The sequence below is a fragment of the Trachemys scripta genome, chromosome 1 (assembly GCF_013100865.1).
Source record: "Trachemys scripta elegans isolate TJP31775 chromosome 1, CAS_Tse_1.0, whole genome shotgun sequence".
NCBI lineage: Eukaryota > Metazoa > Chordata > Testudines > Emydidae > Trachemys > Trachemys scripta.
Genome location: NC_048298.1, coordinates 190,074,153 through 190,218,331, shown reverse-complemented (window position 1 = coordinate 190,218,331; position 144,179 = coordinate 190,074,153). Strand labels below are relative to the sequence as shown.

Here is a 144,179-nt window from a genome sequence, read left to right as displayed (position 1 = left end):
CCGGACAGAACTAAGTATTATCCCCCTTTGTTTCTGTTACAAAGATTCAAATATAAGGTTTCGTCATAACACACATTCCCCGCTGATCTCCTCTCAGTCTTTATAGTGTGACCATAGTATATTGCGTGTGTCACCTGTAGTCTTCAGAGCTGGAAGAGACTAGCAGCACCTCAGTCCTTTCAAGCACTTCAGAGCCCTGTCAGCAACAAACAGCCTGGGGATCTCCACAGCTAGCAGCATTCCAGCCCTTGGGTTAATAGCTGATTGGTTCTCACAGTTGCTGGTGCAACAGAAGTCTGTATCCAAAGTAATACAGGAACTGGGTCTCAGCCCTCCCTCACAGCAGTCACATTTCTTAGTCCTGTGCCGATCAGCCACTAAGTCCATAAGGCTCTGATTGGCTCCACACCCAGAGGGCTACTAGGGTATAACTTGCCAGGTAAGCGGCCCTCAATGAAAATTTCCTATACAGCCTCAGAACAGTTATTGAGCATGCCTAGTAACTACCACAATCTGTTCTGGAAGTTTCTGGGACTTTCTAACTGAGTTACCCTGCCTGGCTCTCTGCACAGACCATCCAACTAAGATCCATGTCTCCTCCCCACTGGTTCTCTTTCCCTCCCCTGGAGAAAGTCAAATGCTGTGGTATAAAGCATGCGGTTACACTTCCTCTTCTGGCTTAGGCTAATCTAGGGGATTCAGCAACCAGAGAGAGCTCTGAGGCTGCTACAAAGCACATGTTCTGGAAAGCTTCCTATTAAAGTTGAAAGATTGTTTCATCTGTTGTTCAGTCATCCTGCCTGTTTTCTTAGAGGGCCTAGAGATTACCCAATGTGCTCTGAAGTGCCCAAAAGAACTTAGGTTTCCATAGGCCATTGCTACCGGAGGGCTTCATTTGGTTGAGAGCTAGTTGAGGGCTCTGTTCAGTTGAGCAGCCACTAATTTGCATGGGAAAATTTCAGTTCCCTTTCAACTAGTCTTCAGCACACAGTGGAGTCCTGTTTGAACATTCTGCCCTCTGTTCAGTTTTCCGTATTAGTATATTAATTAAAAACACCCTGGCTGTGTTCATTCCCTGTTTTTCGCTTAGAGGGACTTGCACACTGGAGCAGTTTTGAAAAAAAGTGAACATTTTAAAAATATTGAGCTAATATTTTTCTAATCTTTTTCCTTTTTCCTTTTCTTCAAGGGCTAAATTGAGCCTGTGGGTAAGTCCACGCAGCAGCTGGGAGGTGTAATTCCCAGCACAGGTAGACAGATGCACATTAGCTCTGCTCAAGCTCGCACGCTAAAAATAGCAGTGTGACCACGGTAACACAGGCAGTGTCTCAGGCTAGCCGCTCAACTAGGGTGGGGTCAGGGGTCAGGTGGGATTGTACTTGGGCAGCTAGCCTATACAACTGCGGACACACTGCATTTTTTAGGTGCTAGCTCAAGCAGAGCTAGCACATGTATGTCTGTGCAGGGTATCACACCTCCCAGCTGCAGTATAAACATAGCGTGAGACTCAGTGCTTAGTAAGGGGTGACGTAATTTCTACTTGCCAGGAACAGGTGATCCCCTTTTCCTGTGAAAGCGAATAAGTATCTTTAGCTCTTGAAAGGATAGAGCTTATTTCCCCCTGATGGCTGGCCAGTTACTCTGCCAGTGAGTAAGAAGGGGAGGAAGCAGAGCAGAGTTTCTCCCTGCCCATTTATTCTCTGGGGCTAGCATTCACAAAGCAAGAGATGTGCTCTCCGTCAGACTCAAACCCAAGATCTGTGTAGGCCAAGCAAGGAGGCACGAGCCTGATCCTTCTGACTGCCCTACTCAGTTGAGTAAAACATAAGCACTATCTAATCCTAAGAGGTTTGTGTTTGAATAGAGGCTTTTTCTTTCTCATAGCTCCACTTATTCCTTGTGATTATTATAACTCCATAGCCTGTTGCTATGGAAATTATTGTAATGCAACACAGACAACTCTTTTGGTTCAGTGCAGCATAAAATGGACAATGTGGGCGCAAGATCTCGTTTCAAAATACTGACAGCAACAATTGTAAGAAGTATTACAGCTAGATTGAGACAACAGCCCTATTTAAGGCTACCTAAGAATTTCCTGTCATCCAATTCAGACACTTCTAACTTTCTGAAATGTCTCTTTTGAACTGATGTTTCCTAGCCTGTGATCAGCCAAGCTGAATTTTTTTTAATGTTGGAGTGAAAACTGTTTAGCCATATTTGAGAATGAAAACCCTTTTTGATTATTCAAAATCTTGCCCCCTTTGTTTGAACCCATTTCACACCTCAAGAGGTGGGGATAGAATGTTGAAATTTGTTAGGAAAATGGTCATCATTGAGGAGAAATACTTTGGGGCGTTCGGGTGAAAATTGGTTTTGATTTGGCAAAGTCATGATCCATTATACACACCATACAGATACTGCATACCGAACTGGTAAGGGTATCTTTTTACAACCTACAAGACTCCTGTAATGAGCATGGCTCAGATCCTTGGCTTGTGTGGAACAGTTTAAAAAAAGGGTGGCGGAACTTTCTGAAGTTTGAAGGATGTTTAGGCTATGTCTTCACAGGAAAAAAGATGTGGGCTTGGTTTGGGTTTGAGTTAATTGGTGGTTTGGTTTGGTTTGGATCAAAATAGCTATCTCACTGTAAAATCCTAGTGGAGGAGAAACATAAGTAGTTTTTATCGCATTGTAGCCAGTCAAGGTCAGCCCTATGGCCCCCAGCCTGGATCTGACCTCCCTTAGCTGCATGAAGTTAACAATTACTCATCTCAGCTAGGATTTTCCATCGTTTGCTTTCTCAGTGTAAAAACACACCTATTTTGCAGTGCAGTCACAGCCTTAGGAAACATCCTTTTTCTGGGAAAAAGATATTGTAAATGATAAATGTATGTAGGGAAGTCACAGTATTTGGTTATTTTAATTTTCTAGAAGATATCACTTCATAACATGAACCGTGTGAACTATTTCAACTGCCGTAGAGGTTTGGCCACTCAGAAGGAAGGACAAAGTCAATGCTCAATTAAATTGCTGGGCTCATATTTGAATGGATGATTAGTACTGATGTACATACTCCATTTTTCCACAGACAGTATATCTCTTATTTTTAAACCCATCAGAAAGCTATAGATTCTGAATGGCTTTTGTACTAATTAAGCCTAAATGCATAAATTATTAAATGTATTCATTTGCAGTGCTTACGCAGTTGAAAGGTTTGCTTTCATTGCTAATAAGGCACACACAGCACTGAAAAGAGGTAATTACAGCATCAAAGGCAATGAACCATCTTAAAACTTCATAACACTTTGCCTGAAAAATTTAACATTCAACTGAATTCAACTTTGGCAGAGTAGGAACAAACCAAAAAATAAATATATCAATGTATCCAGTAATATGAGAAATGAAATCTTGCAGTGTTATTTCTGTAGCCATGGCTCTCCCATCCTTTTTAATCTTCTTAAAATACCCTCACCCTTGATCTAGGAAGCTAAAGTGGACCCCTGTGGTCATATTTCAAAGACTGTTTTTCAGTCAGAAATATTAGTTCTAACAAATCAAAGACTTTTTTCATGCCGTGATATGGCTCCAGTCCTAGCAAGGAGGGTAGGGGGGAAGTTAGATTCTTGAAAGTTTTCTTTTTCAACACTTTTAATCATCTGTTTATCTCAGAAGTTGCAGGGAATGATGCTTCTTTCTTGTTACAAAAACTACTGCTTCATTACAATATGAAAATGTGCACATCACACAAAATAGCTAGTGTTCAGAGTAAATCCAAGATAAGATGACACACTGTGTTAGTGGATTTTGGAGAATCATAGAACTGGAAGGGACCTCGAGAGGTCATCTAGTCCAGTCCCCTGCACTCGTGGCAGGACTAAGTATTATCTAGACCAGGGGTCGGCAACCTCTGGCACACGGCTCGCCAGGGTAAGCACCCTGGCGGGCCGGGCCAGTTTGTTTACCTGCTGCGTTGGCAGGTTCGGCCGATCNGTCCTAGCAAGGAGGGTAGGGGGGAAGTTAGATTCTTGAAAGTTTTCTTTTTCAACACTTTTAATCATCTGTTTATCTCAGAAGTTGCAGGGAATGATGCTTCTTTCTTGTTACAAAAACTACTGCTTCATTACAATATGAAAATGTGCACATCACACAAAATAGCTAGTGTTCAGAGTAAATCCAAGATAAGATGACACACTGTGTTAGTGGATTTTGGAGAATCATAGAACTGGAAGGGACCTCGAGAGGTCATCTAGTCCAGTCCCCTGCACTCGTGGCAGGACTAAGTATTATCTAGACCAGGGGTCGGCAACCTCTGGCACACGGCTCGCCAGGGTAAGCACCCTGGCGGGCCGGGCCAGTTTGTTTACCTGCTGCGTTGGCAGGTTCGGCCGATCGCGGCTTCCACTGGCCGCGGTTCGCTGTCCCAGGCCAATGGGGGCTGCGGGAAGCAGCACGGGCGAGGGATGTGCTGGCTGCAGCTTCCCGCCACCCCCATTGGCCGGGGACGGCGAACCGCGGCCAGTGGAAGCTGCGATCGGCCGAACCTGCCGACGCAGCAGGTAAATAAACTGGCCCGGCCCACCAGGGTGCTTACCCTGGTGATCCGCGTGCCAGATGTTGCCGACCCCTGATCTAGACCATCCCTGACAGGTGTTTGTCCAACCTGCTCTTAAAAATCCCCAATAATGGAGATTCCACCACCTCCCTAGGCAATTTATTCCAGTACTTAAGCACTCTGACAGTTAGGAAGATTTTCTTAATGTCCAACCTAAACTGCCCTTGCTGCAATTTAAGCCCATTGCTTCTTGTCCTGTCCTCAGAAGTTAAGAAAAACAATTTTTCTCCCTCCTGCTTGTAACAACCTTTTATGTACTTGAAAACTGTTATCACCTCCCCTCTCAGTCTTCTCTTCTCCAGACTAAACAAACCCAATTTTTTCAATCTTCCTTCATAGGTCATGTTTTCTAGACCTTTAATAATTTTTGTTGCTCTTCTCTGGACTTTCTCCAATTTGTCCACATCTTTCCTGAAATGTGGCACCCAGAACTGGACACAACACTCCAATTGAGGCCTAATCAGTGCAGAGAAGAGCGAAAGAATGACTTCTCGTGTCTTGCTTACCATTCTCCTGCTAATATATCCCAGAATGATGTTTGCTTTTTTTGCAACAGCATTACACTGTTGATTCATATTTAGCTTGTGATTTACTATGACCCTCAGATCCCTTTCTGCAGTACTCCTTCCTAGGCAGTCATTTCCCATTTTGTATGTGTGCAACTGATTGTTCCTTCCTAAGTGGAGTACTTCGCATTTGTCCTTATTGCATTTCATCCTATTTACTTCAGACCATTTCTCCAGTTTGTCCAGATCATTTTGAATTATAATCCTATCCTCCAAAGCACTTGCAAACCCTCCCTACTTGGTATCATCTGCAAACTTTATAAGTGTACTTTCTATGCCATTATCTAAATCACTGATGAAGAAAGATATTGAACAGAACCGGACCCAGAACCGATGCCTGTGGGATCCCACTCATTATGCCCTTTCAGCATGACTGTGATCCACTGATAACTACTCTCTAGGAACAATTTTCCAACCAGTTATGCACCCACCTTATAGTAGCTCCATCTAGGTTGTATCTAGTTGCACTTCTTAGTTTGTGATGTATTAATACAATCCTGTTAAAATTGTGCACCCCTTCATATGCAAATTACTATAAAAATTGCTGCATATTGTTTGTAAAGATTAAAGACTCTCCTAGCAGAAGTGGATTCAGAGAAACCCTTTTTCTTTCATATAGTCCAGAAAGCTCTCAAATGTGTATATATATATTGTTTTTATCCAGCATCTTGAAAGTAAAACTTCAACTATATGAAGTTAAACACTTTTCTTTTTTACAATCCATGTTTAATCCACTAGTCTCAGGAAGCAGCAAAGTGGTAAGTGATTGAAATGCATATTTAATATGAGAGTGGGTCCTGCCAATAATGCAAGATCTGGATTTCACTCTGAGTTTGTTACTGTTACATAAAGTATATTGTGGAACATATAGTGCAAGCAGCAATGGGTATAAATGGCCAGTTTGTATGGCATATTTAAGACATGACCAGTTCCATGCTACTCTTAATGAAGTGGTACAGCTGTATCATCTTGCACTGTGGGTAGTAGGAGTTAAGTGTGCTAAATCATTACTATGATGAGAGTGATCTCCAGGGAAAAAGCCGTTGCTGCAAAAATTGTTTTGGTGATTCAGTACAGTAGGTGGCGCTTGTTCCCTGAAGCATATGGAACCAATGTTCCAACATGGTGTTAAAGGGCTCTGTGCTGCTGAGTGTGTCATTGTTCAGATGCAACATAAAACCCAGGTCCTGATGGCTAATAACCTTAGGGTGACCAGATGTGCCGATTTTATAGGGACAGCCCTGATATTTGGGGCTTTGTCTTATATAGGCTCCTATTACCCCCCACACCCATCCCGATTTTTCACACTTGCTGTCTGGTCACCCTAAATAACCTCAAAATGTTTGTAAGCATAAAGGTGTGAATCCACGGGCCTGTATACGTAATTACGTACCATCTACCATAATTCTTCCTCCCATTTCAGTTGCAAACACTGTCGTTCAAGTCCTGTCCTTACCAGCCGAGCAGTGTAGCTGTGTGCTGGTGCACTTCACCCTTGTGGTGGCTGCAGTCCTGCAGTAGTTAAAGTGACTCGTGTACATGTAAACTGCTCTGGGATGAGGTATCAGTGAAGTGTAAAGTAGTAATTATTAGTGGTAACCATATGATTATGGGCACACGCTGTTTTTCCTGTTCTTGTATAAATGATGCTGCAGTATGTCAGCTGAATCCTGAGACGTGCACTACATCCTACTATGTGGGGGTTAAATACAGTGTACTGTTCATCTCTATTGGAAATGTAACTAGAATAAAACATATGGTGCCAGACAGTGCCTGCAGGAGATCCATAGGAATAAACTGTGATTCTGTCCAAATATAACTTCTCAGCAATTTTTCTGTCCGTGACTTTAAATCATGAATAGATTAGAAGCTAGATTAGAAGCTATTTTTAGATAACAATAACATTGCCTTTACTTTTAGGACAGGTAAAGAATCTGCTTTATTTTAAAGTATTGGGCAACTTTCAGTTTGATTAGTCAAAAACACCACCCACCCACATCAATTGACAGGACCTGCAGTGAAAGGGGACAGTCCCAGTAGCAAGGGAGGGAGGAACTTGCCAAGGCACAATATGTAGCTCCTCCCATGGGAGTCTTTGGCACCCATTGGCCAGCTCAAGGAGAGGGATGCTGATTGGCCAGCATTCCCAACCTACCAGAATTTAGTCCAGTGCAGGGGCGATGTGGAGCCTTATTTGGTTCTATTCCAGCAGCCCACTCTACCCACCCAAACTAGGACTGCGAACCCAGCTTGACAGATGCTTCAGGTCTAGCCAATCTACCAATTAGGGGGTCAGGAAGGAATTTTTTCTCCCATGGGCCATTTGGCAGAAGACCAGTGAGATTTTTGCCTTCCTCGCAGCACTTTCAAGCCACCGTGGGAAAAGTAGGCTCATGCTTACAACCTAAATGAGGTACTTGGGTGTAGCTGTTTATCCATCTCAACTTATGGCCGGTTTCCAGTGTGGGTAAGAGAATAAAATGAACAGTTCCCAGAGGTAAAAGACCTGTGATTTTGGTGATGGGCCTTGGGCTCATGTGATAGGGTGAGACCTTGTGGCCTTTGTGGGCTGCAGTCCCCACCCTGCTGCACCCTCTATCCCCTTCACAGAGGGAAGGTGCTAGGACTCAGAGAGAGAGCTGAGTCTTGGGGGGTAGACTGAGGAGAGCCACCTCATGTTATGGGTCATATGGTAATGTGGCTGTGGATGGGAGTTTTACTGAATTGTATGAAGATAACTAAGAGGTGTCTTTTCATATTTTTCTTCACAGGTGACCTCATGCATTTGCCACCGTATCTTAGAATGGACTTTTTGTTGAACCGAGGAGTTTCAGGCACAAGCAGAGACCTGGGTTTGGGCCAAGCCTGCTTGGAACCTCAGAAAAGCCGAACCTTGAAGCGTCCCACAGTTCTGGAGCCGATACCTATGGAAACATCCTCCACGAGAGAAGTACAGTCATGGCAACCTGGTGCCGTGGCAACATTACCTCAGCGAGAAGGGGCTGAGCTAGGACAAGCAGCTAAAATGAGCAGCTCCCAAGAATCCCTGCTGGACTCCCGGGGCCACTTGAAAGGAAACAATCCCTACGCAAAATCTTACACCCTGGTATAACAAAAAGAGCATGGCTGGACAGTGGCTGTAAATACTTACAATTAAAAAAACCAATCAAAGCTACCTTTTTTATTGAATTCCAATATTTATAATTAAAGAAGATTGCCAAAATATTTGAAAAAAAATGCAAACTACAGACAGTGCAAAGACTCTCCTGCTTTTTTTCTGTCTGAGTGTGAGCTTCATCTGACTGGACATCTGAATTTTTGGGTAAAAGAAGTCCAGTTTTCTGATCTTCACAAGCTTTTGTGTTTTTACTGATTTTCTACAAAGTGCATGGGGACTAAATAAAACATTTTAACTGGAAGTTCCATCACACAAGATTAAAAAGAAGGAAAACAAATCACCCTATTTGTGAATTTAACAGGGACATTGATCTGGGAAATCAAAAAGTCTTTTGTCATGTTTGCACACTTTTTTTTTAATTAGAAAATGGGTCCTTGATCGATCTTTTTGTTTTGTTGTTAATTAGGATGAGTGCTGTCAGTGGAGTGTGGGGGGGATCAATTTGCTTTTGGTTTTTCTTTCTTTTTTTTTTTTAATAATTTAATGAGACACTCTTTGCATTTTGTCTATGCGAAATAAAAGGGTCTTCTGCCTTTATTTGTGATCTTTGCTTGCATCGCTTTCTGCTGTGCTTGGTTTTCTTTATGTCCAGTAACTATTTCAGCACTTCTCCCTGTATACTTTACACCGGCAAAACCTTCATTGACTTTGCTATTTGGATATCTTTTCATAAAAAGAGATGACCTGGTTCAAACAGGAATGAATTCAGGGAAGTCCTATGGCCTGTGCCTTAGAATCACTTCTGGCCTTAGAATCTATGAATCTTTGATTTGGAATGGAGTTTGGCCTATGTAAGGAGAGCAGGGACATGCCTTTAAAATGTATTGGGGTTTGCTCAGACAGAGATCCCTTGCTAATGGGATAAAGGGCAAGACTGTTGCAAAGGAATGAGGTGCTTGGAACAAAACCAGCATTGGACCTTCTGTGTACTCTTTAGACCTGATCCAAAACCCATTTAAGTCTATGGGAGTCTTTCTATTGACTTCAATAGGTTTTTGATCAAATCCTTTATTAGCATTTTGAAAATGTAACCAGAAGTGTTTTGGTATTACTTTGCTCAGTATCTAGGGGTAAATCTTTAGTCCTTTATGTAGGCATCATTTCCATTGGCTTCACTGTTACGTTGTCTACTTCAAGACTGAATAGTCAAGCTTCTCCCTATGACAGGACAAGGTGGGTCTTTCCAACCATCCAGAAAAATCTTTGTACGCATTACTTCCTAAGCAATTATAAGAAATGTGCTTTCGATCAACCTGTCTTTTCTTTTTAAGATGACAAAGACCTCTTTTTACGAAGGACTTCCCCACTCACGGATCTTCATTGCACCTTTTGCTTACATGAAAACTATTGTTTATTTTGCAGAAAATAGAAAGTATTAAGCCAATGCAGTTTGTGGGTTTAACACTACAAAAAAATAACCTTAGTAATCTCTAAGCTCCTATTTCTGTGTTCTAGTCTTTCTCTTTTTGACAAAATATCCATAACAATGGAGTAGCATACTGTATGTCTTATTTTATTATGTATTTGTAAAGACCCTGAGCATAGTATTTGAGCACATGCTATTGAAGTCAATGGGACTTAGACATGTGCTTACATACTTCATTACATCAGGGCCTAAGCACTAATAATGTGGTTGGTACTGCAGAAGGGACAAAATGAAGATGGCCAAAGGCCTTTTCAGCTGGCAGGCCAATAGAGAAATAGAGGGTGATAACTAGGCTATGTTTATGTCACAGAGGTCATGGAAGTTACGGAATCCCTGACGTCCAGAGACCTCAGTGACATTCTTTTCTTCAGCCCCTGGGGCTGTGGGACTGGCGCTGGCAGCCAGTGGGGCCCTGGCAGGGTTCCAGTGACAGGCAACAGCAGTGACAGGCGACAAGGGGCTCCCTGCAAGGTTCCAGCGACAGGTGACAGACTCCTGAGGGGGCCCTCCTCAGAGTTCCAGTGACGGGGGGAGCGGGATGCTGGGGGCAAGCAGCTGGGGGTGTCCCATTTTTTCTTTGGGAAATATGGTCACCCTGCAGCTTCCAGCTGCTGCGGACAGAGGGGGAACCCCACAGCTCCCCGCCACCATGGTGGAGGGAAACCATGAAGCTGCAGCAGTAAAACTCACAGAAAGGTCACAGCTTCCATGAATTTTTGTTTATTGCCCATGACCTGTCTGTGACTTTTACTAAAAATAACCATGACAAAATCTTAGTCTTAGTGATGACCATTTCCCCATGTAGGCCACTAACCTCAGCAAGCTGATACTACAACTGGTCAAAACCCAGGGATTTTTTCCAGCAAAAATGTCCAAATTATAAATTTACACTAAAAAAAAAAATTCAATTTTTCACATGAAATTTCACTTAGAACTTGCCTATGAAAAATGGAAACATTTTTAGTGCAAACTTGTCAGTTGAATTTTTTTTCATTTTGGTTCAAATAGAAATTGCCGTTTTGTTTGGGTTTTTCATAATCAACATTTTCATCTTCTGAAAATCAAATGAAAAATCCCAGCACACACTGCAATGCTATGCTGGATCAGAAACAGAGTACACAGCACCCCACAAAACTGAGTCCTTACTGCTCTGTGACCCTTATGCACTTTCTCCTTTATTATTAAGAGAAAAACACACACCTGTTAAAATGTCTCTTAAAGAATTAATCGATTTACATAAAACCACGTGAATGACCCAGGGAAGGAACCTGGGCTTGAATGTATTGCAACAGACTTAGAAATGCCTGGTTGAAATTGCTTTCTTGTGGTGCATACAGTAACTGTGAATAGTTGACAGTGCCCAGGGTTGGGGGCAAAGTCTCCATTTTAGCTTTTATTATTTTAACCCCACAAAATAGAAATGGAGCAGCCACCCGAATTAAACTACGTGTAGATCATGCAGAAACATGTCTAACATTCTTACATGTTTCACAAAAATAACAAGCCATGGGAGGAATTGATACCCAGGATCCAGGCAAAAAGAATCCAGGTTGCGTGCAGGTTTCCCCTTTCCTACACTGGTGTGAGTGTGTCAACTACCTCCAACATGTGCCCTTCATAGATCTACATAGAGAGAGATGGCCAGGAGGACACACATTGCAACCAGTGGTAACTCTACTAAAAGCTAATGTAACCTGAGTCTGCATTAACTCTTGTATGGAGCCCACTCCTTATTGCGAAACATTTATAATGAGGCGGGGAGAGTTCTAGAGGTAGTTGTGTAGGAGCTAAGCCTAAATAGTGGATCTTGGTGCTAGAGACCCAGGGTCTAAGTAATGGGGCAGGCAATCCCTGAGCCTCTGTGTAGACACAGGCCCTCTGTTGGATTCCCCACACTCAGTGTGGAGACTGACAGCTTCTGGGGGATAAACCCTACCACATGTTCTACAGCTTTGGGAGTGGGATAGAGGTGAAACCCCATCCACCAGATAAAAAGAACTGTAGGAAACTAAATAAGGACAACCTCAGTGAGGATTCTTCCTGCATTGCCACCTGTCCCCAAGGTTCTTTGCACAGATTTTTCTGCAGGAGATGGTGATTCTGCTGCAACTGCTATTTGTCTACATCATACCTCCTCCAATGATCCACCCCTAGCCATGCTTGGAATAATCTCCTATTTTCTGTCCACCAACCACCCGTTCTATGTCCTTTCCATTGATCTAAGAGGAAGAAAGGTGGTCCAGTGGTTAGGGCAGTAGCTGAAGACCTGCAGTCCAGCCTCTGCTTTGCTACAGCCTACCTGTGTGACCTTGGGCAAGTCACGTTGTCTCTTTGTTCCCTAGCTGAAATATGGTGATAATAGTACTCACCTATCTCGCAGGAGTGTTGCAAAGATAAATACATTAGAGTGTGAGATGCTCAGATACTACAGAAATGGGGGCCATATACTAACATAATGGGTTGTTATTATTTGTATTATTGTAGCATCTAAGGGTCCCATTGTGCTCAGTGCTGTACAGACACATAACAAAAGACAGTCCCTGCACCCAAAGAGTATAAGACAAGATATAACAGCTAGGTACAGACAGACCAACGGGGGAGTACAAGGAAAACAATGAGACGATATTGGTCTGCACCGTAGGCTGTGGTCTCGGCACACTGGCAACCTAGCTGTTGTCAAGTTTTTTTGTAGGCTTCATGGCAAAGGAGAGTTTTAAGGATGGTTCTGAAGGAGGCTAAGGAGTTAGCTTTGCAGCTGTTTACAGGGAGTGCTCCCAAGCATGAGGGACAGCATGGAAGAAAGCACAAAGGTGCTTGTTTGGAAATGTAACAAATGAGCCATGGAAGCTGACCTCATAGGCTGATCGGAAGTGGGAGATGACATTTCAATAGTGACTGAGAGAAGATAAGTAAAGAGCAGATAGGCCATGAAAGACCATGAAAGTGAGGAAAAGCTGCTTATGTTTGATGGAATACAGAAGATGGAGCCAGTGGAGGTCTTTAGAGAGGGATGGCCTGGTCAGTTACTGGCAAGGAAAATGATTTTTGCAGCAGTATTCGGAATGGATATGAGTGTGGCATAGCCTTAGTATATTTACCGAGGCCAGATTAAAGGATGATACAATAAGCAAGATGCGAGATAGTGAGAGCTTGGCTGAGTGTTCGAGCCACATGGATGGATAGGAAACACCACATCTCAGAGATGGCATACAGAAAGAATCTGCACCGTTTAGACATAGTTTGGATGTGAGGAGTTAGAGAGAGATCCAAATTGAAGATGACACCCATGTTACAGGCCTGAGTGACAGGCAGGATGGTGGTGTTGTCCATAGTGCTCAAAAAACAAGGTAGCAGGGAGAGTTTTCGGGGGAGGATTAAGAACTCTGTTTTAGCCATGTTGAGCTTAAACTGAAGGCTAGACATCAACAAGGGGATGTCAGAGACATAAATTGAGATTTTTGTTTGGCCAGAAGATGACGGGTCTGTATATCTAGATATTATCTCATCACACCCTTTTTTACTTACATTTTGTCCCTTGTTTTGTTTGTGGTAAGTTGTGGACTCCTTGCTGCAGGGACCATGTCTCATTCTGTATCTTTTAAAGGACCATCTTCATTTACACTAACTGGCAGTCTCTGCGGAAAAGCCAAAGATTGCATGGACTTGGAGATTGAGAGTCAAGGATGTGGAGGTCTGTGTGGAAACTTGTACAACAGTTGACGATGCTTTACATGATTTTGGATTAACACAGACTATATAAGAACATAAGAATGGCCATACTGGGTCAGTATGTCCAAAGGTCCATCTAGCCCAGTATCCTGTCTTCCCACAGTGGCCAATGCCAGATGCTCCAGAGGGAATGATCAGAACAGGTTATCATCAAGTGATCCATCCCCTGTTACCCATTCCCAGCTTCTGACAAACAGAGGCTAGGGACACCAACTCTGCCCATCCTGGCTCATAGCCATTGATGGACCTATCCTCCATGAACTTATCTAGTTCTTTTTTGGACCCTTTTATAGTCTTGGCCTTCACAACATCCTCTGGCAAAGAGTTCCACAGGTTGACTGTGCACTGTGTGAAAAAATACTTCCTTTCGCTTGTTTTAAACCTGCTGCCTATTAATTTCATTTGGTGACCCCTAGTTCTTGTGTTATGAAAAGGAGTAAATAGCACTTCCTTATTTACTTTCTCCACACCAATCATAATTTTACAGACCTCTATCATATCCCCGCTTACATAGGCACCAACTTTGTCTGGCGCCGGTGGATGCCAGTGCCCCCCCGTCCCTGGCCCAACCCCGACTCCACCCTTTCCCCGCCCCAGGCCCCGCCCCAATCCCATCCTCAAAGTCCCCTCCCTAACTCCGCCCCCCCCGCCCCTATTGGATCCCTTCCCCAAATCCCTGCCCCGGCGCGCCGCGTTCCCCCTCCTCCCCCCTTCCTCCCTGCCCCACGAATCACCTGTTTCGCGGCACAAGTGCTGGGAGGGAGTGGGGAGAAGCAGGACACAGTTGCATGCTCGCGGAGGAGGTGGAGGTAAACTGGAGCGGGGGGCGGGGAGCTGCCGGTGGGTGCTAAGCACCCACCAATTTTTTTCCGTGGGTGCTTAGCACTGAAAAGTCCCAGTCTTATTAATCTCGCCTCATATGGCAGCTGTTCCATACCCCTAATCATTTTTGTTGCCCTTTTCTGAACCTTTTCCAATTCCAATATGGGGTGACCACATCTGCATGCAGTATTCAAGATGTGGGCATACCATGGATTTGTATAAAGGCAATATGATTATTTATTCTCTATCCCTTTCTTAATGATTCCCAACATTCTGTTCACTTTTTTGACTGCTGCTGCACATTGGGTGGATTGACTCCATGATTTCTTTCTTGAATGGTAACAGCTAATTGAGACCCCATCATTTTATATGTATAGCTGGGATTATGTTTTCCAATGTGCATTACTTTGCATTTATCAATATTGAATTTCATCTGCCATTTTGTTGTCCAGTCACCCAGTTTTGAGAGATCCTTTTGTAGCTCTTCACAGTCTGCCTGGGACTTAACCATCTTGAGTAGTTTTGTATCATCTGCAAATTTTGCCACTTCACTGTTTACCCCTTTTTCAGATCAGTTATTAATTTATTCCTACCCTCTGTTTCCCATCTTTTAACCAGTTACCAATCCATGAGAGGATCTTCCCTCTTATCCCATGACAGCTTACTTTGCTTTAGAGCCTTAGGTGAGGGACCTTGTCAAAGGCTTTCTGAAAATCTAAGTACACTATAGCCACTGGATCCCCTTGTCCACATGCTTGTTGACCCCCTCAAAGAATTCTGGTTCCAAGGGTTGTCAAGCCAACACCTTTCACCAGGATGAATGCGTGTATGTGTAATTTTTATTTTTATATAGACAATGCAAACAACACACAGGTGAGTTTGAATGTGCTGAATACAACAGATTCCTCCAACATATCATAATGATGAGAACATCTGTGCTGAAGCACTTTATGCTGACCTGCCATGAAAAGTCACAGAACAAACAACCTTCCTGATTTCTCACTTCTTCTTTCTAACTATAATTTGGTGTCTTGTGCAGCAGTCGGTTCAAACTTTGTCATCACCTTGCTCCCCTGAGGTATAGCGGGAGCTTCAGCTTTCTGAATGATACATTGAAGTCAAAGGAGCTACACAATTTACACCACATGAGAATCTAGTCCATTCTTCTATATATATTTTTTAAAATTGAGTTATTTTTCAAATATTTTGGGGGGGAAGGAGGATGGAGGGAAGATCCCCTTTGGAGAAATAAAATCAAACATGCAGCCTATTAATTTTGTAAGTCTTTGCTAGGTTATTTCCACTTAGGTCATGGCAATGGTTTAATGGTCTCTTGCTGCTGACTCTGGAATATTCCAGAAAGGAAAAAATGCTTTTCACTATTAATTTTGTTTGATCTTGCCTGAGCTTCCCAGGGGAGATCTCAGTTCCTCCCCAAAGAGACAAGTCTATCACTAGGAAATACACAGGTCCAGTGAACACATTAGGTCACAGCATAATGCAGTGAGGGGGACATTCTACACCTGCTTTGGTTTAAGGCTGACAATTATATCCAATAGGTTATATTTCGTTATATCAGCATTGCCATGCAGCATACTTAAAAAAGCTAACTTAGGTTTCAAAGGTTCCATATTTATGAACTGCATCAATAGTGGATTTCATGCAATTACTGGGCAATGTCATAACAGGCTGATTCTGGGAGTGTTCAGAGGTCTCTGTAAATGTCTGGGTGAGTCTACAGAAATGGTATCTTTTATGTGGCAATTTGTGGGTAGAGCTGGGCAAAAGTTTTTGGATGAATAGCTTAGTCCTTTGGGTCAAATTTGGTGAACAGTTTTGGGCAAAAAAAATGAAAAAATTGAACCATTTTCTTTTGTCATTTTCTAAAGCATGGATCGGCAACCTTTGGCATGTGGCCCGCCAGGGTAAGGGCTGGGCCAGTTTGTTTACCTGCCGCGTCCGCAGGTTCAGCCGATCGCAGTTCCCACTGACCACGGTTCGCCGCTCCAGGCCACTTGGGGCTGTGGGAAGCGGCATGGGCCGAGGGATGTGCTGGCTACCACTTCCCGCAGCCCCCATTGGCCTGGAGTGGCGAACCACGGCCAGTGGGAGCTGCGATTGACCAAATCTACAGACGCGGCAGGTAAACAAACTGGCCCAGCCCGCCGGGGGCTTACCCTGGCAGGCCGCATACCAAAGGTTGCCGATCCCTGTTCTAAACAAAATGGTTAGATTTTTTTTATTATTCAAAATGATCTTGTATAGAAATGTAGCCCGATATAGAAAAAGAAACAAACAAACAAAAAGGAGTAAAAGCACTCACAAACAACATGAATTAAAAATAAAACAGCACAAAGAATTATAATACTTTTGGGTCAAACAAAATGTTTCATTTGGCTGAAACAAACATTTTTCACGTTTCCATTTCAGTCACCAAACAGGCTGTGACACAAGAAAAGCCATAGATATATTGTGTGTGGCTTGATCCTGCAAGGTGCTGTGCACCTTTCACGCCTTCAGTGGCAGTGGAGAGTCCTCAGCACTTTGCAGGACTGAGTCTGTGCATATGGACATGTGAGAGTGTGATTGTGTGGGATGATTCCGAGAACACAATGGGCTAAATTCAGTCTTTGTGTAAGTGGCTGCAACTCCACTGACTAATTGTAAAGTGCTTCTCATCCAATGGTGGTATTGGCCTTTTACAGAAAATAATTTAAAGTCTGAAATGGATTTCTTCCTCTCTCGGATAATTAGAGAGAGTTTCATTGTCTCAAGGTGTTGAGTTGGGAGGGAGAGCAATAACATTGGTTTAGGCATCTCTATGTCCTGATTGGATAAGAAAAGTTGCCCCTGATTCGCCCGAGGAAAAAAAATACTGTAACCTTGAACTCCCAAGTAAAAACGCACATTTAATATGTATTTATTCTTCGTTAATCGTTCATAGTAAATGTGGTTCACATTGCATGAAGTGAACAATGTACATTTAGCCACACAGCCTTAGGTCAAAATTTACACATCTAGATGTCTAAAGTTTAGGCTCCTAAACTCATAGTTAGGCACTTAAATAAATGAGGCCTGGCATTCAAAAGTGTTGGGCATATCTAGCTCCTGTTGTCTTCTTTGAAAATATGGCCACTTTTATCTTGGTGGCTAGATATTGATTTAAGAGCCTAACATTTTCTATTTATCTGCAGCATCCATGCTCTTAGCATCTGAGTGCCTCACACTCTTTATTGTATTTAATCTTACAATACCCTGTGAGGTAGGGCAGTGCTCTGATCCCCATTTTACAGCTTGGGAACTGAGGCACACAGAAACTAAGTGACTTGTCCGATGTCAAAGCAAACTAGGAAAATGTGGTCTAGATGAACTTACTATAACTGGTTGAAAGACCAAACAAAGAGTGTTATCAGTAGTTTGCTGTCAAACTAGGCAGATATATCTAGTGGGTTTCTGCAGAGGGTCTGTCTTGAGGCCAGTACTATTCACAATTTTCGTTAATGACTTGAAGTGGAGAGTGTGCTTACAGAATGTGTAGATGACACCAAGATGGGAGGGGTTGCAAGCACTTTGGATGGCAAGATTAGAATTCAAAATTACCTTCAAAAATTGGAGAATTGGTCCAAAATCAAGAACGTGAAATTCAATAAAGACAAGTGCAAAGTACTACACTTAGGAAGGCAAAAAATCAAATGCACAACTATACAGCGGGGAACAGCTGGCTAGGTGGTAGTACTGCTGAAAATGATCTGGGGGTTATAGTGGATCACAAATTTAATATGAGCCAGTAAAGTGATTCAGTGGCAAAAAAGCTAATATTATTTTGTGATGTATTAACAGGGGTATCATATGTAAAACACAGGAAGTAATTGTTCCACTCTATTCAGCGCCAGTAAGGCCTTTGTTGGCATAGGGTGTCCAGTTTTGGGCGCAACACCTTAGGAAAGATGTAGATAATTTGCAGAGAGTCCAGATGAGAACAAAAAAATGATAAAGGTTTATAAAACCTGACCTGTGAAGAAAGGGTTAAAAAATGGGCATATTTAGCCTTGAGAAAAGAAGACTGAGCGGGGACCTGATGAGCAGTCTTCAAATATGTTAAGGGGTGTTATGAAGAGGATGGTGATCAATTGTTCTCCATGGCCACTGAAAGTAGGACAAGATGTAATGGGCTTAATGGGCAATGGAGATTTAGGTTAGATATTAGGAAAAGCTTTCTAACGGTAAGAAGAGCTAAGTACTGGAATAGGCTTCCAAAGGAAGTTGTAGAATCTCCATCATATGAGGTTTTTCATAACAGGTTAGACAAACATCCGTCAGGGATGGTGTAGGTATCCTTAGTCCTGTGTCAGCACAGGGAGATAGACTAGAAGCACTCTACAGGTCCCTTCCAGCCCTACATTCCTATGAATGTTACACAGGGAGGTAGTAGCATAGCAGAGAACTGAATTCAGGTCTCCCAACTCCTGACTAGCACACTAACCACTGGGCCAGTCTTTGTCACTTTAAGCACCTGGGTTTGAATATGTTGGCCTTCACTTCTTTGTGACCTAGAAAAGATGCTGCTGTTGTACACAGGATTATTGCTGTGTTTCACATGCTGAATTATTTTTCTGGAAACCATAAAGAAAAAAGTGACGTGTTTAATTAGTTTTGGCATTTCAGTTAAAATGACCTTGTTGTATCAGATAGGTTAAATGGGATTATATTGTTAAGGATTTCGGTTCATAATCCTTTAGTCCCATTGGAAGTCCGACACTGTGGGACCTGTCAATGTCTCTACATAGACAAATTGATAATCTATGTTTTAATATCTCCTTCTTTTCATTAGGTTCACCAAGACAAATTGGTTTCTAAAAGTTCACTGAGACTGTTTGATGTAAGTAGTGCTAATCTAAGGGCCTAGTTTGAAGATACTTTTGTTCACAAATTAAAAAAAAGAAAAGCATTATGGAGCTATAAGGTTGCACGCCACATCGGTTTCTTCACCTCTCTATAATTACCCTAGCTTCAGTAATAGTGTAATTATATGCTTTTGTGAGGGAACGTACATTAACTGCAACCTGAATCAACTTGAACTTGAAAATTGCCAACCACACACCACCATTGTTGCCAACAGAGCAAGTTAGCTTAAAACTCCCACAAGTCAGGAGCTAACGGAAGGCGTAATTAAAGTTGGTGGCAGAATATAGATTTACACCTGAACCAACATATACAAAGAACCGAAAGCTGCTAATGTTGTTTGGGGATTCCAGTCTCTATTAAAATAATCTAATAGCTATTATTTAACAAACAAAACCAAAAAGTAACAGCCTCACTTGACTTTTATCCTGAACATAGGGAAATGGGTGACTGACAGGTGGTTTGGTAAACTATTCCAAGCCAGCCTAGAGGGGCTTGTTCATTAGGCTTTGACTTGTTGGCAAACAGCTCCCACCAGCTCTAATTAAATCACTGTCCTTAAAGGTGAACCCTGTTCAGTATTTATAAGCAGAGTAATGCAAGGTAAAGTGGCTCTGAAAAGTAATAGCATGGGCTCAATTCTGTACTGTTGAAATCAGTGAGAGTTTTGACATTGACTTCAGTGAGAAGAAAATCAAGAGTCAAATTTCATAATGCTGTCAAGAATTGTGTTGTTTTTAATAAACAAGAGGGATGTTGTGTAACAACGGGAGAAGAGTGTAGCTAGAATAGCTATTTTAAAACTGGTTTGGTACACTGGGGAAAAGGAGAAATGGGGTATATTTCAGTGCCATTGTGTTGTGATTTTACATACACCAACTTTTTAGGCATAGGTGTCTAAAGTTAGCAATCTAAACCCATATAAGGGCACCAAAATATGTGGCCTGGTTTTCTTAGGCACCAAGTTGTGTGCTCGGCACCTCTGAAAATTGGGCCATTTGCTTAGGTATCTATCTTTAGACCCCCAAATCTGAAAGTGTTGGCCTTTAGTTCCTTACACACCTCACTGAAAGTGCACTCCCAAAAACTGCTTGAGTTTCAGTTTAGTACACGGACATGTAACCACTCCAGCAAGATTACATATAACACTCGGCTGGTGTACTCACCTACTTACACAACATATGACACACAGGATGTTTTGAATTTGGCTGGAGTTTGATTGCCACTGGTACAGCCAGGTACGCTGAAGAAAGTGCACATTCTGAAAGACAGCAATAAGGGTGGCGCATACTCTCATCTATCTAGTGAACAGCAGAATGGGATTTCAAGGAGTCTCAAGTCAGTCTTGCATTGCAGATCCCGCTGTCATCAATACTGTGATTGGTTTGTTTATTTGTGGTTATAACAAAAAGACACGAATAGACATTCTCCTGCACAGAAAACTTCAAGATCAATGTGAAATCTATCACATTCTTGTTACTATCACTGTACATTTTTCTTAATGGAACAGAGGAGGGAAAGTTGCTTATCTTTGTGAAACCTCATCAATCAACCACTTGCAATCACATCACTTTGAAATGTTCTTCTGTGGGTGTATATACAGGTATTACTAATTTAAGGCCAACTCCTTTAGCAAATGTTTTCCTTTCTAGCAGACAGTGTCTCCTCCTTATTTTGGTCATTTTGGTTCTTATTCTGAATTGATCACAGTACTGAGTTGAGCTTTCAAACCCTTTGCCCACCAGGCCATGAATCAGAGCATTTATGGGCAGTTTTCTAAAGGAATATGTTATAAGAACTTATATAGAATAGGATGCTCAGTCCAGTGCACAGCTGGAATCGCTGACTGAGTGCAGGGAAGATGTGAAGGGGTCAGAGGAATAGACACCTCTCCCCAGGCCCTGGGTGGCTGCTACATCTGTCCTAAAGCTACACAAGTCCTTGTGGTCCTAAAATATCCTCTTCAAAGGGATGTGGCTTAACATAGCAGCAGAGCCTCTGACCCACCTTCTGCACACAGACAGTGCTATGAAGCTGAGTTCAACTCCACCTGTTCTCTCCCCTCCCCCCCACCTGTAAAGCAGAACGCCATCAATTCCCCCATCAGGGGCCCTGAGCAGATGTGGGGAAAGGGCCAGGGTCTTGCCCCTTAAAGCATATGCAAGCAGTGTTATTACAAAACTAACACTCTAACAAGGAACATGTTCAGTGTATAACAAAGCAATTAACACCATATTAATACTTATGCCTCATGGTGTGTGGTTTAAAATGGAACAGCCAGACTAGGACTGGTTCCAAGCAGTCTTGATGAAAGTATTTGGTATAGCCCATATAGAAACAGTGCACAGTGCTGAGCTAGAACTTTCAAATAACACTCAACTAGCAGTATGATGGGCACTAGCTGAGAGGACTTGAAATTTTGCCCTGAAAATTAGTGACAGACATTCTCAACCAATGGAGTGATCAATTAGCACGTATGTATTTGAACCTGCCATTGATCTCAGAATCCATGGAAAACTGAGCATAGCAAATCCCCATGTGCAACCTCTAAACACACTAGCAATATGCAGAGTGCCTGGAAAATAGATGGTACTGTGACATACCAGGGTACAATTCAGACCAGTGGGGTGCTGTGTCACCCCTGCCCTTTGACTGGCCTTGCTGCTGTAGCCCCCAACCTGGACTGCTCACAATCAGCCATCACCATGCAGTCACTCCCAGATGTGTATGTGTAACTGCAGCCTGCCACTAAGACCCTGGCTGTCATCAGACTTAATTATACTGTAGGATGACCCAAACACATGCCCAATCTTGGACTTTCCTCCAGGAAGCTATGTCCTGCACTGTCCAGCCTACTCCCAGCTAGTCCAGAAATAGTATGTTTGTTTTTCCTTTAATATACACCAGTTTATCATGATAAATGAAGTTACTCAGACACTTTAACTTGAACACACTGGATTAGATGGAAACAATAAAACAAGTTTATTAACTACAAAGCGAGAGATTTTAAGTGAGTACAAGTAATGAGGCACAAAAGTCAGAAATGGCTACAAGAAAAATAAAATGATTTCTAGTACCTTAACTTAACAAACTATATTAGATTCAAGAAAAAAATTCTCCCCACATGCTACTAGCAAGATTATTGACCAAACACTTTGGGTCAGGTTCCTCCCTTCCACCTCCCCACCCCCAGAAGTTCAACAGCTATTTCCTTTTGTCTTCTCAGGTGCAGAGAATGTGATGGGCAGGGAGTGTCTCGGGGTGTTTGTCAGTCCCCCAAAACATTTCTAGCTGAGAACTGGAAGACATAGAGTCTCTGTGGAAGGATGGATTTTTTCCACCTGTTTGAGCTTCCTTTTTCCCCCTTCCTGCTTGTTGACTCTCTACTGCTTAAACGCAAATTAAGGCAAGCACACATTCCTTTGTTTAGGACAGACTTGTTTGCCAACTTGTGCCTGGGCAGGGCTGTGGAGTTTGGAACCTGTGTTAATAACATCATTATAACTTCACATACAATGTTGCCACACATATTTTATCAGAATATTACTGATTGCCAAGTTATGAGTTTTCAAATGATACCTCACAAGGCATAATGTGTACAAAAATTATTACAATAGTGTGTACCGTATGAATACAGGAGTGTATTCCATCACGTGAGATACCCTGAATTGAATAGACCGCTTTCCAGAACATGGGTTTGGTGCAGGCTCAAGGGAACTAACTCTCTGAGCTTAACCTGGGCCACACAAGGAAAATCAGGCCCAACCTACTAACTCCTCTACTTTGCTATTTCTACCAAAATACAGGGTAACTTTTCCATGCATGCTGCAGTAACACATGTGCCTGTGCAACCGATCCAAAACTCTGGGTGAAGAGCTGCAAATTAACCTTGAGTGGGTAAGTAATTCTCAGAGGGGCAGCCCTTCTTAATTTCCAACCATGCAGAAAGAGAGACAGGAAGAGGAAGTGTGGGACAAGAAAATAAGCAACTTGCTCAGTGATGGACTAGAAACCTATGTCGCCATGCTCAGTGACCTGTGATAGTGCTTAGTTCCCTCTCAGAGCTCAACCAGCACTCAATTTTCAGCATGCTTATTTTAGATGACGCCTTCAGTCTGAAAGAACCCAGCCAACTTTTGATGCGTTTTCGCTGACTCCTACTTGAACAATTAAAGTGATCAAAATACCAGTAAAAACACAATCCAAATTAATTGGTGCCTGGAGAGCAGACAAATTAACACCCACAATAGATTAATTAGTGATCAAATTATGTGACAACCACCTGTATTCACAGTAAAATAATAATGATAATACTACAGACCCAAATTATGTCCTACTTTATAACCTGTAGAACTCTCTGACTTTAGGGGGGTTTTATGGTGAGCAAAGTACGGCTGGATTCGGCCAGCAACAAGCTGTGCAAATGATCTCCTCGGTGCGCAAATGCTGAAAAAGTTGCAGCTCAAAAGCGAAAACTGCACAGTGTACTGAAATTTGCAACAGTTTTAAACCCAGCATGATATGAATGTTGACGTTGCTACACATTTACGTGTCTGTATTACAGAGTCAAACTGATGCTCGGTAGCGTCCTTTTTATTGCTCTTTTTATAGCTTTAATCCAAGTTTAAACATTTAGGAACAGCTGCATTGTCAAAGGTTAGTTTTGCTCTGTGAGATGCGGTAAGTGGAAAGACCTCAGTTGTTGTAAGGGTGGCACAATTGTAAGCTCAAATGTCACAGGACTAGGTCCAAGTGCCGTGTCCCACTGCAAAGAGGGGAATCTCCCCTCCCAAGTGGATAAAGCTGCCATTCCTAGCACTATAGCGCCAGGGGATGACAGGTCTTAGGAAAGCTGTTATTTTGTTTCCTCAGAAGCTTTTCTCTAATACACACCTCATTTGTTGCAGAAGTTGGGAAATGTGTAACGGATGAGCCAGTGGACTGTAGGAAGGGAAAGTCTGGGCTCATGGTTAAGGCAGTTGCATGCCACCCTGGGAAGGGGACTCTATGCCTACCGCTGTCGCAGAGTTCCATGGCAATACTAGGCAAATCCCACTTCAGCCCATAACCTTAAGAGGAGTTAGGCACTTACCTTCCATTGACTTCAATAGGAGTTAGCCACCTAAATGCTTTTGTGGATCTGGGCCTTAAACCAAAATGTGCACAGGTGGCCAATAACTGTGTGTCCTTCATTTTCTGAGTGCCCAATTTGAGACATCTGGTGCCAGATTTGCAAAAGTGCTGAGCATTCACAGCTGCAACTGAAATCAGCTAATACTAAATACTCAGAAAAATCAGGCCCTATAGGAACATTTTTGACAATTTGGGCCTAATCTCCCTAGTCTTCTATTCCCCTGCTGTAAAACGGGAATAATAATAGCACCTAATCTCCCTGAGAAGTTGTGGAGATAAATTAAGTAAAGTTTGTGCAGCACTCAGGTACTGAAGTGAGAACACCATAAAAACACTCAGGAGGAAATTAATCACTTTGTATTCAGTGCAGGATTTGGATGGTAGGTATTAAATAAGGCCTGGGGCTGCACACTGAAAGTGGAGGATAAAATTAAATATTGAATATTGTTTTTTGTTTTTCGATTTTTTTGGAAAAAAATATTAGCTGAGCATGTACTTAAAGTCTGTATCATAATACATATGCACAATGAGGCTGAATTAAGGTTACACAGGCAACCTTAATTCTGGCATTTCCTAACTGTTGTGTGCTTGACTTTGCAACCTAGTTTTATGGATATAATATAGTAAATATAATATTACAAAAATACTGAATAGGTGTCAGCCAATAGTTATGTTTAGAAATAACTTTTATAGGTGATTCATTCGACCAATCCTGGTTCCAAGCCTAAATATATTCTGTCTACAGGAATGTCAATATTTTTAAAAAATCTTTTTTTACTAAAGTACAGGTTTACAATGAAGTTTTGAATCACATGTCAAAGTATCCCAGAGCCCTAGAAAGTGGCCACTGGGGCAATACATATAAAAATACAAAGATAATAAAACTACTATTAACAAAAGGTCACATTAATATGCAGAGAAGTTTGCAAGGTTTGCTGGTTGATATACATTTAAAGTGTTTCCTACATATTTAATAAAAGGCTGACATTTATAAAAAATTATGCTTCCGTTTCATGTTATCGTTTTTATTATACTGACTCCCAGGGACTTTTTGAATTCCATACATTAGGAATTTTGTATGTTATTCTGGGATCGTTTTATATGTCTTGTTTTCAAAACATTGTTTCCAAGCACATGGAAATGCTGTAATATTTTTACAAAGCATAAGTACTGGTCACCAATTCCTAGGAATTTCAGTACTGATCTTAGGCCTGGTCTACACTATGAATTTAGGTCAAATTTAGCAGCATTAAATCGAATTAACCCTGCACCCGTCCACACAATGAAGTAATTTAGGTCAAATTTAGCAGCATTAAATCGAATTAACCCTGCACCCGTCCACACAATGAAGTCATTTAGTTCAACATAAAGGGCTCTTAAAATCGATTTCTGTACTCCTCTCCGACGAGGGGAGTAGCACTGAAATCGACATTGCCAGTTCGAATTAGGGTTAGTGTGGACGAAATTCAATGGTATTGGCCTCCAGGAGCTATCCCACAGTGCACCATTGTGACCGCTCTGGACAGCAATCTGAAATCAGATGCACTGGCCAGGTAGACAGGAAAAGCCCTGCGAACTTTTGAATTTCATTTCCTGTTTGCCCAGCATGGAGAGCACAGGTGACCATGCAGAGCTCATCAGCACAGGTAACCATGCAGTCCGAGAATCAAAAAAGAGCACCAGTATGGACTGTATGGGAGGTACTGGATCTGATTGCTATATGGGGAGAGGATTCAGTGCTAGCAGAACTTCGTTCAAAAAGGCGAAATGCCAAAAATTTGAAAAAATCTCCAAGGGCATGATGGAGAGAGGCCACAATAGGGACTCAGATCAGTGCCGCGTGAAAGTTAAGGAGCTCAGACAAGCCTACCAGAAAACCAAAGAAGCAAACGAAAGGTCCGGGGCAGAGCCGCAGACATGCCGCTTCTACGCTGAGCTGCATGCAATTCTAGGGGGGGCCACCACTACCCCACCTCTTGTCATGGATTCCGAGGAGGGGGTAATCTCAGCCACACCTGAGGATTCTGTGGACGGGGAAGATGAGGAAAAGGAGGATCAGGACGAGCTTGCAGAGAGCACCTAGCACTCTGTTCTCCCCAATAGCCAGGATCTTTTTCTCAGCCTGACTGAAGTACCCTCCCAAAGCGGTATCCCAGACCATGAAGCCATGGAAGAGACCTCTGGTGAGTGTACCTTTATAAATATAAAACATGGTTTAAAAGCAAGCGTTTTTTAATGATTAATTTATCCTGAGGACTTGGGATGCATTCGTGGCCAGTACAGCTACTGGAAAAGTCTGTTAATGTGTCTGGGGATGGAGCGGAAATCCTCCAGGGTTGCTTACAGGGAATGAGTCAATCAAGTGGGCGGGTTTTCATCAAGGAGAAACAAACAGAACTTTCACACCGTAGCCTGGCCAGTCATGAAACTGATTTTCAAAACTTCTTTGATGCGCAGCGCTTCCTGGTGTGCTCTTCTAATCGCCCTGGTGTCTGGCTGTGCATAATCAGTGGCCAGGCAATTTGCCTCAACCTCCCACCTCACCATAAACGTCTCCCCCTTACTCTCACAGAGATTGTGGAGCACACAGCAAGCAGCAATAACAATGGGAATATTGGTTTGGCTGAGGTGTGAGTGAGTCAGTAAAGTGCACCAGCGACCCTTTAAACGTCCAAAGGCACATTCTACCACCATTCTGCATTTGTTCAGCCTGTAGTTGAACAGCTCCTGACTACTGTCCAGGCTGCCTGTGTATGGCTTCATGAGCCATGGCATTAAGGGGTAGGCTGGGTCCCCAAGGATAACTATAGGCATCTCAACATCCCCAGTGGTTATTTTCTGGTCTGGGAAGTAAATCCCTTGCTGCAGCCATTTAAACAGATTAGTGTTCCTGAAGACGCGAGCGTCATGAACCCTTCCCGGCCATCCCACATTGATGTTGGTGAAATGTCCCTTGTGATCCACCAGTGCTTGAGCACCATTGAAAAGTACCCCTTGCAGTTTTATGTACTGGCTGCCCTGGTGCTCCGGTGCCAAGATACGGATATAGGTTCCATCTATCACCTCACCACAGTTAGGGAATCCCATTGCAGCAAAGCCATCTACTATGACCTGCACATTTCCCAGAGTCACTACCTTTGGTAGCAGCAGCTCAGCGATTGCTTTGGCTACTTGCATCACAGCAGCCCCCATAATAGATTTGCCCACTCCAAATTGATTCCCGACTGACCGGTAGCCGTCTGGCATTGCAAGCTTCCACAGGGCTATCGCCACTCGCTTCTCAACTGTGAGGGCTGCTCTCATCTTGGTATTCTGGCGCTTCAGGGCAGGGGAAAGCAAGTCACAAAGTTGCATGAAAGTGCCCTTATGCATGTGAAAGTTTTGCAGCCACTGGGAAGAGTCCCACACCTGCAACACTATGCGGTCCCACCAGTCTGTGCTTGTTTCCCGGGCCCAGAATTGGCGTTCCACGGCTAGAACCTGCCCCATTAACAACATGAGCTCCAAAGCGCCGGGGCCCGCGGTTTGAGAGAATTCTGTGTCCATGTCCTCATCACTCTCGCCGCCACGCTGCAGTCGCCGCCTCCTCCTCGCCTGGTTTTGCAGGTTCTGGTTCAGCATAAACTGCACAATAATGCGCGAGGTGTTTACAATGTTCATGACTGCTGTCTTGAGCTGAATGGGCTCCATGCTTGCCGTGGTGTGGCGTCTGCAGTGTTCACCCAGGAAAAAAGGCGTGAAACGGTTGTCTGCCGTTGCTTTCATGGAGGGAGGGATGTATCCAGAACCACCCGTGACAATGTTTTTGGCCCCATCAGGCATTGGGATCTCAACACAGAATTCCAATGGGCGGGGGAGACTGCGGGAACTATGGGATAGCTATGGGATAGCTACCCACAGTCCAACGCTCCGGAAGTCAATGCTAGCCTCGGTACATGGACGCACACCGCTGAATTAATGTGCTTAGTGTGGCCACATGCACTCGACTTTATACAATCTGTTGCCAAAAATCGAATTCTGTAAAATCGGAATAATCCCGTAGTGTAGACATACCCTTAGTGCCTCAGAAACCTGTCTAACCTTTTAAACCATAGCTGAAAAGGGGAAGACATGGAAACTTCCTGGATACATGCAGACAAAATCCCTGTACTTGACTAGTTATAAAGATAACAGTCCAATTACCAACCAGATGTCAGATTCTTGATAATTAAGGGCCCAATTCTGCAACCACTTATGCAAATGAGTAAGTTTCTTCACATAACTTGCCCCCATTTAGTTCAATGGGACTCTGTGAGACTAAAGTTACTCCTGTGTAAATGGTTGCAGGACTGAGCCCTAACTCGCCTCCAGATACTGAGGAACAGACTCTTTTAATCTGTGTCTTCTGGCAAATGTAGAATGCTAGTGCTCTTCAAAGCACTTGACTTTCTCACCTGAAAGTGTGATCTCGCAAGATAATATAACATGTAAGAAGCACTGAGACTGCACTACCCTCTAATGAAATCACTCTGAAGTACAAAGAAAAGGAGGAGGGACGTTGCATGGGTACTCTCCTTTTTTAGCATGCATATATTTTAAAGGTTATAAACTACCATGACATTTACAGTTCTCTGCTTTGTTGGAACTTATAAATTGAAGCCAAAGTGTCATCCAATTAACTCTTCACTTAAGTCCCTTCTTTTATCTCTTCTTATGTTACCTCTGAGAGCTCAGTAGGACTGCTCAAAAATGCTGCTGAAAGCTGAATTTGACCCCAGTCAGCCTACTCTGCATCTGTTTAGTTGTAAACACATTTACTAGCTTGTGCTTAACAAATGGAAGATCAGCAGAAATACAAAAATAAGAGGTGAGGTCTAGAAGGTTGGGTTTTTTTGTTTTTGTTTTTGGGTTTTTTTTTTTTTGCCATTTGACAATTTCAGGAGAGGGTAACCTATGAGAAAAGTTTAATGAACTGTTCTATTGCCATGTTGGATGAAACTTCCACGTTTTCCCATTCCTTATTCATAACCATAATTTGGGCCAGGATTGTTGAAGAGGAGGATCTAGTATCCATGGGGCTCCCCTTTCACTGCGCAGGCTCTAGAGATAGAAAAATTTGTGTTCACTTCTTGTGGAAGATGCTCTGATACCATGGTGATGGACAACCTTGTAAAAACCCAAATAGATAGACAGACGCACAGGAGACCAGACGCTTACCTAGTGTAAAGCAGCATCACTTCTTTGAAATTAATGCCATTATACTGATTTACGCCAGCTGAGAATTTGACTCTGTATGTGTGTGTATTTATATATATAATAGAAAGGGAGACTTAGATTTGGGTCCATATATTTATAATACAATACTGTGTATGTAAGCCTATACATTCTTAATTTTTTAAAGCTTTCACACTGGTATATCATGTCATTAGTTATTGTATATGGGCCCAATCTAGCGTCTATGGAAGACTGCCTTTGACTTCAATCAGGTTTGGATGTACCCTATGAATTATTTGCCAATGGGGGCAAATCTTAAATGCAGCACTGAATATGAGATTCCCCCACTGGGTCACTAGGTAATATTCACATTTCATCTCTCAACACTAACGTACAATATATCTCATTCATTCAGTGACTACATTCAGCCTTGAAATCTATTTCTACTAGTGGAATGAGAGGATAGAAAAGAAAAGACGTATTTAAACCTACCAATCAGCCCAACAGTGATTTAAAAAGCCTTCACCCTTTCTTTCTGGAAGGTATTTTATAAATTCTCCTTTCAATCTGTCACCTTCTCTACTTGACTGATGACAAAGCACCTGTTTTTTGTTTGGCTGGGTTTTGATATTTGGTTTTGGGTTGGTTTTTTGGTGGAAGGGTGTCCCCTTAGTACAGCAGTTGGTGGAGCAACTGGACAGCAATTCCTCAGCTCTGCAAAACTGAAGCCCATGAACTGAATTTTCTTTTTCTAAGAGCCCGGTAAAAGTAAGCCTACAATGAATTATTGAAAGGAGTTCATTTAACATCACTGTGATCTGACCTTGAATATAGAAATTCCAAAGGGATCCCCCAACTCTAATTGTATTCCCTTAGCATTCCTATTAGAAGACATAAATGTTAGTTTAGCAGCAGAAATATCTGCTGGAGGGAATTTAATATGAATCAAAATGACCTCTGGGGAAGCAAAATAATAAGTCAAAGTTGCTGAAAAAATAAGAGAAAAACTATTTAATTTTAAACAATTCAAAATACTTCAAGAAAAACATACTGTGACATATTTGCAACAAACCAGTGGGCTATGGGTTAGGTGTCAGATGGTTTTAGATTTGGGAAACGCATGATGAAGCTGGAATTAAAGGTGAATCACCTTTATATCAGAAATGGCACTGTTTTAATTCATTGTTTACTACTTGTTTCATTAAAGGTAAACAGAATTGTTGACAGGACAAGTAATTTTTTATCGGTGATTAAAGAAAGGTTGTCACCTATACAAGTTTATAATGGAAGGTAGCAGAGCAAAGGCAGTTCAGGTTATAATAAATATATGTACCGTTACTATAAATGTTATGTCATTTTTTTCATCAGTTCATTCCACAGGATCTACCTTTCCTCCAATAGTTCATCTGTTAACCTAATACAGGTACCCAAGTCATTCCATTTCTCTTAATTCCCTTATTTTTGTCAGCTACATTTCTTTGGTCTTGCAACCACAGGTCCCAGTTCAGCGAAGCAAGTAACGTGTATTTAAGCCTATCCCTATCTATGGATGTACTTAAGTGTGTGCTTAAGACCCATTCTGTGAAATCCTGGCTCCACTTAAGTGAATGGCAAAGCTCCCAGTGACTTCAATAAGGCTAGGATTTCACTCATTAACGTCAGTGGGACTTAATCATATGCTTGAAGTAAGGCACATGCTTAAATACTTTGCTTAAAAGGAGCTATAGTGCAGCTATACTTTTAGGGGGTTTTTTCCTTTGCTTGTTTTTGTTTGTTTGTTTTGTCACCATTTTATTATATTATATATGGATAAAGAAAACAAGGAACAACTATGACAGAAGTTGTTGGGAAAAGAACATCTGTAAATATAGTACAATGAGATTGTTTACACAAAAAAATCAAAACAAAGTTCCTTTACAGAATTGTCCATTGTATTTATAGAAGATATGGGAAATATGTAAAGGAACACTGTCAATTTATAATTGACCCCAAAATTAGATATTGTAAAACAAAAAGTTTTCTATGGTTTTTTTGTAAATTCCAGTGGAATTATTTTTTTTTTTAAGTTCCCTTGTAATTTTTACAACCCAAATATTTCAGCATGGAGATGCTGAAAGTGAAAATGACTATAAACCAAAGTGAACTGGCATAATTGATTTTCTTTGTCAAGTAGAGCGAAATGCAAAAAGTAAACAAAAAGCATAAATACAAGCATACTATATATTTTAAATTCTTTCACTTTAAATCAAGTTTCCTTTTAAATAATTTCCAGTTAATAACAAACTGATTTGTTTTGACCAATTAACTCATTTTCATTTCTTGTGTAATTATATTTTATTTATATTTTGCTTTAGAAAAACTGAAATCACATAAAATTCTCCAGTTTTGGGGTCACACTCCATTTTTGAACCAACAGGATTCTGTTCACATTTTATTCCAAGCTTAAGAATCTCTCTTCAAAAGCACAGATGAAAATGTGTTACTAAACCTCTCCAGACACTGTGTGTCACTGTTCATTTGGGGTTTGACTGGGAATCATTGAGAGATCACCCAGAGAAATTCACATGCTAAGGTTAGCATTCTGTTTCCTGGCTTGGCCAAGCCTCAACCCAGGTTTTGGAAAAGCAGCCTGGAAGATGTTTGTGGATGGGTATCACAGAGAGAGTCTGTATTTAACTGAGCTCTGTAATTCCAGCATCCAAAAAGCACAGCTAACCCAAATATTATACACTTTGGGCTAGATCCACTAAAGGATTTAGGTACCTAACTCCCACTTTAGGAGCGTAACTCCAAAATTTAGGCTCCACTGAGATCCTCAAAACCCTTTCTCAGCTGCTGCCTCACTCAGGAGGCATGTAAATTGCTTGGTGCCTAAATTTTTACCACATGCACAATGCCTCAGTCTAAGCACCCAGGCACCTATCTCTTACCTGAGCCTCAGCAGGAGCCTCAAGCTAGATATTCCCCACCTATCTCACCCAATGGTGGATTAGCAACTGAGCCAATGGGGCCCGTGCCCGGGGCTCTGGGCAATTGGGGGGCCCCTGAAAAATGGGCACCCCAACCAGCTCCGCCATCCCGACAGTCCAGCCGGTGAGCGGGGTTGGAGCGTGGGGGCTTGCCCCACCCCACCTGCCCGCCTGGCAACAGAGCATGGCAAGCCCCCATGCCCTGCCCCTGCTCCCCAGCAGGAGCACTGGGCGGGAACTGCAGGCAGAAGAGGTGGGGAGGGACCCCATCTTGCTCTGGCCCAGGGTCTCAAAAAAACGTAATCTGCCTCTGATCTCACTTGCAGGGCCTGATCTGATAGGCATTTTCAAAGCATGCCTAGCTCCACGCAAAACAGCCAGGTGGAAGTCTACCTTTTAACCTTTACCTCAGTGGTTAGGGAACAGAAGGTGGGAAGTTCTGGTTCCTATCCCCCCTCTACCTAATGAGGAGATGGGATATGAACAGGAGTTTCTCGCTTTTCAAATATGTGCACTAACCACTGGGCTACGGGATATTCTGATGTAGGGTTCTCTCAGTCTCTCTTGTTGAAGTCCCCCCTGTTTGGGTGCTATTGAGATCCTCAAAACCCCCTGCTCAGCTGCCTTCTAAAGTGGGAATTATCTGCCTTAGTTCCTTTATGAATCTAGCTCATTGTATAAGTCTCCATTGTCTTATCATAACTTTCTTTTGGCAGGGACTAGAGGTATAGTAGGAAGGGAGGTTTTGTGTGTGTGTTTACACATATGAATGAGTATATCTGTCTACATCTGGATAGCTGTGGAATGGAGCTATGACAATTTACACCAGGTGAGGAAGAGGATCAGAACCTGAGGGCAAGACTACACTATAGCGCTACATTGGCGCAGCTGCAGTGGTGCTGCTGCACCGCTGTACCACATCTGGTGAAGACGCACTGTGCCAACGGGAGAGCTCTCCCATCAGCATAATTACTCCACCTCGGTGAGAAGCAGAAGTTATGTTGGTGGGAGAGAGTCTCCCGATGACATAGCACTGGTGTGGACAGCGCGAAACTTGTGTTGATCGCGGAGGGGCTTTTTCACTCCTCTGAGCGGCATAAGTTATGTCTACTTAGGCTGTAGTGTAGACCTGCCCTGAGAAAGAGATCAAATGCCTCCTTAAATTCTTCATTGCTGTATATTCTCTTTTCTTCTTCACTCCCAGTATATGACATATATTTGAGTACATAGCTTTGAAGTGGCCTTTTCGGGCTTTTTATTAACATCAATATAATTATGACCTTACATCTGAGCTTTTATTACTTGACCGAATGTGCCTCCTTTCTCTTTAGAATGCGCTTTAATTGTGGAAAATATGCTGGGTATATTTAAGGCTTGAGTAGGTAAAGGAAAACATACGTTTTTTTTTTAATTTCCCTAATGGACATGGTAATTTTCTCTGTCTTGTCAAGAATCAGAGTAAATTAGTTTCCTATAACAACTACATTTGGAATTAATCAGTATGCCTCGTTACTACACAATTATTTCCTAAATGAAAAAGTGCACATTATCATGAATATTCCAATGAGAATGTAGGCCATTAAAGCCTCATTTGTTCTACAAACAGAACTGTGGTGATTTTTGAACTAGGACTTCCTGCAAAACAGTTTTCTAAGGATGTGTTAGGCAAGGCCTTTTTGAAAAGGCTATGTCTGTTTACTAAAAAGAACAGTAACTGAACAGGGCTGCTAGCTCAGTCTAATTTTCTATTTGATTTTTCAAAATTGCCAGACTTTTCAAATGTATTGTCAAATCTCCAAATGAACCTGAACAAAATTGTTTGTTCCTTTGAGGTTAATGGAGCTGTTACTTTTTATCTAGGATAAATCACTGATCAACAAGTTTATTTTTAGGATTAGAGAGTGTATGTATAGATCCTCAAGGATTTTTATATCATTTGTAAAGGTGCAGGAATAATTCTACTGCTATTCTACATCGCTTTTCATCTGACAATCTCAAAGTGCTTTAAAAACTTTAAATAAAAGCCACAAAACCCCTACAAGAAACATAGTCTACAGTGCGAGCTAGGGGTGTGGTTCCCCTGCTCATGTGCATATATTTCAGTAGCTCACTGAGCGCTAGGCTAGCACAAGTATAAATAGCAGTGTAGCCGCGGTAGCGGCAGCGGAAGCACAGCTGAGCCATGCTGAATACAACCTGCCTGAAAGCTATGGGGACATACATGGCATGACTCAGCCTTGCACCTGCTGCTGCTCCCCATGCTACTGTGGGTACACTCTACTTATACTCATGCTAGCTCAATGAAAGCTAGGGCAAGGATGTGTACACGAGCAGGGAAATCACATTCCTGGCGTGTAGGGTAGACATAGCCTTAATGTTAAACCCATAAAGAATGTTAACACCAGTATATTAGCCAAATTTCTACAAGATGTTCTTACTATCTTACTGAGAAACTGGTAGAAGTGCTGCACTCCAATAGGATGGAGAACAAATGTGATAATTCAGCCGACAAAAACTCTGGCTCATGGATCCGAGTCTATAGATTTTTGAATGTAACTATAATTGTATATACTGAGACTTTTTTTCCCTCTGATTTTCAATGTACTTCCACCTTACTGCTAGTGAAGACCCTAGTAGCTTTAGCCCACATCCTCAAATTTAGTTGCCTAAATTTCATTGGTATTTAGGTATAAATTAGGTTTTTAGGTGCCTAAATTTAATTGAAATGGATCCTTCTCTGTAAAAAGTGATTCCTTGTATAGGGAAAAGAGAAATTCTTTATTACTTAGAAGAAGTTTAGTCTCTACAGTAGTAACATGCAGAAAGGAAGAGAGAGGGAAGGAAGCATACAGTGCACTATTTAATTAGGGAATGGGGAAAGAATGTGGATTGTGCTGATGGCACACAGGATCAATTTCCCCCTCAGTGCACATGCATAACTCCCTTAAATGCTGAAAGATGTCATGCAGCAAGAAGTATCAGAGGGGTAGCCGTGTTAGTCTGAATCTGTAAAAAGCAACAGAGGGTCCTGTGGCACCTTTGAGACTAACAGAAGTACTGGGAGCATAAGCTTTCGTGGGTCAGAACCTCACTTCTTCAGATGCAAGTAATGGAAATCTCCAGAGGCAGGTATATATCAGTGTGGAGATAACGAGGTTAGTTCAATCAGAGAAGGTGAGGTGCTCTGCTAGCAGTTGAGGTGTGAACACCAAGGGAGGAGAAACTGTTTCTGTAGTTGGATAGCCATTCACAGTCTTTGTTTAATCCTGATCTGATGGTGTCAAATTTGCAGATGAACTGAAGCTCAGCAGTTTCTCTTTGGAGTCTGGTCCTGAAGTTTTTTTGCTGTAAGATGGCTACCTTAACATCTGCTATTGTGTGGCCAGGGAGGTTGAAGTGTTCTCCTACAGGTTTTTGTATATTGCCATTCCTGATATCTGACTTGTGTCCATTTATCCTCTTGCGTAGTGACTGTCCAGTTTGGCCAATGTACATAGCAGAGGGGCATTGCTGGCATATGATGGCATATATAACATTGGTGGACGTGCAGGTGAATGAGCCGGTGATGTTGTAGCTGATCTGGTTAGGTCCAGTGATGGTGTTGCTGGTGTAGATATGTGGGCAGAGTTGGCATCGAGGTTTGTTGCATGGGTTGGTTCCTGAGTTAGAGTTGTTATGGTGCGGTGCGTGGTTGCTGGTGAGAATATGCTTAAGGTTGTTAGGTTGTCTGTGGGCGAGGACTGGCCTGCCTCCCAAGGTCTGTGAAAGTGAGGGATCATTGTCCAGGATGGATTGTAGATCACTGATGATGCGTTGGAGAGGTTTAAGCTGAGGACTGTAGGTGATGGCCAGTGGAGTTCTGTTGGTTTCTCTTCTGGGCCTGTCTTGTAGCAGGAGTCTTCTGGGTACACGTCTGGCTCTGTTGATTTGTTTCTTTATTTCCTTGTGTGGGTATCGTAGTTTTGAGAATGCTTGGTGAAGATCTTGTAGGTGTTGGTCTCTGTCTGAGGGGTTGGAGCAGATGCGATTGTACCTCAGTGCTTGGCTGTAGACGATGGATCGTGTGGTGTGACCGGGGTGGAAGCTGGAGGCATGAAGGTAGGCGTAGCGGTCGGTGGGTTTTCGGTATAGGGTGGTGTTAATGTGGCCATCGCTTATTTGTACGGTGGTGTCCAGGAAGTGGACCTCCCGTGTAGATTGGTCCAGGCTGAGGTTGATGGTGAGGTGGAAGCTGTTGAAAGCATGGTGGAATTCTTCCAGGGCCTCCTTCCCATGGGTCCAGATGATGAAGATGTCATCAATATAGCGTAGGTAGAGAAGGGGCATGAGTGGACGAGAGCTGAGGAAGCGTTGTTCCAGGTCAGCCATAAAAATGTTGGCATATTGTGTGGCCATGCGGGTGCCCATAGCGGTGCCACTGGTCTGGAGGTATATATTGTCACCAAATTTGAAATAATTGTGCGTGAGGATAAAATCACAGAGCTCAGCAATAAGTTGTGCTGTGTCATCATCAGGGATACTATTCCTGACAGCTTGTATTCCATCTGTATGTGGGATGTTTGTGTAGAGAGCCTCTACATCCATGGTGGCTAGGATAGTGTTTTCTGGGAGGTCACCAATGCATTGTAGTTTTCTCAGGAAATCTGTGGTGTCACGGAGATAGCTGGGAGTGCTGGTGGCGTAGGGTCTGAATAGGGAGTCCACATATCCAGACAGTCCTTCAGTGAGAGTGCCAATGCCCGAGATGATGGGGCGTCCAGGATTTCCAGGTTTGTGGATCTTAGGTAGTGGATAGAATAACCCCGGTCGGGGCTCTAAGGGTATGTTGATTTGTTCCTGTGTTAGTGTAGGGAGTGTCCTGAGTAGATGGTGCAGTTTCTTAGTGTATTCCTCAGTGGGATCTGAGGAAAGCGGCCTGTAGAATTTGGTATTGGAGAGTTGTCTGGCAGCCTCCTTCTGGTAGTCAGACCTGTTCATGATGACAACAGCACCTCCTTTATCAGCCTCTTTGATGATAATGTCAGGGTGGTTTCTGAGGCTGTGGATGGCATTGCGTTCTGCACGACTTAGGTTATGAGGCAAGCGATGTTGTTTTTCCACAATTTCTGCCTGTGCACGTCGGCGGAAGCATTCTATGTATAGGTCCAGACTGTCATTTCGACCCTCAGGAGGAGTCCATGTGGAGTTCTTCTTCCTGTGTTGTTGGTGGGAGGGTATCTGTGTATCAGTGCGCTGTTCAGTGTTATCATGAAAGTATTCTTTGAGTTGGAGGCGGCGAAAGTAGGCTTCCAGATCACCACAGAACTGTATCATGTTCGTGGGGGTGCTGGGGCAAAAGGAGAGTCCCCGAGATAGGACAGACTCTTCTGCTGGGTTGAGTGTGTAGCTGGATAAATTGACGATATTGCTGGGTGAGGAGAACCTGTAGGAGAACACTTCAACCTCCCTGGCCACACAATAGCAGATGTTAAGGTAGCCATCTTACAGCAAAAAAACTTCAGGACCAGACTCCAAAGAGAAACTGCTGAGCTTCAGTTCATCTGCAAATTTGACACCATCAGATCAGGATTAAACAAAGACTGTGAATGGCTATCCAACTACAGAAACAGTTTCTTCTCCCTTGGTGTTCACACCTCAACTGCTAGCAGAGCACCTCACCCTCCCTGATTGAACTAACCTCGTTATCTCCACACTGATATATACCTGCCTCTGGAGATTTCCATTACTTGCATCTGAAGAAGTGAGGTTCTGACCCACGAAAGCTTATGCTCCCAGTACTTCTGTTAGTCTCAAAGGTGCCACAGGACCCTCTGTTGCTTTATGCAGCAAGAAGAATGGTGTTGCCTGTGGGATCATGGCGTATCCAATGAACCAAATACTGTCCTCACTTATCTCCAGGCCCGCCAACAACGGGGGCAAAGAGAGCAATTGCCCTGGGCCCTTTTAAATCACCTGGGCGGGCCACAGGGCTTCTAGGTGCACACGGGGTGGTACCAGCAGTGGCAAAGGCAGCCAGGTGAACAGGTGGAAGCCCTAGCCATGCCAGAAGGGCGCCGATTAACTGTTCTGGCCTGGAATTGCTGTCAGCGGGTCTGCTTATCTCCAAGTAACCTCGTTGAAGTCAATGAACAAAAAAAATGGAGATGAGCCTTGAATTCAGCAGGGTCACACTGGTGTAAATGAGGGACAATTTGGTCCACTATGTACACTACCTCCCGCCCCCCCCCAGAAACTAAATTCTAAGGCCTTAATCCTCCAAGTTGCTCTGCATGGCAGTCCCCAGCACTCATGCAGTGCTCCTTTGACTTCACTGGGGTTTTACACAGGAGAAGGGGGCCACCTGTGAGGAGCTCCTTGCAGGATTGGGGGCCTAAGATTGTAAGCTCTTCAGGTCATGGAGTCTCCTATTACTCTGTGTTTGTACAGGGCCCAGCACAATGGAGTCCCAATCCTGACTGGGGCTTATAGACACCTCTGCAATGCACATAATAATAATTGGCCCCATTATAGTTTATCATTGAAACTGACATTTTTACGTTAATTTTTGAAGCATACTGAGCTAGGTTTTTTTTTCTTTTTGAGGGGAAAAAATCTGTAAACACAATCAACTTTTCCCACCACTGCCAAGCTCCCAATGACATACCAGTGCTGGATTGCAGATTTTGTTTTCTATTTCATTAATTATTTCATTGAGGAAAATAATTAACACACAAAGAAGAACGAAGAACGAAGAAGGAAGCCTTGCTTTTTCATATAGGCAGGCTGTAAGTGCAATTTGGATGGTTGTATAGCTTTAATGGCTTCAGAAATGGATACAGCAATCTTAATATGCAATTGATGCATAGTGAACAGATGCAGCTCCTTGGGAGGCATTCACATTGACTATTATGATGTTTCCCTAATTAGATGCCTGTGAATACAAATCTCCTATTTCCAGCATGTTTTTTTATGTTGAACTACCCAAGAAATTCAGTTCAACTGGCAGTTTAGCTTACCCAAATGCCATCAAAAGAAGTTGGCTGAAATAATTTACAGAAGCAGTAACGTGCTTTCAGCACTAATATTAGCATTTCGTGGCCTTTAGCTAGCTTGGGCAATAAACAAACTTGAATTGTGCAAATTCATTCAGACAAAAGTTTACTGTGTGCCGCCAGAATGGTGGCAGAACATTAGGGGCCAGCATGCCGTTTTTTGTCAGAAGCCATGGCTTGCTCTCAGCTGACGGAGTGCTGCAAATCTTAAACATGGTCACAAAGCATTTTCCCCCATAAGAGGAGATTAAGTGTGAGAAGTAAAACAAAGAAGGGCATTTTGACATTACACTCCATATTCTTTATGGAAATATGCTTATGATATGGATATAGCATAATTGAGATAGACTTTATGCAAGATGGCTCATGTGAGATATCATTGGAAAGGTTATGATTTACTGAATGTGATTATCCAATTTGTATGCCTGAATCTTTCCTGTATCTGAAGTTAGGAATATTGACCATGTATCTGTATTTCAAATGTGTTATTTTGGGTAACACCCTGTGATGGGGCAGAGCGGCCCCACACTGGTACTGTAGGGGTTAACCCTTCCTTCCTAGCAGAGGAAGCCATGCCCCTGGGGCTCTGCTGGGCTTGCTCCAACTAGAGAACAAGTCTAAAAGCTGCTCAGTAAGGCTGACCACTGGAGGGGAAGGAGGCATGTCACCAGCTTCTGAAGAGGGAAAGCCTGCGTTCCAGGATCTGTAGGCCAGCCAAGCCGGGAAATGCCCCGAAGCCCAGACAGAGTGCATCACAGAATGGGAACAGACCAGCGGACCCCGTGAAATGGAGGACCCGGAGGTTATGGTAGGAAGTGACCCAGGGGAATGTTAGAGGAAAACGGCATTAAAGCCTCACAGAGGCTCGGCGTATTTTGGGCAGATCCTCGTCGAGCCAGTGGCATGGGGAACTTCCCACTACCAGGGCCCTAGGTTGGGAGCCAGTGGAGAGGGTAAGCCCGGGTCCCCCACCCCCTGGCACAGGAATCATATGGACTCTGGCCATTGGGCCACACTGCCTGGATGTTTGGGGTGAGTTACCCAGACTCCGGTCGCTAGGCTGCACTACCCCGCTTGCGAGGGGGATTGTATGGACCCTGGCCATTAGGCCACACTGTTTCAATGCGGGGAGCAATTTATATGGACTCTGGCCATTGGGCCACACTGCCCAGACGTTTGGGGTGAGTTACCTGGACTCTGGCCGTTAGGCTGCACTACCCTACTTGTGAGGGGGATTGTATAGAGACTCTGGCCACTGGGCCGCACTGCTCTGATGCTGGGAGCGATTTATATGAACTCTGGCCATTAGGGAACACTACCCTGACCAAGGGGTGATTGCATGGAGGGAGGCTATTAGGCCACATCCGGCCGCCCACAGAGAGGCAAGCGTGTGAACTTGGGAGTGGTGAGGTTCTGACACCCCATTCCCCTCTGCCCCAAAGGGGCGGTGCAGTGCCAGGCCCGCCACACACCCCCAACTAGCCCTTTAGGTACAACAATGAAAAAGCCAGACAAGGCTGATGGCCCATTAGCAGAGACAATGGACTGTGAAAGAGCTTAGTCTTCCTGTGGACGCTCCAGATAGCTTGCGAGTAATACAGCCCTGCAGAGACATGGGTCCAAGTTACCTGGTACTGGACGTCCCCGCTCCCCTTTTGGAATGCCAGTGTTTTTCCACTGGAAGACAAAGGGTTCCCGCCTTACACAAGAGCTATATAAGGCAGGGGAGTGACATATCATGTTTTTCCTCTGCCTCCTCACACAAAGAGACACTGAAAAACACCTGGAACCAAGAACTGAACTGGGGAGAGAAGAGTTGAGCCCAAGCTGGAAGGGCGTCTAGCTTGTGAGTAACAATACCTGAGGTCTCAAGCTGCAGACCAGTGCAGCTGCCTTTCAAGACTTTCTGTAATCTGACTGCAACAATATCTAGGTTAAGAAATTACTATTTGTAACCAATTTCTTTAGTGAATCAAGTTTGCACGTTTTGTTTTATTTGCTTAGTAATCTTTGTTCTGTTTGCTATCTCTTTAACCACTTAAAATCTACTTTTTATAGTTATTCCATTTATTTTGTTTATTATTAAACCCAGTTTATTTAATTTCTAAAGGGGGGGGGAGAAGTCATGCATATCTCTCTTCACATTGAGGAAGAGAGCGAATATTTATGAGCTTGCGCTGTTCAGATTTTTCTATACAGCGCAAGACAATATACCTTTGGGTCTGCACTCCAAGAGAGGTGGGCACCTGAGTGCTGGGGCAAGTCCCTTAAGCTGAGCCTTCCCAGAGCTGATATCAGTATCTGTGTCGTTCTGCAGTTGGGTGTGGCACTGCCTGCGTGTGTGCTGGAGGAGGCTTAAGAACCTGGCTCAGCAAGACAGGTAAAAAGGGTGTCCAGGCTGGCAGAACAGGCAGGCTCAGTGGTATCCCAGTACATCAGGAGGCATCTTAAAAAGGGGCAACCCATCACAGGCATAACTGAAGGAAGTTTGATGTAAGAAGCTTGGCCCGGAACACTATAATAAGCTGATGATGTTGACTCAATAAATTCTGATATTGCACCTTTCACTTCTAGGTCATGGGTTCAAAAATAGCCCAGATGAGTAGTGTCTCAAAGTTTCCATTGGCTAGCTGTTCACTGGCTCATGGGAAATAAGTTGGTCATCTCAGTCATATCCCAAGAGAATAGGTGTTTGTGTTACCTAAAATGTTATCATTAAATGGCTTTGTAAAGAATCCAAAGTTTGAAGGAACATGGACATCATACTACTAAATCACCCCCAGAGTTTATAGTGGAACAGTATGCCCTAGAACTTGTCCATTGTGGGACAACATGCAGAAGCTTCCATCTCTGCTTTCCATGCTGTAAGTATACTGTACATGTATACAGGACTTCAATTTCCAGGGCTGTCAATTCAGGAACCTTCAAGAGTAATACATTAACTAAAGATAATATTAGGAAAGTTATCTGGAAGTCATAGCATCACACCTAAATCACACCAAGAGAAGCATCATATCTCTATTCGGATTTCTGATAAACACTTGTTTACAAAAGGTGCATTTTGCTCTTTGATAACATTCTACCTTTTTCCCTCTAGCTAGAGAAATAAATACTTTTAAATACCTTTGAATACATAGGTTAAATCATAGCTAAGACAAACAAATTTGTTTACATTTACGGAAGATAATGCTGCCCTCTTCTTAATTATAATGTCACCTGAAAATGAGAACGGGTGTTCTAATGGCACCAAGGCATTGCTAGGTATTTATGTGCCAGATATGTTAAACATTCGTATCACCCTTCATGCTTTGGCCACCATTACAGAGGACATGCTTCCATGCCGATGATGCACATTAAAAAAATAATGCATTAACTGAATTTGTGACTGAACTCCTTGGGGGAGAATTGTATGTCTCCTGCTCTGTTTTACCTGCATTCTGCCATATATTTTGTGTTATTGCAGTCTCGGGTGATGGCCCAGCACATGTTTGTTTTAAGAACACTTTCACTTCAGATTTGACAAAATGCAAAGAAGGTACCAATGTGAAATTTCTAAAGATAGCTACAGCACTCAACCCAAGATTTAAAAATCTGAAGTGCCTTCCAAAATCTGAGAGGGATGAGGTTAGAGCATGTTTTCAGAAGTCCTAAAAGAGCAACAGGCTTATGTGGAAACTACAGAACCTAAACCACCAAAAAAGAAAATCAACCTTCTTGGTGGCATCTGACTCAGATGATGAAAATGAACGTGGGTCAGTCCGCACTGCTTTGGATCGTTATCGAGCAGAATCTGTCATCAGCATGGAAGCATGTCCTCTGGAATGGTGAGCAAAGCATGAAGGGACATATGAATCTTTAGTGCATCTGGCACGTAAATATCTTGCAACGCTGGCTACAAAAGTGCCATGCAAATGCCTGTTCTTACTTTCGGTTGACATTGTTCAATTTTCATGATAAAAAGGTTGCACTACAGTTCTTGTATTAGGTGAATTGAAAAATACTATTTCTTTTGTTTCTTTTTTACAGTGCAAATATTTGTAATAAAAAATAAATATAAAGTGAGCACTATACACTTTGAATTCTGTGTTCTAATTGAAATCAATATAATTGAAAATATAGAAAACATCCAAAAATATTTAAATAAATGGTATTTATTATTGTTTAACAGAGCAATTAATCGCGATTAATTTTTTTAATTGTGTGATTAATCAAGATTAATTTTTTTAATCGCTTGACAACCCTACTTTCTAGTGAAAGTTATTTTCCTTTCCTGCTCCTAATTCTTCTCTAGGCCACTCAGACAAAATGGCTGCTTCATATGCAGATCTACCATTTCCCACCCCTGAATCTTGGATTTAGAAATCATCTATAAAGCTTAAACAGCCTACTTTAGGGATCCTCTTCAAATAATTAAGCCTTTTAAGGGTTATATATGCATCCATGAATGATTTTAACATCTGCTCATGTGGAAGTGTTAGAATTTTTACCTGCAGCATATATTGGTGCAAATGGATCTTTTGCCTTCAAGTTATAACATTTGTGTGCATGCAGGTATTAGATTTTGTTAAGTGTGCACATGGGTCGTTGTACCTGAGCAGTACACATCTGCCCATGAGCTGCCTGAAGTGAGCACCACCCGGAGCTCGAACCCCCTCCTGCATCCCAACCCCCTGCCCTAGCCCTGAGCCCCCTCTCGCACCCAAACTCCCTCCCGGATCCCTTACCCTGTACCCCCTCCCACATCCTAACCCCCTGTCCCAGGCCTGGGCCTCCTCCCACACCCAAACTCCCTCCCAGAGCCTGCACCCCCTCCCACTCTCCAAACCCCTCAGCCCCACACCAGAGCCAGCACCGCACCCCAGGCTGGAGGCCTCACCCCCCTGAAGCCCAACCCCCTGCCCCAGCCTGGAGCCCCCACACACACTCTGAACCCCTCATTTCTGGCCTCATCAGTTTCCGCACTCCTAGCCCACAGCCTGTACCCCCTCCCATACCCTATCCCCCTTCCCCAGTATGTAGCCCCATCCCACACTCCGAACCCCTTATTTCTAGCCCCACCCTGGAGCCCTAACCCCCTTCCGCACCCCAACCCCCTGTCCAGCCCAGTGAAAATGAGCAAGGGTGGAGGAGAGGGAGCGACTGAGGGAGGGGGGATGGAGTGAGCGGGGGCAGGGCCTCAGAGAAGGGATGGGGCAGGAGGCAGAGCTGGGGTGTTTGGTTTTCTGCAATCAGAAAGTTGGCAACCCTCCAGCAGGTCCAGGTCCCCTTACCACACTCCTAAGGGCCAAGACCCAGATGCAGGTGGAGAGCTGAAGATTCCCTGCTTAGGGACAGGAACAGGCATCTCTACCACCCTGACAGAAAGGCAAGAGGCTGGAAGTCAGGTGCTCTAACCACTAGGATGGCCAGCCCTCTGAGAACCCTATCACACAGTTGAAGGCTTTAAAGATAAGGACCAAGGCCCAGCTCCTGAAAGGTATTTAGGCACCTAACTCCCAATGGGAGGTGTCTAAATACTTTTCAGGATCTGGGCTGTGGTTCTTGAACTAGACCTGGAATTGGAATCAAAAGCCAATGTAGAGCATAAATGTGATGTATTATCTTGTGGCAATCCTCCCTGAAGCCCATCTTGCTCATTCATTTCATCACCTAGTTTAACTGTGAGCAGTTGTTCATACAATGGCTCCAGGAAAAAAATCTGCCATTAATGTTAATTGTGTTTTTTCAAATGTTTCCATTTACAGATAAAAAGTTTTACTCTATTGTTAACATATGCAGCTCTCACAACAACAAAAATAAGATGGAATGTTGGGTTTTAATTTGTTGGTCTAAAAACAATTGGATATCACTAAAATTGTGACAGTGTAAAGTGGTGGTTACTAATTGGAAGCTGGTGTTTAATATATGTGGTTTATCATGTTATTGATGAGAATTCTTTAACAATACTGTACTGCACTATGATGAAAGGGGGCTGACAAACCTCACTAGCTGGCAGAAACCTTGTTCATCACTGAATCGTTACAATAAGATATAGGACAGTCATAATTCTGGGAGAGATTTTCAAAAGTGCCAATGGGTATGCCTACACTGCAACTACAAACTCACGGCTGGCCTGTGCCACTGACTTGGGTTCGTGGGGCTCAGGCTGGAAGGCTTTTAATTGCAGTGTAGACTCCCGGGCTTGGGCTGGAGCCCAGGCTCTAAGACCCTGCAAGGTGGGAGGGTCCCAGAGCTCACTGAGGCTGCAGCCTGAGGTGGGATGTCTACACAGCCGTGAAAGAGCTTCACCGTCTAATCCCTGTGAGCCCAAGTCAATTGCACAGGCCAGCAGCAGGTTTTTAATTGCAGTGTAGACATACCCTATGAGGCTTAAGAACACAAATCCCACTGACTTTCAATGAAACTTGTGCTCCTACATCCCTTAGGGGCTTTTGAGAACCTTATCCTCTGTGACTAAGGTAAATATATTTTTGCACTTAGTTCAGGACAAAACCAAAATGAATTGCCATCCAATATTACATGCGTATGACTAGGCTTTCTTTTGTATTAATTACACTAAGACAGGAAGGAAAAACAAATCCATAATAATGAATACTCTTTCAGAGGCTAACTGTAAAAATGGAATGTAACAATAATGCCTAAACTGGGGGAGTCAATCATGCAAGTATCCCCACCTTCCAAGACAGAGCAGTTACTAGGTGAAAATCACCTGGTCAGCATAGCTCAGAGAAGAGGCAAGCAAGAAAAACTAACTAACCTTGACTTCTCATCCCATCTAAAGAATATCGTCACTGACAGCAGTACATGATAATGGATTAATGGGGGGGAAATGTGGTATAAGGCATGCAAACAAGGGTAACCTTTAAAGCTGATATTCAACAGAACCTTCCTATTACCTAAAAATAAAAATGTTGACACCAGCAACAGCAGAATATAAATCAAACTTTCTCTGCAGTGTATCAGCAGTAGAGCCATTTCTCTGATAGTATCTTAGCAGAAGGAAGGAGAAAAGAACAAAAGTGAGGACATTTTGGTTGCTAGGAAAAAGTGTCAAGTCCAGCTGATTCTGGCTGTGCCTATTAGTGCCACTATTGTTAAGTGTCTCCCTGAGGTTCATATTATTATCTGAGGGCTTTAATGCCACCATTCTAATGTCTTCCTTGGCACACGTGTTGTTGCACTTCTGCAATGTAAAGGTTATTTTAAATTAAATTGTACCGGTCATGAATCTATAACACAAGTTGTTGTTTTTTTAAATGAGAGCTGAAGTGAAATGAATGGGTTACCTATGGAGGTGGTGGAATCTCCATCCTTTGAGGTTTTTAAGGTCAAGCTTGACAAAGCCCTGGCTGGGATGATTTAGTTGGTGTTGGTCCTGCTTTGAGCAGGGGGTTGGACTAGATGACCTCCTGAGGTCTCTTCCAACCCTGATATTCTATGAAGAATTCTTCATTCTGCTGCTGCTGCTGTACAGGGGTGTGTATGTTAAGCAGAGTTGGGTAAATTCCTCAAACATTTCCCCCCTTGGCTGTTTTGTGAACCTGATTGTTCTTGGTTGTTGTTTGCTTTGTGGTAGTTCCTAGATGCCCCAGTCATGAGCCAGGACCCCACTGTGTTAGGCACTGTACAAACACAGAGTAAAGACATCCCTGCCCTAAGGAATAACAATCTACATGTAGAGACAACAGATCGCTACAGACAGATAGGGGAGGACATGGAAACAATGAGGCAAGTTAAGTCAGCCATGATAGGCAGTCTCATCACACCAGCTGCCTAACCATTATTTTGAACATTTTAATGGCCAAGTTTACTGGCAAGAATGTTTGTGGGTAGAGTGAATTTTATGAGAATATTAGAGGATATATACAGAATATGAATTTTGAACTTGTAAATGCAAGTATTTGCACTGCAAACGAGTCTGAGAGAAGTACTTAGTGAGCGATTGTGCCATCCTTACTTGAATTACCAGTAGCTATACCCAAGCCTTTTGTACCAGTCAGTTGGACTACCTGTGGAGTGAAATACTACTCCACACAATTGAGGGTAAGAAACATCACTACATTGCAGCCAATAGTATTCTCGTGTGTCCTATTCTCTCTGTCCACTTGCACCAATGGCTCATTTATGGCATGTATATTGGAGGTACAGCTGTAACTGACTGGTCATTGGAGAATTTCCCTCCTACCCAGTCACTGGACATTTTCCATATTTCTTTCTTTTTCTTCTTCTTGTTAATATTGAAACCTTCACAGACATGAACTGTGAACACTATTGTCAATTGCTCCTTTAAATCAGTTTTATTTACTATAAGGCTTGCAGAATTATAACCTCACTGCATGGCTCATTCATATATGTATGAATTGAGCCATTTTAGGTAGATTGCTAATGCTAAGGAAAACATATGGTAATAGAGAAGTGCCTTTCTCTGACTATAAAAAGACCATTTACTACTACACTTCTGTGTAAGTGTATAGACTATGAATATATAATGCATGACTTTCCCTTACACTCATCAGCACAGCAGTATTGAAAATGGGCAGAAATGGACAGGCTAAGCATCAATTTTTTTGTGTGTGTGTGTTATGGAAGTCTTAAGTAGTAGTTTTCCATTCTAGGAGTCTTCCAATCTCCAGACAATCTCTTCTCTTTCAACACAGCCCATACTAATATTAGGGATGTCAATTAATCACAGTTAACTCACATGATTAACAGAAAAAAATTAATCATGATTTAAAAAATTAATCGTGATTAATCACTGTTTTAATCATACTGTCAAACAATTGAAATTGTTATTAAATATTTTGGATGTTTGTCTACATTTTCAAATATATTTGTGATGGGTTGGATCACAGAAACCCCCTTGGGGCTGCCAACTGATGTGCCAAGACTACTTCTGCCCCTGCTTTCCTGCCCTGGCAGCTTCGGACCTCAGTGCCCTGCCTGGTTTGAGCCAGACCCACTAGCCTGCTGCAAACCCAGACCCAGGATCTGAACCACATCCCCTAACAGCTGTAGGCTTGACTGAAAACAGCTTACAGAAGTGTTCCTGTCTTTAACACTCAGATGTCCAACTCCCAATGGGGTCCAAACCCCAAATAAATCCATTTTACCCTGTATAAAGCTTATACAGAGTAAACTCATAAATTGTTCGCCCTCTATAACACTGATAGAGAGATATGCACAGCTGTTTGCCCCCCCCCAGGTATTAATACATACTCTGGGTTAATTAATAAGCAAAAAGTGATTTTATTAAATAGAGAAAGTAGGATTTAAGTGGTTCCAAGTAGTGACAGACAGAACAAAGTTAATTATCAAGCAAAATAAAATAAAACACGCAAGTCTATGTCTAACACAGTAAGAAACTGAATATAGATAAGACCTCACCCTCAGAGATGTTTCAATACATTTCTTTCACAGACTGGATGCCTTCCTAGTCTGGGCACAATCCTTTCCCCTGGTACAGCCCTTGTTCCAGCTCAGGTGGTAGCTAGGGGATTCCTCATGATGGCCCCACTTTTCTCTGTCCACCCACTTATATATCTTTTGCATAAGGCGGGAATCCTTTGTCCCTCTGGGTTCCCCCCCCCCGATGGAAAAGCAACAGGTTAAAGATGGATTCCAGTTCAGGTGACATGATCACATGTCACTGTAAGACTTCAGTGCCCATTTGCCGGCACACACGTATACAGGAAGACTTACAGGTAAAACAGAGCCATCTGCAGTCAATTGTCCTGGTTAATGGGAGTCATCAAGATTCCAAACCACCATTAATGGCCCACACTTTGCATAATTACAATAGGCCCTCAGAGTTATATTTCATATTTCTAGTTTCAGATACAAGAGTGGTACATTTGTACAAATAGGATGATCACACTCAGTAGATTATAAGCTTTGTAATGATACCTTACAAGAGACCTTTTGCATGAAGCACATTCCAGGTACAGTAGCTTATTTTCATAAAATCATATACAGTGCAACGTCACAATATTGATTTTTATTTCATCACAGAATACAAAGTGTACAGTGCTCACTTGGTATTATTTTTATCACAAATATTTGCACTGTAAAAATCATAAAAGAAATTGTTTTTTTCAATTCACCTCATACAAGTACCATAGTGCAATCTCTTTATTGTGAAAGCGCAACTTACAAATGTAGATTTTGTTTGTTTTTTTGTTGCATAACTGCACTCAAAAACAAAACCATGTAAAACTTTAGAACCTACAAGTCCACTCAGTCCTATTTCTTGTGCAGCCAATCGCTAAGAGAAACAAGTTTGTTTACATTTATGGGAGATAATGCTGCCTGCTTCTTATTTACACTGTCACCTGAAAGTGAGAACAGATGTTTGCATGGCACTTTGGTAGCCGGCATTGCAAGGTGTTTACATGCCAGATATGCTAAACATTCATATGCCCCTTCATCCTTCGGCCACCATTCCAGAGGACATGCTTCCATGCTGATGATGCTCATTAAAAAAAAATATGTTAAGTAAATTTGTGACTCAACTCCTTGGGGGAGAATTGTATGTCTCCTACTCTGTGTTTTACCTGCATTCTGCCATGTATTTCATGTTCTAGCAGTCTCGGATGATGATCCAGCTCATGTTCATTTTAAGAACACTTTCACTGCAGATTTGACAAAATACAAAGAAGTTACTAATGTGAGATGTCTAAAGATAGCTACAGCACTCATCCCAAGATTTAAGAATCTGAAGTGCCTTCTAAAATCTGAGAGGGATGGGGTGTGGATCATGCTTTCAGACGTCTTAAAAGAGCAACACTCCGATGCCAGAAATACAGAACCCAAAAAAGAAAATCAACCTTCTGCTGGTGACATCTGACTCAAATGATTACAATGAACATGCGCCGGTCTGCACTGCTTTGGATCGTTATCGAGCAGAACCCATCATCAGCATGGATGCATGTCCTCTGGAATGGTGGTTGAAGCATGAAAAGACATATGAATCTTTAGCGCATCTGGCACATAAATATCTTGCTACAATAGTGCCAGGTGAATGCCTGTTCTCACTTTAAGGTGACATTGTAAACAAGAAGCGGGCAGCATGTAAACAAACTTGTTTGTTTGAGCGATTGGCTGAACAAAAAGTAAGACTGAGTGGACTTGTAGGCGCTAAAGTTTTACATTGTTTTATTTTTGAGTGCAGTTATTTTTTGTACATAATTCTACATTTGTAAGTTCAACTTTCATGATAAAGAGATTGCACTACTGTACTTGTATTAAGTGAATTGAAAAATACTATTTCTTTTATTTTTACAGTGCAAATACTTATAATATAAATATAAAGTGAGCACTGTACACTTTGTATTCTGTGTTGTAATTGAAATCAATATACTGTATTTGAAAATATGGAAAACATCCAAAAATATTTATATAAATGTTATTCTATTATGGTTTAACAGTATGATTAATCGTGATTAATTTTTTTAATCACACGATTAATCACAATTAATTTTTTTAGTCGCTTGACACCCCTACTAATATCCATGGATATGTGCATTAATGCTGAGTGGAAAAATAGTATTGTATTTACCTATGACCAAATTATATTCTATGCGTTTCCATTCACTGCTTAAAAATGATTGATAGTATTGAGTTATTTACTGTAAATATGGGACTTCAGTGAGTAAGTAGATATTGATGACAGAAAAATTCTACTAACATTGCCTTTCCTTGTAAATAATTATTTTAATTTCCCCATATATGATGTATCTAAATCCATTTTTATCCTAGTTGTAAGGGATGTTAGATCATTCTCCAGAGTCTGGTAGGTACCATATGTCAGGAAAATTCTAGGAACTGAACAGGAGGAGATGAGTGATCAAATATTGAGGTTTTCATTTTTTATTCTAAAACAAAATGTATGTTATAAAGCTGTGATACTTAAAAATGTGCCAGTTGCTTTACAGAACTTTAAAATTTTATAGTACCTCAGGACTTCCTGCGTTGCCTAGGTATTGCCTATAAGCAGTTTTGTTTTAGATAACTAAGCAGGCAACACTTAGGTAATGCTCTAATGAATGTGTCTTTTCCAAAGGCAAAACCAGTATACTTTGAAGGGTGACCAAAGTAATTCCAAACCATATTAAGCTGGGAAGAAGAGAGACTTTCTCGAACACAAAGGTTCCCATGTAGAAACAGGATAACTCCATGTTTTTTTAACATGTTCATGCTGTTGGAAATTGCAATGAGTGTAGGTTGTAGCTTACTACCCTGGCAGCTGGGCAAACCTATGCTCACTGGGCTGCTTCTTTACCAAGCTTTAGGCAACTGATCTTAACCCTAAGAACATATGAGGAATGAAAGACCCTTGAGAATATGGCTGAACAACTTATCCTGTGCGAAGATGTGCTGAGCCAGATTCTCCATTATGATCCAGCTCTTAGACATCACTTTAGTGGCATGAGCAGCCAACAGAAATAGTCCCAGTGGAATACCCCTGGGATAAGGGGGTTCACTGAGCAACATACAACTGCCATAATGATTCGATGCTGTGCTCCCCACTTGCAGTCCCTGACTTAGGGGGCATGCTGGTGTAAATTGGTATAAATCAGTTAGTGCAATTACACTGATTTATACCAGCTGAGGCTCTGGCACATCATAATGGCACTGTAGCCCAAAATGCTAAACTTTCTCATCTAGCAGTCTCTCACATACAACTTAGACTGTGACCTTGCAGGATCCCTTACAAGACAGCCCTTGAGGGTAAATAAGCAAATACCTGGAACTGCCCTCTGAGATCTCCCAGAAAAGAATAAACAGAGCCTATAAAGAATAACCCCAATTACATATGTCCAGATCTATGGGCAAATCTGAACCAATAAGCAATGGGTGACAGTTTTCGTATCCTATTACCAATTGCCTGAGCCATACCATTCCTTATTGGCACTTCATAATATAATGCATGTATGTTAAAATTAACAATGAGCAAAGCTGTACCCCTGATATCCAATTCCGTTTTCCTTATCTTATCTTCGTGGGCTGGAGGCGTAGCTGATTCAAATGTCTTTATTCTTGTCATCCAGTCTGTGATTATAGAGCAGTCTTATCTTATATAACTAAATGACATATTTAGTACTAATAGCTTTTCCTTCCTATCTTTTGCTGTTTTATGACCTACTGTAGATAATCTACAGCATGTTTAGTACACTGGATTAGATGTACTCTGTTGGTTTCTGTCATTTTGCTTGTGAAGGATTCTTACTAATAAGCAGTCAGTGACTCAGCCAGTCAACACAGTGGAGCTCTTTGTTCAGGATGTGTTACTTTGAAATCATGAGAAAACAAAGGAGCTTCCTTAGTTTAGCAGAACTACTCCTTTCTACATGGTGGCAAGGTTTTTGTCTGGATTCTGGCCAAAACTTTCCAAAGTGACTGGCAGTCTTGGGTTTCTTAATTTTCTGAGTGCCCAACTTGAGGTACCATAAAGGGACCTGATTTTTCAGACAGTGGTGAGCACCTATCCTCTGAACATCATGTCCCCTCAAGATGTGTCAGGATGGGCAACCAAAAATGGAGGTATCCAAAATCAAAAAATTAGGCCAAACTCTTTACAAGTTAATACTTTTTATAAGGTTTCTTTTTATGCATCCCAAAACATATGAGCTAGAAACTTTTTCCAACTTTCCTCTTCTAAACCTGAATTAGCTGTTCAGCTTCAGTAGTTTTTCATGAGATCTAAAGCCTGCCTGAGACACTACCTCTCTCCTTATGTCATGCTGCCACAGTTATGACCAAAAGAGATGCTCAAATTGTGTTTTCCCCTTGATTTAAAGGAACAGGCTGGTGGTAGAGTTTATTCTGTGGGAATTAATCAACTGAAGAGCATAGTGGCTCCTCACTAATCTTCAGTCCAAAACAGCCTGACATTATTGACCTATGCATGCTGCAAGGTTTATCCATTTCCTTGGGCTTTGGAGGCCCTATGTTTGTGGGGGCAGGGGTGTTGTGTGAGTATGAGTTCTATGGGGGCATATTGGCTGCTGGTTTTATTTAATTATGTATTTTTAACTTGGTGTCAAGGGCACCTAGAGCACTGGAGAAGTGCCTTTTTGTATCTATACATATAAATACATAAATAGACTTCAAATGTTACATCAGAAACTAGATGTGGGGCCTCCATTGTTAAGAGAAATCTAAACAATTAGTGAATCTAAAATATTCAAAACAAACTTCTTCTCCCAACAGATTTTGACTCTAATATTCTGCCCACCTTGCCCTGGAAGTTCTACACATGAAGAGAAAGCAGAATATTGGCATCAGGATTTACTGTGCAGATCCAAGAGGAGAATTTGAGCTTAATATAAATCAAACTTTAGAAATGTCCTCAAACTGAATCCCCAAACTGAACTCTCTGAATTGTGGGGAAGTTTGAATCCAAATCCAAGTGTTCTTACTGGTTCCGGTCACCCTTAATGGGCTGAACCAAAACCCTGCCTCTAAAAACACACAACTACAACTTTGGGAAAATTAAGATTAAAAAATTCCAAATTTTGCATCTCTGGCCTATCTTTAATAAGGGCCATTTAAATAAGCACATAACACAGAATTCCTTCTCTGACCTCTCTCTTGCACTTGGGGTGGGACAATGATTTCCTATTGGACTATCAGCTCAGCTATGTTGCCTGATATGTTGTGCAGAAGATTCAAGACTCTGCCTATTTCCATGATGCACTCTGACCACTCCTTGCCCATCTGCATAGGGCAGGAAAAATATTCGGTATGTAGATTCTCTTCCCCTTGCTACTGCTGGAAGCAGGGATGGAGGGATATTAACATGGGCATGAGGTGTGTGTGTGTGTGTGTGTGTGTGTGTGTGTGTGTGTGTGTGTGTGTGTGTGGCCCACTCCCCATTATGCTTCCGTGGCAGCTGCATGTGGCTGGATTCAGAAACTGGCCCAAAGAAAGTGAAGATAAACTACAGCTGATTGTCTGGAAAATATATTGCACTGAAAAAAATAATAATCCTAGTTTCAATAAAAATGCATTTGTTCAATACCAGTCTATACACTTTTAAGTTGGGACAGTATTTTTTTCTATCTTTGGAAGTGCTACCACAATTTAAGATTTTGGCTTTGTTATTGTTCTATTATCAGTATTTTATTATCACTATTAATATTTATATAGTGAAACATTTTAAGTGAACTATACTTGAATTCCTGAAATGTTGGTGATTAAAGAAAAATAGCAATATCAGTTTGCCTCAACTCTAAACTAAATTTACCTATTTGATGTATTTCCTGGGGGGCCAGATCACGATAACCTTAATCATGTGAAATAGTATCTTACTTTACAAATAGACCTATTGACTTCAGTAAGGCTATTTATGGTGTAAACTACTGTTCATTGTAAATAATAGCGTCACAGTCTGGCCCCTGTACAACAGCATTAAGTCATAACACATTGAAAGCGGGTAGCAGTCCTCAGGCTTATTTTATGAGTTATTTTTAGATAATCATATTCAGACTTCTCCCACCAAATAATTCTTCATTGCAAGGAGAGACCAGCCAACTCTTTTGAATAAAATAAGTGATCCAAACATTTTCTTAAGATCAAAAAAGTTCATTGGTGTTTCTGCACCTGGCTGAAATAATTAAGTACTAGAAAACACACACAAAAGTGTGATCTAATTAAAATTCCTGCCCAATCTACAGGGTAAAGAGCTGTGGGTAAAGGGTGTTTTCCTGGATTCCTGAACTGTTACAGCATTACAAAGTTGTACATGAGTTAGAAAGATAGGAGAGGTACTTAACAGCCAATACATTCTTTTAAAAATGAAGACAACTGTGTAGAGAATGGGAAAATACTGACTAGACAGTGGGAACACAGAGAGGATCTGGGACTTAATGGAAATGATAGTGAATATGAACCAACAAAGTGACACTGTCATGAAAATGCCAGAAACCATATAGATCTGTGGTAAGGGGAGTATCGCATATAGAATAATCAAGGGAATTATTCTGCTGTGCTTAGCATTGGTTATGTTTCAGCTGGATGACTGCATTTAGTTTCAGGCGCGTAGATAAACTGGCAGAGTTCACAGTATAGCAACAAAAATTATAAAAGTTTTGGAATATGAGACCTGTGAGGAAGGTTAAGGGAACTGGGCATATTTGATCTACAGCAAATGAGTATAAGTGACACAGGGAAGATTTAGGTAAAATACAAAGTAATCTCTATAGCTTTAAGAAAAGTTCAGAATGGAACAAGCGGCCAAAGAAGTGTCTTAGATTCACCAGGACTAGAGCTATTGAAGGGTAGGAGCCCATCTGTCAGGGACAGTTTAAGGGTAATAAAAACAGCAATGCCACATTATAGGAGATGGACTAAGTAACCAACTCAGAGCTGGACTGTGAGCACTAGAAATGTCACAGTTAATCTCAGCTTTCTTTTTAGATGAGTTTCTAGACCTTTTCACTGTGAAGATATAAACTAATGCAACCCAATCACTAGGCTGAAATACTAAATTGATTTTACCTTGGGTATGTCTCCATCTGAATTTTTACTTGTGTTTTTAACACATATTAATTAACAAACATGATTATAATGTCTAGTGTACACAGAACACACACACCTGTCCTGGATCCAACATCTGTAGAGTTTCTACACTAGAATTTACAATCAGGTTAGTTAATGTGTGTTAAAATATGACTAAAATGTCAAGTGTACACATATCCATTAGAATCATAAATAATTAACGACTCCTCTTACAGCTTCCCAGTAATCAACTTTGGTGCCTGTGGCAGCCATGGCTAAAGGTTTCGCAACATTTGAGAGGATCCCAGCTCAGTGTCAACCACTCTGGCAATAACAGATCTTAAAGCTGATAAAAACTGTCCCACTGCCACTGCCTGTAACCTCTGGCCATGAGAGACAACTTTATTTAAAGGACTAAACGTGGTACTGAGACCAGGGGACTCCAGCATTTCAATCCCAGCTCTGACAAAGACTCCCACTGTGGTCTTAATCAAGTCATTTAATCTCTCTGCCTTAGTTTGCCTCACTGTAAAATGGGGATAACAATTCTTACTTATTGTTATTACCTCACAGGAATTTTGTGCTGATTAATGAGATGGGACCTGATCCAAAGCCCACTGGAGTCAATGGGAGTCTTTCCAAGTGACCTTAGCAGGTTTTGGACCAGGCCCTAAATGTCTGTAAAGTGCTATATGTGCTAAAATTCACCAAAATGCACCCAATCCCTCTGGCAGTATGAACCCCCAGTTCCCTTGTTTGTTTGAACAATTTACCCTGAAGAGAAAAAACTTTATCAAATATTGGCAACTACACATGGATCCTAGCACATGGGCAACACTTCTGTAACAGGAAATTGGGAGATCTGAAGATTCCCTTTCAACACACACAAAACACATACAAAATTGTATTTAAAATGAATCAGCTGAGTTTGGTTGTATCCCAAGGAATCATCTAACTAATCTCCCCAAATCCTCAAGCCAGCCCGAAGCATAACGGTGTCATCATAGTAGACAGCAGTTGGGTATTTTTGGAGACTGAAGAAGAAAAACTTGTTTTGAAGACCCACACAAAAAGGGTAAGAGTGGTTTTTAACAAATCCGTTCAAATGATTCTGTGAACTTTCACCCACCCCCCTTATTTACTACATTTATTTTCTTTTTATTCAGCCAACCTCCTCTGCTGTCTGCCACCCTCCTCCCCAATTCATACTTCTGTAAATATCTTTCCTGACATATTTACACTGCTATATTCAGCCAAGATATTTTGGATCAATTTCAAATGTGCTGCAAACTGATGTATTTCTGGCTGAACTAGATTATACAGTAGCTGCTGAAATACATTTCGCTAAACAGATCTGATGAAAAGTCTGCTCTGCAAGCAATCCAAAAGAGTATTTGTTACTGCCTATGCACTGGGTACATATAGTTGAAACTATCTTTCCAGTTACTCAGTCTCTTAACATTGCACCTTTACGTTCATTGGGCTTGATTCCCTGGCTGATTCTAGATGGGTCACTTTATACTCAAGAAGGTGAATGTCAAAAAGAGGTGCCATTTGCATAGTCTAGCAAGGCTTGTGGTGATCTGCATTATATAAGATGTACAAATACAATGGGAGACAGGCATATTTTTTACTGCTGCATCCAGAACAACATGTCATTATTAATCATTAGCACATGGAGTGAAATAAGCACAAACAAGACACCTGAATACCTCTTACTTGGATGCCAGAACTGGGGCCTGAACAGGATATTCAGGAACACTACCACAACCACACATGGGTTGCAGGCTACTTTGTGGGATAACAGGGGGATAACTGGATCAGAAGAACCATTGGCCATAATGCAAGTGAGGCACCCAGGGGTGGCAGCTCACCAGGGTCCCATAAGGCAGAAGAAAATGTACTACTGGCCTGAGAATGGACAACATGTGCAAGCAATCCAGGAAGAAAATTAATAATGTGGAGAGCACTTTGCAAATCTAGAGGACTTGCCAGATCCCTCATAACAGGGAAGAGACAGGCGTAGGTGTAGTAAACATAAGGAAGTTCCTTTATTGAGGCTGCTGGGCCCACGCAGACACTGCAGTTCCCCGGCTGTCTAGCTCACAGACACAGGAAGATAGGTCGTATTACCGCACAGGATCTGCCTAAATTCTGATCTGAAGTAAACAACCATGGAATGAGTAGCTGACTATTCTACAAGCCTTCCCCACTGAAGTATAGGCTAACAATAAAACATTTTTACTTTGTCCTAACTACACTTAACCAGGCATGTACACCGCTATAATTATAAAAAATAAGCTGCTGGGTTTTTTTTTTTAAATGACTTAAGCATTTGATCCCTGTCTCCATGGCATTGCTGATTATTCACTGATGAGGTTGAGTATTAACCATTTAGTGGGGCCATCTCACAGGAATCATTTAGTGTTGCAGTCTCTGGAGCTGCTTATGGAAAGATGGTATCTTCATCATTTCCACCTCGTGATTGGCTGGAGGTTTTATGCATTGAATTCACAGTTAAAATCCCACACATGGCAAGGGTCTAGATCCACTCAACCTACTGTCTACTATTACGTTATCTTCGACCCATTTGTGATAGGTATTTTTTGGGGCTGATGTCCTTCTATTCTCTCAGCTCATCTGTTGTGGAACAATCTTTCAGATTACCTGTTGGGACCTGGGTATTTCAGTAGCAACATAAACATAATTGAGATATTAACTATTCTCATCTAGGAAACTCCCAGGGCAAGTGAATTAGAGTGCTCATTTGGTGTTTGGAAGTAAAAATGAGATACAAATGAAAAGTATAAGCATAGCCCCAAGTATAGGGTAAGTTATTGGCTGAATATAGGTCATGTGCTTCAGAAAAGTATGCCTATGTCTGCAAACCCCTCCCACAATAGCCATATTTGCCTACTGATGGTACAGTTTGTGACAAGGAAAACCTTGTTTAAAACTCTTCTGCCTTGAACATGAGCAAAGAACCAATAAAAATCAAGAGTTAGGTGTTAGAATGTTGCCCACATGGATGGGAATCTGCAGTGAAGCTGTGGTATAAAAATACTCTGCTATAAAAGGATCGTCTGCATCAAAGTCTGTAGCAATTAATCCAAATGTCATTCTCTCACGCCTTCTTGATTGTTCCATTGTGTGTGCAGACTTTATTTGTGAGTTGCACTCTGATCTTGAAGCTGAAAAATAATCCTGTTGCCGAAAGGCCAGTAATCCATTTACCAATAGCCCTAGTTGCTGTGATTCAACAATGAAATGGTTTTCATTCTGCCCCAACCATATGATGTCAGATAAAGAATAAAAGCCTATTGCTTTGCCCATAGCTTTTATCCAGTTAAGGAACTGTTACAAAGTTTATGCTATTTCAGATGACATAGCGCACCAGGTTAATGCAATCCTTCATTATTTTATTTTATTTTATAAAGACTTTTGACCTAAACAAAATGGTATTACCACAACCCAAAACCCATTACAATTTTAAAATTAACATCCTGAGGCTCTTATTATATGATGTGGTGTACCTTTTGAAAGATAAATGGGAAGTCTGTGTTCTCTACGTTCCATATCCTGAGATTACTAGGCTCATATTGGCAAGTTATTTGTGAAATTTCTAAAGGAGGTAAGCAACGGAAAGGCATCAAAGCTAGAGACAAAATATGATCTTGTGGTTGAGGCACTGAACTAGGATTCAGAAAATCTTAATTTATTCCTGGCTCTTACTTACTTTGTCTGAAAAATAGTGCTTCCCTACCTTACAAGGGTGCTGTGAGCTGTGAGCGTTTCATTAAATGTATTAATGAAAAGCTAACATACTTCACTGATGGTGGGGAGGGAGGGATGGTCACATGTACCTAGAGAAAGAGAAAACTGTAGTGGGAGGCAAAGCATATGTTGTGGTTTACTTAGCAAACCATGGGAAAATATAGAGGGTCAGGAAAAATACATTCATTGTTTGGATAGGTAATGAACAGTTATAATCAGGACAGAAAGAGTTTAGAGGGGAAAATCTCCCTCTACATCAAATCTCTGAATGTGTATGTTGTTGGTGGGAGGTGAAGGGGGAGGGTTATTTCTAGAACTGTTGACATCTGGCATAAGCTGTGTAATTCTGACCAGTAGGATCCAAATGGGGATGTATTGTGTTCTCTGTTTTCGATCTTGGGACCCACTATGGGTGGTGATTTCCTCACCTAAACCATTTTATCATCTGAATTGTGAGACAAAAATAAATGGCTCACCTGCCTCCTCCATACCACCTCCTGTCTGTGATTTTTCACTTTCACCTCATTGCAGGAAAAATCATTTTATTGTCACATTTGACTGGCAGCTGGAATTCTCTAAATGAGGTAAGCAGGGCTCAGACCTTTTTTCTCTTCCCTCAGCAAAAATCTCATAATATACGGTGCTACATTATGTCTCCAAGCTGTAAGTGAAGAGGAAAATAGGCATCTGGGCTGGATTTGTTTGTAACACTGTGCTTGCTGGATTAATATAAAGACAGATGAAAGAAGACACTTTAATTACTTCATCCTAACTTTTTATTACAACATCAAGTAAAATGGTGAATTACAGAAGAAAAGGGACTGGAGATCACAAGGATGAAGCCACTCACAAGCTCATTGTTATATACCTGCCAATAGGGTTTTAAATATTCTGTACATGCATCTTGGTTTTATTTATTAATTTCCTGACAGATCACCTCAGAACTACCACTTTAAACTACAAGGTAGTTACTAAGACTGGGATCCTGCCTTTTTCTTCTGGAATTTTCTGAACTGAGACTGTATCGCCACTGCAGCCCGTTCTGTCTCTGGTGCGTCCATGTCTATGTCAAAGTCCTCTTGAACTTTCTTCTGTCCATCTGTCCCGAGAAAATGAAAAACAAATTAATATTAATTTGAGAATATGCTAACCAACTGCACCATGAGATGGAAGTCGCTCCCCCCTGTTTCTCTCACATAGTCTGTCTATGTAGCCACAAAGGCTATTCGAGAACCAGAAGGCAACTGTGACAGAGTGTTGAGCCCCAGCAGCTGAACTAACAGTCTGGTCACAGAAAGGCCAACGCTCTAATTGGTGCTCTAACTATAGCAGAGCTCTCATTATAAATAAGATCTATTTATTTGGTGTCTGAACCAAAAAGTTTTGTTTTGTTTTCAAGGTTATTTTAACCTTTAAAAGTATTTGTAATAAAACTGGCGTAAAATTTGAAATGAAAAGTCGTTGTGAGTTGAAAAGTCAAAATATTTTCTTTTAAAAATGTCAAAAGGAAACATTTTGACTTCTTTGGAATTTTTGTTTTGAGGGGTTTGGGAGTTCTGACTGAAACAATATGGCGAATTCAACATGAACGTGCACAGAGTTTCAACCTGCATTCTTGGGAGATGACAACAACAACAACAACAACAACAAAAAAGCTTCATCCAAAAATGTTCACCCTGCTCTATTTATAAAATGTTATAGCCAAACTTAGCACCCAGTCCTACAATGAACTGCATGCCAGTGGACATCTATGCCTGCATGAAGCCCCAATGGCGTTAGTAGGGCTCTGGGCAGAACCAGGGGTCCACTCATTCAGAACAACTTGCCTTGTCTTGCCTCCATCAGTAGATGGTGCTATATCCTTATCTTAGCAGTAAGCTGTTGTCTTGTATATTATGTTGTTGTTGTTCTGATCTGGGGTGGTTAGCAAGTTTAGTCTTCCTGCCTGTGTGTGCTGGAGTTGGAACTGGAACGTGCAGTGTCCAATAAATCTCTAATTCTATAAGTGAGTATTACAGAACTATCTATTCCATTTCCAGAACAAACACTAGCATGTTAACCTTCTTTTGTGCTGCAGAAAGCTATAATCAATAACCAGTACTAGATGGATAATGAAACTTTGTCAGACTCTTCCTGTAAAGAGGCGAACAATCCTTGTACCCACCGAGGCTTCCCAGCTAACTCCTGAGAAATGTGGTGCAAGTGTAATTACTCACAAATGCCTTTGGCTAACTTCTTTCTTTATTCTCAAGTCTGTACCAAAATGAATGATGACAGCACGGGAAAATGGAAAAACATTAGATTTTCCTCCCAAGCCATGAATACAAAACAGCCCTATGAGGCATTAAAGCAAGAGGGTATAGGGAAATACACGTTTCAAACAATGTTAGAAAATTAGAGAGTTAAACTTAAGAGTTCCAGTTCACTCTTTGCTCTCAGAATAGCTTCATGTTGTCATAAATGAAGCAAAGTTTGTTTTTCATTTCCTCTAACAACATTTGGTATGAAACTGTACTGGAGCATGGACTGAAAACTATAAATAGTAATGACACTTCAGATCTTAAGTACCACACTCTCTCCTAGTCCCAGTAAGGATCAACAGGAGTTACAGAAACGTGGGTAGAATATACCCCAACAAATACATTGTTTTCAAGGATTGAATTGCAGTACTTAGCAACTGGCGCAACTAAGGGATGGGGAAGAATGTCATCACCCCACAGAAAGCTAGCTCATATAGGCACTTTGCCTCCAGTAGGGTCAATACCTCCTCAAGTGGCCCAGTGCTCAGAGGACTACACAGGCTGCACCATTCTTTATGCTTCCCTGACCCCAGTCTGTTAAGCCAGCCAGTACAGGCCATGGTTAAAGCAGACCAAAACTGAAGTGGGGAGCTCCTCATTTCTGGTCCCAGGGATGTTACATCCATGTGGTAAAGGGATGGTGCATCATCTTGTGTGATAGGACAAGAGAATACCTGGCCAAACTCCACAGCAGTTCCCAAGAAGGCTCATACCCTGCCAGAGAGTGTGGGTTTGTGCACAGAGTGTGGAGCAGCACAATAGGCAAATCATGGTCTTCCCAAAGACTCTCTCCATTATACAGGGCCAGGAGAGCTGAGAGAACTGACAAGACCATCTGTTTCCCCTGGATTCAGGCTAAAGGAGGGAAGCCAGAGACAGAGTTTCCATCTGTCCCTGGAATAGAGGGAGAGCTGGAGGTGTCAGACAGCTTCTTTCCTTCTCTGTCCCCCTGGATGGGAGAGGGAGCCAGCAGGACAGATCTTGCAGCTGAAGAAAGGAGGCAGATAGGGGTCTCAACTCAGACAGTTTTTCTCCCATCAGATGCTGGTGCTGATCCACCCACTGGCAGGAAGGGTTAGAGCCCTATAAACTCCCCAGCCAGGGACAGCACCTCCTGCTCTTCTGATGCAGGACTGCAGATACTCCTACCTGATATGTCCTCATTTTACCAGACAGTGAACAGGCAGGAGGGAAACTTCATGAGCTCTTCCACGCCCAGAGAGAACACTGTTTCTGGTGTTAGCAGAGTCAAGCTCTGTTCCAATATGCTCCCCCTTTTCCTTAACCACTGCTCAGCATCACTCACTAAAAGATACCGCTGAGCTCACTGACTCAGCAATTCTACCTTGCTGTTCTCGGTGATGTTAGGCTCCTCTGAACTTGATTGATATCAAAGCACGTGCTTCTGTGATTTCACCATCTCAGCAACTCGAGCTTCTTGGGGGTAATTTCAGGGCACTAGTTTCTGAGAGGGCTCTCCTTCTATACTTCTAGTTTGGTGGGCTGATGTCATGGCTCAGGCCTTTATGAAGTCACCAGCTCAGTAGCTTTAGTGAGTCAAGGAAAATATCTGTGAAATTACTGGTTACCACCAATCTTGCTTGTTTGCTTGGTCAGAGACCAGGTTTTTGTGTGGTTACTGCCTTACTACCTCTACCTTATTGGGCTGGCTTTATCGTCTATCAGTTCTATGGGTCAGCTCCACAGTTGCCAACTTCCACGCAGTAAATAAACACTCCGACTTTCACAATAAGCCAAGAAGCAAGCTAATCCCATTTCAAAACAAGTCCAAAACAAGCCAGTCCCTGAGAACCCCAAAACTCTATGTGACTAGATCCAGCCGGCGTGCAGTCTGGGACTGTGGTGGGCCCACTGTGCACCCCTGACTCTCCCCGCCCCTTGCCCCTGCTTGCTGGGAGCGGATCAAAAAAAAGAAGCAACAAGCTACAAGCCAAAAACTAGCCAACAAGCAACTCACAAGCCAATTAAGCCAAAAACAAGCCCAATTTCTGTTTTTGTTTCATGGGTTTGGCATGTCTGGCCAGCTCTTTTAGCTTCCTGAGTTGATATCTAGGCCCAGACCTCTGAGAAGTTACCTATTCAGCACCGCTGGTTGGCTGATCTGATGTCAAGACACAAAGTTCTGTGAGCTCCATGGCTCAACTACAGCTTGCTGGGCTGATGTAAAGAGACAGCCCTCTGTGAGATTCCTGGCTGATCTTCTCCAGCTTGTTGGTTTTATGTGAAAGACCAGAGTCCCATTCTGGCTCAGCTCTTGCCTAGCTTGCTGGTATAATGCCAAGACATAGGCCTTTATGAAGTTATTGCCTGTGTGAGAGGAATGTGGCCCTATCTACTCCTTACCAACTTTGAGGCCACAGCTGGGGTACTGTGCCTTCACATCTCTGCAGTTGTGTTAGGTCGGTACACAGATTTGGGGGTGGGGGAGAGGAATGAAGCTGTCTCTCCCAACCCCTGTACAATGGCATATCAGAATCTAATTCTAAAGATGTGAATCAACACAATAATTTCATTATTTTAAAAGAAGGACATTCCTACCAACTAGCTCAGGAGTTACAGAAGAGCTTTCCTATCTATGCATTTAAAATTCTACAGGGTAGTGTATACACGGATATAATTTTGTTGTAACCATTCTACTTGGTGAGATGGAGTTTTCTCTGCATGTCAATATATTGGTTCTGATTTCCTTAACTTATGGTATTAATAATTTTACATTTTCAAGTACCACTTTCAAATCTCAAAAGTTCTGTTTGAGAGTATGAGATTGGGTTTTATTTTATTTCTTTTGCAGTGGTTGGTTATTTTGAAAAAAACAGGTGCCTGAATGGTATAACTTCCCCACAGTAATCACCACCTAACCCTGAACAGCAAACCCTAGAACCTGCATCTCTAGTATGACTGCAGACTCAATGTGAAGAGAAATAAAGGTTGTGACTAGTGATCAGGTTAAATCTACAGCTATTTATCTGACCAGCAGCAAGCAACTCCTTAATATCCCTAGAAACAAGAGGGAAAAGGAATTAACATCTGTCTGTTAAAACTGTAAATTATCGTTTGGTATAAAGATTACTTTATTAGTCAGCCAGAATCCTTTTTTCCCTCAGATTGACCTTTACTTTGGTAATGCAGTGTTTTTATCTCAAATGTGAAAAATTAGTTTTGATGTAGGGCAAAGATGGTGGTTCTTTTATGAGTTTAAAAATGTTTTTTTCAGCATAAGGCCTTTGAAGTGTCTGATTAATATTTTTCCAGTTCTAAAAATGTTAGAGAGCAGCAATATTATTTCTGACACAAGATAAATGCAATAGCTGAAAATTATGTATAATCGGATAAAATATAATGAGACAGAAAGGAACAGTCATAAAGATAAATTTACAAAATTCTATTTTAAACTAATATCTAGCCTGCTAAAGATGATTTTCTTCAACAACATGGTGACAAATATTGTTTGTACTGAAACATTAATATTTTAAGTCATTTCTTTCTTCAGCAATAATTATATTGATGCACCAATTATAGACTTTTAAAAAGGCTTAGAAATATGAGATTGTGCTAACTGGGATCTTGGAGCGATTGTGGGTGTAAAGTTATATAATTAAAATACCAATACAGGGATTCTACTTCATGCAATGATGCCCACATAGAACATGCCAGTTGGAATGACCACCTCAGGCTTCTAATCTAATCAGATCTTATTAGCTAAGGTTATGCCTGATCAGTCCTCAAGTGGCTAGCACATAGGGAAAACTCAGGGTGCCACAGGAAGTGGTGTTGATGGTCATGTGACAGCACTCCCTCTTCCTTCTGAATCACTACTGAACCAATTCCTGACCAGTAGGTACTATGCTGTTGAAGGTGTTATACTTATGATGATATGAAAAACTAAGGTCCTCCTGACCACTTTTAGTCAGCTCAAGGTCCGGTGAGACTCTTTGCAGGAATATGAGCATTAGCCCAATGTACTGGACAAGTTTAAACTAGGAATTTTCATGCTGCCTTTTTAAATTCCCTGCATTATACTTTCTGTTGAAGCTGTTGTACAGTATTGCTGTGTATAAATGAACAGCTACACTGTTCTACCATAGAACTGGCTGCATTTCAGTAATGTGTGAAGTGAACCTCCCTCTCACCCTACTCTGGTGTATTGTAAACTGCATGAAAATTACAAGCTATCACTTTAAATGCAAGAAGTTTCATGGTCCTTTATGCATGCTAAAGGGGTCTGTAGGGATGTATGCAGTCTGGGCCTAGCAACAGTCTGCCTGCAGGAAGCCAGCCTATAACGTTTCATTAGCGAAGAGTGAGGCTGAATGGAGACTAAGTTGAACAAGAGCACTGTTCTGTACATGTTGCTGAGTGTCTTCCACCCTAACTTCCCATGTTTCAGTTTTCCTGGCATCCCATCAAGAAGTCCCTCCAGGGAGCATGGGCTCTCTGGCTTCAGTTCCATTGATCATGATACATGAGTCCTAATTTTACAAATATTTTTACATAAACACTAAAAACAAATTATCGACACCCATCCCCCCACTAGCATCCATAGAGGACACTATGCCGCTCACACTGGGCAAAGCTGGAGACTTTCCACACAAAAATGTCAATGTCATATATTGGGCACAAAGTGGAATGACTTCATTTGTAATGCAGTTGTTTATGGTTTATGGTCTGTAGACTGGAGCGACCATAAACATCCACTGGAGCTGGCATGTCTCTGACTGCTTTGATCTTGTTGGGATCTGCTTTCAGTCCCTCTGCTCTGAGCAAGCATCCAATATATTCACCTTCGCTGTTTGAGTCACATTTTTTTCTAGGCTAAGTTTTATGCTCTTTTCCCCATATCACTGTAGAAAAGTTTATAGTCTTCTGTCATGGTCTCGTTCAGCTTCTGTATCATTGCTGCCTTTCCTACAGTGAGGATAACATCTGCAAGTTGAACAAGTGGAACTTCATGAACATTTGTGCTCTGCTCTGTCCATGTGCCTGAGTGGCTCCCAGCCTAACTCCCTGTGTTCCTTCCTGGTGTCCTATCAATAGCAGTCCCTCCAGGGAACATGGGCTTCCTGACTCCAGTTCCATTGATCATGGTACAGAGAGTAAGGTGGGTTGAGTTGTTCCTCTGTCTTAGGGAGCAGCCTGCTTTGTTTCTCTTAGTTTTGGGTTCTTGTGTTGAATGTTGTGAATTCTAAGAAATAAAGTAGGGTTATGTTGCAACATTCCAGCAAGAGTATTGTATGTTATTTAACTTCACTGTGTATCTATTGTGAAACGGAACATATTCTTTAACTGATTAATATATTATTTCTATAGTGGTAGTGTCTAGGAGCATTAGTCATGGACTGGGACCCCAATGTGTTAGGTGCTATGCAAACACAGAATAAGTCTCTGCCCCAAAGAGCTTACAGTTTTTATGAAGTGCACTAATACTTTCAGAATGTAAAGTTTAAAAGTAAGACCTTAGTCCTTATTCAAAAGTAGAATATTGAGTCTTTTGGAAGATTGTGCCACCCTGGACATCTAACAAATGTAATTAAAATGACTTCAAACAAATTATTAATTGCAATGACCAATGGCACCCAAGGCCTTGATGAACAACAACACAAAAGAAGTATACATCCTCAACTCTGATACAGCTTCCTTCGTTTTATGACTTCCACATTTCTCCAAGAGTGCCTCTTTTGCTTTGACTTTAATAAGATAGTGCAGTGAATAAACTCAAAGAAATGGAAGTGAGTATGAAGTACCATACAAAAGCAGCATAAAAGGTGACATACACTGCAAAAGTAAGAAGAGACAAGAAAGATGACACAGGTTACAGCAGAAAACTTGTCAATGAGGAAAATGAGGACTCAGAAAAACTCCAGCATAGAGTCAAAGTGGGCATCTTTAAATACACAAATTTCAGGAAAGAGAAGAGCAAAATGTTATGCTGCTCCATCTTCAAACTATCAAATGAGGACACTTTCAGGAGACCATTGTACACCAGGATAATTCTATTAGTAGTTAATGAGAAGTTAAGTTATAAGGAAAAGTTAAACTAAGTAACTGTGATATATTAGAGCTTGTAACAGTCACAGTGGTATATTTTTCTCTTAGTAAAGGCTATCGCTGTGTGTTGATTATAATGTAATAAATTGTACAGTCCATCAGTGGATAGTGCAAGGCACAACACCTCTGGGATTTGTCATTTATAGCAAAGTAATTGTTGCAGGGAGTTATTTCATAACTTCTACATTTTATGATATGATATCAAGGAATGGCTCCCAAATAAGATTATATAAGGGTATTTCTTTTATTGGGCAGATTAAGAATAAAAGTGAGGGGGGAAATATAAGCCCTCACAAATTACCATTGCTGATTTTAAATCTAAACACTAAAAGTATGATGTCAGTGAACTCAGGCAGTGCAGCGTGTTGCTGATGTCACAAAGTTGTCATGGCAGAGCACCAGCCTAGAGGAGCCAGTGCTTTCTGGAGAGAAACTAGCAAAAGAAAGTCTGACCATTTCCCCCTGCAGCCCACCATGTCCTGCCAACCGAACTCAGGAAATATGGACTCGACTGGATTGGCAACGATGTGATGATGATTACTAGTAAAATCAGTATCATTGTATCCCAGGCTCCCATTTTGCCCAAAGAATGCTGAATCAGCCCCAAGGAGATTTGGTCGCAATCTGGGCAAAGACTGTGGAATAATAATACACATCAATTTATTTGAAATGCACAAGGGGTACTCCTTGAATGAGCATATAAACTGACCCCTTTTAAGACGTTTATTTAAATCGCCTACAGTAAAAATGGCATTCACTAAATGAAGGATACTGGTTATTAGTTCCTTTAACTCCCTTGGAAACTGGTACCCCATAGAGTCTTCTTCCCTAGAGCAAAACAACTTCTGCCTGTATCTTGGGAAACTTCTAGATAATTTCCTGTGTTTTTCTTTTGTCTTGCCCATTATTTAAACAGATGAATCAGCTTTATGTTGGCCCCTTTCTCAATGTAGTAATAAAAGAAGATGAGAAGGAAGCACATAGCTAGGGAGTGCTGTAAGTGGATTCCATGGAAGTTAAGGACAAAATTATGTGCAGAGGAAATGTTTATTCTGTTTAATCTAAATATCCTTCATGTTAAAAATTATAATTTAATACTCACAAAAGGTTCTATATTTACTGCATTAAAATCTCAAACCCCTTACCTGCCCCAGAAAGGGACAGATTTAAAATAGACATGTTACCCCAACCATGTGCTTCAAACCCATTGCTTGTGGTGACAGGACAACTCAGCATATTGACAGTAAGGGTGTCGACTAGGAGGGTGACTTTTTACAAAGTTCTTTCACACTTACTGATTGGTCAGCATGTTTTGCTGCCTTTTTTGCAGTTGAGCAGTCAAATACATCAGCGCCTTTTATTCTCCTTTCAATTTAGATCAAAGATACGAAATGTTAAACCTGCTGATAGGACATAGGTTGAGTATTTTCAGGAACAAAAGTTATGCTGACAATTTTGAAGTTAACTTGGCAATGTTTCTCATGCTTCTGTAATAGGGGATTAAAGTTAACGACATAGTGATTAAGAGAAAATACTTTATGTGAAAAAGGACCCAAGTGACACTTGCTGTGGAAACAATCATGGAATTGACTGCCTGTGGTGAACACAAAATCTGCTGTATTATTTTGCTAACATTAGGCCAAATTATGGCTTCTCTTATGCTCATGCACTGGAGGGTGGGGGAATTTTCTTATGTCTAGCACACATATGGGAAAGGCAGCCATGACTGGCTGCAGGAATGAGGATAGCGAGACAGAGGGGACTGAGTGGGTGTGTCTAGTGGGACCACAGCACAGCCTATTTGCTCACTAGAATGGACATGCTGGGCAGGGGGATGCTGGCTAGCCCTTTTTACATAGGCACCAACTCTGTGGGTGCTCTGGGGCTAGAGCACCCACGGAAAAAAGTTAGTGGGTGCTCAGCAGCGCTGCCAATCAGCTCCTCCCCCTCCCTCCCAGTGCCTCCTGCTTGCCGGTGATCAGCTGTTCAGCAGTGTGCAGGAGGCACTGGGGGAGAGGAGGAGGAGCAGGGGCAAGAAGATGTCGGGGGAGGGAGGCGGGAAGAGGGGGGTGGGAGCTTGGAGGAAGGGGTGGAGGGGGGGCGGGACCTGGGGCAGAGTGGCGGTCGAGCACCCCCTGAGAACTCAAAGTTGGCGCCTCTGCCTTTTTAAAGGTACAGCAAAGGATGCTTCTCACCATGGGCCTGATTCAATGCCTATTGATTCAGGAGTCTCGTGTGGCCTTTAGATAAGTCCTCATATTGCCTATGTGCAAAGGCAGAGTGAGTACCTCCAAGCACTGCTGTCCAAGTAGGGAATCTTCTCCCCCTCCCTACTGGGACTCATCCATCCTCCCTGCCGTGCATGGGTACCCATTGAGTTACGAATGGAACATTGCTTGATATTCGCTATACAAGTTTTACATGAAAATGGTATAAATATTTATCTTAGTTTTTAAAAGCCCAGAATAGGCAAATCATTGATAGTGTTAACTATTGGAAAACTTGCACAAATCTCACATGACACATTTTTACACTCGAAATTCACACAAAAGAAAGAATTATTAGTGGCCACGAGAAAGAATTTGGAAAGTGTTACTTCTCCACATAAAACACAAACATTAGGAGTTCTTAAGAAGATTAAAATGTATTTCTGCCCAGTCTGAGCTCTAATACATGCATTTCCAACTGGGATATTGAGGAACATGCTGTACAAAGAATCCACCAGGGCAAAAGGTAAATTTCCTCCCATAGAAGTAGCAGAGAACACCTATTGGCATACAGGACAATTTATTGTTAAGTGCAGGGGAAAAACAATGACAATTAATAGATTCTCTAAAAGACTAGAACATGAATCAAAAAGGGCACGGTGTCCTTCTCAGATGCTTGTTCATTACTTATAGAGAGTTACTACATTGCTGGCAGACGCCTGGAATTCTAACAAGTCAATACTAGAGCTCTGTGGGATTTCTCTTTCTGGCCTTTTGTGTCTGTATTGAGTGAGGGTTGATGGTATAGGGTAATGCAATTTTCCGAGCCTTTTTTTTTAAGCAAGAGAGACTAATGAGCAAGGTCAGGCACCAAAGGCATTAGGCAGAGTTTTCTTCAACCATTTCTTTTTTCCATCTAGTGAAAAATAGAATTTAAACTTTTCTTTTACATAAGGGGCATCGAACCAGCATCTTATTTTGAACTTGAGGTTTTTGAGAAGAAAGTATGGTGTCCCAGGGACTTAGGGAAGGATTGTGACTGTTCAAAATACAGTGCCTTCCTGTGTTCCCCTTTGGATGGAGAGATACCAAACTGTCCCAGTGTAGGGTCTACCTTCCAAGACACAATCTACCCTTTGACTATATACAGGCAAATAAACTGTAGTAACAGAACTTTAAGGGTGATACCATGATCACCTTCTTTATGGAGTATGTCCCTGATTAGCTTTTACCTGCAACCCTTACGCCTTGCCCAGGCACCAGAAAGGAGAATATGCAGTGATGTCACAAAGGAAGAAGGACTTTGTTAAGCTTTGCTGAAAGTTTAGCAAATGCCCACTGAGCATGACCAGAAGTGGCCTTATGGCTTTTATTAGTTTATAATGGAAAAATGTATTGTTCCATACCTCAAAAAAGGAGGATGGATTTTGCTTGAACCTCAAAAAAATCACCTTCAGGCAGAGAAATGCTATGAAGTACTAGAATGGTAATACCCAGAAAGATATTTCTTAGAAAAAAAAACATGTCCACTATTTTAGATCTTGTGGATTCACAATATTTCTGTGATACTCAAAAGGTGAAAAAATTGTCTATTTTTCAATTAAAACCTTTGCAATGAGGAAAATGGAAAAGTTTCCAGTGCGAAGGGGATAGGAAAACAAAGAAGATTGTGGTGGTTGTGAGTTTTTGTCTATTTGTTTTCATGTAGATTTGACTTGGTGCCTTTTTTTCAAAACTGCAATTTAAAATCTATTTTATTAGGGAAGAGTGGGCATTGATTTAACAAAGAACTTGCAATCGCAATTAGAAATATATTAAACTCAGTATGAGTCTAATTGAATCCAAGAAATAAAGGCTTTCCCCTCAACTAAGTGGTGTTTGTGTGCGTGTATGGTGAGTAAATATATCAAAACAAAAGTTAAGGCTATTAAAGTGGCAAAGTTTAGTATTCAAAAGTTAAGAAATACCAGAATTAAGGATGCCTGGGCAACCTTAATTCAGCTCTCTTATGCATGTGCATTATGGTTATCTTTAATCATGTGATCATAAAGTATTCTTCCCAGAACCTCTGCCTCCTACAGTGGACAGGATGGCTGGTGCTCAGTTAATAAACAAGTGTTTAATATTTTGTTTTATCTTCATTGTTCAATGTGTCGCTCCAAGCCTTATTTACTGCACACAATTCAAACCCTGCTCTGAAGACAGAAGTATTAATTTCATCCTGGGCTATTCTGTGGCACTCATCACTATAGTGTGTTTAATTAATGAGTGTTTAATTAATCTTCGCAAAAGTTGGGTAAGGTGAGGAGATGGTATTATCCCCATTTTCAGATAGGGAGTTAAGGCACATCAAAAGTGTCTGCTAATTTTGGATGCCCAGTCTGAGATTCCTAGGGCCTAATTTTTTGTTAGTGTTCTTACATATGCTCAAAGCACCACTCCTATTCACTTCAGTTGCAGTTGTGAGTACTAAGAACTTCTGCAAGCCAAACCCCAGGATTTCTAGTCAGGCCCTCAGAAAATGAGGAACAGAAACTTAGTGACTACCTGGCATCACACAGGAACTCTATTGCAGAGTAAGAGAGTAAATTCCAGATCTCCAGGGCAACAGTCAGTTGTCTTACCAATGAGACGCTCTTTCTCTTCCTGCAGTGCCCTACCTCATTCACTAAAAACCTTCCAATGTATATAACAAATAAGGGAGGGGGTCCTGTAATCAGCAGCCACCCCCATTGCATGACCCTGATTCATCCCCTGAGCTGAATGAGGCAGGGGAATTGTGGAAAAATAGTGATCATTTAATTAAAGACTGTATCATGATGCATATATATAAGGAGGCTGAATTAGGGTTGCATGGGCAGCCTTAGTTCTGGCTTTTCCTAACTTTTTATGTGGCGACCTTAATGTTCTTTTAACATAATTTGTGTGTATGTGCACACATGTGCTATTTCCTAGGTTTTTTAAAATCAAACAGAAATTCTATCATGTGGAACCATTTTGACATCCATCCATATCATAAGCAAAGTTGGAACATTTGGGTCCACCACCCTAACTTCTGTCATTTGAGCTCATGGAGTGACTGAAAGCAATAGTAGGTTGTCATCCGCTACTTCAGTGTTTCTTAAACTGGGGGTCGCCGCTTGTTTAGGGAAAGCCCCTGGCAGGCCGGGCCGGTTTGTTTACCTGCCCCATCTGCAGGTCTGGCTCCCACTAGCCACGGTTCACTGCTCAAGGACAATTGGAGCTAATGGAAGCAGCGCGGGCTGAGGGACTTACTGGTTGCCGCTTCCAGCAGCCCCTATTGGCCTGCAGCAGTGAACCGCAGCCAGTGGGAGCCACAATCAACTGGACCTGCAGACGGGGCAGGTAACCAAACCGGCCCAGCCCGCCAGGGCTTTCCCTACACAAGCGGCGACCCCAGTTTGAGAAACACTGCTCTACTTGGACCCATCACCAGAGGAGGATAAAGCCACACTGAATAAGGGAGAGTGAAAGAGAGAAAACGTTCTTGGCTTCTGCTAGAGCTGCCTCTCTGCTGCTAAGCACTTTGTTAATGGTCTTAGACACCACTGATCCCTATCTGAGAACTTGGCTGGGATTGTTAAACAGTGGACACTGCAGACTGGTGGTAGCTCCGAGGTGATGGACAGTGCACAGCAGCACTGATAGTAGTTTCAAAGTGATAGACAGCTCAGAGCAGTGGCAGCACCTTCAAGGGGATTGATGATGTGGAGCAGTGGCAGAACTAGACAACTTAGGTTGAAGCCACAAAGAGAGCGGCAGCCCACTTAAGGGACTCTGGTTCAGGACTTCCTACCCACCAATTAAAGCTGAAATCACCCCAGCTGGATTAGGTAGTAGAGCCCCAGAAGCAGCCCAGGTACCCTGAATTGGTCATGCCAGCTGAAACTCACTACCTGATGTCAGTGAGCCCCTTCTTGGCCTCTGTCACTAGAATGCTCTTAGGGTCACCCTGAGGCCAGAAACACCTGTTTCCATCTTCTGCAGGGCAAGAGACTGACCTTTCCTCTCTGAGGCAGACCTTACTATGGCCCTCCGTGCTTTTGTTACTGGTAGACTAACTGCAAAGGTCTCCCAGAAATTTCACCTAGTGAAAAATACCTGCCTGCTTTCTAAGCAAAGTAGCCTGGTGAATGTATATGACTCCAGTACTCTGCAGTAGCTACTAGTAAGTAGTCTTCTGGCTGATATGCAATATCCTGGCTACCTCAAAACCCAAAATGACCTGGACTCCAGCTAGCTCTGAAATCATCTCCCCATTTCTGACCTGCCACATATCTTGTGCTTGTATGGAATGTTTAAGCTAATGGTTTAAAAAAAAAAGCTGAAGGAAACTGGAGGCAGAAGCCCTGACCTTCCAGTATATTCCAGCTGAGGTAGCCCTAAAGCAGGCTTCCCCAGTCACGTGATTCCTCCCGCAGCTCCTATTCCGCACTCTCTGCCTGTCACAGGCACCAGGGGTGTGTTCCCAATGTCCTGGCCATCCTTGGCTGCTACAATGGAACCTTGGGGACATAAGTAGCGAGTATAAGTTAACTTATTTTTCTGATTGTTCAGATTTGTATTGGGAGTCCATCCAATAGAAATTAGCCCAGGATCAAAAGATAGCAAAGGTGGCTTAAAGCCACCTTGTATTTGTCACTGTCAGAGATTCCCCAAGTTCCACCTGTCACCTTCACAAAGCGTTATAAGACACACCTCTTTCTCTGGGCTTATTGATAAGTAACTAGTTCCATTTCCTCTGTTGTTTGGTCTAGTGGCAGTGTCTTCCAACTGAAAATTTTGTTGCTGAGCTGGGTCAAGGAGTGGTAGCTTCTCATACTATACATAGAAGAATGGTTTTTGCTTTTAACCAAGCCATACACAGTGTATGCAGATACTGCAGTGCCATGTAAATATTTATAACAACTAAATGAAACACTGATATGTGTAAACTCCGGCACAGTATGAAAAAATTTGCAAGTAACATATCAACGTACATAAAGTTACTCATAAAAATGAAATTCTTTTGTGCCTAGCAAGATAAAATTATAATGAATTAATATGGTTTGAATATACAGTGAATCACAGCTTCTTTGTAGAAAATATTTCCTAAGTACAGGAGCAATGATGATCTTTTACTCAGAGAAATCCCATCAAGAATTATTGTAACAAAGCAAAGCTAGCCTGAGCTTCAAACTACAGAAGACAAAGGTCATTGATGCTTAGGAAGTTAATGCACCATTAATGCGCGGTATAACTGAAGATGTGCAGGTGAAAGAGTCTCTGACTTAGATTTTGTGAGAGAGAGAGGCACTTGTTCCAATACATTCTCAAATATGAGAGTTGGGGGAGATTTGTGAAAGTAGAAACTATTTGGAAGAAATTGTCCATTTGTGATTATAAAGGCTAACACTCTACCATTAACTGGATAGCAATTTGAGATCTTTAATTTAGATGAGAACCTCAATTGCTTTTGGACTGACTATAATAGACAAACAACAAAGAATCCTGTGACACCTTATAGACAAACAGATGTATTGGAGCATAAGCTTTCTTGGGTGAATACCCACATTCACCCACGAAAGCTTATGCTCAAATACATCTGTTAGTCTATAAGGTGCCACAGGACTCTTTGTTGCTTTTTACAGATCCAGACTAACATGGCTATCCCTCTGATACTAGAATAGACAAGGAATAAATTCCAAAATCATGTATAAACACATTGTGTCCCTGGATATGAGCCCAGCTTTTAATATGTTTGAAATTCAAGCATGGCTATTTATTTATATTGCCCCATACTTACTGTGTTACTAATAAAGGGTTTTCTCAATTGTCTACTGGGAAGTATCAGTTGTTTCACTAATAACTAATCAAGAATTAATAGTTTCTATATGCAGAGCTCATCAGTAATCTATGGGACCATATGGATTATTAGACAAATATAACGCTGATGGAATTCAAAGTGCAGAAACAGAACTCAAGTATCTAATTTATTGTTAATTATTACTATTAAATAATACTAGTATCATTACTGGAAGTTCTGATCTGCCAGTTCCATACTTTAGTATGCCAGCTATCTCCTCACACAAGCACTCTTCTCACTGCCACGGTGATGCCATCTTCTAACTACCTTCTCTGTCCCACTTCAATCCTTCAGCTGCAGCAATATCCGGGGCTCAAGCTCACCCTGGCCAGCCCTTCCTTCGGCTGGCTCTCTAAGCCTGTGAATCCTCCAACCACCGGCAACAATCCCTTGGCATGATGTCTTCCAGCATGTGCTTGCCCATTCTCCTTCAACCACACACACATACTCCCAGCCCCTTCCAGCCTACTCCTTCTGGCAGCCTTCTGTTCTCCTACATTACAGTTTAAGTCACAACCCTTTAGTTCGCCTTTTTCTACTTTTGTATACAAGGATTCACATGCATTATAATGGACTCCGTTATGGTTTTGCCGTGAGCACTGAGCAAAGGACAATCCATGGTTGCCCTGCCCCTGGACCAGACCAGAAGGCAGCTAGTGACTCTGAGTAGCTGTGTTAGTCAGCGTGGTGAGGGAGATGATGCAGCCAAGGCTCTGCCCACTTGCACCAGGGCAAGGGCTGTAGCAGCCTCACTAAGGCTTCTCTGATTCCCATGCATTGCAATTTGGGATTAACGTAAAGGGGTGCTAAACACAAGCCGAGCTGCCCTCTGAACTTATGTCAGCAGCTGGAAATATGCAGTTTTCCACTTAGCTGAGTGCAACTATTGGCTTTGGGACTCAGATGCAAACTTAGTATCTTTTGTGCTAGTTACTCCAGTACCTCCTCAAAAGCAAGGTGGTAAACATTGGAAAGGATTTTGGGGTACCTCTGGAACTAAACATGATCACTCAATGACTGAGAGGGGGAGAGAGAAGGTGAAAAAAAACACAGGTAAGTAGCTGGAGGGTCACTGAGTCAAGAGGGAATAATAGAAGACAGGACCTAACCTGGGGTGGTTCAGAACACTAAATCTCTGCTCTGTCCAGGACACCAGTTCAATTGGAAATAGCCTTGATTTCAGTCCTAACCTGTAGCACTTCTGCCATTTGAAATGCTGGCACTCCCTTGAGCAGGGACTTCCAATTATACCAAATTACATAGTGATTGTAGAGCATCAGGATAAATGCATTATGCCAGCAATATGCAATATATTAGAATCATAAAAACCTTTGGAAGATGATTAATAGATTATCAAATTATTAACAGAAGAACTATATAATTGGGGAGGCATTTTTCATTTCCAAAAACAAGTCTTCTGTGGGGAAAGAGTAGTTCTAAAAATTAGTTCATGTAATCAAAATAAAAGTGATGTTGCTGCTTTAGAATGTACTGGTAACTAGTGTTGTGTACTGATTTCTTTCCTCCCTCATTTTTCACTTCCACTAAATTAGAAAGTAAATTGCTGGGCTGCTCCACTTTTATCAGGCTTTTTAAACATATGGTGTTAGAGGTTTTGAACCCTGAGATTGACATCATGTGCTAGTGTAAATCAACCTAACTCGATTGATTTCAATGGAGCTAGGTCGATTTACACCAGCTATGAATCTGCCCCTGATTCTGCATATAAACTCCCATAGAGTCCCTAAAGATACTGGGCCAAATTCATCTCTGATGGAATGCCATTGACTTCACTGGGTTTCTACTATGGATGAACTTGGCTCATACTCCCATGTCAGCAGCAAGACAGAATCCTAACAGTGTGTCTGGTAGGAAGATTTTTAAATGTTACCTCCGTCATTTGAAAGGAGCAATTCAGTAGGTGTCAGGTATATGCCAATCACAAGAAGCGATCTCATTGCTTCTGGTATGTGGTGAAGCAGCACACTGATAATTATAAGCCGACTTCAAAAAGAAATATGGTACTTGTCAAGGGCATAATTTCAGTTACGCCCTTTCTCGCTAACATTTGACAGGAACTTAAACACATTTCTGAGTGATCTAAGCAGCAAAAAACTAATGACATGTCCAAAGTTCCCTTTATTTCAATGTATAACTATTATAAAAAATGCCCATTTGGGGCTGTTAGGCCCAGATTTTTAACATTGCAATGCCCAACTGATTTAGTAGCCTAAGTCTCATTTTCAACATGATTTAGGCACTTACATGTCTAAGTCTCACTGAAAGGCAATGGGACTTAGGTTCCTAAGTCAGTTAGGCACTGCAATGTTGTGAATAGCAATGCCTAAATACCTTTAAAATCTGGGCCTAAGTGACTAACATAATTAAAAGTACAAATGAACTAAGACGGACTCTTACCCAGAATAGCTTCAGTCACCATGAATTAGTGGTGAAAGCTGAGGCAAAGAGCACAATACAAAACCAGAGTGTGACAGAGGAGAGATTGAGAGAGAGGCACTAATTTCTGAAATACAAGGGTGTGTGAGAAAAGACAGTAATTGAGAAGCAGTGAGGTCTAATGGATAAGGCACGCAACTGGAAGTCGGGTGACCTGGATTCTATTCTTGGCTCTATGCTGACCTGCTGTGTGACTTTGGGCAAGTCACTTGACCTCTGTTTCTCCACCTATTCTTTGCCTGTCTTCTCTATTTGGGGGGGCGGGGGGCAGGGACTCTTTTATTCTGTGTAGGTACACCATCTAGCACAATGGGGCTCAGTTGCACTAGACACTTCCATAGTACAGTTTTAAGTAATAATAATTAATGAAGCTATCCTCTATCTTTCTATAGGCTGCCTCCCACCTGTGTGCTGTAGAGCCACTGCAGTTCTGATTTTCTCACTCCGTAACAATGGTGCAGGGACCTGAGCCAGGATTTCCCATGGAAAGTGCTCTTTATGACCCTCATGTTCAGAAACGGACTTGAACTTTTACGTGTGCCTGACTTGCAAGCATGCAATGGCCAGTAAGCATTTACAGAGTCACATTCACATAGGTATGTATGCATTCAAATCTCCAACTTGCACACATGCTTTGGTATTGAGCTCCCAAAAGTGTGGCTAATTTTTTTGAAAATGTGGACTTATCTGCTCCTCTGTGCCTCATTTTAGATCTCTTCCAAATACACCCATACACACAAGCATAAGGAAGCAAACACAAAAATCTGTATAAACTAATCAAACTATTGCTCCTGCAGGCTGGAAAAAAAGAGAGAGACAGAGACAGTTATTGTTATCTCTATTTTTAAACTCTTGGAAGGCACTCAGAGACTATGATGTTGAGGGCCATATAAGTACCTACACAGTCAGATTTGCGGCAGGAGCATCAGGCGTAAGGATTTTTTTCTGTCCCATATGTTCCAGCTAGCTGGCTTTCTGCTGAGGGGGCCTTTAAAGAAAGAATGGTAGAAATTTCTTTTAAAAGGTTTAAAACTTCAAGTAGAGTTTGGGAAGTTGAAGTAGTTTGTGTGTGTTTTTTATTCCCTTGGGGACTTCTGAGTTTGGTGTGCTTGTCTGGGAACATTTCATCAGATGAAAAAGGAATCTTTCTGTTCCAATGTGTCGGGTTTGGGGTTCTTGTTTTTTTTTTAAACAGTGTCATTAAAAGTCACATCAGATAAACCCCCACACACTTTATATACAATGCTGTATTCTTTGTGTTAAGGGGTGTATTTATTTGGTGGAGTCACTGCAATCCATGATAAATGATACAAGAACTGAAAACTTCCTGTGCAGAGAGAAAATACTGACCAGACTATACAGTCACAGCTGTGCTGATTTACTTGATGCAACTTTTAATAAGGTACTGGTTAAGAAAACATGTGGAATTGAGAGTTCTCTTTATTATTTGATGAAATATTCAGCTGCAATGTAGCAATAAAAAGCAAAACGACACTAGAAATGTCAAAGAAGAAAGAAACAAGAGCAGTATCTTCTCTCCCAGATGCTATATCAATTTTTTAAATCATAGATTTTTTCATATTTTTTCCTAATATTCCCTCCGACAGTCCTCTCCAAAAAAAAAAAAAAAAAAATCAGCATTTTGTGTATGTGTGTGTAATTTCAGAAGGTGTGGATTGTATTTCATGCACACAGCAAAAGTTGTGTTAACACTAAATAAACCATATATAAGCAATTGGTTTTGGTTTGAAAGTTTTGGAGAAGATTCTTGACTGCTGATTTCTCCCTCTAGGTAACTAAGCACACGGTGCTCCTCTGATCAGAAATTGTACCTAGCCTTGTGCCTCAGAAGTGGAAACTCACCTAGGAGAGGAAATGCAATTCATGTGTAACTCCCTCACACATGGAAGATGTGAGAACAGCCTAAGAGCTCTAATATAAAGGACAAGATTGGCTATATCTAAAATATGCTGGCTGAGGTGAGGAGATAGGAAGGAGGAAGACAGTGGGAGATACTGAACATCCAAGTTGGAGGATCAGATCTGATGACTAAGGGAGTAACAGTCATGGGGAGGACATAAAGCTAGAAAAACCTGTTTGGTTTGGCACCTGGTTACCTGCATGTCTGGCTCTCCTCCTAAATGCTGTCTCAGCAGATAAGTCAGCTGGAGTGTTGTTTCTATGGTCCCTAGATATGAATGGCTGGTGGCTCAATATAGGGCCCTCAACTTTGGAACTTGCTTCCTACATTGGTCTGAAAGAGGCTGAGTTTATTGAACATTAGAGCATGATGCAGGGCCCACCTGTACTCTCAGCGTGCGACTCTTAGGAATGATATACATAATGTATGGTTAAGTTAACTATGGCAGGGATGTAGATACTTTTTTATGCACTTAGTTAAGGTGTAATATAATTGTAATTGATGTCCATGTGCCTATGGATGTTTTTGAGAGGGGTATTTTTGCAACTTTAAGAGGTGGAGGTTGGACACGAGGCCAAGTTCTGTGCTGACTGACATGTCATGCATCCCGATTGACATCAGTTGGGCTTTGTGTAAGGTGATGCAGAGTTTGACTGCTGGAATCTGTGGATCAAAAGTGGAAAGGAGGAGGAAGGTATGTGTTACTGATTTGGACATCACATTCTGGAAAACACCACTTCTAAGGAGAGGACACTAGTAAAATACAGTGATGAAAACAGTTGAGGACATGTGTACTGCACGGTCACTTCCCCCTGCCACTCTACCTAAAACCCAGAAAGCTCAATATTAATTAGTTTCAGACACTGCCATCATACCTAACTCGTAACTGGTGCCATGGGGTAAAATACCAGAGATAGCCTCAGTCTGGAAAGAATTTTTTACATTGATTCAGAAAATGCCTGCCAGACCTTTTTTCACATGAGCAACATTAGAGAGAAGGTCAAAATAAAGAATGCTGTAGTATATAATGCAGTGTGATAGCTCAGTCATGAACCTCCCTTGTGACAAAAGGACATGACAACTATAGCTAAGCAGATACTACAAAACATATTCCATGAATATTCAATTTGAATATGTAAGTAAATTAGCTTCAGTGGTGTTCCCTTCCCTTTGGAGTTCATTTTCCACAAATAACAAGGTTACTTGCAGGACTGCACCCAGAAATAATAAATGTTGAGTGTGTATTGGAAAATGTTAGTGGGAAGTGAATTTTGAGTTCCTAAACACAAGTATTTACCCCATTAATGTCTATGGGCCCCAGCCAAGGATTCTGGTGCCATTATGCTCTGAATTGCACACAAGTGAATGCAAACATGATTGATTAGTCTTCTCGACACAGCAATTCTGTAGTTCTCTCTGGTTCTCAAGCTCTCCTACGTTGTGCAAGTACTCCCTAAGTCCTTGTTTGGACAAAGCTGTTACAGAATGGAGTGCTGACTACAGTGCATGGGAATAGCTGGTTGGAGAGTTATGATGGATATCTCCATGCCTATTAATAATTCACACAATGATGAGAAGCACAGCATGATGACTTCTTCGCACGTGTTGTAAAATATGGCATATAAGCATTCATATTTCAGGGAGTTCAGATTGTGTTGTTTCAGATGTGAAAGACGAAATATAGATAAAGACTGAAACAGAAGTGATGGAATGCAAAACAGCCCATAGCTTGAGTTCTTTAAGCAAAATTTCAGTTGTGGCCATGGCATATCGTAACCCTTGGGGACTATGCGATCCAGACCACAGTTCCACTAGCATCTCTATGGACACACTCTGAAGCAGAGACCGTACATCAAATGAGTATTTGAGAAAGGAACAGAAAGTTGGAAAGAAGAATAGCATTTGTTAAATGATCACCCGAGCCCCGCAGGACGGGGCTACTCTACCTGCCAAAAGAGTTAATGCAAAACTGTCCTACTTTGCTCTTGACTCAACAGCCCCAGAAAGCTGTCACAATCATCACATGAAAATACACACACTTTGTAATTGTAGCTGTTCATAATGTTTGATGGTAGAGTTGACATATGGAGAATGTAATTTACAACCATACAAAAATAATAGTTGTGTACCTCGTGCGCTTTCAGAAGATAAGTAGGGGCTCTATTAATAGCTAAAAAGGATGTTTCCAAATTTAAAGACAGAGCCCACTGGTTTTGATGCAATTATTCTCCTACAGAATGTGCTAGGTTGTAAAGAGCTGTTTGTATGGTGGCAGCTTGTCATTTATGTAAGAAGAATGTAGGATGATGTAAAATGAGGTGAGCGGCGACAAGTGCTGAGCTATGGAAAACTTCTTTGTGACATCACAAGACTAGTAAGCACAAGGAGGCTATGCACCTGGAATGGATAGGAAATAAGTAGTACTTCTTTGGCTACTATGTTCCACTAGAATAGAAAGGACACTTAAAAGCACACTTTGCCAGATTCACCACCATTGGTAAACGAAATGTAAATTACACCTCCCTGCACTATTCTGGCTCCTTGTGCCCAGGTGAGATTTATACCATGAGAGACAAGTGGTGATAGCATTTCTGTCTTCCACCATGGGGGAGCAGCTTTAAGTTATGGCAGGGGTGCCGTAGCAGCTCTGCTAGGAGAGACTGCTGAAGGGATACCATGAATCAGTAAATCCCCTGCCAATGGTGGCAATGCTCCCTTCTTACCCGTGCCTCCCTCTGTCTGGGCTGTGCCAGGCCCTCTGTACATCTTCCAGTCGAGGCTGGTAGTTCGGGCTGCTTTGAACCTTCCTACTGCCAGGGCTCTAAGCATGAGTTTACAACCATTGAAGCTGGTGTAAACCAAAGCTTAATCTGTCTGATGCCTCAGAGAGCAGTGCCACAGTCCAGCTAAACATTGCTTTCTTGCTGGTGTCCTCAGTTTATCATCTCTTGTTTCCCTCTTTCTATGGGCAGACTGGGGACCTTGTTCAAACAGTGGCAGCTGTGCTGAATAACGAGGACATCGAACATGCTGAATTCACAGGTAGCTGTGTTTAAGATGATATGCTAGTTCAAGTCCTGCATTGAAGACAGATATAAATTTAGGGCAAAAATTTCAAACATAAGTGAATACATTTTTAGGTCCTTAAACTCATATTTAGACATCTAAACTAATGTGGCCTGGTTTGCGGAGATGTTGAGCACTGCCAACTCTCTCTGAAATCTGTGGGGAGATGCATCTGCTTTCTGCGCCTGTGCAAACCCGACCATTTTTATTTAAGTGCCTATAGGGGTTAAAAGGCTATTTGGAAAGATTACTAATGACAAAATATCAGTAAAACAGAGAATGATTTTTTTCACTGTTCTGTGTAAGTAGCACAAGCAACCTTGTCTCCTCAGAACATTAATTTATTGTGCCATTTTCCTAATAATAATTTTATTCTTCCCCACTCTGCGATAACAAGCTGAAATACTGTAGCTTCTTAATAGGACTATTGTAAATATTGGTCAAGAAGGCTACTGGGGCCTCGTCTAGAGACCACTGAAGTCAATGTGAGTCTTTCCATGGGCTTTGGATCAGTCCATGATGGTATCACAATGGTAAAATTTCAGTCTTCAGCGTGACTTGATCATAACCTGTAGAAGGACACTAAGCCATGCCACGGCTACTTACAATTGTCAGGTGAGATAAATATTTTTAATGATCTAATTCTGCTGCCACTGAGGTCAATGTGACTTTTGCCACTGAGCTCCAGCTGCATGGTATTATTATTTAGTATTTCTATTATAGTAGGATTCAGTGGCTCCAAACGGGGTCGGTGGCCCACTGTGTTAACTGCTGTACATACACAAGAGGAGGACATGGTGTTGTGTGTTATACAGAGAATTGCCACCTTGAAATGTTCTGCAGAGAAATCCTGTCCTGTTTTGCACAGGTAGCCTGGGAGAAGAGGCCTTTTTCTCCACACCCTTCCCCGCTGGACCCACAGAGCAGCGTGATAGAGTACTAAAGAGAGCAGCAGAAGGGAAGTCCAGCTAGTGCACCATGATCCCATAGGGGTCTAGTCAGGTCCCCAATTTGTTAGGAATATGATTTGTGCACATGATCTCCCTCTGCTACAAGCCATCCTACCCTGCACTGGCAAAACAGTTCTTGGAACTAGTCCGCACTGCTCCACTCCATCCCTCCCCAAATCTACACAGCTCACACCAGTGTTAGATGCTGGGAGGGGATCTACTGCCTTTTCTAAGCCCACTTTCTGCTGCTGCTCTTCTTCAAGAACCAACAAGCAATAGGGTCACCACAAAGCAGTCCCAGATGAGTGAATTTGGGGCTGTGACTATATTGCTCAAATGATAAATCAGTCTTCCCACTGGGAAACTGGAACATGAGGAGTCTCAGCTGTGGAAGTCAAAATGAGATGTCGCTACCGAGATAGGGTTGCCATCTAGTGGAGATCAAACCAGAACATACTATCATGAGTATTTACCAAGATGTCCACTACTATAAAAATGAGTCCTTAACACAGATTTCATTTCATTGTATGAGTTGTGCTGAGGGCAATGCCATTCATGTCTTCAAGGAGAGAGAGAGAGAATACAGTGGTTCTTCTGGTTGTTGGAAAGTTTTGCACAGTTTCCATTCATTGAAAAATGAGCTCCTTGTGATTGAACATAGAAGCAAAGTCTGTTGTTCCAGTGCTGGGGTGATGTGTTACATGTGTGTGATACATTTGTACAAAATGAAGTTAAGAGGATTGCAACGGTCCCAATAGTTTTGCTTATAAACAGTTGGTAGTTAGGGATGCATGAGCTTACAGTAAAAGACCAGAGGGGCTTGAAATACCTCCAGACTTAGTATTGTATTTCTACCCATAGAGAAGGAAATGGATGGACAGAGGGAACTGATAGAAACAAAGCTTTCTGCTGTGGTGGTAGCTTTCTGGCAGCAAAACTGAAAACAACAGGAAAGTGAGGCTTTACACTGGGGAGGGGGATAGTTCTCAAACATTTAAAGGGACAGGACATCATACTTAGTACCTGTGAGTCCAATAAAAATACCTCTATGAAAATCAAACTTGCGCAGAACTCAAAAAAGGTGTTTGCTAATCAAATTAATTAACCTTCAAAAAGAGCAGCTGGAACCATACTAAGTCTTGTCCCATCACCATGCCACTGCAATCAGTATGTAAAGTATGAAGGAAATGAAAGGAAAGCAGAGCAAAGAAATGGGCTTATTTGTCCCACAAAATGCCCTTTCTTTATTGGAAACTGTGATGGGGAGTGAAAGGGGTTAATGTGGGCCTGAGAGGCCACTTATGTTACCTGGCTGCCTCTGGAGGGAGAGCTAGGCTTCATTGATCATGAAGCCCAGCAAGGCAAGAGGAGGCTGCTTAGTATAAAGCCAGGAAGTTGAGAGCAAAAATGGGTTGCAGGGAGGGAGTCACTCTCTGGGAACAGAGAGGTGGTGAGGAGAACACCCAGGGTGGAAAATAAGCCCTGGGATTCTAGGTCTGAAAGAAGAGTCAACCCAGAGAAGCTAAGTGGAGGAAGCCCAGGGAAATAGCAGCAAGGAGTGGGATTGGGTAGATCTTGGCTGCCAGTCATAGGGTCCCTGGGCAATGCAAAGTGGTACAGGATCTGGATTTGGAACAGAAGACTGCCTGACATGGCATATGGACAGCTTGTCTGGTGGGACCTTTGTTATCCCAGAAGGAGGGAGAGTGCAACTATATAGTGACCTGACCAGCGGGCCAAGTAACAAAGAGAGCGCACCCCATGTCACGGAGAGAGAGAAGGGTCACAGACTCAGTGAGAGTAACCAACAGAAGGTGGCACCAGATGGGGCAAAAGCTAATTCACAGACCTAGCCACAAAGAGGCATACCTGTTTCACATAAACCTTTCTAAGCATATGACACATCAGCAAATAGAACAGCAACAACATACATATTGTTGTATACTTCTGCTATGGGCCCAAAATTCATTTCCCACAAACATTGCAAGAACAAAACTTCACCCGCACCAGTGTCTGCAAACAGGGATCTGAACATGATGAATCAAAATTCCATCTCTAATTCATCAGAATGCTTGAAAGTAATTATTTCTATGGTTCACCCAGCGCTAATCTCCAGTAGCTCTTCCTGGTCCTCTTAACAGTTAGATCATTGACTGGTGGAGGAAGAAGGGCAATGACTTAAGTTCCTCTAAGCTGCGCAGCTGCGCAGCAGGCTATAAAGGGTCGTGCAGGTGCGCAGCCACATGGGACTGGAGAGAAGAGAAGTAGGGGTTGGATGAGGAGGGGAGCAAGCTGGGGCATGCTGGGCTGCCACGGGCCTGTCCCCGGAACTCCTGCCGCCAGGAAAAAGCACCTCTCCCCCAGAGCTGCTGCCGGCAGAGAGAGGGCTGGGGGGGAATCCTCTGGCCCCAGGGCAGCCTGCACCCCAAACTCCTCATCCCCAGCCCCACCCAAGAGCCTGCACCCCCAACCAGAGCCCTCACCACCACCACCTCCCGCACCCTAACGCTCTGCGCCAGTCCTGAGCCACCTCCTGAACCCCTCATCCCTGGCCCCATCTCAGACCCTGCACCCCCAGCTAAAGCCCTCACCCCCTCCTGCACCGCAAGACCAACCCTCTGCCCTTGCCCTGAGCCCCCAAACCCCTCATCCCTCAGCTAGAGCCCTCACCCGCCCCCCAACACCCCAACCCTCTGCCCCAGCCCTGAGCCCCCTCCCAAACTCTGAACCTCTCAGCCCTAAACCCACCACACATCACCTCCATATCGGTGCACATAGCAAAATTAATTCTGCACATGCATGGGAAAAATTTGAGGGAACATTGGCAATGACTAGTTTTTAAATGCCACTTTTTGTGCTGTTTTCTTAGCATAACTCTGCAGCTGGGCAGCCTTCAATAAAGAGAAGGGGTTTCTTCCTTTAAAATGGAAAGCATCATCCTGACCCTAGAGAGAGCATCAGCAGAGATAATGGATGGCAGCAGCAGCAATGGAAACATGCTTAGGATGTTGACATTTTCCAGTCTTCCAGCCAAAATATGTTAAGGAGGCTGTATAGCGTGTGTAGATATGTATACAATATATGCACAGCTTCCAAAGGAATAATTCACATTTGCTTAATTAACTAGGAGTACCTACAATACACAGTTTATGGAGCAAGATCTAAAGTTGTGGGTCCAACTTTCCTTTTCATATATTTGCTGCCTCATTTTTGTTTAAAATTGAATTCCAAATGGGCAATCAGATTGTCCCTGACCCTCATGCAAGGGTGTGGGGTTGAGATGGCACAAAGGACTTTCACCCATCTCCCTGGGAGCCCCTGAACTTTGTTTTATAGACAGGACACTCTTTGTTATCATTACATTACACAAAAAATGTTACTGACACCGAATTTGCTTACATTGTACATAATAGATAGTCAACACCATGCATAAAAATGTCTCGTTTAACTAAAGATCTAATTTACTTTTGAACAAACCCTGCAGTCCTTATTCAGACAAAATTCCTGTTGAGATCAAAGGACAGCAGGATTTGAGTCTCTGAGTCTGTATTAACTTAGGAAATTGGACAGTTTTATTCATGATGAAACACAAGGAAAACAATCTTGGTTCATAATGTGCAGCAACAGCAAAGAAAAAGACCTCTCCAATAACCTGACCAATAACTAAAATATTTTCTCTGACGTCCTTTTAGTTAACTTGAGGACATGAATGACTTTGCTGTGTGTGTGAACTTGTGCCTAATGAGTCAACGTGTTAAAAAACCCTAGTAAAATATGTATTTCTCTTTCTTCTTTAATTTTTGTTAACTGCATAGTTTTAGAATATTTGGAATCTAGTGTACTCATTTCATTTCACTATAACTTTATATAAACAACACTGATGGGAAAGTCATCTATCCTTAATAGGAAAGTAAAACAGAAATAACATCTCAGGATGAGTTCTCAAGAGGTACCGAGGTTCATTTCAGAATAACAAAATTGATAGGCATATCCAAACCTTATCTGAACAATCCAAATCTGTCAACTCTGGGGGAAAATGGGCTTGAAATCTTGTGAGAACAGGCTTGTTCATGCCTTTTTTTCAATTCTTCCTTCCTTCAGTTAGTTCAAAAGTGGGTGAGGTAATATCTTTTATTGGACCAACTTCTGTTGGTGAAAGAGACAAGCTTTTGAGCTTACACAGAGCTGCAGGAACAGTTTCTCTTTTGATTAGACTTGGGCAAAGAATTTGAAATGGACAATTTATTTGGTAAGTTTGGTCCTTTTCCTGTTCATGAATTGTCCATAAGCTTACAGTGGCCCCATTTCTCAGCTGCGTTAAAGCAAGGGTTGGTTAAAAAATGTTCTTCAAAAGTGTTTATTGATGGATAATTAGGTTTTTGAATAAGCAAAATTTTTTGCTTTCTGCGGAAAATTGAGTTTTCAGCCATAAACTTTCAGGGGGTTGTTTGGTTGGTGGGTTTTTGTTTTGTTTTGTTTTATGAAAAGTCAAGTTTTCCACAGGATAAAAAGAAAAACGTTTCCCAACCACCTCTACTTATAGCAGTTTTGTGCTTGTGATGGGGTATAAATCTCTTATTGGCACTAAAAGGGGTAAGGAGAGCTGGATATTCAATTACTGCAGCTGGAGTGGGAACCAGGCCCAATTAAATAGTAGTCTTAGCTGGGCGAGGAGCTGGGTGGTTACTATAAAGAGAGGAAGCCCTGAGTAGAAGGGGACTGCAAGGGGAGAGAGACAGAATTTAGCAATCCTGCTTGTAGCACTAGAGAATGGAGAGACTGGTAGACTGAAAGAAAAGGCCCAGGGGAGAGTCTGTAGAGAAGAATCAACATTTTTTAGGATTACCTCCGTAACTGAAGGCTAAATTAAGCAGCATAAAAAGACACTTTATTTAGGCCTATACTTCCAACTTAGTTATTCTCATCTTGGAAGATATCTGGAAATGAAAAAACAAACACAAATAAAAGTCTGGTTTTAGAAAATGAAAAGAAAAAGATTTTGTTGTTACAAACTGCCTCCAGAGATCCTCTAAACTATTACATTGTAAACTTCCTGATCAACCCCTGCAGTCTGAAGTAGAAAGTCAAGAACTGCATCTCAGTTCAGCAAGCATGAATCTGTTGTTGTGTCACGATTAAGTCTGGAACACTATTAGTGCAGTACCACTGAAATTTTACCTGTAATGGTAGCTGACGATATTTCCAGAGAAACTTTGCTTGAAACCAGCACAGCTGAAGTCCTTGAAGATAAGCCACAAACCAACTAAGCCAAAGATCCCATAGATGATCTTAAAACAAAAACTCAAAGACCCATAGGTGATCAGGTCAAAGCAATCTTCCTGTTGAAACACGTTTGAAGTTCCCATCTGATAAAAGTCACTTTCAAGATTCAGTTTTATCAACTGAGCAACTGCTTATGCTGATATGGACTGGTCTTTGACAGCCCACTAACAGTGATATGCCAAATGAACAGTTAATTTCTTTTCCTACAACCCACCATTTTCCTTTTCATTTTACAGAATGAAAAATGCACTGCATGAAGATTTGCATATCAGGTGGCTAGCATACTCATATCTTTCAGATTCTGCATACTGTCACTCTGTTGGATGTTCGAGGATACAGAAACTCAAAAATCAACTTGGATAACAGGTTCTAACTATTGGAAGAATATACTAAAGTCAATGTCTGTTCATGGAGGAGCAGGCAATATACTTGGTCACTTGTGGCAGCTCTACAGCTCATGAAAGGTCATAGGAAGCGTATGAAAACATCAGGAAATGGTATGTACTAAAAATATTGCTTGACACAATCAAAGCTTTAGCTATTTTGGGTCTCCCTTTCCACAGCCACAGTGAAGTGCTGGAGAGTAATAATTGTGGTATTTACTTGAGCATCAATAAACTACTTGCCAGATGTAATACAACTTTTTCCCCAACATAGTGACACCAAGATAATCAAATACTTGAACACAACAATTACTGATGAACTTAAGTCTTTTAACGTCAAAAGCCAGGAGGCATATACTTAATAGCTGAAAATCAGCTGTTTTTCACTGTCATTGTAGATGGAACCCTGGATATGTTGATCAAATGTCCATTTAGCTTTACTTTGTTAGTATTGATTATATTGAAGGAAAAAAGTAGATATAAAAGAGCATTTTGTAAGCTTTGGGACAGTAAGTGAGACAGGCACTGCATCCTTGTGTGACTTGTTAAGTAATGTTTTATTCTGGAAGTGTGGATTAGACTCCAAATACCTATCTGGACAGGGTTATGATGGGGCCAGTACAATGAACCGGAGCTCGTGAAGGATTCCAAACAAAAATGAGAAAGTTTCTTTCAGGAAAGGGAGACAAAGTATATGCAACATACATCTATTGCCCACCACATTATTTTAACCTAGTTTTGGTGCATGCTGATAAAGATAAGGCCAGTTTGGACCAGAAGGCTGTCTTTCCAGCTTTGCAGGAAATACATAAATATTTTGCAAACTCTTCCTGTCAATGGGGAAAACTAATGCTTAAATCTAAAAATAATTTTTATCTTCAAATTCTTGCTCAAGAGAGCAGTTTTTCAAAGAGAAGAGGAACTTGATGATGCATTTTAGACCCTTGAAGAAGTTGACAGCATTGATGCAGAAGATGAAATTGAACAGGCTTCTGAAGAATGAAGGAGAGTGTGATGGGGTATATTCCCCACAGTGGCCCTGAGAGAGTGAATCAGGCCAGGTAGGCCTAATTAAACAGCAAGTAGGGGAGAGATGTAGGCTACAAGAAGGCCACTAATTAGAAGCAGGCTCAACTGGGCAGGAACAGGAGGGGCCTGTATGGGTTTTTTTTTTAACTGTTTATGTTTAAAAAAGCCTAAGGTGACGTGGCAAGGTGGGTGGGGTAATATCTTTTATTAGACCAACTTCTGTTGGTGAGAGAGACAAGCTTTCAAAACTACACACAGCTCATCTTCGGGTCATGTGCCATGATGTCACATAACCATTAGGCCGCATGCTGCATGTTTGCTGATCATGCACTGACCCTTAAATCTGCCCCGGAAGAAGCCCATACAGATATCAGGGGTGGGTCTGAATAGACCTTGCCTGCTCACTACTGGGTCTCTGGGTTGGAACCTAGAGGAGAGAGTGGGCCTAGGCTCACCGGCCAGTCACACAGGAAGGTGGCATGGAGCCCCTTGATATAAGGGGATAAGGACTTTTGAAAGCCCTGAGACAACAGGGTATAAGAATCATGGAGACTAGACAGGGCCTAAAGACCTGATGTAAAAACGTTGGATTTTTGTTTCTTGGACTCTGTTACCCTGGGAGAAGTGGGACTATAAATGATTTGCCTGGAGAACTGAGTCACAAGAAAAGGCAAACTTCCAGGGCTGGAATGGCTGTTGGCAGGGAGTGACAGATGATGAAAGCTTACAATGCTATGCCCTGCCACAAGGGGGCAAGCCATCAGTGAGTCAACTCTTGTACAGCGGCATTCAAATGGCACAAACCTATCCCTTCTTGCCTCCTTTTCAGTGTCCAGCTCCCCAGAAGGGCATGAGAACCCACAATTACATGCTCCCCAAAATAAAAGCACACAGAGACTATTGTTGATATGAACAGTCCTGGGACAGCTGGCTTGTCTTTACGCTCTCTGCTCAGTCATATAGTAGACACTGATGACCCAGTCCATAATACTGAATCATCTCTAATCAGGGCCAGCCCACAACATTTTGGCACCTGAGGCAGGGAGCTCAAATGACACCCCCATTCCCCCTCACTTGAGCCAAAACTTTCAAAGGTCTCAATTCTGCCTTCTTCCTGTTCTACTCCTCTCACAGTACTGCTCTGCTACCTACCCCAATAAAGGAGAACTAACAACTTAAAATGCCTTGTTCAAAAATTTTAAATAACACTTAACTTTCAAACGCCTGAACAGCAAATGTAACTTTTCTTGTCTGCATAGTAAACACTGGCATTTTTATCTGTTTGAATAATCAAAGTCGTGTTTTCCCTGCCTTCTTGGTTGCAAAGATTTGAACTGCTTCCTACTGAAGGTCCACAGTCTGGGCCAGCTCATGCTCTATTGAGATGGTTGCAAGGCCAACCAGCCTCTCCTGTGTCATTGTGGAGCATAGATATGTTTTTATTAACTTCAGCTTGGAGAAACTGCGTTCTCCACTGACAACTGTTACAGGAAGTGTTAGAAGTAGGCGCAAAACAACAAAAGCATTTGGAAAGAGGGTGGTCATCTTATTTGTGCACATATATTCCAGAAAAGCCTTTGGAGTTGATCCTGCTGAAATGTATCTTGAAAGGGCTTTCAGTTCATCACCTAAATCACTTGCATCAATATCGCACATGTCATCCTGTGTCAACACTGTCTCTAGTGCCCTGCATTGCTGGCGTAGGTCTTCTTCAGGTATAGTGAGGAGTTTCATTGTCTTTGGGGAACATGAAGTTTTTCACTTGCTGTAGCCCACGCAGTACAAGGAAGTCCCTCAGGCTACTGCTCAAGTGGGTCCACAGTCCTGGATCATCTAGACTTAAGGAACTAAACTCAGCAGCAGCTGTTTCTTGCGCCTCCACCACACTCTTCTCTGATCTACACTTTTCTTCAGGAATGTGCGTGGTTACATCCATTTGAGATGAAGATATGGATGCTGCAGTAGCTGCCAAGTCACCTGCACTCTGATTAACTGGAAGATCAGGTTTCTCCTCACCACTCACATCGTCACTGGGGCCGGAAGGCTCACCGTGAACATTTGTGTCTATGTATCTCAGGAGAGCGCCTTCCTGCTTAGATAGAAAAGCTTCCTTTGCTTGCTTTCTTTTTCTGAATGCTGCCCCAGAGGGGCGTTTTCTTCTTTCACTCATGACTGCTGTTCTGTGCCAGCTAGGGTGGCTCTCAACACTCAGTTGAAGGGGATAATAAGCAGGCTGGCAGCAGCGCCTGAGTGAGAGAAGATATCAGCATCTTAAGGGCCTAACTGGCTCCTACTACTTCAGTAGACTGCCTGTTCTCCTCGAGTAGGTTCAGGGAAGCAGCAGGAAACAGAAAGCTCCCTGAGAAGCTGGTGTTAATCAGTCCAGGCTCCTGGGGGTGCTAGAGAGGTACATAAGAGGCTCCTACTCCTCTCTCTACCTGCAGCTCCTGCTGCTTTCTGTTATTCCCGCTCACCTTTTATCCTGCCTGCCTGTTTTGTCTCTTGTGCCCTCCTTCCTCCCGCACAGCACTCCACCATCTCTGTGCATCTAGAGCAGAGAGAATACATATGCACCAACAGTAGATACAATTTGCTACACTCTGGGTCCTAGTGGTGCCCCTCCGCAGACTGGCACCTGAGGCAGCCGCCTCAGTTCTCCTCATGGGAAGGCCAGCCCTGCCTCTAATCTCCTTGTCCATGATGCCAAATATTTTGGTACTTGATTCTGTTTTCACTTGTACTAGTTTATATCCATATAACCCATTGACTACGGTAGTGTTACTCCTGTTTGACACTACTGTAAGTTCAAAATGAGGGCTCTGGTGCTCATAGTTAAATGCTAAAAACATAAATGTGAAGACAGCAAACACAAGTTTTCAAACTGATGAAAAGGGAAAGGCTGATGTATGTCAATATTGTAAATGAAACATTTTGATACAAGAAAACAACTTGGCTTGATATTCTCCAAAATGAAATAAAATTTAGTCTTACCATTCTCACCAGATGTCTTGTCTTTTCCATTTGTTGCTCCAGTACCTTGTCTCTGAGAGAGAAATAAAAAGGATGTTATTATATGAATTCCCTGGGTTTGCAGTCTTCCATTTGAATTGCTATTAGAGCCTGGTTCTCTTGACTGCCTCACATTTGTGAAGTCATTCACCCCAGTGCAAAGTGGATTTGAAATGCTGCAAAATCAGAGGGGTGAATTTTACACCACCTGTGCAGAAAGGCAAATCTCCACACAAGGTCCAAGGGAGAAAAGAATAAGGACCTATGTTTGGAGGGAAGACTCCCCTGTCCCTCCTGGTTTAACCCCCTATGGAGACGGAACATTTCCCTCTGGTTTAAATTCAGTCAAAAATAGCAGAGACTATGAGAGTCCGGTGACCATGTGTGAAAGTCATTTCAAAATGCATTCGATAGCTTTGCCTTCCATGCCATACACATACTTTGATCTGAAGGAAGTGTATTGTCTTCCAGCTAATGGCAGTGAATTCAGGAGGAAAGGGAAAAATCAATCTTACCTTAACAGGGGCATTGCAACTCTTGTAAACAAGCAGTATCCACTGCCATCAACCCTCCTGCAAAGTATTCGGCCTTAATCTAGTTCAGTCAACAGTCCTGTTTTTTTAAAAAAAATTGTACTACACTGGCATTATTAACTCTTGGAGTCTTTGTGTTCTTCTACACTCTTTAATGATGCCATCATGGTGTGCAACACAAGGGATAGCTTTTTAATAACATGATCAAAGTATGGAAGAACACACAGCTGGAAGTAGTTAGTGTAGATATTGTCACAAATTAGTAGAACATAGCCCTGGGAGAGTAATAGCATAAATTCTCCCTGTACACAGCAGAATCAATAAAATCAACAAACTAAATGAATCACAAATTATGTTGCAGATCACAACACTGTCTTTTCATATCTAGACCAGCCCTGAACTATATACCATATTTTAAGAGACAAAAGCAGTCTTCTATTCAACATGTCACTTTTGGCCAGTTTTACTATTTATTCCTTCTGGAATTTCCCCGGGAATTTCTAAGGCAAACACCAGATATCATCAGAGGATAGAGGCATTACATAAGATATTCAAGATAAAATGAATATAAATGCAAAACCATAATGATTATACAGTAAAACAGGATAAACAGTTTTGTTGCTAGCATGCGTAGGAGGAAACATAGTTTATGAATGCTTGGGGCCATATGAATTTTTAACGCAGTGGTTCTGCAGAATATCAAAGGCACATCATTAAATGTTCCTCCAAAATCAAAGTCACTAGTCATTTATCTGAAGAGGGGGGAAAAGGGCTACAGAATATGCCAAATATTATAAGAAAGGAATGGGTTTACTTTTCTGCCCCTGATATTTTTCTACAGAATTCTCAGTGCAATACACAAAATATCTAGTTAATGTGGCATTTAAAACAGTGTAAAAAATAAGGTCAGAAGTGAATTTTCAGGCAGGAGTGGGGGTTTTTTGAGACTTAAATTAAAATTATAATATGAACCTTTTCAATGTATTCTTCAGCCCCAAAAAGCTTCAAGGCTTCAATTTTGCCTCTGATCTCAGATTCTTTTCCTATATTGTATTTTACTGACCTTTGCTATTATACTGTACCAATCAGCACTGCTATGGTTAGGGATTGTGGTCAGGTGTTAATAAACATTTGGAGGGGAAGGCTTTTTTATATCACTGAGCCATAGAAATTTCCTTTAAGCTAAAATTTGGCTGATGGAAGTCTCAGCCTGAAAACCATTTTTTAAATATTTTGTAAAATTATTTACCCTTATTTGAGTTGAATATATATTTAAACAAATTAAATGTATTACTTTCTGATCTCTTCTGTATTTATAAAAGTAAAGAAATGAGGGGGAAAATACATTTACTGGTCTACTGAATGGCGGGAAGCAGTAGGTGTGATATATCTTGATTTTAGTAAGACGTTTGGCATAGTCCTACATCACAGTCTCATAAGCAAACTAGGGAAACATGGTCTAGGTTGAAGTTACAGCAAGGGGAGCGCACAATGGGTTGAAAGACCATATTCAAAGAGTAGTTATCGACGGTTTACTGCCAAACTGGGAGGCTGTATCTAGTGGGGATCCACAAGGGTCAATCCTGGGTCCCATACTATTGAATATTTTCACTAATAACTTGGATAATGAAGTGGAAAGTATGCTTATAAAATGTATTGATGACACCAAGTTGGGAGGGGTTTGGAGGACAGGATTCGAATTCAAAACAACCTTGACAAACTGAAGAATTGGTCTGAAATCCACAAAATGAAATTAAATAAAAACAAGTGCAAAGTATTGCACTTAAGAAGGAAAAATCAAATGCACAAATACAAAATGGGGAATAACTGGCTAGGCAGTAATACTGCTGAAAAGGATCTGGGAGGTATAGTGGATCACCAATTCATGAGAGTCAACATTGTGATACAGTTGCAAAAAAAGCTAATATCATTCTGGGGTGTATTAAAAGGAATATCATATGTAAGACACAGTAGGTAATTGTCCCCCTGTTTTCAGCACTGGTGAGGCCTCAGCTGGAATAGAGTGTCCAGTTTGGGGTACCACACTTTAAGAAAGATGTGATATTGGAGAGAGTCCAGAGGAGAACAATAAAAATTATAATAGGTTTAGAAAAAACCTCACCTATGAGGAAAGGTTAAAAAAAACTGATTGGGACCTGCTAACAGTTTTCAAACATGTTAAAGGCTGTTATAAAGAAGACTGTGATCAATTATTCTCCAAGGCTACTGGATATAGGACAAGAAGTAAATGGCTTATTCTGCAGCAAAGGAAATGTAGGTTAGCTATTAGGAAAACGTTCTAATTATAAGGGTAGTTAAGCTGTGGAAAAGGCTTCCAAGGAAGGCTGTGGAATCCCCCACTGCGGGAGGATTTCAAGAATAGGAAGGACAAAAACCATGTCAGGGATGGTGTAGGTTTACTGGTCCTGCATCAGTACAGAGGGCTTGACTAGATAACCTCTTAAGGTCCCTTCCAGCCCTATATTTCTATAATTTTACAGTGGGTTACAAGAGAAATTCAGCTTTTAAGCCTTTCTTCCAGTATGTCCATTTGGCTACTTCAGTTGGTACCTAGGCACCTGAAATATGTATTTGGGTACTTAACTGCAAAACTGGGGACACTAGCTGAGGCACACAAATTGGAAAATGGGACCCCATGTGTGAGCTTGTTGGGTTTTTTGGTTTGTTTAACTGATTATTTGACTTTTAGACAGGTATACTGTTATGCAATTAGACAAAGGAAGAGAAGACAGGCAGAAGTGAAGGACAGGAGGTGTTCCATGGGGTGTTCAGTGGGTAAAGAACAGGTCAAGTGGAAGTGGGATACAGGCATTTATAGTGTATAACTGGCCACTCATTGATCATCCATGTCAACATCTTCCAAATTTTGAGTTTTTGGTGATTTTATTTGTCCAAAATTCTATTTTTGATGAGAACCCCCGCAAAAAATTTTTTGGTTGAAACTGTTTGTGTTTTTTGACCAACTATAGAACTGGTCAAAATTTGTTAACATTAAAAAATAAAATTGTTGGAATTTCACCATTTTTAAAACAATTTTTGGATGTGTGTGAACTGCTATGATTTTTTAAAGGGTAGGAAGAGAAAATAAACTGTTCTTGTTTTCAAAATTAAAATCAGAAGCAATGGGAGTAGATGTGCTTGCACGGAGGACAAAAAACAGTCATATTTCATTGGCACTTAGTAAAGAGGAAATATGTTATAAGAATGTTATAAGTAGGTGGGGTGAAATTTGTCCATGTGCACAGAGGCAGAACAAAGTTTATGCACCATATAGGTCTCATCTAAGTCCTATTTTACAGCTCGATTACAAACTTCACTATCAGCAATGAAGTTAAAAATAAATAATTTTTTTTTTTTAAGGATTAATGGAGATATCCTATTTCCTAGAACTGGAAGGAACCTTGCAAGGCCAGCCCCCTGCCTTCACTAGCAAGACCACATATTGATTTTGCCCCAGATCCCTAAGTGACCCCCTTAAGGATTGAACCCACAACCCTGAGTTTAACAGGCCAGTGCTCAAACCACTGAGCTATCCCTCTCCCCAAATTAGACACATATGATATAGGCTATGCCTTCACTGCAAAAAAAAAAAAAAGCTAACTCGTGTTAGCTAACCCTCGTTAGCTAACTTATGTTAAAATATTTATGAATACACAGCAACCCAGCTCTTAACTGCTCAGATTAGCAGCTGTAGGAGCTTATGGTTGAAACTGAGCTGCACGCTCATTTAAAATTCGAGTTGCCATGTCTTCACTGCTATCTTAATCCAGGTTAGCAGAATTGAGAGTGAGAGAATGCATGCGGATGTGATGTGGCATAAAGGCAATAGCCTCATGAGTTTGGAGTGTCATTATTCATAGTGGTAAAAGCCATGAGAGAGTTATATAGGTCATGCCAAATTGGTACCTGTAAAGCCTTTATACCACACCATTATATATTCTGTATCAACCTCATATTTTACAGAAAAACTATTGCACAAATGTCTTATGTCTATTTACTATTTTTCATCTCTCTGCCTGTAAAGCCAGTTGCCTTGGTTACCGCGTGTCCAACTGCACAGACCTGAGAGGAAGAGACAATATATAACTCATACATTTTTAAAACTTCTACAAATTGTATAATAATAGCTTTTCCATACATAAAAATGTGACTCCTTTAATGTCTAATATCTGTGGATCTTCCATGGCTTCCAAGCGAGAAAAGCTTGGGATTTCCCATTTCTACTCCTGAACGGTCATGAGATACCAGACCTTAACCTTTCCCCTTGTCTGTCCAGGACTAAGTATTTCTTGTCCAGCACCTCAGAAAAATGTAATTTTGGAGGAAAATTTTTACATTTGAGTGGCAAATGAAGTACTTCTCTTGCAAGCTGATTTTTAAACATTGGTGACTTTTTGAAGCTGCTCAGGAGTTTGGAATGTTAGAATAAGCCCTGGTGAAGGTAAATTAGGAATTGGACAGGTGAGGTCAAAGTACATGATAGATGCAATTTAGCACATGACTATTGCTACCATATGCTACAGTATAAATTTAATATAGTGCTTTTTTAAAACCTTGCAATCAAAATGCCCTATATTCTATCACATTGTCTTTAATTTGTACAAAGTATTTATGGTAAAGTATAAGAGAGAAGTCTGAAATAAAAACCCAGATCTGACTACCCTGACTACCAAAATCAGGGTCCAGATCTTCAACATGACCTCCTTCTCTGTTACATATATAATCTATATACACACACCCCTGCACTCCCTGACTCTGGAAAGTTTTCAAATACTCTACATTTTTGAGTATTTTCTGAAACCAGGTGAAAGTTTTCTATTGACTACAGTTGCATTTGGTTTTAAATTGCATTTAAAAATAGGCAGCTGACACTGGAGAAAATATTGCATCTTATTGGTAGATCAAAATCCTTTCAAGTGCCATTTCAAAATGACTCTATTGAACTCAATGGGAGTTTTGCCATTGATTTTAGTGGGGTCAGAATTTCACCCATGGCCTGTAAGTCCAGAGAACACAAGTATCTTGTTGGAATAGTAGCCATTGGACTCAAACAGCCCGCAGAAAGGAAAAACAGAAAGACCAATATACAACTAAGGAACGGTAGAGCCAAGGAACTATGAGTTGGCGCCGACAGATACATCCTGGAAAATTTAGGGTGTCAAGTACATTTGTGTATGAAAGTTGGAAGATTAAATTTTTCCTTAATGAAGGGTTCTTGTTTACTATGTTTGGCCATGCTAGCATATGTTCAGAAGTTTACCTGTAATTGTAGCAGTCAGTACTTCCATATGTAGCTAGAAAGTTTGTTAATCTTTGTCTTCTACTTACCAGATCTTTGTCTTCTCCAAGGATTATTAGAAGGTCATAATGATGTTCACTATCTTCCCTCCCCCCCCCAAAAAAAATCTTTTAAGAAGGGGAACACTGATGCTGATGCCCCAGCTACAGACAAAAGGACCTTCTGCTTAATGAAGACAATAAGGAACACCTGACTTTTAAAAGGTGAAGCTAGAATTTATTTTAATACACCTGCTTCTTGACCATGTACTAGAGAGGATGAGGTAGAACTGAGAGACAGAGAGCAAGTACTGGCTGGTAGCTGATAACACACACATATGTGCTTTCTCTCCCTTCTCCTCTGAAAACCCTTTGCTGAAAAAAACATTGGTGTTGCCTCCCCAAAACCTGGCTGCCATGTGGCCTGCTGACATATTCAAAATCAAAACCCTCCATGCCAAATCAGCTCATCTGTATGGGTGGCATTGCTCATCTGCAGAACATGTATTATGTTACTATTTTAGGATTAGCTAGAGGTCAGGGATCCTTTAGAGAATCTCTAATATAGTTAAGAAACCTTTCTTCTTCTCGTTGCTCTACTTTTACCTCCTCTTCATGTTTCTCTGCTTGTTTCCATGCTAGGGAAGTGGTGCTGAATATTAATGAAACAAAATCGTCATTCCCCATCAGTCTTTTGGGGATAATTTCATCAAATGCAGAACACCCAGCCAACACTGGATATAAATACGAGGTGAGTCAAGCTACCCAATTATTTATGTCTTACATATGGATGTAAAAAAAGTCATAAGCAATGGTGCCTGAGCACCTTACAGTAAAAATAAGCTACAATAAAAAAAATATTTGAATATACAGTTACTTGGGTAGACAGATGTGTCTGAGCTGTATTCAGCACAACTCAGGGAGAGGGGGCATATGTCACTGTATGCCACCTTTGTAGCTCCTAGATTCTGGGACTAACCAGAAATGACTCCAGTCTCTGACATAAGATAGAGAGGCACAAAGGCTGTTCTAACTTATACCTAGCTGATCACTGATCCAAGATCTCCTTTTTCCTGGCTATGGCCCCTATGTATGCCAGCTTTTCACCATCCCCTGACACATTGGGAATTCACAAGTACAGTGGAGCCAATTTTCTGGTTGTTTTGTGCGATTAGAGCAGTGTAAAATAGCATGCCAGAATCTGGCCCTCAGTAACAGCATCTACCTGTCAAAATAAAAATTATCTTTGGACATTTTGGCAGTTCCTCTCAGTAGCTACATGGTCATGTAGTATGCTATTTAACCATCTCTTGATTGTACTAATTTTTGCTGGGACAGTCATTTTGATTGGGCGTCTCCTATTAGCTTTATGAGTCAGAGTGCTGCAGGTGGGCTACAATGAACTGACCTGACCCAAATTACAATGGCTGAGAAATTGCATTGCCAGTGGTAATGATTTTATGCACTTCTATAAACACCAACCATATACGCACATGATGAGATTTCAATGACAGATGTAATATTTTCAATAACCAGCAGAACTGACGGGGAGACATGGAGCAGACCTGCCTTCTAGATACAGGGGACCTGCTTCTTCTCCTGATTCTGCACCTTATGAATTCACTTACACCTTTGTAAAATAAGTGCAAAGTGGGTCTAAAACGTTACCAAATCAGAGGGTAGCTTCTTACATCTTTTTTGCACTAGTGTACATGTCTATAAAGGGTGGATGGGAGTGGGGAATCAGGCCACTTAAACCTCATTGGAAAAATAGCCCACCCAACATCCATAGGCTGAATACTTTAGTCTATAAACAAGCAAAACTCCCATGAAGTCAGGGCTGGCCTTACCATGAGGAGAACTGAGGTGGCCGCCTCAGGTGCCAGACTGTGTGTGGAGGGTGCCACTAGGACCCAGAGTGTAGAAAATTGTGTCTGCTGCTGGTGCATATGTATTCTCTCTGCTCTAGATGCACAGAGATGGTGGAGTGCTGTGCGGGAGGAAGGAGGGCACAAGAGACAAAACAGGGAGGCAGGAGAAAAGGTGAGAGGGAATAACAGAAAGCAGCAGGAGCTGTAGGGAGAGAGAGGAGGAGGAGCCTCTTATGTACCTCTCTAGCACCCCCAGGAGCTTGGACTGATTAACACCAGCTTCTCAGGGAGCTTCCTGTTTCCTGCTGCTTCCCTGAACCCAGTTGAGGAGAATAGGCAGTCAATTGAAGTAGGAGGAGCCAGTTAGGCCCTTAAGCCGCTGATATCTTCCCTCACTCAGGCCCTGCTACCAGCCTGCTTATTTGTCCCCTTCAAATGAGTATTGAGAGCCACTATAGCTGGCACAGAACAGCATGAAAGAAGAAAATGCCCCTCTGGGGCAGCATTCAGAAAAAGAAAGCAAGCAAAGGAAGCTTTTCTATCTAAGGAGGAAGGAGTTCTCCTGAGATACATAGACACAAATGTTCATGGTGAGCCTTCCAGCCCCAGTGAGGATGTGAGTGGCGAGGAAATGCCTGATCTTCCAGTTAGTCAAAGTGCAGGTGACCTGGAAGCTACTGCAGCATCCATCTCTCCATCTCAAATGGATGTAACCATGCACATTCCTGAAGAAAAGTGTAGATCAGAGAAGAGTGTGGTGGAGGCGCAAGAAACAGCTGCTGCTGAGTTTAGTTCTTTAAGTCTAGATGATCCAGGACTGTGGACCCACTTGAGCAGTAGCCTGAGGGACTTCCTTGTACTGTGTGGGCTACAGCAAGTGAAAATCTTCATGTTCCCCAAAGACAATGAAAATAGAAGTTTCCATCCAACACATTACTGGTGTGAAATCCCCAATGGTGACAAAGTGGAGAGGCCATGGCTTATGTACTCAAAAACCCAGAATGCTGCATACCGTTTTTGTTGCAAACTCTTCCAGTCTAATGTTCCAGCCACATTGGGTTCTACAGGAACAAAGGACTGGAAAAATCTGGCTAGAAATCTGGCATGCCATGAGAAGGCAGCAAATCACCAGAGAGCATTCCATAAGTGGAAAGAGCTTGAGATGAGACTAAGGTTAAAGGCCACCATAGATGATCAGCATCAGAGAAGATTGCATCAGAGTCTCTTTATTGGCAAAATGTTCTGAAAAGGCTCATTGACATTGTGAGAATGCTTGCTACCCAAAACCTAGCACTGCATGGTACTTCAGATCCGCTGTATGTGCCAAACAATGGAAACTTCCTTAAAATTGTGGAGCTGATGGCTGAGTTTGATGCTGTACTCCAGGAGCATCTAAGAAGAGTCACCACCCAAGAAATGTACACACACCACTAGCTTGGAAAACAATTCAAAATGATATCATACAAGTACTGGCAACAAAAGTCAAATAGAAGATTTTGGCAGATTTGAAGTCAACAAGATATTACTGTGTTATTCTGGACTTCACACATGACATCAGCCGTATGGAACAAATTACTTTAATGGTGCATTTTGTAACAACAACAGAACCTAGTGAAAATGTCCCTGCAATGGTGACTGTCAGAGAGCATTTTCTAGAATTTATTGACATTGATGATACTACAGGAGCTAGTATGACAAATTTGCTTCTTAAAAAGCTGGAAGATACAGGAATTGCAATAGCTGACATGAGAGGTCAGGGTTATGATAATGGTGCCAACATGAGAGGAAAGAACAGAGGAGTGCAGACATGGATCCGAGAGTTAAAGCCTTGAGCCTTTTTTGTCCCATGCAGTTCTCATTCATTGAACTTAGTGGTCAGTGATGCAGCATCAGCTTCTAGTGAGGCTGCTGAATTTTTTAATGTAATTCAAAGCATCTCTGTATTTTTCTCTGCATCAACTCATCAATAGCAAATTTTGAAGCAACATCTGGGAACATCCTCTCTGACACTGAAACCACTGTTTGCCACACGATGGGAAAGTCGAGTGGAGGCGATAAAGCCTATCAAACACCAAACTAGGAAGATAGATGATGCCATGGTTGCCATTATGGAGGATAATGCTATGACAGGAACTGTTCATGGGAGAACAGTGGCAGAGGGAAATGGAATCACCAGAAACATACATAACTTCAAATTTCTTGTGGCTTAGGCCTTGTCTACACTACGAGAGTAGTTCGATTTTACTTAAATCGAATATTTGGAATCGATATTGCAAAGTCGAACGTGTGTGTCCACACTAAGGACAGTAATTCGACTTTGTGAGTCCACACTAACGGGGAAAGCGTCGACATTGGAAGCGGTGCACTGTGGGCAGCTATCCCACAGTTCCCGCAGTCCCCGCTGCCCATTGGAATTCTGGGTCGAGCCACCAATGCCTTCTGGGTAAAAAAATGTGTCGAGGGTGCTTTTGGGTAACTGTCGTCATCCATCCATCACTCACTCCCGCCCTCCCTCCCTCCCTGAAAGCGCCGGCGGGAAATCATTTCGCGCACTTTTCAAGTCATTGACAGCGCGGACGCCACAGCACTGTGAGCATGGAGCCCGCTGCAACCATCGCTGCAGTTGTGGCCGCTCTCAACGCCTCGCAGCTTATCATACAGGTTGCCCTGAGGCAGATGCAGAAAAGTCAGGCGAGGAGGCTACGTCAACGCGGTGATGGCCTGAAGTGTGAGAGTAGCACAGACCTCTCAGAAAGCAGGGGACCCAGCGCCGAGGACATCACGGTGGCAATGGGTCATGTTGATGCCGTGGAACGGCGATTCTGGGCACGGGAAACAAGCACTGAGTGGTGGGACCGCATAGTGCTGCAGGTCTGGGATGAATCACAGTGGCTGCGAAACTTCCGCATGCGGAAGGGAACTTTCCTTGAACTTTGTGAGTTGCTGTCCCCTGCCCTGAAGCGCAATGACACCCGGATGCGACCAGCCCTGACTGTCCATAAGCGAGTGGCCATAGCCCTCTGGAAGCTTGCAACGCCTGACAGCTACCGGTCAGTCGCGAGCCAGTTTGGGGTGGGCAAATCTACCGTGGGGGTTGTTGTGATGCAAGTAGCCAAGGCAATCGTTGATGTACTGCTGCCAAAGGTAGTGACCCTGGGAAACGTGGAGGCGATCATAGATGGCTTCGCAGCGATGGGATTCCCAAACTGCGGTGGGGCCATAGATGGAACTCACATCCCTATCCTGGCACCGGACCACCAGGCCAGCCAGTACATTAACAGAAAGGGCTACTTTTCCATGGTGCTGCAAGCACTGGTGGACCACAGGGGACGTTTTACCAACATCTACGTGGGATGGCCGGGCAAGGTTCATGACGCTCGTGTTTTCAGGAACTCTGGTCTGTTTAGACGGCTGCAGCAAGGTATTTACTTCCCGGACCACAAAATAACTGTTGGGGATGTGCAGATGCCTATAGTCATCCTCGGGGACCCAGCCTACCCGCTAATGCCCTGGCTCATGAAGCCCTATACAGGTGCCCTGGACACTGAAAAAGAACTCTTCAACTACCGGCTGAGCAAGTGCAGAATGGTGGTGGAGTGTGCTTTTGGACGTCTCAAGGGGAGATGGAGAAGCTTGATGACTCGCTGTGATCTCAGCGAAACCAATATCCCCATTGTTATAGCAGCTTGCTGTGTGCTCCACAATCTCTGTGAGAGCAAGGGGGAGACCTTTATGGCGGGGTGGGAGGTTGAGGAAATTAGCCTGGCTGCTGATTACTCACAGCCAGACAGCCGGGCGATTAGAAGAGACCAGCGGGAAGCGCTGTGCATCCGGGAGGCTTTGAAAGCAAAGTTCCTGAGTGAGCAGGGTAACCTGTGACTTTCTAATTTTGTGTACAGAGAAGCCTTCACCCCACTTCCAACACACGTTTCAAAATAAAAATAGTTCTACTTTGTTAAAGCACACCGTTTTCTGTAATACTGTTTTCGCGGGAATTTTTTAAAACTGGGACGCAGACTGTGGTGCGGAGCGGGTGTAGTGTAGTCGCGCGAATGCAGCTTCTAAACTGAAGGACTGACAGGCTCCGGTGCGGTGGGATGGTTCTTTCAACGGAGCCTGTCACCCCTCCTGATAGGGACTGTGTGTATGGGGGTACTATGTGACTTTGTGGCGGGGGGGGACGCTTACAGATCCCCTGCTGTGTGGCTCTGTGATCCTGCCTAAGGACCGCCGCTTCAGATCTCTAACTGCCCTCCCGTGCCACAAAGTCACAGAGCAACCCACCTCCCACCACATAACATGAAAAGAACCTCCCAGACTAACCAGGGTAAGTAGTCACTGCATCACTGCACTATGTATGTGCCCTGCTGCTGTGCCTGCCCCCGACTATGTACCCTGCCAAAGGTGACTGTCCTGTCCAATTACCAACCCCCTTTCCCCCCCTCCTCCAAAAGAACATGATGGAAACAGTAGTTAACAGAAACATATTTTTTATTAACAACTACACAGGGGACTGGGAAGTGAAACTTGGACGGGGGCTTGTGTCAGGCGGGAAGGAAAGAACTTGTCAAACTTTGGGGACTGAGAGCCTTCTGCTGCTCGAGCTCTCTGCAGGGGTGCAGTGAGAGTTAGCAGGGACTCTGCCGCCTCTCCTTCTGTGCACTTTGGGTGAAGGGAGTATGGGACTTGGTGGCGGGGGAGGGCGGTTAGAGATGGACTGCAGCGGGGCTCTGTCCTCCTGCCTCCGTTCCTGCAGAACATCCACAAGGCGCCGGAGCGTGTCCGTTTGCTCCCTCAGTAGTCCAAGCAGGGTTTGAGTCGCCTGCTGGTCTTCCTGACGCCACCTCTCCTCCCGATCCATGTTGGCTTGGTGCATTTGGGACAAGTTCTCCCGCCACTGGGTCTGCTGTGCTGCCTGTGCTCTGGAGCAGGCTATAAGCTCGGAGAACATGTCCTCCCGTGTCCTCTTCTTCTTATGCCTAATCCTCCCTAGCCTCTGGGAGTGTGATGACAGGCTAGGTTGTGAGACAGTCGCAGATGGGGCTGTGGGAATGGGAAAAAGGGAGTGAATTCCTCAGAAAGATAAATGTAGTTGTGAACAAAGAACATAGTCTTTCTCTGTGAACAGGACCATGCACAGCACCTATCACATGCGCACTCAGCACAAGGTCGAATTCTCGGCCTTCGCATTCACTGTCTGTGGTTTTGCAGAGCACTTTTGAGAACCCTGTCAGGACAACGGAATTTCTGTTGCAGGCAGACATGGTAAGCCGTAGATTCGTGGCAGCTTAAAACTTTAATATTAGCAATGGCCTCATTTCACATTGAAATCAATGTCGGTCCCTGCTGCCAGCAATCCGGCAAGCAGGAAGTTTGCTCCTGTCCCACACCCTCGCGGCTGTCCCCGGGAACGATCCCTTTCGGCTGACCCTTTCCCGCCTCCACCGCGTGGCTGCAAACCAGCCAACACTAATAACATTCCCCTACCTCATTCAAAGCAGGTCTTCATGAGCGACATCACCCTCATGAGGATCTCTGAGAGCGACAGACAGAGAATGCTCCGGGAAAGCCTCCAAAGACCAGGGCCGTATGCCGCCATGCTGTGCCAAGCAATGATTCCGGAGTACTTGCTAGTCTCGTGGCGCGGCAACGTGTCCTACTACGGAGGACCCAATAAGGCCGCTCTCCCCAAGAACCTAATGCAGCGGATTTCAAATTACCTGCAGGAGAGCTTCCTTGAGATGTCCCAGGAGGATTTCTGCTCCATCCCCGGACATATAGACCGCATCTTACTGTAGCTGCAGTAGCAGGGACTACACAGTAGAGCGGCTTGGGCAGGACAATCATGCAAAACCGGACATTGCTAGATTTTTTTGAAATACTTGCACTGCCCATGACTGAACCGTTAAGTTATTCAAAGTAATCATGAGAAACCCATTTTTTACATTGTTAATAATCATGTTCTGTTACAAATAAATGTTTAGATGTTTACAACACTTACTGGATGATCCTTCACCAGATTCTGTGTCCGGGGTAACGGCTGGGGAGGGTTGGTAGGGGATCTCTGTAAGGGTGATGAAGAGATCCTGGCTGTCGGGGAAATCAGCGTTGTGAGCGCTGTCGACTGCCTCGTCCTCCTCATCTCCTTCCTCATCTTCCCCGTCCGCTAACATGTCCGAGGATCCGGCCGTGGACACTATCCCATCCTCAGAGTCCACAGTCAGTGGTGGGGTAGTGGTGGCGGCCGCACCGAGGATGGAATGCAGTGCCTCGTAGAAACGGGATGTCTGGGGATGGGATCCGGAGCGTCCGTTTGCCTCTTTGGTCTTCTGGTAGCCTTGCCTCAGCTCCTTGATTTTCACGCGGCACTGCGTTACATCCCGGCTGTATCCTCTCTCTGCCATGTCTTTAGAGATCTTCTCATAGATCTTTGCATTCCGTCTTTTGGATCGCAGCTCGGAAAGCACGGACTCATCGCCCCACACAGCGATGAGATCCAAGACTTCCCGATCAGTCCATGCTGGGGCCCTCTTTCTATTCTGAGCTTGCACTGCCATCAGTGCTGGAGAGCTCTGCATCGTTGCCAGTGCTGCTGAGCTCGCCACGATGTCCAGACAGGAAATGAGATTCAAACTGGCCAGAGAGGAAAAGGAATTCAAATTCAAATTTTCCCGGGGCTTTTCCTGTGTGGCTGGTCAGAGCATCCGAGCTCGTACTGCTGTCCAGAGCGTCAACAGAGTGGTGCACTGTGGGATAGCTCCCGGAGCTATTAACGTCGATTTCCATCCACACCTAGCCTAATTCGACATGGCCATGTCGAATTTAGCGCTACTCCCCTCGTCGGGGAGGAGTACAGAAGTCGAATTAAAGAGACCTCTATGTCGAACTAAATACCTTCGCGGTGTGGACGGGTGCAGGGTTAATTCGATGTAACGGCGCTAACTTCGACATAAACGCCTAGTGTAGACCAGGCCCTAGTGTTGTGGCATGACATACTGTTTGAAATAAATGTTGTAAGCAAGAGACTCCAAGATGTTGACCTTGATATATCTGGAGCAATGGAACAACTGGACAAAGCAAAGTCATACCTACAGTCTTACCGGTCAGTTGAGGGATTTCAAAATGTTTTGAAGAGTGCACAGAAGTTGGCAGAGGAACTTCACACTGACTCATAGAATCATGGACTTTAAGGTCAGAAGGGACCATTATAATCGTCTAGTCTGACCTCCTGCACAAAGCAGGCCACAGAATTGCACCCACCCACTCCTATATCAAACCCCTAATCTATGTCTGAGCTATTGAAGTCCTCAAATCATGGTTTAAAGATTTCAAGGTGCAGAGAATCCTCCAGCAAGTGACCCGTGCCCCACGCTGCCGAGGAAGGCAAAAAAAACCCAGGGCCTCTGCCAATCTGCCCGGGAGGAAAATTCCTTCCTGACCCCAAATATGGCGATCAGCTCAACGCTGAGCATGTGGGCAAGACTCACCAACCAAACATCCAGGAAAGAATTATCTGTAGTAACTCAGATTCCACCCCATCTAACACCCCTTCACAGGCCACTGGGCATATTTACCGCTAATAGTCAAAGATCAATTAATTGCCAAAATTAGGCTATCCCATCATGCCATCCCCTCCATAAACTTATCAAGCTTAGTCTTGAAGCCAGGTATGTCTTTTGCCCCCACTGCTCCCCTTGGAAGGCTGTTCCAGAACTTCACTCCTCTGATGATTAGAAACCTTCGTCTAATTTCAAGTCTAAACTTCCTGATGGCCAGTTTATATCCATTTGTTCTTGTGTCCACATTGGTACTGAACTTAAATAATTCCTCTTCCTCCCTGGTATTTATCCCTCTGATATATTTGTAGAGAGCAATCATATCTCCCCTCAGCCTTCTTTTGGTTAGGCTAAACAAGCCAAGCTCTTTGAGTCTCCTTTCATAAGACAGGTTTTCCATTCCTCACATCATCCAAGTAGCCCTTCTCTGTACCTGTTCCAGTTTGAAGCTATTTTTCCACCCATTCAAGAATACAAGAGTCACCGAAGAAGAAGATATTTTGATTACGAGGCACGGGATAATCCCATAAGAGACCCCAAACAACAATTCAAAGTTGAATTCTTTAACCAGGTGTTAGATTGTGCAATACAGTCAGTTGAAGAACATTTCATGCAGCTCAAGGAACACAGCAGTATATTTGGGATGTTGGATATTCCAAAACTCCTCACTATACCTGAAGAAGACCTACGCCAGCAATGCAGGGAACTAGAGACAGTGTTGACACATGATGACATGCGCGATATTGATGTGAGTGATTTAGGTGATGAACTGAAACCCCTTTCAAGATACATTTCAGCAGGATCAACTCCAAAGGCTTTTCTGGAATATATGTGCACAAATAAGGTGACCCCCCTCTTTCCAAATGCTTTTGTTGCTCTGCGCCTACTTCTAACATTTCCTGTAACAGTTGCCAGCGGAGAATGCAGCTTCTCCAAGCAGAAGTTAATAAAAACACATCTACATTCCACAATGACACAGTAGAGGCTGGTTGGCCTTGCAACCATCTCAATAGAGCATGAGCTGGCCCAGACTGTGGACCTTCAGCAGGAAGCAGTTCAAATCTTTGCAACCAAGAAGGCACGGAGAGCACCACTTTGATTATTGAAACAGATAAAAATATCAGTGTTTACTATGCAGACAAGAAAAGTTACATTTGCTGTTCAAGCGTTTGAAAGTTAAGTGTTACTTAACATTTTTGAACAAGGCATTTTAAGTTGTTAGTTCTCCTTTATTGGGGTAGGTAGCAGAGCAGTACCATGAGAGGAGTAGAACAGGAAGAAGGCAGAATTGAGACCTTTCAAAGTTTTGGCCCAAGCGAGGGGGCATGGGGGCGTCATTTGAGCTCCCCGCCTCAGGTACCAAAATGTTGTGGGCTGGCCCTGCTTGAAGTCAATATGGACCCTATACTTAACTGATTAACTGGCAGACATAGCTTTTAAAAATTACCAGTTTAGGTCATATTGCCACTGAAAATATGTCCTTCTTAATTTATTTTTACAATGGTATAATTAGCAAAAGCTATTTTTGGAAATCTCAGATGGGATGAGCAGTCAACCTGTGGAACTCTTTGCCAGAGGATATTGTGAAGGCCAAGAGTATAACAGGATTCAAAAAAGAACTAGATAAATTCATGGGGGATAAGTCCATCAATGGCTATTAGCCTGGATGGGCAGGGATGGTGTCCCTAGCCTCTGTTTGCCAGAAGCTGGGAATGAGCAGTGGGGATGCATCACTTGATGATTACCTGTTCTGTTTATACCCTCTGGGGCACCTGCCATTGGCCACTGTCAGAAGACAAAATACTGGGCTAGATGGACCTTTGGTCTGACCCAATATGGCTGTTCTTATGTTCTTATGTCTCTTAATAGTTTACAATTGCAAAGATTTGCAATAGAATTCCACAAATTTTATAAAGTATAGAACAGATTTATTCAGGGTAAGGGAAATATAATAGTCATGTTTTAAGTCTTGTAAAGGTACAGAGGGAAAAAGCTTTCTTTCTCATTCTCTTTTACCATTGCAATCCTGGAATTTATAAACCAGCACAGCGAGAAATCGCTGATTTTGTATTCAAATTCAGTGTAATTTTCTCAACAAAGAATATTTACACCAACAGCAAATATAATCAACATAATTAGCACAAACTGTAGCCTGTCTAATATTTGGTTTATTAGCATATTTTGAATTAAAACATTATTAAGCAGATATTTCTCCAAAGACATTGTAATCACATATTTTTCTGAGGGGGCAGGAATTAATGGAATCTTTGCAGTTAATTTTGAAAGCAGCTGCAAGAATGTGCTGTATTTCCCTAAATCCTGTTAATTACTGTGCAGGCCTTAAGAAGATATCCTTCATTATTCTGGTGGAGGCTGAGGGTTTGATCCTGCAAGACTTATTTATGTAGTAACCTTTACTCAGGCACGCAGTTGTATTGACTTTAATAGGATTACTTGCAAGAGTAGGAGAAGTAGGACCAAGTCCTTGGTGTGCTAACGTGAAATTCCTTTAAGCAACATATTAAATTTTGTTTAGCAAAGGGCAAACATTGTTCAGTTGGCCAAAGAACAAGCCTCACCACTCTGCTTGCCAAAAAAAAAATTACCTCCACTCCAGTCTACAGTAATACAGCCTGTACCTAATTAAAGCTGAAGAAAGATGTCAAGGTGGCCCAAGAAAAATGCTCTAAATCTTTTTAATTGATAAATCTAGTTGACAGAAATAAAAAAATGGCAAACCTCTTAAGCAAAAGGGTCTCTTCCTCTTACTACTATTTCTTATCTTAGATTTAAGACCATCAATACATATCTCCTGACCTGCAAAATGTATATAGATTGGGCCAGACCCAGAAGTCTGGATTCAGGTCCAGAGCTTTTTGTCTTCCCTGGAGAGAGGACACTCCACAAGGAGTTTCCCTTAAACAACATTCTGAGAAGTCAGGATTGTGCACCGAAATGCCCCTAGGGACCTCTATTTGGAGGAGAGGGATGATCTGGCTCTATTCATTTTTCTGAATAATATCCGTGGTATTTGATGGTATTGACTGTAATGTCCAGTGGGGAGTGGATCAGGAACCTGGGGCTGTTGGATAATGGCATGCAGATGCTGATATTTGGAGTCAGATGATAGGTTCTGATATTACCCACCTATTAGGCCCCCCCAAAATTGGAATAGTATCCTAATCCAAGTATAAGTATCAGACTTTTTGCCTAGTTCATGCCTAGTCCAAATGAATATTGGTGGGTTTTTGTAACAAATGTTTGCTTCATATTTCATTTTCCAAACCTCCATGAAATCCCAAGAATTTAATTTGCTAGGAAACAAACCCAGCTGTAATTTAGTTTAAGGCTGTCTTCAAGGGACAGCACGGTTATTAATGGCAGAAGTTTGCACCAACAAATTGCACAGTATCTGAACATATTGATCCTAACATTATTAAGACAGACTTATCTCCTTCACATGCCTGAAGAGTGAAAGTGTTTTTATCAATTGTACACTGAAAACACATTTGTCTTCTCTTTCTCCCTGGACTCCCTACATATTTCAATAGAGACAGAAATAAAACAAAAAGGCATTACTGTACATTTCAATAACTTTTGGTATATATTGCATTAGCAACTAGTAATTGACCAGTCAAAGTTTGAACAGATGATATTTGAAGAAAGTTTCAGATTGTCATACAGTGCAGCTTCCTGTTTTCATAGAAGGACAAAAACCACAGGACAAGTTATTCAATATCCAGTATAGCTCCAAGGAGAAGCAGAAAAAGTGGCTATATTTCACCTTTGCCACTCTTGATGTCCAGGCCGCCAGTCCAGTCACAAGCAGCAACTTAGAGCAGCCTCAGGGCTTGTCTAGATTATGCCAGCTGCAGTGACTTCACAGGGGCTATTCCACAAGCTGGGGATTGAGGGTGAGTGCACTGCATCCAGACCCCTTGTCCTTGGCCATGATCCTTATGCTGGCAGCTGCATGGAGACATGATGCAGAGCTGTTATTGCTGTCTCTATGCCACTGGAAGATTCCCCTATTCAAGGAGAATCTTCAACTGGCCACTTCGGTGGCTTTAAATTTGCTTTGAGACACTGGAGTGGCACAAATCAGATATAAGTGAACAGAGAATCTGCCCCTTATTGTTCAAACGTATTGAAATTGAGCTGGTAAGACTTTGGAGAGCTTGAAGTTATGTACAAGTCAGAGCAAAACCCTGTTGTCTGGTTTGGCTCTGTGAGCCTAAACTGAAGCCAAGCTATTGGAAGTGACCCTACTGCATTGGAAAGAAAATAGACAGGGTGATATGTAAGGTTACAGTGACTGCCAGGAAGTAGTGTCAAGCATTTTCACTTACTCGGCTCTATCTCATTCATAGACACAAAGCTGAAGAAAAGCCAAGAAACTAGTACCAGGCATTCAACCTTACATTCTCTGTATGCCTATGAGTCCCAAAACTCACTGGGCCTCATTCTCTGCTGCCTTGTATCTAGTGTAGTCATTTGCACCTGTGCAAAGTGGATTTAAAATGCTATCAAATTATCATGATATCATTTTATACCTATGCTGCACAGGTGAAAATGACTGCTGATCATGAAAGGCAGCCAAAAAACAGTCCTATTATGTTTCTCCTTAAAATAAATGTATGTATTTAATAAGTTCATTGTTGCATTGAATGTGCAAAAAAAAAAAAAAGTACCTTTCAGAGTTTCACAAGGAAAGCACAGTAGCCAGGTATGTTGAAAGTTCACTATTTCTTGTTGCTTAGATCCACTTCTGTGTTCCATCTATTTCTAAAATTTTGTAGACAGCTGGGGTGGGGAGGGAAGACTACATGGAAAACCCTCAAAGGGTACTGCCAGAATTCATTTTATTTTCAATATACATTATTTTTGTAATTTTGAATCTTTAAGCCAGCTCCTCAGCTGATGCGAGCTGACATTGCGCCATTGTCTTCCATGCATCTACACCAGTTTACATCAGCTGAGGATCTGGCCGAAAAGCCCACATCCAAGATTCAAACATGTTTGAACTTTTTCATGAAACAAAAAAAAAATGTTCAACCCTCAAACTCAGTGAAATGATGATAGAGTGCCTCACAATCTTACTTAAGAGGATAATTCACACTGGCTTGGCTATTAATACTGTCACCTGGATTGCAAAGCTGATTGGATGAACTAAAGGAAGAATAGTAATAAACAGCCAAGTATTGAATTGGAGGGACATTGGCTTGCATTTGGCTGCCCTAGCTTAATTGCAGGATGTGTACTCCTGCATATGCATTTCAAATTGTGCTATGTATCCAACAGGGCTGGCCTTACCATGAGGCGAACTGAGGCGGCCGCCTCAGGTGCCTGACTATGTGGGGGCACCACTAGGACCCAGAGTGTAGAAAATTGTGTCTGCTGCTGGTGCATATATATTCTCTCTGCTCTAGATGCATAGAGATGGTGGACAGCTGTGCTGGAGGAAGGCAGAATTGAGACCTTTCAAAGTTTTGGCCCAAGCGAGGGGGTATGGGGGCGTCATTTGAGCTCCCCATCTCAGGTGCCAAAATGTTATGGGCTGGCCCTGGTATCCAATGTATTTGCTCTTCCTTTTCTCTCCTTGACTGTATATCTCAGTGTCTCATTCCTCCCTCTTCCCCTCAAGTTTGTTTCTATCGTGTATAACTTTTCCAACTTTCCTTCCAGCTCCCTCCTCCCTGTTATGTCCTTGAAATCCGATAAGCCAGTCCTGGCTTTTCAATTTACTAAAGATTTTATTTGACTAACAAACAATGAGAAAATAAAGCCATGCGCACACATGCATAAAGTTTGTAGTATGGGAGAGTTTCAACCAGTAAGGCTCCTTTGTTAAACTCTGCTTCCTGACCATTCCAGGCCTTAAACGCGAAGCAGGATTTAGCCCTTGGCGGGGTCTAGAGGTCTATTAAATTGTTGAACATTTTTTCCTTGAGGTGTAGCAAAAGACCCATTACTTGAGACATTTAAAACGAGACGGGAAAAAGCACTGGAACTAAACTGTAGGGAGTAATTCTGCAACAGCAGGGGTATGAACTAGCTGACTTATTTTGTTTTTCTATCTCTAATTCCTGTGATTAGCAGAATTAACTTTTGAGACAAATATTAAAAGAAATAAATATCCCAGATCCTCAGCTGTAAATTGGCTGTGTCATATTACACCAGCTGGGGATCTGGCCCATACATATAGCTTGCCCAAACCAGAACTATGAGGAGATATGATAACCATTTTCAAGTGTTGTCTATGATGCATACAGACATCAAGTGTGGAGATGAGTTGTGATCCTGTCATTAGACAAAACATTTGCAGTTGTAACTGTTCTGTGACTGCATAGCTTTGAGCCTTTTCCATAGATGCTGCCATCCATTTTCCTGCCTCAGCAGGAAGATGGCCTACATGATCTAATAGTTCTTTTCCATCTCTGTGATAAAGAGAAATCAGAACAGAAAGTCATTTTGCATTGGAAGTGGGGGTCAGCAACACTGGATCTCGATTTTAGGTAAGGTTCAACATCTATTTCAAGCAAATGTATGGATACATGTTGTTTGAGTTTTAACTTAACTAGCATGTTTTTTTTATTTTATTGCCAAACAACGTCAAGGGAAGTGGAGAGAAAGATCAGTAGAATATTGTCAGATAAAGGGCTGCAGGTTATCCATCTTCATTAGAGCATCCTGGACAGTGTAGCCAGTGTAAGGAAATTGGGTTATGGGGGCTCAGAATGATGTGATGGATCTGTAGTAACCAAGATAGTAGAAAGAAAAAGACAGTCTCACACATACATACACAGTTGGATGCTTCTTTCTCCCAGCTTTCTTGTCTGGAAAGAAAATGCCCCCCTTCCACTTCCTGTGTTGTGGATCTGGGTCTATTTTCTATCTCAGGGATCAGCAATCTTTGGCACATGGTCCGCCAGGGTAAGCACCCTGGCAGGCCGGGCTGATTTGTTTACCTGCCACGTCCGCAGGTTCAGCCAATTGCAGCTCCCAATGGGGGCTGCGGGAAGCAGCACAGGCCGAGGGATGTGCTGGCCACTGCTTTCCGCCACCCCCATTGGCCTGGAGCGGCGAACCGCGGCCAGTGGGAGCCGCGATCGGCTGAGCCTGCGGACGCTGCAGGTAAACAAAGGTTGCCAATCCTTGCTCTATCTTTTGCCACCCACTCTGGTTCTAGTGGTATTTCAAGTTCTTCTTTAGAGCAGGGTTTTTTAACCTTTTTCTTTCTGAGGCTCCCCCAACATGCTATAAAAACTCCCTGGCCCATCTGTGCCACAACAATGGTTTTCTGGCCTTCCCCCCAGATTCAGCCTTGCTGCAGTGGGACCCGGGCCTCAGCCCCACTGCAACTTGGCGCTCGGGCTTCAGTGGCGAGGCTCTGGCTTTGGCTTTCTGCCCTGGGCTCCAGCGAATCTAATACCAGCCCTGCTTGACAAACCTGCTCACAAACCCAGAAAGCCAGGCAAATGGTGGCACCAGTCTCTCAAACTTAAGCAGAACTTGACTTCCAATTTTCTAACATTTAAGGGATATTTTAAGAGATGCCCGATCCAGGGGTGGGGTGCAGACTCCCAGTTGAGAACCGCTGCTTTAGAGTTCACAGTTATAGACCATAGGTAGAGTCCACTTGTTTTTCTGAGGGAGACAGATATTTTCCTGGCCATCATAATAGCGGAACAAGAAAGCCAGGCAAATGGTGGCACAGAAACCAAATACATTTTATTCAAATCAGTAAGCAAATGACTGGTGACTTTTCCCTATGATCAAAAGACTAACCTGTTCCCATTGAAGTCAGTGGGCTTTTTGCCATAGGTTTCAGTGAGATCTGGATCAAGCCCAGGATTTAGAAACTGTGGGAGAAAAAGAACTGCTCTTTTAAATAGAGCTGATTGGGATGTTTTTATAAGATGTTTTTCCGTCAGAAAATGCCAGTTAGTCAAAACTGAAACTGTTTGCAGAAACAGATCAATGTCACCAAAGTTGTCATCTAGAAGGTTTCTCAGGTCCAGGATTGAATTTCTGGTTTTGACAGGAAAGTGAGAGACACTCAGATAGTATGGGGGAGGGGACTCACCCAGGTGGTGAGAGCCCCGGCTTTGTCTGATTCAAAGTAGGGGCTTGAAGCTGGGTTTCCTATATAGCAGGTGAGGGTCCTAACCACTGGGCTATTGTGTGCTAAGTTGCTCGCTCTCATTTCAAAAGGGCTCCATTTCACCCCAATTCAGAACAAAAATAAAATTTCAAAACCTCATATTCTTTTACTAAATGGATTGCTTCTTTTCCAGAAACTTGACTACAAAATAACGTGTCTTCATGAGTTGCAACATGATAACCTACTAACCCTCATCAGACTCAGGCATGGAAGGAATCTGTTTTGAGGTTTTTTTCCCCCTTTAGAGTTGCACCAGTTTGTAGTTATTCTCTCATAAGCAAATGGAAAGATATGAAACCCAGTAATAAATCTCTAATTAATTAAATGTAGTCAATAATAATACATTTATATGGTGTTGAAATGTGCAGTAATTACACACCTGGCAGGAAGACTCATGCTTTTCTTTTTAAACTACATGGTCACCAGTCTCTCAAACTTAAGCAGAACTTGACTTCCAATTTTCTAACATTTAAGGGATATTTTAAGAGATGCCCGATCATGTTCTGATGCCACGCTGAAGAAGAAAGTAGGCAAACTGACAGGTCTAACATATACAGTTCTGCCTTTTCCCTCCCCTTTTGAGCTGCAGTTTGCCACCCAGCTAATAAATGGGTGTAAGATAAAATTAAAAAGTGCTGTGCTTTCCTTCCCCACATCCCCAATCTATGCCAGCTGCAGAATTCCACCCTATATTACCTCTGTAGTTTGCATATTTATTTTCTCCTGATTTTGGCTACAGACAATTGGCTGCACTGAGGCAGATGTTGTGGGGGGATGAAGAATAAATTGCAGAAGACAATCCCCAGAGAATTTTAGCTGCTCAGCCAGATTTCCTCCTGGATCTTCACACAATGCAAGTTCAATCATTAAAAGGGAAAGATGTAGCATGTACTCCCTCTACCCAGGCACACCCAGCTTTGCTAGGCATTGTGAAGGGGTTAAGATATCATGGCCCTGCCCTTTTAATTCCTTCAGGGAGGTTAGTTTCCACTCTAGTGTTTGTATTCCATGCCTGGATTATGCTTGGAGCTGGGAAAATAATGGATTTTTTTAGTTTGCTGGCAATTCCATAAAATAGGGGGAGGGGATCATTTTGGCTCTAACTGGGGAAAAAAATAATTTTGGGTCAAACTAAATGTTTTCTTTCAACAAAATTTAAACATTTTGTTTTGATTTTAACCACCTGTAAGCTTTTAATATTTTAAAAATAAAATTAAAGGACTTTTTGAAACAAAAAGTTGTTTTGAACAAAAAGATCAAAACATTTGTTTAGAAAATGTCAAAATGAAATGTTTGGTTTTTTATGGATTGTGTGTATGTGTGTTGTTGTGACAGAGAGAAGGGGGAGGTTAACCAAAACAATTTGGCAAAACAGACACAAATTCACAACACCCTTTGTGTCACCAAATCTGCATTTTTCACTAAAACCATTTTGGCTGAAAAATTTCACCCAGCTCTAATCATGCTGTTGCAAGCGTATTAGAGAAGGAAGGCTCCTTGTACTCTAGCTCTCTCACCTTCTGTACCTGGATAGGGCCAGCCTCAGTCTGGTCCTTTATATGTCTTTTTAAAAAATCATCAAGACAAATGCCTGTTAAAGCTGTTTCCAAGCTGCCACACCTATTTCAGCTAATGCTTCATCACAGAAACAGCAGCAGGGCTGAATGACAGTGCTCATGTTTTTGGTGACTGCAACATCTTGCATGACCTTTAATGGGAGACTTCTGCTCATGCCTAGGCCTGGATCTCAGATTCCTAACAACAGCTTCACATTTAATACTGGAGACAAATGTGCCCATGACTATTGTAAAAACCGTGTGATGAACTGTCTCCAGTGAACCCTCATACCATAAGAAAATGTCGGCATGACCAGACATCGCCCATGAAGTGTCACATAATTAAATGGTCTGTGATGAGATGCTGTGATTCCACTGATGTGTGTCAAGTTTATGCCAGATTTGAGTCTAAAGGCTCAATGGTAAAGCTGTTCAGAAGTCTTAGGTGTGAATAATTTATCTGATGTATTTTGGCATTTTTCTGTGAATAATTTATTCACAATATTTTGTCATTATTTGACCAGCTCTATTGAACAGTAAGGAGCTGGAAATCGCTAAGGAACTCAGACTGATACTCTAGGGCCTGACCAAAACCCATTGGAGACAACTGACAAGCTCCCATTGATCCAAGGATCAGGCCCTCATTGAACAATTATTTTGGGACAGATTTACAAAGGTGTTTAGGTGCCTAAAGATGCAAATAGGTGCCCAGTGGGATTCTCAAAAGTGCCTAAGCAGGTTAGGTGCTGAACTCCCATGGGAATCAATGGGGCTTAGACACCTATCCTGCTTAGGTACTTTTGAAAAATCCCACCTCCAGCGCCAGATTTCCCATTAGGCACACTAGGCATATGCCTAGGGGCGCCGGTATTCTAGGGGCCCTACAAATTCAAATTTTGCTGCTCCTGGGTCCTGGCAGGGAGCGGGGTTGGCTGAGGGGCAGATGGCCCCACGCAGCCCTGCTGGAGGGCTCCTTGCTCAGCCCGGCTGACAGCGCCACCTCCTAGCGGGGCCAGTGAGTGAGGCCGGGGGGCAAGGCTTGGGAGAATGGATCTCTGGGGGAGATTGTGGGCGGGAGATTGTGGGCGGGGTGGGGGACACTGGGTAGTGGAGGGGTTGTATGGGGCACTGGGAAGTTGTGGGGGGTCTGTGCTGCCTGGTGGAATCCTAAGCCCCAAACAAGATGCCCAGGCTCCCGATACAACGTATGGGGAGAGTTAGGCGCCTCCAGATGAAATGCACAAAAGCCTCCACACTGAGCAGGGAGCTGCCTAAGCTAGCCAATAAAAATGTGGCTGAATGGTGTGTGGCCTAAGCCCCACTGCTCAATGGTGCCTATCGCTGCTAAGGATTCACAGCCATGAACCTGCTCCTGGAGTTAGGTGCTTACACCAGGTCAGACCTTTCACACACACAAAAAACCTGAGGAGGCAGCACTTGAACCCCCTGTATGTGCCAGTGGTTTAAGCACGCACCCAGGCTGTGGCAGATGGGTTTAAATCCCAACCCTGCCTGCTATGGAGCAGGGACTTGAACCCAGGTCTCCCATAGGAATGCCCAAAACAGTGCCCTATGGCAAGCTCAATCCCTCCTGGTGAAGCGGTTCCACTTTGGATGATACTTAAATATTCATTGGGCCAGAGAGAACAAGCACAAGTGCTTCCATATCTCAGTGGTTAAGACACTCCTCTGGGATATGGGGGGTCCAGTTCCAGTCTCTGCTCCACTCTATAGATAAATATTTCCATGCAGAGTGGAGCAGCTTCAAGAACCGAGACTGAGAGAGCCCTGTCCTGGATCTCAGTGGTTAGGACTCTCCCTATAGGACAGGGGTGGGCGAACTATGGCCCAGGGGCCACATCTTGCCCTCCAGAAGTTTTAATCTGGCCCTCGAGCTCTCGCCGGGGAGCAGGGTCCAGAGCACTCTGGTGCTCCAGCCAGGGGGCAGGGTCGGGGGCTTGCGCGGCTCCTGAAAGCAGTGGCATGTCCTCCCTCCAGTTCCTATGTTTAGGGGCAACCAGGGGGCTCTGCACACTGCCCCCGCCCGAAGTGCCGCTCCCGCAGCACCCGTTGGCCAGGAACTGCAGCCAATGGGAGCTACAGGGGTGGGGCCTGTGGACAGGGCAGTGCGCAGAGCTGCCTGGCTGCACCTCCGCAAGGAAGCCGGAAGAGAGACATGGCTGCTGCTTCTGGGAGCTGCTTGAGGTAAGAGCTGCCTGGAGCCTGCACCCCTGACCACCTCCCGCACCCCAACCCCCTGCCCCAGCCCTGATCCCCCTCCTGCCCTCCAAACCCCTCAATCCCAGCCCGGAGCCCGCACCCCCAACCCCTCATCCCCAGCTCCACCCCAGAGCCCAAACACCCAGCCAGAGCCCTCACCCCCTCCTGTACTCCAACCCCCAATTTCATGAGCATTCATGGCCCGCCATACAATTTCCATACCCAGATGTGGCCCTTGGGCCAAAAAGTTTGCCCACCCCTGCCATAGAAGGTGGGAGACCTCCATTCAAATCCCCGCTCCCCATCAGGCAGAGTGGGGATTGTGAACCCCAGTCTCACACATCCTGGGTGAATGTCATGACCAATGAGTATTAACGGGAGCACAAGCACTGCTTCCTGTGTTTTTTGTGGAGCCCAGTCCAGTAGATGTACTCACAGGGTATGTCTACACTACACTGGCTTGAGCTAAGGAGCTGTTTAATTGCAGTGTAGATGTTTGGGCTCAGGCTGCAACCTAAATTCTGGGAACCTCACACCTTGCAGGGTCCTAGAGCCTGGGATCCAGCCTGCACCTAAATGTCTATACAACAATTAAACAGCCCCTTAGCCTGAACCCCACAAGCCTAAGTCAGCTGGCACGGGCCAGCTGTGGGTGTCTAATTGCAGTGTAGACATACCTGGCCTAAGGTGACCTGTGAGCAAGCGAGATAGGTGGGGGAAGGCCTAATTTGTGAATCCTATTGGTTCTTAGGCATGAGCTAGATACTGGGCATCAGTACATAGGCAGCTGGGTGCATGCTCAGTGGTGGTAATTTAGGCTGCAGCTGTGCAGGAATGTGGAGGATCTAAGTTTTGGATTTAGGCACCTAAAGTGGCAGTTAGGTGCCTAAATCCTTTTGTGGATCTAGCCCTTAGTGTCATAAACAAATTTGCAGATGTCAATATTCCACAGTAAAGCCTTGTTGCTTTTTTCTTTAAAACCTCTATCTCTTCCCCCCAAAAACCAAGTTAAATGTAGAGAAATTAAAAAGTGGCATGATCACATTGGTGACTATTTTATGCTCCTCAGCTTTTTTCAGGAGTTGATTTGTAATCATGTAGCCAGAAAGAGGAAACAAAACTGATGACTTTTGTGCAGCAGTAATATGAAAAATAAAACAAGGGGCAGCAAATGGGCTTTGAAGGGTCTCATTTTTGTTCAGTTATGGGGAGATGGATGGCAGGAGAAAGATCACTTGATCATCACCTGTTGGGTTCACTCCCTCTGGGGCACTTGGCAGTGGCCACTGTCGGTAGACAGGATACTGGGCTGGATGGACCTTTGGTCTGACCCAATATGGCCATTCTTATGTTCTTATCAGGGCCAACTCCAGGCACCAGCTTACCAAGCAGGTGCTTGGGGCGGCCACTTTGGAGAGAGGAGGCATGTCCAGCTGTTCGGCAGCAATTCGGCAGACGGTCCCTCACTCCGGCTCGGAGCAAAGGATCTCCCACCGAATTGCCGCTGCAGATTGTGATCGTGGCTTTTTTTTTTTTTTCTTTGTTTGGCTGCTTGGTGCAGCCAAAACCCTGGAGCCGGCCCTGGTTCTTATGTCTCTAAGTCTGCATTCTAAGCTCCATTAACAGTGTGACAATGATTAGCATAAAAAAATACAATCGCTGGACCATCCTCACCATTCTCCCTGCTTTCCCTCTCCCACTTCTGGATATTTGATAGCCATATTTGAGTCTGGCTTTTCAGTCATATTATCCTCTGATTTTATGGCGGATAACAAAACGATCTGGTGCAAATATGTATCTTAAACATTTCCAGTTACTATGTTTCAGACAAAATCCATCAGGAGCCACTTCAGGAGTCTAAACACTGCACACTCAGACAACTAAAGTGATTGTCTTCTGCCTATCTTTCTTTTTGCCTCAGTTCTTTTAACCAGAGTCCTTCTAATTAAGATAACCTGGGCTGCTCCATTTGTTTTTCTGTCCTGAGAAATAAGTGCTCCGTGTGTTATCGTCTTCTGTATGACAATGACAGCAGCTCTGTCCCTCGAAGCATCAATGATAGAGTTAAAAACTGTTAAATAGACACTTGGCAGGGGCTTGAGAAATGTACTGGGAAGGAAAGCAGTATCCTCTGCGATGGGGACTTGCTAGAAGTGCTATTTTGTGTGGGACAGGTAAGTATATTAATAAAAATATGGGATCCCAGTTGTTGTATAGATGTGCTGGCTTTGATGCTCATGAGAACTCTTAGCTCCTTGACTAGAGAAAAGAGGTTATGTCAAAGAAGGGAACCTAATGTAAACTATTGCACTGTGCACTACTGTATGAACAGCTGCTGAAATGGCAATGTAATACAAAACTGCGTTGGCATGATACAGATATAGACAATAATAATCAACCTGTCATCATTTTACATTAGGAAAAGTTAATATTTTACCAGCATAATGATGCCATAGCAAACAAAGTGTTTCTGTTAATGTATGTGACAAAGGGATACTTTGTATATAAAAGCTACAATATGAACTGTATCCAGTTTATTCAATGTAGACATCCAATCAGCAGATGAAAAGCTGTGGGGTTACTGGTGCCTTATCTCAGTATTCTATGTACATTACACATAGCAGGAACACATGACGGGGATTCCCCATTTCTTAGCCTGTTCGGGTATGCATACTGGAAACGGAAATATGCCTGCCGTATGACCCTTTTGCAAAGACCACTACACTACATCTCTCCTTATGTCTCCTCGTTGTGTTTATATCACAAGTCAGTCATTTAAAATGTGGTAGAAAACAGCAATAGCCATAGGCAGAAACATACTTTGTGTGGTTGTTAATTTTACCCTGACTGCCAAGAAAGGAACACCCATCTGTCAAAAAAGACAGTGATAGAAAAGAAGCCTCCAAAAATAAGTGCTAAGTAAGACATAATTACAACTAGCTGAATTGATTTGGGATGAGTTAAAGAGCTGAACTATAGAAATCCAGGTTCTACTAGCTGAACCTGCCCGACATTTGGAATGAATACACTTTTAAAAATAAAAATATTGGCTTGTCACTGCCAAACTCTTTCACTGCAAATAGGGTAAGTGTAGTGACTGAATTTTCAGCTTTCTTTTTCGAAATACACAAAGGTCCTTTCATGCTTGATGTTATTTGCATTTTTCCTTTGCTGGTTATAAGGACAAGTGTAGATATAATCTTTCCCAGGACAATAGCTACCCAGTTCATAGCACTGGCAAACTACAACCAAGGCATTTTTCAAATGAGGTTTATACTTTAATATCTAACTTTTACACCACTGACCTCTCTGCTCACTTCTTCTACATTGAACAAAAACATAAAATGAAATCTTAAAAAATGATAAAGCTTGTCTTATTTTATATCTCCAAAGTACCATGCACACCTATGGAGTTATACTTAGTAATAGATAACAAGAATTAATAATAATCTTTGTTAGAAACTGATGTATTTCATATTTCACAACCAGAGATCAGACGTTTCATATGTCTGCAGGCTATGCTAAGAGGTACAGTGTGATCTCATTCTGTTTTTAATTAAGTAAAAAAATAAGAACTACCTGGTCATTTCCAAACAATCTTATTTATAAGAGTAAGTATAATATTTAGTTCTGGGTGCTTTACATATTCAAACAAAGCATTATATAATCCTGTTAACTATAGGTACTCATTAATTTACTCAGTTATGAATGTCTTCATTTCTCAAACTTTTCATTCCATAGTTGATTTAAATTGACTTTAAAAAAACTCATCTGATTTTCCTTATGCTGCATTTCCCCCTGTTACTGGTTTTATTCCTGCTTCAGATACCTACAACTCTCTCTCCAGATAATAGGTTTATCCACTCACCTCACTCATGTTTGTTTTGAAATGACAGCTCACAGATTTCCACTTCCTCACAACAGGGAGACTGTACAAAAGCTCTTTCCACTGTTCCTGGCTTTTCTCTTAAAAAGGGCTGCCCAGTGGCATCATGCCGCTAGTAAACCAATAAGATGCATTCACCTGCTGAACTCCTCAGCATGCATCCGAGAGCACAAAGGGCCACCTAGTGGTACAAACTGAAAAGCAGATTCAAACTCCAGGTTGGGTTGTTCCAACTAAATGGAATGTTCATAGTTCAGGATCATTGATAAGGGGGAAATATGTGCTGAGGACTGAAAATATAGTGAGTAGGAAATGTTTCTTTTAAATGCAAGATGCAACTATTTCACCTCGTGACAAATGAAAATATTCAAAAACATATCATCTGTAACAAAAGGAGCGAGGAGACAGCAAGCAAACCAGTTTATAAATCAGTATTCCTGAAAACAAGAGTGTCTGTGCTGTCCCGTATTTGTGTATGCATATATTCATTACAATCTCATACTTCCTGCACATACCCAGCTTTTCTGTGTGTTTCTTAGAAGAATGAATTAGGCACCTACCTCACTGCACACAAAGCAGTTAGTGGTGGTGCCCAGCTTATAACTTTTATAGCCCAATGGTTAGAACACTCATATGGGATGTGGGAAACCTAGAGGGGAATTGACTGAGAGGAAGAAAGGATTTGAAGAGGAGTCTCCTACAGCTCTCAGGAAAGTGCTCTAACCACTGAGCTATGGGATATTCCGATGTGGGGCTCCCACAAGCTGTCCTGTTGAAACTTTTCCACTGTGGATAAGTAATTAAAAAGTCATTAGCGCAGGGGGCTAGACACTGGGTCTCTCACATATGTGCCCTAAGCACCAGGCTACACAAGTCATTCTCACCCTCTTTCTGGTCCAATGACTCTCTAAGTATTTATCCAGCACGCTCTAACCACTGGGCTAAATATTATAAGCTAGCCATCACCACCTCATCCTCCTCCTGTCAGATTTTGAATGGGCCCCAATCCAGTAGTCATGGTCAGAGACTTCCTACCAGATAGGCCCCACATGCCAGTTAGGCAGCCAAGCCAAACAACTATCTTCCCTCGGTTTGCGGCTCATGCTTGGAGGCAGGCACCCGGATGCCTAAAGTGTGGCAGCAGTGCACGTGCTCAGAGGCAGAAACTTAGGCAGTGAGGGAAAGTGGGCACTTACAGGGTACAGTGGGAGTTTTGTGGATCACAGTGGAGCCTAAAACTGCGACTTAGTTGCCTACGTAGTTTTGTGGCTCTGGACCTTACTGCTTTTTATTCCCATTAATCCTGTAAGCCCAACACAGCTAAGAGAGCGTGAGCTGTATTCTGTTCCATTTTGTCCATCATCAATAGTAGAGTTCACCAACTTCCAATGACTTTCACATGTGCAACAGTGTGAAGTCAATTACATTATGCACATGTGGCTAGGGGTTAATTGGAAGACAATACGTTACACGTGCAACTAAAGGGCTCACTGGTCTGCAGCACTTTTATAACTCGTGATGATATGTAAGTTGGCTGGAATCTTGTTTGATTTTCAGAACCCAGGTGGAATTTGCAGGGCTAGTAACTGAGTGGATTTTAACTGGAAGTCACTGAGAGACAATAGCTATCAAACTCCACGTGCTGTTTTTTATAGTCACTTTTCAACGTAGAACTGTATTTTAATGGTAACTGAAAAACAAGACAGAAGAGTTATCCAAGCCCAGCCCAAAATTTCAGATTGGCACATATAGGGAAAACATTCTTCTTTGCATTTTCATGCTTTCTTGCTAAATAAACTCAAGAGCAGCTGAACCAATTTTGCTCAAACTTTCTTTAAAAAAAAAAATCACTTTGGGGCTGAAACCAAACATGGGAACTTCAGACAGGAAGGCTTTTGTTTGAGGAAGGTGTGTGTCTCAGAAAAGGGAAGGGGTATAGAATGGAATTTGGAGCTCAGCCTTAATTACCCTGTGCATGCTATAATTATAGGCTTTAATTAATTCCTTAATAGTGAGGGGTTTAACACGCATATCCCCAATCACTGTATGATTTGAGACTGGTCATCCAGACTTACCTGGTAGCTTACCCAATTAAAACATGAAAAATATAAAAATAAACCAAATTTTAAAGGCGTGAATGGTTTAAAATATAAAGTAAGCTTTAATCACTTGGGACCTTAAGTTGCAGTCTAACCTCTGGGCCCATGCAAAGGAAATGAGTCAATGGTTACAGCAGAGTCCCACAGCTGTCAATGTCACAAAAGAATCAGACGTAATTTGGAAAAATTGACAGTCTTACATCAGGAGACATGTGGGATAGAGCTTATTGTATAATATGAATCATCTCTCCTTCCTAAAAAAACCCAAAATATAAAACTCTGTTTCTAGGTCAGCCTAGAAAATAGTGATGCAGGTAATGAGTAGATGTCTGCTCTCTGATAATCTGTATGTCCCTCAGCCTTGGAGTAAAGAAAACATTGTCCAGCTTCAGTCACTATAAGTCCCCTAAACCTTTAGAAGCATGAATAATGCTTCCTTGTCTCAACTCTGACTGGTTGCTTATTGCAGAAGAGAGTATTTGAAAATACCCAGCATTCAAATATTACCTGGCACTTACCCGTGGCAGTTAACTTTTTAATTAAAAGGTAAAAGGCATATTAATTATCAGTTTAGAATATTCAATCTCTGTTCAGGCAAAGGAATTAATGTGTTCAAAAAGATGCTCGGCAGTTATTCTTTGAAGTTTGGGAAGAGGATGAAGTTAAAAGTATACCCCTTTCCCTACTTCATTTTACTGGTACTGGGAAAGTTAAGGACAAAGTCTTCATGCTCGGTGTTTGTTTCTTTCTACTCCGGATTTTAAAAAAAAAAGCATCAGGTTGTCAACAATATGCAGAAATGAAGGATTTCTCCTCAGCCTCATCTGAGAACCTTCACCATTTAACTGCTCATGAAAGTGTGTTTTCGAATAAGAAGACATTTAGGACAAGATCATCATGATTGTTGGTGCACAAGAGAGGAACAGGGTGCAAATGTGTCTCTTTCCCTACCACATACACCCTGTGCAAAGGATGGTCACCAAGTTGAGTCTCAGCAGTCAGGGTGTTGAAGTACACTGTCGAGCTGCCAGTGTTCACCTCTCCATAGAGGGAAAGGGTCAGAACCCTTTTTCTCCCCACCCCTGACAAGCTGATTTGGCCAGGAACAAGGGGAGGTGATGCTGCATAATTATGGTGGCACAGTAGTTGCATTCCCCCTGGACAGTCTAGTGTCTTTTAATGTGGTGGCTGTAGCTATTATCATTCTTCCTCCTGATCTCAATAAAGTGAAGTCTTGGTCTGGTTACTGTTCTGCTTGCTCTTCCTCCTCCGATGGGCAGTGGCTTCAGAAGAGCTGCTGCTGCCCGTGCTGTAGAGCTCCTTCATTTTGTCTGAAGCTGTTCACGGGACAAAAATAGAAAGGCAAGGCACAAGAACCTGGCTGTTCAATTTGTCCTGGGAAGTACCTAGTATATTTGGTGCTGTATAAATAATAATTACATACAAGAAAACTACATTAAAAAAATGTTAAGGTTGCAAAGCCAAACATTCAAAAGTTAGGAAATCCCAGAATTATCCCTGGGCAACCTTAATTCCTCCCCCCCCACCCCTTATGTGTATGCATTATAATAGTCTTTAATTACATGATCATATACTATTTTCCCAAGAGACCCCTGTGCCTGGGGATGAATTAGCGCATTGCAGGAAGACAGAGGATGGTCAAGGAAGTTTCTAACCCCTGTGGTTGTGGAGAAAAGCTTGAAAATATGACCTGGGGGCACCATAAAGGCTCAGACACCAGAAAGAAAATAAAAAGAACATGACTTTTTTTTTTAAATCTTCTGACTTTCTGAGGCCTGACTCATGATATGACTTGGGACTGGAAAGCCTGGAAACTGCTATTCTTTTTTATTTTAGCCTCTCTGGGGACTGTACAGCCTACACTGCTCTACAGCCAAAATGCTTCTGAAATAAATGTAGTCAAACTTTACTAATTCTGGGTCACTGAGAACGAAAATGATGCTTACAATTGTTGTTTGGCTCTAGTTTTCAAGATATGCTATTGGGTCAGTATATACGACCCTTGACTTGGGAATGGCGGAGGATAAGTGAGTTATAAAGGGAAGGGATCTCAATTTAAACCAGAAATGACTAAAAGACATCTTTGACTGGATCTATGAATAAATCTATGACTGGGTTTGGACAGTACTTGCTTTTTAGGCAAAACAATGAATGATGCAATCTGAAGCTGGTATTGCGTCATACATGATAGGAATTGCATCATGTTATTCCTAGAAGTCATGAATGATGCAACCGTAACGAAGCTTACATCACTCTGCTGAACAAATTGCCCTATATCAGCTCTAGAAATCATACAGTGTCATGCTCTCTTATTTGTCAGTGTTTGATTTTGCAAAGGGACACATTTCTGTTTAGCCAAAGTGAGCAGAGATGCCTCGTACTTGTGTGAACAGTACAGATAACTTCTGCTATTTGTGGTGAAGTGACTTTTGCATCACAAAAGGGCAGTATAACCACTATGGTTAAGAAAGCCTATCACCTTTATTTTGGCTGCAAAATTGGAGATCAGGACAAGAGGTGGGCCCCACACATGCTGCAACACTTGTGCAACAAATCTTCACCAGTGGTTGAACAGGAAAAGAAAATCTATGCCTTTTGCAGTGCCAATGATTTGGAGAGAGCCAACAGATCATACCAGCAATTGTTACTTCTGCATGGTGCCTCCAGTTGGGAAAGGTGTGTCAAAGAAAAAAAAGTGGACTGTGCATTATCCAAACATTCCATCAGCTATACGCCCAGTACCCCACGGAGAAGGACTGCCAGTTCCTGATGCACCAGAATCATTCTCACTTGAGTCAGACGAGGAAGAGGAAGAGGATGAAACTTCTGTTCCTGAACCATCAATGTCACAGGACCCACATTTTCTCCCATCCTCCTCCTCTGAACCACACCTCATAACATAAGGTGAACTGAATGACCTTGTCAGGGATTTTGAACTATTGAAGAGTAAGGCAGAGCTGTTGGGCTCCAGACTACAGCAGTGGAATCTCCTGGCAGGTGATGTTAGGGTTTCCATGTTCCATGACCGTCAAAAGGATCTTGTCCCATTCTTCTTCATGGAAGGTGATCTTCTAGCCTGCAACAACATCGATGGTGTGATGGCAGCCCTCAACATCGTTCACGATCCAGATGAATGGAGACTGTTCATTGATTCATCGAAGATGAGTCTTAAAGCTGTTTTATTGCAGAATGGCAAGTTTTGCCATCAATTCCAGTTGGTCATGCAGTCCATATGAAGGAAACCTATGACCACATGAAAGAACTTTTGAGGTGCATAAACTATGACCAACATCAGTGGCAGCTTTGTGGTGATTTGAAGGTTGTTGCTCTCTTGCTTGGTCTGCAGACTGGATACACAAAGTACTGCTGTTTTCTCTGCGAATGGGATAGTCGGGCAAGAGATTCCCACTACATCAAGAAAGATTGGCCACTCCGACAGTCATTGGAGCCTGGGAGGAAAAGTGTTCAGCATCCACCACTTGTTGAATCAAGGACGATTTTGTTACCACCCTTACACATCAAGCTGGGTCTGATGAAGAACTTTGTCAAGGCCATTGACAAAACACAAGCAGCTTTCAAGTATCTCTGTGGAAAATTTCCAAGGTTAAGTGAAGCTAAGATAAAGGAAGGTGTCTTTGTTGGTCCTCAGATTCGTGAACTTCTTCGAGATGATGCATTTGACCATGCACTGTGTGGCAAGGAAAAGACGGCATGGAAAGCCTTCCAGTTAGTGGCAATACATTTTCTCGGAAACAACAAGGCAGACAACTACAGGTTGTTGGTGGAAAACCTCCTCAAGGCATACAAAAGCCTTGGTTGCAACATGTCACTAAAGATACATTTTTTGCACTCTCATCTAGATTTTTTTCCACCGAACTGCGGAGCAGTGAGCGACGAGCACGGCGAGCGATTTCACCAGGACATTGCAACAATGAAGAAACGCTATCAGGGCAAATGGAGCCCATCAATGCTTGCAGGCTATTGCTGGACAGTGACAAGAGATGCTCCATTTAATGAATACAAGAGACAAGCCAAGAAGCGCCGAGTAGACACTGAATAGGACTAAACTATGTACATAATAGTTTTTTGCCTTTTGTTTCATAATAAATTTTATTTATATAACCCTTTTGCTGATTTTTAAAGTGTTACATAAACAGGACAGGTGAAATATTATCATGTAAAGCAACCATAAACACATGAAAAGACCTAGGTTTACAATTTATGTTTAAAACTCTACTATCTACACAATATACATAGACATAAAATGTAAAAACTTAAATATCTTAGAAACAGTAGCCAATCAGTTGTTTTAATTGTCATATTTGAATTCAGCACATCAAAATATATAATAAATAGCACATTTTATCTCTGAAGCAAATGACTTCTCAAAAATTGTAGACCAGTGTTATCAAGGGAAGTGTAGCCACTGAGAAATCAGGCTGTTTGAAAAGAAGCACAGACAGTGCTTTTATAATCTGCACCAATCAGTTTGAGATGAATTAGTCTGGGTCTGCTCAGGCTTCTAGAATTAGCTATTCCATAGCGGACGTACTCAGAGGCCAATCACAACCATAGCTACACTAGCATTACATCATCTCATTAGCATGGCCACTCCCATATTTGTAACATAATAGCTCTCTTCACAAGGAGGAATGGTGGGGAAAGGGAGACTAGGGAGCCAGGAGAGGGTGGTCAACAGGAAAGTGGTATATTTACTAGCACAAAGGAAAGAAGGCCTGAAATGATATAGTACCCTCAGAACAGCTCCTGTTGGTATGATTTTTTAATATTAAAATATTTTAATCACCGGTACAGTTTTTTAAATTAGAAAGCAGAGCAGAAAATAAAAGCAGCCCTCATCTGACTAATGGAAATTACTGGTTTTTCACAAACACCACCTCACTTGCCACACAGGGGAAAAAAATATTTTGTTTTCTTCAAGCATTATGTTATAATGATTATTAATAGCAATAATGCTGTCTAGTTGTGTATTTCCTTTCATTTAATGATGATATTGTGGTTTAAGAGTCCATGGCCTTACCTTAGATCAGGGGTAGGCAACCTATGGCACGCATGCCGAAGGCGGCACACGAGCTGATTTTCAGTGGCACTCACACTGCCCAGGTCCTGGCCACCAGTCCGGGGGGCTCTGCATTTTAATTTAGTTTTAAATGAAATTTCTTAAGCATTTTAAAAACCTTATTTACTTTACATACAACAATAGTTTAGTTATATATTATAGACTTATAGAAAGAGACCTTCTAAAAACGTTAAAATGTATTACTGACATGCAAAACCTTAAATTAGAGTGAATAAATGAAGACTCGGCACACCACTTCTGAAAGATTGCCTACCCCTGCCTTAGACCCTGATTTCCCACAGCCTGTGCTAGAATATCCTCTCCCTGTAACCCATTAGTACTTTTTTAAAGATATTAAGAAAATAATACCTGTAACAGATTAATATAACCCACACACCTCCTGGGTGTGGTATTCTGTCCCATCTAGTGACACTGAGACCACATAGAGAGAGATTAATGAGTCTGCTCTACAGCCTTGGCTAAAGGCCCATGTGGCTTTTAGCTCATGCAGTAGAGGCCCATGCACTAAGCTCCAGAGACCCCAGATTTAAGCCCACCCGCCGACAACCAGGATCTGTCGGTGTTACAAGTGGTGGCTCGTCCAGAATTTCAACTGGGAAGACTCTGAAGCTCGGGACCGTGTTTCCTCAGCTAGGGGAAGTATGTAACCCACACACTTCCTGGGTGTGGTGCTCTGTCCCATCTAGGGACACTGAGACCATTTAGAGAAAGATTAATGAATCTACTCTAGAGCCTTAGCTAACAGCCATATGGCTTTCGGTTCATGCACTAAATTCCAGAGGCCCCAGGTTCAATACCGCCTGCCGACGACCGGGATCTGTCGGTGTTACAGTAACACAAACCGTGAATTATGTATATGACAGAGACATAGTTCCCTATTTTGAATCATTGCAATGAAACCATCTACAGTATTTTGTATATTCTGGGAAGGGTTTTCCAAGGCAGTAAGTGCTGGCCTATTTGTTCCCATTCAAGACAGTAGTAGTCCGAATTATCAAACACATAGATGAAAATAATTTGTTGGGGAAGAGTCAACATGTTTTTTGTAAAGAGAGATCATGCCTCAGCAATCTACTAGAATTCTTCAACAAGCATGTGGACCAAGGGGATCCAGGGAATATACTGTACTTAAATTTTGAGAAAGCCTTTGCAAGGTCCCTCACCAAAGGCTCTTAAGCAAAGTAAGCTGTCATGGGATAAGAAGGAAGGTGCTCTCATGGATTGGTAACTGGTTAAAAGATAAGAAACAAAGGGTAGGAATCAATGGTCAGTTTTCAGAATGGAGAGAGGTAAATAGTTGTGTCCCCCAGAGATCTGTACTGGGACCGGTCCTATTCAACATATTCATAAATGATGTGGAAGAAGGGGTAAACAGTGAGGTGGCAACATTTGCAGATGACACAAAGCTACTTTAGATAGTTAAGTCCAAAGCAGACTGCGAAGAGTTACAAAGGGATCTCATAAAACTGGGTGGCTGGGCAACAAAATGGAAGATGAAATTCAATGTTGATAAATGCAAAGTAATGCACATTGGAAAACATAATCCCAAATATACATATAAAATGATGGAGTCTAAATTAGCTGTTACCACTCAAAAAAGCGATCTTGGAGCATTTGTGGATAGTTCTCTGAAAACATCCACTCAATGTGCAGCGGCAATCAAAAAAGGGAACAAGATGTTGGGAATCATTAAGAAAGGGATAGAGAATAAGCCAGAAAATATCATATTGTCTCTATATAAATCCCAGGTATGCTTAAATCTTGAATACTGCATGCAGAAGTGGCCGCCCCATCTCAAAAAAGATATATTGGAATTGGAAAAGGTACAGAAAAGGGCAACAAAAAAGGGTAAGGAATAGCTTCCATATGAGAAGAGATTAATAAAACTGGGACTTTTCAGCTTGGAAAAGAGATGAGTAAGAGGGGATATGACAGAAATCTATAAAATTATGACTGGTGTGGAGAAAGTAAATAAGGAAGTGCTATTTACTCCTCATACCACAAGGACTAGGGTCACCAAATGAAATTAATAGGCAGCAGATTTAAAACAAACAAAAAGAAGTATTTCTTCACACAATGCACAGTCAACCTGTAGAACTCTTTGTCAGAGGATGTTGTGAAGGCCAAGACTATAACAGAGTTCAAAAAAGAATTTGATAAATTCATGGAGGATAGATCCATCAATGGCTATTTGTCAAGATGGGCAGGGACGGTGTCCTTAGCCTACGTTTGCCAGAGGCTGGGAGTGGGCAGCAGGGGATTGATCACTTGGTGATTGCCTGTTCTGTTCATGTCCTCTGGGGTACCTGGCATCGGCCGCTGCCGGAAGACAGGGTACTAGGCTAGATGGATCTTTGGTCTGACCCAGTATGGACGTTCTTATGTTCTTAGTCTCCCACTGACTGTAATGGGAGCAGAGAATGCCAGCAGTAATTCCCTCTGAAAATCCCATCCCTTAAATCCAGAGTCATTGGATATGTAATTTGTACCATAAAGCCTTATGTGATATATGACACTGTGATCTGGTTGAACCAAAAATACAACCTTCATAGAAATAATCATAAAAAGTCAGGTAAACTTAGCTCGGAGTAAAGTAGAAACTCTCTTTTAGAACAAACTTTGCAGGTTAATGTAATATGGATCATGGTTGGTTAACAAATAGTTTTATTCTCAAATGTAAAACTAATTAACCCTGATTTGTATGTGTTTTTCTTTTTCAAGTAGTAAGTAAGCTCATCTATTATAAATTACTAGGAAGAGTTCCTGAAGGGCAGAGGAATTTAATCCTAGCCTCTCTTAAATATTTAGCTTACCGTCTCTTTGTATTTAAAGTTTCAGAAGCTAAAACTTTAATGGTGTTATGAAATAGTACACAGATGATTTCACCTGATATGCTGGATGAGTGTTGGATAACATACATTTGATTCATGTAAGGCCAGTAATTTGCTGGCTGCTCTTTTAGAACATATCACTATGAATAAAATAGGAATTGCTAATGAGCATTAATTTATCCCTTCTGTATTGTGTTTTACAGGTGGGTTGTTACATTGCCCCAAGAAATAGCTGTAGAGTGGAGCCTTGACTTCTGATTAGACCACAAAAGGTATCTTAGTCCAGCCTGTCAAATTAGATTGCAGAAAGAATCACACCAATGATTCTTGTCTAGAGACAGGGTATATTGTATTTTATTAGTATTTACCCAATCTATGAATTTATTATAACATTGTCATATGGCATGCAATTAGGGATGTGACCACACCTTTCTATAGACTTGAGGTGAGTGTATCCCCTTCATATGTTCGTGTTATTAAATTGCAAGCCCTCCAGCACAGGGATTTTTTCCTTTCTGTGTTTGCACATGGTCCAGCACAATAGGTTCAGGCCTTGGGTTGCTATCATAATAATCATAAATAATTACTACTGCTAATAATTATACTAAGAGTAAGAAATTTCCCAAACCTCAAACCAAACTCACATGCTTTTCTGTCTGTAAAAGTTAAGGTAAATATATCTCCCTCTCTCACCCTGCATCCCAAACAGGCCTGATATTTTTGCAGAAATCCATTGTAGCGTTTCAGCAGGTCTAGCAGACATTATTGAGCTGCTAGCTTCTCATTTGTCTCAGGAATTCTGGAATTTCCTCATGTTGGGGTTGGCCTACACGCACACACTCATGTATAGAATCAGGCTGAGATAAGCCCAGCTAGCAGGCTATACCAGCCTTTCTCTGCAGGGCAGGTTTACACAATGGGGCACAGTCAACCTAAGTTACGCAACTCCAGCTACCTGAATAACGTAGCTGGAGTCGAGGTAGCTTAGGTTGACCTTTTGGGGTGACTATACCACATTGGGTTGTGGTACCTTATGCTTCTCGTTCCGGTGGAGTACCGGAGTCGATGGGAGAGCGATCAGTGGTCTATTTATCAGGTCTTCACTAGACCTGCTACAGTGGTTCTCAAACTTTTGTATTTGTGACCCCTTTCACAAACCAAGCCTCTGAGTGAGACCTCCCCTTATAAATTAAAAACTCTTTTTTATAAATTTAACACCATTATAAATGCTGGAGGTAAAGCGGGGTTTCTGGTAGAGGTTGACAGCTTGCGACTCCCCATGTAATAACCTCACGACCCCCTGAGGGGTCCCAAGCATCGCCAAGCATCGATCCCTCAGTAAGTGGAGACAAGCCCCTGGTAGCCAGTGGGATCTCTGAGAGACATTGTGTCTCAACAAGTCACAATGTCTCTTAAACTTTGAGGTGTGCAGGAGAAGTACAGCTGCTATACCACTCTTGGAGAGCGGGCAGCACTGCCTCTTCATCTGGCAAGCTCTGCTGGCCAGTACAGATGAGGGGGGATGCAGCAGGACACTACAGTACTAAAAATAGCCATGTAGACAGGGGAGGCACAGCTTCAGCATGTAGAGAACCAGGTAGGATATATTCCCTAAGGTTCTGGCATGTCTTTACTCACCTAAGCAGTGCCTCACCATCTACACTGCTATTTAAACTTGTGCTGGGGTGGGTGTAGTGTATGTACTCTACACACCACCGTAAGTGTAGACATAGCCCTAATAGGAAATTAATCTTTTTACCTGGTACAGCCAGTTCTTCTCTAACAGGTAAGATTAACCTACTATCAATGAACTAAGTAGTATGAGGGCTTCGCTGGCTAGCATGTGGTTTCTGTTCATCCTTGAGAGTTCAAGGCACTGAACCCATAATCAGTATAAGGACTGAGAATTAGAGGATATTACACATACTTTCAGGCAATTGGGTGACATCCAGTATTACCTAGTTAGGTCAAGTATTTAATTATGCTTCTAGTTCTACATTTGTTTTCAGTTTGATACTAATTTAATTATACCAAATTTGAATTCAGTATAAAATATCAAAATACTATTACTAATACATATATATATATATATATATATATATATATATATATATATATATACACACTATATGGACCATGGTCAAATAAGGAAAGCTAATGATGAGCAGAGAACTTAAGTGCAGAACTTGGAAAAAAGCAACTTTTATACCCTAAAGCATATTTTCATTTGTTTTTGAGATTGTTAAAATAATAGGCCAGAATCTCATCTCAGCCACTCTGAAGTACATCTGGAGTTACTCTGTTGGATAAAGTGGCCTCAGTGGAGTTATTCTGGATTTAGAGAAGCAAAACAAAGATGAGAATTTACCCCAAAACTGCTGCTGTCATTTTATTCTGTGAAGTCATATGCATTTATCTCCCCCCAAAACTGTAGCACTATTTTTGTGCATTTCCAAAAGCTTTGTCAGAATGTTTTTCTTATTTTTGACTAATATTACAGAAACTGATGTGCAAGTACAACCAGAATATACAGTATTTTGTATATTCTGGGAAGGGTTTTCCAAGGCACTATTAAAAAATAAAAAAATATTAAAAAATATATATGACTGATCAGAGTACAAAGTAACCAGTGTGTTCTTTTGAGGTTTTTTTATTATAAATTACCTTGGCAGTAATGCACACTCAGAAGCATACCTGACTGTTGGAAAAAGTCATTCCACTAGCACTGAAATGCCAATTCTAACCCCGGGGAAGGAGTCATTAGCTGAGGTAATGAAACCGAAAGAATGATAATAGATTTATTACTTAAATTGTTGATTATGCCAATTGACCTTTCAGTCAGATCTTTAAACCATCATAAAGTTCGCTTGCTCCTTGACAGGAAAAAAATCCTATCCCAGTGCTAGCAATTATCTGAGAACGGTGTTTGCAAAGCAGAAAATAGAGCTAGAGGAGCAAGCTGAGTTCAATGCACTATTACCTCTGAGCTCTGCAGCTCCAGCTGACTCTCTACTCTGGACTGCAGCTTATGCTACCATATATGCACAGAAGGGGAAAATACAGTAACTGCACTTCAGGACCTTTCATATAAATTGCTATAATTATAGCCACTTTAGCCATTGCTTTGGCTCATCACCGGCAGTAACCCACCAGCGTGTGAGACGCGTGCTGCAGAGCAAGAGAACTATGAGGATGGAAGTTTAAATGTATTACCTTTCCGATGCAGTTAGGCTAGCTACATTATAATAACTGTTCATTGTGTAAAACAAGAGTGGAAAAATATGTTTGGTGTCTGTTGAGCAATTCTTATCCAGTTGTAAAATTAACAAACACAAGCAGGTGCATATCTCAGTAATGTAACATTGGTAATTGTAGCTCCTGGGATCTTCTTACAGTTTCTGTTCTAGAGCACCCCTAACGAGCTCAGAATGCATCTGCTGTTAATTCTATCTTCCCCCACCCCATGGAAAGGGATTAACTGATGAATTTAAGGAGTCTAAGGTTTATTAATTATGAAGTTGCTGAGTGTAGTGGTATAAGAGGGTGGAAAAAAACTGAGTTTGGTGGACAACCTATCAATACCCATTAGAAGTTCTTCATTAATTATTTCTGATTGAGTTCATTGTGATAAATGAACAGCCTCTGCAATGCAGGGCAAAACTTGTCAGCAGTCTGGTCAATGAGGGTCAAGTGATATAGATTTCATTACTTATGCTTATTATTTCTGTAGTTCCACATTGCTGTGTGCAGCACTTTACAGCCCAGTAGGAAGACCAGGCGCCTGCTCTGAGTGCTTATACTAATGAGAAGTGACAATAGACCAAGGATGGAGGCAGGGCCGGCTCTGGCTTTTTGGCTGCCCCAAGGAAAAAAACAACAACAACAACAACAAAACGGGGCGGCCAGAACAGTAAAGCAAAAAAAAAAAACCTGTGGCGTGGCCAGAGCGCGGGTGCAGGGGGACCGGCTTGGGGGGGGAGCAGGCGGGAGAGAGAGAAAAGGGGGCTGCCAGGGCTACAGCAGGGACGCTGCCGCCTGCCGCGAGGGCTCCGCTCCGGTCTGCGGGGAGGGAAGGAAGAGGACTGCCCTGCAGAGCGCTCTGGTTCTCCGCGCCGCCGCCCCCTACAGGGCAGCTGGAGCGGAACAAACAAACAAACAAAAAGCGGCCGTGCCGCCCTAGGATTGGGCAGAATGCCGCCTCGAACAATCTGCCGCCCCAAGCACCAGCTTGTCAGCTGGTGCCTGGAGCCGGCCCTGGATGGAGGGAAAGAGGAGAAGCATCAGCAAACAAGGAATAAGGGAACACTGCTCTAGAAGGAGGCATTTTTACAATGACCCACATGCTTATGGATGCATAGTTCAGAGAAAGGCTCAAGGAGCCTGCTCAGCAGAAGGCCATAATTGCAGTCCCTGTCCTTCCTGGAGCACAGAGACTGCTTCCTGCAAGCAGCCCTCGGAAGCACACTATAGTAAGATGGGAACTAGTGGGGCCATGATTCTTCTACCCCTTCTGCATTGACTCAAAAGAGCTGGCCCAGTGCAGCAGAGGAGGCTTGTTGCAACCCAGAAGAGTATAGCACCAGGCCTGTGCTACCGCTGTGTTCTGGAGAGCTCTAGGAGGAAGTCTTGAGGCAGAATTGCACTAAGGTTATGCAGCGCCACACCACATCAGTTTGGCACTGTGCTTAAATAGCATGAAAAAGCCTAAATTAATTCAATTTCCATATGCTGATAGGAGCTCTTTGTAGATATATGCAACCATGGGGGAAACTTAAAACGATGTATCCAGATAATTAGTTTATGGGATTTCCAAAAAGCAAGCTTTAAACCTGTTACAAAAACTGACCTTTTAATTATCTTCCTGGGGGGTTGAAAAATCTATGCTCCCATTCTAGGGTTACCATTCGTCCGGATTCTCCCAGACATGTCCAGCTTTTCTGAGTTAAAAATAGCGTCTGGGGGGAATTTGTAAATGTCCGGATTTCCCCCCCATGCAGAGCGCGTGTGGCTGACAGGGCAGCTGGCCGGATCGTGCCACTTGCACGGGGCTCCGGCAGCCAGAGCCCCTCCTCTGCTTCCCCCTCCTCTCCCCTGCTGCTTGAGATCACTCCCCTCCTCTCACTCTCTCCCTCCCCATCCCTGCATTCGCAGATCGCCAGACGTTCACATCGGGCCTCCGGCAGTCTGGAGCTCCTCCAACTGCTCCCCCCCTGCTGCCTAGCGCGCCGCTCAGCAGCACTCTGCGAGGGCGGGGACCGGGCTATGTGCTCCATGGGGAGCGCGGCAGCGTGTCGGGCTCCGCGTGGAGCCCGACACGCTGTTCTGAGCGACATGGTAAGGGGGCAGAGGGTCGGAGAAGGGGCAGGGAGGTTCTGGAGGGGGCAGTCAAGAGACAGGGAGCAGGGCTGGATGGGTCGGGAGTTCTGGGGGGGAGGGGTCTGTCTGGGGGTGGCGGTGTGGATAAGGTTTTGGGCAGTCAGGGGACAGGTAGGAAGTAGAGTCATAGGGGGACAGTTAGGATGGGGGGGGTCTCAGGAGGGGGCAGTTAGGGGACAAGGAACAGGGAGGCTTAGGTAGGGGGTGGAGTCCTGGGGGGCAGTTAGGGGCAGGGGTCCCAGGAGGGGCAGTCAGGGGACAAGGAGCGGGGGGAGGGTTGCGGGTTGTGCCCGCAAGGGGAGCCGTGATACTGGCGAAAGAATGACACTCAGTGCCTGAGAGTAAAAAGCAAGGCTTTACTGAAGGAAGAACTTACACTCCAAGCGGCGCGGGGAGTCCCTGAGGCGCGCGGAGGGGCTGCGGAGGATTCTGACCGTCCGGGAAAGCTGGCCAGGCAGGACTCCACTGAAGGGATTCCGCTGCAATGCTATATCCCCCCGCGCTTATCTCAAGGTTACATGGGGTCAACAGCTGGCTACATTCATTTCAGTCATAAATCGTACTCATTATATAAGCTAACTTGTTTACAGACAAAAACATGCTGAACTATACTAAACTACATTTTGGCAGGGTCTGCCGAACAAAGTTCATTGCATGGCCTTCAACTGCTTCCGCCTGCATTCAGTCACATACTCGGTCTGCCACTTAGCTCCTCGCCAAGCTTCCGCAACCTGTCCCCTACAGGGGTTCTGAGGGGGGCGGGAACTGGGAGGGAGTGGAAGGGGCAGGGGTGGGGCTAGGGCAGGATGGGGGCGGGGCTAGGGCGGGGCTCCTCCCATCCTCTTTTTTGATTGTTGAAATATGGTAACCCTACCATTCACCAGTTGCTGTTTTATGAAGCAAATGCCAGTTATACTAGTCTAGTAGTTACTCAGAAAGAGCCGGAACCAAAGTCCGCTGAAGTAAATTGAAAGAAATTCTTTGATGTCAATGAGCTTTGAATCAAGCCCAAAATCTGGGTTCGCATTCATGAAAAAAAAATCATTCTGTGGTATCTCACCAACCCCCAGCTGAATCTACCATGTCTGAATTAAATGCAATGAAATTTTGTATTTCAGTAACTTCTTTCTTCCTCCACTCCCTCCTTCCATAACCTCCACTGCCTGTGGTATTGTTTTGAGTAATAAATGTAAATAATTTTTATACGTTTGAAAGCATTGAAAAATGTCAATCCTGGATGCAGTCTATTTTGGCCGATCTTGTAATAGCTGTAAATTCAACCAGCTTATATCTATTTAAATTATTTTTCAGTCTGATCAGTTTTACTCAGTGTGGTAGATTTTCAAATGGCTCTTATGTATGTGCCTTTGAAAATCTACCTGATTTGACTAGATCTATACCAGTCTTTGAGGTATATCCTGCTGCTCTTGCTCACTCTAAGCTTCCACTGAAGTCAAAGGAACAAAAGGAGCAGGATCTGGCCCTTTGCTATGTCCCAAAATGAGCATGAGATTATACATTCTTCTCACATTAAGTTTACATAATGCAACACAGAGCGTCATACACTTTTAAGGCTTCTAAGGCAAAATATATTCAGTGAACTCTGTGTTATGTTTAAATTACTGAGGTTGCTCAGTACATTATGTTCAGGTGTTATTTTTCCTATGGCTTTCACTCAAACATTTGCTGCCTTGGCAACTAAGTGCTGTGGTAAAGCACTATCTCACCCTTTCAACTCTCCTACAATTCAACTGTAGCCTCAATACCCTGAAGCTCTTCATCAGATGCAACTCTTACAAAGACAAGGTATATATTAAAAAAAGACTTTCACTAGCTGACTTCTATTTGATAACCAAGTACCATACACATCATTTCATAAATGTTTGAGACTAAGTATAACTGAAAGCTCTATGCCATCTTATTGGGGGGAAATAAATATTTAGTCAATAAGGTGCAGGGCCGGCTCCAGGGTTTTGTCCGCCCCAAGCAGCCAAAAAAAAAAAAGCAGATCGTGATCTGCAGGGGCAGTTTGGCAGGAGGTCCTTCGCTTCGAGCAGGAGCGAGGGACTGTCCGCCAAATTGCCGCCAAATAGCTGGACGTGCTGCCCCCCTCTGGAGTGGCCGCCCCAAGCACCTGCTTGCTAGGCTGGTGCCTGGAGCCGGCCCTGATAAGGTGAATACCTTTTGTGGGCAATGCTGAGCATTTGCATCTGTTACTTCTACCCAGCCCACTCAAATGTGAGATGCTTTCTTGTTGTAAAGAGAAACCGCTACAAGAAGTCAAGGCTATTTTTAAATAGCTATGACTAGGTGGGTTCAGGTAGCTTATTCCTAATACCCTGTGAAATATAAAACTGAAGGAGACAACCTTAAGAAACCTTACTCTGGAATGAAATACTGTATGTCCATGAAGTACTTCTTTCCAGGCCCATGCGTAAAGAATTCAAATCAGAACACTTAATAATGGAACATGGAGTGGTTTTACCAAGTTGGCAACCCTAGCCAATGTCCTTGAGAATTTTCATTTTACCAGTTAATACTTTTAAAAGCTATTGTTGGCATTAATGAACCTTACACTAATGCTATGTAAAAACCTACCATAGCTGCATGATTGAACTTCTGACAGCAAAGCAAATAGATGCAGTCTGTCAGCACATACAGTTTGTGGTTCCACTACACAATTCTGAAAAAAGTCAATTTTTTTTAGTTTGTGACATTTACAATATCATGTAAACATCATGTTATGTAGGCATAATTCATATTGCTGTGTCCTGCCGTCTACTGCAAAATGAAAAGAAAACTGCAGAATCTGCTTCTGGGGATGGCTGTGTTTTTAGGGCTGGAGCTCAGCGAAATAAATGAAAGGATTCCTTTGTATTGCTCATTTGCTACAAATGGAGAGGCTCTTAGGAGCATAGAATATCAGGGTTGGAAGGGACCTCAGGAGATCATCTAGCCAACTCCCTGCTCAAAGGAGGACCAATCCCCAGATTGATTTTTGCCCCAGATCCCTAACTGGCCCCCTCAAGGATTGAAATCACAACCCTGGGTTTAGCAGGCCAATGCTCAAACCACTTGACCTAGAGTTGACCAAAAAATGTAATTTCCATCCTGCATGAAATCTGGAAATTTGGTTTTGTCCCAGACTGGGGTGAAAAGTCAAAATCTTGGAATTTTGTACAAAATGAAAACATTCCAAAAATATTTTATTTCAACCTCAAAATGTTTTTTTTCAGCTTTTATGTTACATAATAATATAATATAATATTCAAAATGATAAAGATGAAACATTTTGATC

General features: G+C 42.4%; 2 protein-coding genes across 2 annotated transcripts in view; one reads left to right on the top strand and one right to left on the bottom strand.

Moving 5' to 3' along the window:
- DSCAM (DS cell adhesion molecule) overlaps window positions 1–8,773 on the top strand; it is a 613,017-nt gene extending 604,244 nt beyond the window's left edge. The window contains exon 33 of the mRNA XM_034753123.1: window positions 7,950–8,773. Coding sequence (XP_034609014.1) covers window positions 7,950–8,290 — 341 coding nt within the window. The 3' untranslated portion in view covers window positions 8,291–8,773. The remainder of the gene's footprint in view (window positions 1–7,949) is intronic.
- Window positions 8,774–60,590: 51,817 nt separating this feature from the next.
- Window positions 60,591–125,544, bottom strand: PCP4 (Purkinje cell protein 4). The gene is made up of 3 exons (XM_034753114.1): window positions 125,436–125,544; window positions 94,352–94,403; window positions 60,591–60,931 (listed from the first exon to the last, which is right to left on the bottom strand). Exons 1-3 carry the CDS (start codon window positions 125,442–125,444, stop codon window positions 60,804–60,806), a joined length of 189 nt encoding a protein of 62 aa, XP_034609005.1. The 5' UTR covers window positions 125,445–125,544; the 3' UTR covers window positions 60,591–60,803.
- Window positions 125,545–144,179: the final 18,635 nt, after the last annotated feature.

Coding starts and splice junctions, on each gene's coding strand:
- PCP4 (XM_034753114.1), bottom strand. Junction 60,932..94,351: donor CAAGACATCTGGTGAGAATG/GTAAGACTAAAT, acceptor TTCTCGGGACAG/ATGGACAGAAGAAAGTTCAA.